We start from the raw sequence: 144,179 nt of genomic DNA on the forward strand, positions 1-144,179 counted from the left end.
TATTGATGTAGCCCTAAGCAGAGACTGGCGCAAATCACTTTCATGGAATGGGGTTCCCCAGCTTCCAAAAAACTATGAGTTTCCTGAAATCTCAGCACACATTTTTTCACCCAAACTTGATGACACTTTCATGTAATGATCAGTACGCCAATCCCACTTGGCTCACCAAATTTCGTTCTTCTAGGTTAAACCATTCGTTGGCTATAACAGTTTTAATTTTTAGGTTTCACTCTGTTTTCTCCTATATGGATACATGTAGTTGGAACTCTAAATCAAACACGGTTTGTGCTAGCTCTTTGAAACTTGACACAATAAAGTAGTCCCAAGTCCTATCTCTATGCTTTGTTTCCTATTGATGTATTCCTAAGCAGAGACTTGCGCAAATCACTTTCATGGAAAGGGTTTGCCAAGCTACCAAAAAGCTACGAGTTTCCTGAAATCTCAGCACACACTTTTACACCCAATCTTGATGACACTTTCAGGTAATGATCAGTACCCCAATCCCACTTGGCTCACCAAATTTTGTTTTTCTAGGTTAAACCGTTCGTAGGCAGTAACAGTTTTAATTTTTAGGTTTCACTCTGTTTTCTCCTATATGGATACATGTAGTTGGAACTCTAAATAAAACACGGTTTGTGCTAGCTATTTGAAACTTGACACAATAAAGTAGTTCCAAGTTCTATCTCTATGGTTTCTTTCCTATTGATGTAGCCCTAAGCAAAGACTGGAGCAAATCACTTTCATGGAAAGGGGTTGCCAAGCTTCCAAAAAACTACGAGATTCCTGAAATCTTAGCACACATTTTTTCACCCAATCTTGATGACACTTTCAGGTAATGATCAGTACGCCAATCCCACTTTGCTCACCAAATTTCGTTCTTCTAGGTTAAACCATTCGTTGGCTATAACAGTTTTAATTTTTAGGTTTCACTTTGTTTTCTCCTATATGGATACATGTAGTTGAAACTCTAAATCAAACACGGTTTGTGCTAGCTCTTTGAAACTTGACACAATAAAGTATTTCCAAGTTCTATCTCTATGGATTGTTTCCTATTGATGTAGCCCTAAGCAGAGACCGGCGAAATCATTTTCATGGAAAGGGGTTGCAAAGCCTCAAAAAACTACGAGTTTCCTGAAATCTCAGCACACATTTTTTCACCCAATCTTGATGACACTTTCAGGTAATGATCAGTACCCCAATCCCACTTGGCTCACCATATTTCGTTTTTCTAGGTTAAACCGTTGGTTGGCAGTAACAGTTTCAATTTTTAGGTTTCACTCTGTTTTCTCCTATATGGATACATGTAGTTGGAACTCTAAATCAAACACGGTTTGTGCTAGCTCTTTGAAACTTGACACAATAAAGTAGTTCCAAGTTCTATCTCTATGGTTTGTTTCCTATTGATGTAGCCCTAAGCAGAGACTGGCGCAAATCACTTTCATGGAATGGGGTTCCCCAGCTTCCAAAAAACTATGAGTTTCCTGAAATCTCAGCACACATTTTTTCACCCAAACTTGATGACACTTTCAGGTAATGATCAGTACGCCAATCCACTTGGCTCACCAAATTTCGTTCTTCTAGGTTAAACCATTCGTTGGCTATAACAGTTTTAATTTTTAGGTTTCACTCTGTTTTCTCCTATATGGATACATGTAGTTGGAACTCTAAATCAAACACGTTTTGTGCTAGCTCTTTGAAATTTGACACAATAAAGTGGTTCCAAGTTCCATCTATATGGTTTGTTTCCTATTGATGTAGCCCTAAGCAGAGACTGGAGCAAATCAATATCATGGAAAGGGGTTGCCAAGCTTTCAAAAAACTACGAGTTTCCTAAAATCTCAGCACACATTTTTTCACCCAATCTTGATGACACTTTCACGTAATGATCAGTATCCCAATCCCACTTGGCTCACCAAATTTCGTTCTTCTAGGTTAAACCGTTCGTTGGCAGTAACAGTTTTAATTTTTAGGTTTCACTCTGTTTTCTCCTATATGGATACATGTAGTTGGAACTCTAAATAAAACACGGTTTGTGCTAGCTATTTGAAACTTGGCAAAATAAAGTAGTTCCAAGTTCTATCTCTATGGTTTGTTTCTTATTGATGTAGCCCTAAGCAGAGAAGGGCGGAAATCACTTACATGGAAAGTATTGCCAAGCTTCTAAAAAACTACGAGTTTCCTGAAATCTCAGCACACATTTTTTCACCCGATCTTGATGACACATTCAGGTAATGATCAGTACCCCAATCCCACTTGGCTCACCAAATTTTGTTTTTCTAGGTTAAACCGTTCGTAGGCAGTAACAGTTTTAATTTTTAGGTTTCACTCTGTTTTCTCCTATATGGATACATGTGGTTGGAACTCTAAATCAAACACGGTTTGTCCTAGCTCTTTGAAACTTGACACAATAAAGTAGTTCCAAGTTCTATCTCTATGGTTTCTTTCCTATTGATGTAGCCCTAAGCAGAGACTGGAGCAAATCACTTTCATGGAAAGGGGTTGCCAAGCTTCCAAAAAACTGCGAGTTTCCTGAAATCTCAGCACATATTTTTTCACCCAATCTTGATGACACTTTCAGGTAATGATCAGTATGCCAATCCCACTTGGCTCACCAAATTTCGTTCTTCTAGGTTAAACCATTCGTTGGCTATAACAGTTTTAATTTTTAGGTTTCACTTTGTTTTCTCCTATATGGATACATGTAGTTGAAACTCTAAATCAAACACGGTTTGTGCTAGCTCTTTGAAACTTGACAAAATAAAGTATTTCCAAGTTCTATCTCTATGGTTTGTTTCCTATTGATGTAGCCCTAAGCAGAGACCTGCGAAATCACTTTCATGGAAAGGGGTTGCCAAGCCTCAAAAAACTTCGAGTTTCCTGAAATCTCAGCACACATTTTTTCACCCAATCTTGATGACACTTTCAGGTAATGATCAGTACCCCAATCCCACTTGGCTCACCATATTTCTTTCTTCTAGGTTAAACCGTTGGTTGGCAGTAACAGTTTCAATTTTTAGGTTTCACTCTGTTTTCTCCTATATGGATACATGTAGTTGGAACTCTAAATCAAACACGGTTTGTGCTAGCTCTTTGAAACTTGACACAATAAAGTAGTTCCAAGTTCTATCTCTATGGTTTGTTTCCTATTGATGTAGCCCTAAGCAGAGACTGGCGCAAATCACTTTCATGGAATGGGGTTCCCCAGCTTCCAAAAAACTATGAGTTTCCTGAAATCTCAGCACACATTTTTTCACCCAAACTTGATGACACTTTCATGTAATGATCAGTACGCCAATCCCACTTGGCTCACCAAATTTCGTTCTTCTAGGTTAAACCATTCGTTGGCTATAACAGTTTTAATTTTTAGGTTTCACTCTGTTTTCTCCTATATGGATACATGTAGTTGGAACTCTAAATCAAACACGGTTTGTGCTAGCTCTTTGAAACTTGACACAATAAAGTAGTCCCAAGTCCTATCTCTATGCTTTGTTTCCTATTGATGTATTCCTAAGCAGAGACTTGCGCAAATCACTTTCATGGAAAGGGTTTGCCAAGCTACCAAAAAGCTACGAGTTTCCTGAAATCTCAGCACACACTTTTACACCCAATCTTGATGACACTTTCAGGTAATGATCAGTACCCCAATCCCACTTGGCTCACCAAATTTTGTTTTTCTAGGTTAAACCGTTCGTAGGCAGTAACAGTTTTAATTTTTAGGTTTCACTCTGTTTTCTCCTATATGGATACATGTAGTTGGAACTCTAAATAAAACACGGTTTGTGCTAGCTATTTGAAACTTGACACAATAAAGTAGTTCCAAGTTCTATCTCTATGGTTTCTTTCCTATTGATGTAGCCCTAAGCAAAGACTGGAGCAAATCACTTTCATGGAAAGGGGTTGCCAAGCTTCCAAAAAACTACGAGATTCCTGAAATCTTAGCACACATTTTTTCACCCAATCTTGATGACACTTTCAGGTAATGATCAGTACGCCAATCCCACTTTGCTCACCAAATTTCGTTCTTCTAGGTTAAACCATTCGTTGGCTATAACAGTTTTAATTTTTAGGTTTCACTTTGTTTTCTCCTATATGGATACATGTAGTTGAAACTCTAAATCAAACACGGTTTGTGCTAGCTCTTTGAAACTTGACACAATAAAGTATTTCCAAGTTCTATCTCTATGGATTGTTTCCTATTGATGTAGCCCTAAGCAGAGACCGGCGAAATCATTTTCATGGAAAGGGGTTGCAAAGCCTCAAAAAACTACGAGTTTCCTGAAATCTCAGCACACATTTTTTCACCCAATCTTGATGACACTTTCAGGTAATGATCAGTACCCCAATCCCACTTGGCTCACCATATTTCGTTTTTCTAGGTTAAACCGTTGGTTGGCAGTAACAGTTTCAATTTTTAGGTTTCACTCTGTTTTCTCCTATATGGATACATGTAGTTGGAACTCTAAATCAAACACGGTTTGTGCTAGCTCTTTGAAACTTGACACAATAAAGTAGTTCCAAGTTCTATCTCTATGGTTTGTTTCCTATTGATGTAGCCCTAAGCAGAGACTGGCGCAAATCACTTTCATGGAATGGGGTTCCCCAGCTTCCAAAAAACTATGAGTTTCCTGAAATCTCAGCACACATTTTTTCACCCAAACTTGATGACACTTTCAGGTAATGATCAGTACGCCAATCCACTTGGCTCACCAAATTTCGTTCTTCTAGGTTAAACCATTCGTTGGCTATAACAGTTTTAATTTTTAGGTTTCACTCTGTTTTCTCCTATATGGATACATGTAGTTGGAACTCTAAATCAAACACGTTTTGTGCTAGCTCTTTGAAATTTGACACAATAAAGTGGTTCCAAGTTCCATCTATATGGTTTGTTTCCTATTGATGTAGCCCTAAGCAGAGACTGGAGCAAATCAATATCATGGAAAGGGGTTGCCAAGCTTTCAAAAAACTACGAGTTTCCTAAAATCTCAGCACACATTTTTTCACCCAATCTTGATGACACTTTCACGTAATGATCAGTATCCCAATCCCACTTGGCTCACCAAATTTCGTTCTTCTAGGTTAAACCGTTCGTTGGCAGTAACAGTTTTAATTTTTAGGTTTCACTCTGTTTTCTCCTATATGGATACATGTAGTTGGAACTCTAAATAAAACACGGTTTGTGCTAGCTATTTGAAACTTGGCAAAATAAAGTAGTTCCAAGTTCTATCTCTATGGTTTGTTTCTTATTGATGTAGCCCTAAGCAGAGAAGGGCGGAAATCACTTACATGGAAAGTATTGCCAAGCTTCTAAAAAACTACGAGTTTCCTGAAATCTCAGCACACATTTTTTCACCCGATCTTGATGACACATTCAGGTAATGATCAGTACCCCAATCCCACTTGGCTCACCAAATTTTGTTTTTCTAGGTTAAACCGTTCGTAGGCAGTAACAGTTTTAATTTTTAGGTTTCACTCTGTTTTCTCCTATATGGATACATGTGGTTGGAACTCTAAATCAAACACGGTTTGTCCTAGCTCTTTGAAACTTGACACAATAAAGTAGTTCCAAGTTCTATCTCTATGGTTTCTTTCCTATTGATGTAGCCCTAAGCAGAGACTGGAGCAAATCACTTTCATGGAAAGGGGTTGCCAAGCTTCCAAAAAACTGCGAGTTTCCTGAAATCTCAGCACATATTTTTTCACCCAATCTTGATGACACTTTCAGGTAATGATCAGTATGCCAATCCCACTTGGCTCACCAAATTTCGTTCTTCTAGGTTAAACCATTCGTTGGCTATAACAGTTTTAATTTTTAGGTTTCACTTTGTTTTCTCCTATATGGATACATGTAGTTGAAACTCTAAATCAAACACGGTTTGTGCTAGCTCTTTGAAACTTGACAAAATAAAGTATTTCCAAGTTCTATCTCTATGGTTTGTTTCCTATTGATGTAGCCCTAAGCAGAGACCTGCGAAATCACTTTCATGGAAAGGGGTTGCCAAGCTTCCAAAAAACTGCGAGTTTCCTGAAATCTCAGCACATATTTTTTCACCCAATCTTGATGACACTTTCAGGTAATGATCAGTATGCCAATCCCACTTGGCTCACCAAATTTCGTTCTTCTAGGTTAAACCATTCGTTGGCTATAACAGTTTTAATTTTTAGGTTTCACTTTGTTTTCTCCTATATGGATACATGTAGTTGAAACTCTAAATCAAACACGGTTTGTGCTAGCTCTTTGAAACTTGACAAAATAAAGTATTTCCAAGTTCTATCTCTATGGTTTGTTTCCTATTGATGTAGCCCTAAGCAGAGACCTGCGAAATCACTTTCATGGAAAGGGGTTGCCAAGCCTCAAAAAACTTCGAGTTTCCTGAAATCTCAGCACACATTTTTTCACCCAATCTTGATGACACTTTCAGGTAATGATCAGTACCCCAATCCCACTTGGCTCACCATATTTCTTTCTTCTAGGTTAAACCGTTGGTTGGCAGTAACAGTTTCAATTTTTAGGTTTCACTCTGTTTTCTCCTATATGGATACATGTAGTTGGAACTCTAAATCAAACACGGTTTGTGCTAGCTCTTTGAAACTTGACACAATAAAGTAGTTCCAAGTTCTATCTCTATGGTTTGTTTCCTATTGATGTAGCCCTAAGCAGAGACTGGCGCAAATCACTTTCATGGAATGGGGTTCCCCAGCTTCCAAAAAACTATGAGTTTCCTGAAATCTCAGCACACATTTTTTCACCCAAACTTGATGACACTTTCATGTAATGATCAGTACGCCAATCCCACTTGGCTCACCAAATTTCGTTCTTCTAGGTTAAACCATTCGTTGGCTATAACAGTTTTAATTTTTAGGTTTCACTCTGTTTTCTCCTATATGGATACATGTAGTTGGAACTCTAAATCAAACACGGTTTGTGCTAGCTCTTTGAAACTTGACACAATAAAGTAGTCCCAAGTCCTATCTCTATGCTTTGTTTCCTATTGATGTATTCCTAAGCAGAGACTTGCGCAAATCACTTTCATGGAAAGGGTTTGCCAAGCTACCAAAAAGCTACGAGTTTCCTGAAATCTCAGCACACACTTTTACACCCAATCTTGATGACACTTTCAGGTAATGATCAGTAACCCAATCCCACTTGGCACACCAAATTTCGTTCTTCTAGGTTAAACCGTTCCTTGGCAGTAAGAGTTTAATTTTTAGGTTTCACTCTGTTTTCTCCTATATGGATACATATAGTTGGAACCCTAAATCAAACACGGTTTGTGCTAGCTCTATGAAACTTGACACAATAATGTATTTCCAAGTTCTATCTCTATGGTTTGTTTCCTATTGATGTAGTCCTAAGCGGAGACCGGCGAAATCACTTTCATGGAAAGGGGTTGCCAAGCTTCCAAAAAACTACGAGTTTCCTGAAATCTCAGCACACATTTTTTCACCCAATCTTGATGACACTTTCAGGTAGTGATCAGTACACCAATCACACTTGGCTCACCAAATTTCGTTCTTCTAGGTTAAACCTTTCGTTGGCAGTAACAGTTTTAATTTTTAGGTTTCACTCTGTTTTCTCCTATATGGATATATGTAGTTGGAACTCTAAATCAAACACGGTTTGTGCTAGCTCTTTGAAATTTGACACAATAAAGTGGTTCCAAGTTCCATCTCTATGGTTTGTTTCCTATTGATGTAGCCCTAAGGAGAGACTGGCGCAAATCACTTTCATGGAATGGGGTTCCCCAGCTTCCAAAAAACTATGAGTTTCCTGAAATCTCAGCACACATTTTTTCACCCAATCTTGATGACACTTTCACGTAATATCAGTATCCCAGTCCCACTTGGCTCACCAAATTTCGGTCTTCTAGGTTAAACCGTTCGTTGGCAGTAACAGTTTTAATTTTTAGGTTTCACTCTGTTTTCTCCTATATGGATACATGTAGTTGGAACTCTAAATCAAACACGGTTTGTGCTAGCTATTTGAAACTTGCAAAATAAAGTAGTTCCAAGTTTTATCTCTATGGTTTTTTTCTTATTGATGTAGCCCTAAGCAGAGAAGGGCGCAAATCACTTTCATGGAAAGTATTGCCAAGCTTCCAAAAAACTACGGGTTTCCTGAAATCTAAGCACACATTTTTTCACCCAATCTTGATGACACATTCAGGTAATGATCAGTACCCCAATCCCACTTGGCTCACCAAATTTTGTTTTTCTAGGTTAAACCGTTCGTAGGCAGTAACAGTTTTAATTTTTAGGTTTCACTCTGTTTTCTCCTATATGGATACATGTGGTTGGAACTCTAAATCAAACACGGTTTGTCCTAGCTCTTTGAAACTTGACACAATAAAGTAGTTCCAAGTTCTATCTCTATGGTTTCTTTCCTATTGATGTAGCCCTAAGCAGAGACTGGAGCAAATCACTTTCATGGAAAGGGGTTGCCAAGCTTCCAAAAAACTACGAGATTCCTGAAATCTTAGCACACATTTTTTCACCCAATCTTGATGACAATTTCAGGTAATGATCAGTACGCCAATCCCACTTTGCTCACCAAATTTCGTTCTTCTAGGTTAAACCATTCGTTGGCTATAACAGTTTTAATTTTTAGGTTTCACTTTGTTTTCTCCTATATGGATACATGTAGTTGAAACTCTAAATCAAACACGGTTTGTGCTAGCTCTTTGAAACTTGACACAATAAAGTAGTTCCAAGTTCTATCTCTATGGTTTGTTTCCTATTGATGTAGCCCTAAGCAGAGACTGGCACAAATCACTTTCATGGAATGGGGTTCCCCAGCTTCCAAAAAACTATGAGTTTCCTGAAATCTCAGCACACATTTTTTCACCCAAACTTGATGACACTTTCAGGTAATGATCAGTACGCCAATCCACTTGGCTCACCAAATTTTGTTCTTCTAGGTTAAACCATTCGTTGGCTATAACAGTTTTAATTTTTAGGTTTCACTCTGTTTTCTCCTATATGGATACATGTAGTTGGAACTCTAAATCAAACACGGTTTGTGCTAGCTCTTTGAAATTTGACACAATAAAGTGGTTCCAAGTTCCATCTATATGGTTTGTTTCCTATTGATGTAGCCCTAAGCAGAGACTGGCGCAAATCAATATCATGGAAAGGGGTTGCCAAGCTTTCAAAAAACTACGAGTTTCCTAAAATCTCAGCACACAATTTTTCACCCAATCTTGCTGACACTTTCACGTAATGATCAGTATCCCAATCCCACTTGGCTCACCAAATTTCGTTCTTCTAGGCTAAACCGTTCGTTGGCAGTAACAGTTTTAATTTTTAGGTTTCACTCTGTTTTCTCCTATATGGATACATGTAGTTGGAACTCTAAATAAAACACGGTTTGTGCTAGCTATTTGAAACTTGGCAAAATAAAGTAGTTCCAAGTTCTATCTCTATGTTTTGTTTCCTATTGATGTAGCCCTAAGCAGAGACCGCTGAAATCACTTTCATGGAAAGGGGTTGCCAAGCTTCAAAAAACTACGAGTTTCCTGAAATCTCAGCACACATTTTTTCACCCAATCTTGATGACACTTTCAGGTAATGATCAGTACCCCAATCCCACTTGGCTCACCATATTTCGTTCTTCTAGGATAAACCGTTGGTTGGCAGTAACAGTTTCAATTTTTAGGTTTCAGTCTGTTTTCTCCTATATGGATACATGTAGTTGGAACTCTAAATCAAACACGGTTTGTGCTAGCTGTTTGAAATTTGACACAATAAAGTGGTTCCAAGTTCCATCTCTATGGTTTGTTTCCTATTGATGTAGCCCTAAGCAGAGACTGGCGCAAATCACTAACATGGAAAGGGGTTGCCACGCTTCCAAAAAACTACGAGTTTCCTGAAATCTCAGCACACATTTTTTCACCAAATCTTGATGACACTTTAAGGTAATGATCAGTATCCCAATCCCACTTGGCTCACCAAATTTCGTTCTTATAGGTTAAACCGTTCGTTGGCAGTAACAGTTTTAATTGTTAGGTTTCACTCTGTTTTCTCCTATATGGATACATGTAGTTAGAACTCTAAATCAAACACGGTTTGTGCTAGCTCTTTGAAACTTGACACAATAAAGTTGTACCAAGTTCTATCTCTATGGTTTGTTTCCTATTGATGTAGCCCTAAGCAGAGACTGGCGCAAATCACTTTCATGGAAAGGTGTTGCCAGCTTCCAAAAAACTACGAGTTTCCTGAAATCTCAGCACACATTTTTTCACCCAATCTTGATGACACTTTCAGGTAATGATCAGTACCCTAATCCCACTTGGCTCACCAAATTTCATTCTTCTCGGTTAAACCGTTCGTTGGTAGTAACAATTTTAATTTTTACGTTTCACTGTGTTTTCTCCTATATGGATACATGTAGTTGGAACTCTAAATCAAACACAGTTTGTGCTAGCTGTTTGAAACTTGACACAATATAGTAGTTCCAAGTTCTATCTCTATGGTTTGTTTCTTATTGATGTAGCCCTAAGCAGAGAAGGGCGCAAATCGCTTTCATGGAAAGGGGTTGCCAAGCTTCCAAAAAACTACGAGTTTCCTGAAATCTCAGCACACATTTTTTCACCCAATCTTGATGACACATTCAGGTAATGATCAGTACCCCAATCCCACTTGGCGCACCAAATTTCGTTCTTCTAGGTTAAACCGTTCCTTGGCAGTAACAGTTAAAATTTTAGGTTTCACTCTGTTTTCTCCTATACGGATACATGTAGTTGGAACTCTAAATCAAACACGGTTTGTGCTAGCTCTTTGAAACTTGACACAATAAAGTCGTACCAAGTTCTATCTCTCTGTTTTGTTTCCTATTGATGTAGCCCTAAGCAGAGACCGCTGAAATCACTTTCATGGAAAGGGGTTGCCAAGCTTCAAAAAACTACGAGTTTCCTGAAATCTCAGCACACATTTTTTTACCCAATCTTGATGACACTTTCAGGTAATGATCACTACGCCATTCCCACTTGGCACACCAAATTTCGTTCTTCTAGGTTAAACCGTTCCTTGGCAGTAACAGTTTAAATTTTTAGGTTGCACTCTGTTTTCTCCTATATGGATACATATAGTTGGAACCCTAAATCAAACACGGTTTGTGCGAGCTCTTTGAAACTTGACACAATAATGTAGTTCCAAGTTCTAACTCTATGGTTTGTTTCCTATTGATGTAGCCCTAAGCAGAGACTGGCAAAATCACTTTCATGGAAAGGGGTTGCCAAGCTTCAAAAAACTACGAGTTTCCTGAAATCTCAGCACACATTTTTTCACCCAATCTTGATGACACTTTCAGGTAATGATCAGTACCCCAATCCCACTTGGCTCACCATATTTCGTTCTTCTAGGATAAACCGTTGGTTGGCAGTAACAGTTTCAATTTATAGGTTTCAGTCTGTTTTCTCCTATATGGATACATGTAGTTGGAACTCTAAATCAAACACGGTTTGTGCTAGCTCTTTGAAATTTGACACAATAAAGTGGTTCCAAGTTCCATCTCTATGGTTTGTTTCCTATTGATGTAGCCCTAAGCAGAGACTGGCGCAAATCACTAACATGGAAAGGGGTTGCCACGCTTCCAAAAAACTACGAGTTTCCTGAAATCTCAGCACACATTTTTTCACCAAATCTTGATGACACTTTAAGGTAATGATCAGTATCCCAATCCCACTTGGCTCACCAAATTTCGTTCTTATAGGTTAAACCGTTCGTTGGCAGTAACAGTTTTAATTGTTAGGTTTCACTCTGTTTTCTCCTATATGGATACATGTAGTTGGAACTCTAAATCAAACACGGTTTGTGCTAGCTCTTTGAAACTTGACACAATAAAGTTGTACCAAGTTCTATCTCTATGGTTTGTTTCTTTTTGATGTAGCCCTAAGCAGAGACTGGCGCAAATAACTTACATGGAAAGGCGTTGCCAGCTTCCAAAAAACTACGAGTTTCCTGAAATCTCAGCACACATTTTTTCACCCAATCTTGATGACACTTTCAGGTAATGATCAGTACCCGAATCCCACTTGGCTCACCAAATTTCATTCTTCTCTGTTAAACCGTTCGTTGGTAGTAACAATTTTAATTTTTACGTTTCACTCTGTTTTCTCCTATATGGATACATGTAGTTGGAACTCTAAATCAAACACAGTTTGTGCTAGTTGTTTGAAACTTGACACAATAAAGTAGTTCCAAGTTCTATCTCTATGGTTTGTTTCTTATTGATGTAGCCCTAAGCAGAGAAGGGCGCAAATCACTTTCATGGAAAGGGGTTGCCAAGCTTCCAAAAAACTACGAGTTTCCTGAAATCTCAGCACACATTTTTTCACCCAATCTTGATGACACATTTAGGTAATGATCAGTACCCCAATCCCACTTGGCTCACCAAATTTCGTTCCTCTAGGTTAAACCGTTCGTTTGCAGTAACAGTTTTAATTGTTAGGTTTCACTCTGTTTTCTCCTATATGGATACATGTAGTTGGAACTCTAAATCAAACACGGTTTGTGCTAGCTCTTTGAAATTTGACACAATAAATTAGTTCCAAGTACTATCTCTTTGGTTTGTTTCCTATTGATGTAGCCCTAAGCAGAGACCGGTGCATATCACTTTCATGGAAAGGGATTGCCAAGCTACCAAAAAACTACGAGTTTCCTGAAATCTCAGCACACATTTTTTCACCCAATCTTGATGACACATTCAGGTAATGATCAGTACCCCAATCCCACTTGGCTCACCAAATTTCGTTCTTCTAGGTTAAACCGTTCGTTGGCAGTAACAGTTTTAATTTTTAGTTTTCACTCTGTTTTCTCCTATATGGATACACGTAGTTGGAACTCTAAATCAAACACGGTTTTTGCTAGCTCTTTGAAACTTTACACAACAAAGTAGATCCAAGTTCTGTCTCTATGGATTGTTTCCTATTGATGTAGCCCTAAGCAGAGGCTGGCGCAAATCACTTTCATGGAAAGGGGTTGCCAAGCTTCCAAAAAACTAATAGTTTCCTGAAATCTCAGCACACATTTTTTTCACCCAATCTGGATGACACTTTCAGGTAATGATCAGTACCCCAATCACACTTGGCTCACCAAATATCGTTCTTCTAGGTTAATCCGCCCGTTGGCAGTAACAGTTTTAATTTTTAGGTTTCACTCTGTTTTCTCCTATATGGATACATGTAGTTGGAACTCTAAATCAAACACGGTTTGTGCTAGCTCTTTGAAACTTGGCACAATAAAGTCGTTCCAAGTTCTATTTCTATGGTTTGTCTCCTATTGATGTAGCTCTAAGCAGACACTGGCGCAAATCACTTTCATGGAAAGGGGTTGCCAAGCTTCCAAAAAACTAAGAGTTTCCTGAAATCTCAGCACACATTTTTTCACCCAATCTTGATGACACTTTCAGGTAATGATCAGTACCCCAATCCCACTTGGCTCACAATTTCGTTCTTCTAGGTTAAACCGTTCGTTGGCAGTAACAGTTTTAATTGTTAGGTTTCACTCTGTTTTCTCCTATATGGATACATGTAGTTGGAACTCTAAATCAAACACGGTTTGTGCTAGCTCTTTGAAACTTGACACAATAAAGTCGTACCAAGTTCTATCTCTATGTTTTGTTTCCTATTGATGTAGCCCTAAGCAGAGATCGCTGAAATCACTTTCATGGAAAGGGGTTGCCAAGCTTCCAAAAAACTATGAGCTTCCTGTAATCTCAGCACACATTTATTCACCCAATCTTGATGACACTTTCAGGTAATGATCAGTACCCCAATCCCACTTGGCTCACCAAATTTCATTCTTCTAGGTTAAACCGTTCGTGGGCAGTAACAGTTTTAATTTTTAGGTTTCACTCTGTTTTCTCCTATATGGATACATGTAGTTGGAACTCTAAATCAAACACGGTTTGTGCTAGCTCTTGGAAACTTGACACAGTAAAGTAGTTGCAAGTTCTATCTCTATGGTTTGTTTCCTATTGATGTAGCCCTAAGCAGAGACAGGCGCATATCACTTTCATTGAAAGGGATTGCCAAGCTACCAAAAAACTACGAGTTTCCTGAAATCTCAGCACACATTTTTTCACCAAATCTTGATGACACATTCAGGTAATGATCAGTACCCCAATCCCACTTGGCTCACCAAATTTTGTTCTTCTAGGTTAAACCGTTCGTTGGCAGTAACAGTTTTAATTTTTAGGTTTCACTATGATTTCTCCTATATGGATACACGTAGTTGGAACTCTAAATCTAACACGGTTTTTGCTAGCTCTTTGAAACTTTACACAATAAAGTAGATCCAAGTTCTGTCTCTATGGATTGTTTCCTATTGATGTAGCCCTAAGCAGAGACTGTCGCAAATCACTTTCATGGAATGGGGTACCCAAGCCTCCAAAAAACTACGAGTATCCTGAAATCTCAGCACACATTTTTTCACCCAAACTTGATGACACTTTCAGGTAATGATCAGTACCCCAATCCCACTTGGCTCACCAAATTTCGTTCTTCTAGGTTAAACCGCTCGTTGGCAGAAACAGTTTTAATTTTTAGGTTTCACTCTGTTTTCCCCTATATGGATACATGTAGTTGGAACTCTAAGTCAAACACGGTTTGTGCTAGCTCTTTGAAACTTGACACAATAAAGTAGTTCCAAGTTCTATCTCTATGGTTTGCTTCCTACTGATGTAGCCCAAAGCAGAGGCTGGCGCAAATCACTTTCATGGAAAGGGGTTGCCAAGCTTCCAAAAAAATAAGAGTTTCCTGAAATCTCAGAACACATTTTTTCACCCAATCTTGATGACACTTTCAGGTAATGATCAGTACCCCAATCCCACTTGGCTCACCAATTTCGTTCTTCTAGGTTAAACCGTTCTTTGGCAGTAACAGTTTTAATTCTTAGGTTTCACTCTGTTTTCTCCTATATGGATACATGTAGTTGGAACTCTAAATCAAACAAAGTTTGTGCTAGCTCTTTGAAACTTGACACAATAAAGTCGTACCAAGTTCTATCTCTGTGTTTTGTTTCCTATTGATGTAGCCCTAAGCAGAGACCGGCGCAAATCACTTTCATGGAAAGGGTTTGCCAAGCTTCTAAAAAACTACGACTTTCCTGAAATCTCAGCACACATTTTTTCACCCAATCTTGATGACAATTTCAGGTAATGATCAATACCCCAATCCCACTTGCTCACCAAATTTCGTTCTTCTAGGTTAAACCGTTCGTTTGCAGTAACAGTTTAAATTTTTAGGTTTCACTCTGTTTTCTCCTATATGGATACATGTAGTTGGAACTCTAAATCAAACACGGTTTGTGCTAGCTCTTCAAAACTTGACACAATAAATTAGTTCCAAGTTCTATCACTATGGTTTATTTCCTATTGGTGTAGCCCTAAGCAGAGACTGGCGCAAATCACTTTCATGGAAAGGGGTTGCCAAGCTTCTAAAAAACTACGAGTTTCCTGAAATCTCAGCACACATTTTTTCACCCAATCTTGATGACACTTTCAGGTAATGATCAGTACCCCAATCCCACTTGGCTCACCAAATTTCTTTTTTCTAGGTTAAACCGTTCGTTGGAAGTAACAGTTTTAATTTTTAGGTTTCACTCTGTTTTCTCCTATATGGATACATGTAGTTGGAACTCTAAATGAAACACGGTTTGTGCTAGCTCTTTGAAACTTGGCACAATAAAGTCGCTCCAAGTTCTATTTCTATGGTTTGTTTCCTATTATGTAGCTCTAAGCAGACACTGGAGCAAATCACTTTCATGGAAAGGGGTTGCCAAGCTTCCAAAAAACTATGAGTTTCCTGAAAACTCAGCACACATTTTTTCACCCAATCTTGATGACACTTTCAGGTAATGATCAGTACCCCAATCCCACTTGGCTCACCAAATTTCGTTCTTCTAGGTTAAACCGTTCTTTGGCAGTAACAGTTTTAATTTTTAGGTTTCACTCTGTTTTCTCCTATATGGATACACGTAGTTGGAACTCTAAATCAAACACGGTTAGTGCTAGCTCTTTGAAACTTGACACAATAAAGTAGTTCCAAGTTCTGTCTCTATGGATTGTTTCCTATTGATGTAGCCCTAAGCAGAGGCTGGCGCAAATCACTTTCATGGAAAGGGGTTGCCAAGCTTCCAAAAATCTACGAGTTTCCTGAAATCTCAGCACACATTTTTTCACCCAATCTTGATGACACTTTCAGGTAATGATCAGTACCCCAATCCCACTTGGCTCACCAAATTTCGTTCTTCTAGGTTAAACCGTTCTTTGGCAGTAACAGTTTTAATTGTTAGGTTTCACTCTGTTTTCTCCTATATGGATACATGTAGTTGGAACTCTAAATCAAACACGGTTTGTGCTAGCTCTTTGAAACTTGACACAATAAAGTCATACAAAGTTCTGTCTCTATGTTTTGTTTCCTATTGATGTAGCCCTAAGCAGAGACCGCTGAAATCACTTTCATTGAAAGGGGTTGCCAAGCTTCCAAAAAACTATGAGCTTCCTGAAATCTCAGCACACATTTTTTCACCCAATGTTGTTGGAACTCTAAATCAAACACGGTTTGTGCTAGCTCTTTGAAACTTTGCACAATAAAGTAGTTCCAACGTCTATCTCTAGGTTTGTTTCCTATTGATGTAGCCCTATGCAGAGACTGGCGCAAATCACTTTCATGGAATGGGGTTCCCAAGCTTCCAAAAAACTACGAGTTTCCTGAAATCTCAGCACACATTTTTTCACCCAAACGTGATGACACTTTCAGATACTGATCAGTACCCCTATCCCACTTGGCTCACCAAATTTCGTTTTTCTAGGTTAAACCATTCGTTGGCAGAAACAGTTTTAATTTTTAGGTTTCACTCTGTTTTCTCCTATATGGATACATGTAGTTGGAACTCTAAGTCAAACACGGTTTGTGCTAGCTCTTTGAAACTTGACACAATAAAGTAGTTCCAAGTTCTATCTCTATGGTTTGCTTCCTACTGATGTAGCCCGAAGCAGAGGCTGGCGCAAATCACTTTCATGGAAAGGGGTTGCCAAGCTTCCAAAAAATTAAGATTTTCCTGAAATCTCAGCACACATTTTTTCACCCAATCTTGATGACACTTTCAGGTAATGATCAGTACCCCAATCCCACTTGGCTCACCAATTTCGTTCTAGGTTAAACCGTTCTTTGGCAGTAACAGTTTTAATTGTTAGGTTTCACTCTGTTTTCTCCTATATGGATACATGTAGTTGGAACTCTAAATCAAACAAGGTTTGTGCTAGCTCTTTGAAACATGACACAATAAAGTCGTACCAAGTTCTATCTCTATGTTTTGTTTCCTATTGATGTAGCCCTAAGCAGAGACCGGCGCAAAATACTTTCATGGAAAGGGGTTGCCAAGCTTCTAAAAAACTACGACTTTCCTGAAATCGCAGCACACATTTTTTCACCCAATCTTGATGACAATTTCAGGTAATGATCAATACCCCACCCACTTGCTCACCAAATTTCGTTCTTCTAGGTTAAACCGTTCGTTGGCAGTAACAGTTTTAATTTTTAGGTTTCACTCTGTTTTCTCCAATATGGATACATGTAGTTGGAACTCTAAATCAAACACGGTTTGTGCTAGCTCTTCAAAACTTGACACAATAAATTAGTTCCAAGTTCTATCTCTATGGTTTGTTTCCTATTGGTGTAGCCCTAAGCAGAGAATGGCGCAAATCACTTTCATGGAAAGGGGTTGCCAAGCTTCTAAAAAACTACGAGTTTCCTGAAATCTCAGCAAACATTTTTTCACCCAATCTTGATGACACTTTCAGGTAATGATCAGTACCCCAATCCCACTTGGCTCACCAAATTTCGTTTTTCTAGGTTAAACCGTTCGTTGGCAGTAACAGTTTTAATTTTTAGGTTTCACTCTGTTTTCTCCTATATGGATACATGTAGTTGGAACTCTAAATCAATCACGGTTTGTGCTAGCTCTTTGAAACTTGGCACAATATAGTCCTTCCATGTTCTATTTCTATGGTTTGTTTCCTATTGATGTAGCTCTAAGCAGACACTGGCGCAAATCACTTTCATGGAAAGGGGTTGCCAAGCTTCCAAAAAACTATGAGTTTCCTGAAAACTCAGCATACATTTTTTCACCCAATCTTGATGACACTTTCAGGTAATGATCAGTACCCCAATCCCTCTTGGCTCACCAAATTTTGTTCTTCTAGGTTAAACCGTTCGTTGGCAGGAACAGTTTTAATTTTTAGGTTTCTCTCTGTTTTCTCCTATATGGATACATGTAGTTGGAACTCTAAATCAAACAAGGTTTGTGCTAGCTCTTTGAAACTTGGCACAATAAAGTCGTACCAAGTTCTATCTCTATGTTTTGTTTCCTATTGATGTAGCCCGAAGCAGAGACCGCCGCAAATCACTTTCATGGAAAGGGGTTGCCAAGCTTCTAAAAAACTACGACTTTCCTGAAATCGCAGCACATATTTTTTCACCCAATCTTGATGACAAATTCAGGTAATGATCAATACCCCAATCCCATTTGCTCACCAAATTTCGTTCTTCTAGGTTAAACCGTTCGTTGGCAGTAACAGTTTTAATTTTTAGGTTTCACTCTGTTTTCTCCTATATGGATACATGTAGTTGGAACTCTAAATCAAACACGGTTTGTGCTAGCTCTTCAAAACTTGACACAATAATGTACTTCCAAGTTCTATCTCTATGGTTTGTTTCCTATTGGTGTAGCCCTAAGCAGTGACTGGCGCAAATCACTTTCATGGAAAGGGGTTGCCAAGCTTCTAAAAAACTACGAGTTTCCTGAAATCTCAGCACACATTTTTTCACCAATCTTGATGACACTTTCAGGTAATGATCAGTACCCCAATCCCAGTTGGCTCACCAAATTTCGTTTTTCTAGGTTAAACCGTTCGTTGGCAGTAACAGTTTTAATTTTTAGGTTTCACTCTGTTTTCTCCTATACGGATACATGTAGTTGGAACTCTAAATCAAACACGGTTTGGGCTAGCTCTTTGAAACTTGGCACAATAAAGTCGTTCCAAGTTCTATTTCTATGGTTTGTTTCCTATTGATGTAGCTCTAAGCAGACACTGGCACAAATCAATTTCATGGAAAGGGGTTGCCAAGCTTCCAAAAAACTATGAGTTTCATGAAAATCAGCACACATTTTTTCACCCAATCTTGATGACACTTTCAGGTAATGATCAGTACCCCAATCCCACTTGGCTCACCAAATTCCGTTCTTCTACGTTAAAACGTTCTTTGGCAGTAACTGTTTTAATTTTTAGGTTTCACTCTGTTTTCTCCTATATGAATACACGTAGTTGGAACTCTAAATCAAACACGGTTTGTGCTAGCTCTTTGAAACTTGACACAATAAAGTAGTTCCAAGTTCTGTCTCTATGGATTGTTTCCTATTGATGTAGCCCTAAGCAGAGGCTGGCGCAAATCACTTTCATGGAAAGGGGTTGCCAAGCTTCCAAAAAACTACGAGTTTCCTGAAATCTCAGCACACATTTTTTCACCCAATCTTGATGACACTTTCAGGTAATGATCAGTACCCCAATCCCACTTGGCTCACCAAATTTCGTTCTTCTAGGTTAATCCGCCCGTTGGCATTAACAGTTTTAATTTTTAGGTTTCACTCTGTTTTCTCCTATATGGATATATGTAGTTGGAACTCTAAATCAAACACGGTTTGGGCTAGCTCTTTGAAACTTTGCACAATAAAGTAGTTCCAAGTTCTATCTCTAGGTTTTTTTCCTATTGATGTAGCCCTATGCAGAGACTGGCGCAAATCACTTTCATGGAATGGGGTTCTCAAGCTTCCAAAAAACTACGAGTTTCCTGAAATCTCAGCACACATTTTTTCACCCAAACTTGATGACACTTTCACGTAATGATCAGTACCCCAATCCCACTTGGCTCACCAAATTTCGTTCTTCTAGGTTAAACCGTTCGTTTGCAGTAACAGTTTTAATTTTTAGGTTTCACTCTGTTTTCCCCTATATGGATACATGTAGTTGGAACTGTAAGTCAAACACGGTTTGTGCTAGCTCTTTGAAACTTGACACAATAAAGTAGTTCCAAGTTCTATCTCTATGGTTTGCTTCCTACTGATGTAGCCCGAAGCAGAGGCTGGCACAAATCACTTTCATGGAAAGGGTTTGCCAAGCTTCCAAAAAACTAACATTTTCCTGAAATCTCAGCACACATTTTTTCACCCAATCTTGATGACACTTTCAGGTAGTGATCAGTACACCAATCACACTTGGCTCACCAAATTTCGTTCTTCTAGGTTAAACCTTTCGTTGGCAGTAACAGTTTTAATTTTTAGGTTTCACTCTGTTTTCTCCTATATGGATATATGTAGTTGGAACTCTAAATCAAACACGGTTTGTGCTAGCTCTTTGAAATTTGACACAATAAAGTGGTTCCAAGTTCCATCTCTATGGTTTGTTTCCTATTGATGTAGCCCTAAGGAGAGACTGGCGCAAATCACTTTCATGGAATGGGGTTCCCCAGCTTCCAAAAAACTATGAGTTTCCTGAAATCTCAGCACACATTTTTTCACCCAATCTTGATGACACTTTCACGTAATATCAGTATCCCAGTCCCACTTGGCTCACCAAATTTCGGTCTTCTAGGTTAAACCGTTCGTTGGCAGTAACAGTTTTAATTTTTAGGTTTCACTCTGTTTTCTCCTATATGGATACATGTAGTTGGAACTCTAAATCAAACACGGTTTGTGCTAGCTATTTGAAACTTGCAAAATAAAGTAGTTCCAAGTTTTATCTCTATGGTTTTTTTCTTATTGATGTAGCCCTAAGCAGAGAAGGGCGCAAATCACTTTCATGGAAAGTATTGCCAAGCTTCCAAAAAACTACGGGTTTCCTGAAATCTAAGCACACATTTTTTCACCCAATCTTGATGACACATTCAGGTAATGATCAGTACCCCAATCCCACTTGGCTCACCAAATTTTGTTTTTCTAGGTTAAACCGTTCGTAGGCAGTAACAGTTTTAATTTTTAGGTTTCACTCTGTTTTCTCCTATATGGATACATGTGGTTGGAACTCTAAATCAAACACGGTTTGTCCTAGCTCTTTGAAACTTGACACAATAAAGTAGTTCCAAGTTCTATCTCTATGGTTTCTTTCCTATTGATGTAGTCCTAAGCAGAGACTGGAGCAAATCACTTTCATGGAAAGGGGTTGCCAAGCTTCCAAAAAACTACGAGATTCCTGAAATCTTAGCACACATTTTTTCACCCAATCTTGATGACAATTTCAGGTAATGATCAGTACGCCAATCCCACTTTGCTCACCAAATTTCGTTCTTCTAGGTTAAACCATTCGTTGGCTATAACAGTTTTAATTTTTAGGTTTCACTTTGTTTTCTCCTATATGGATACATGTAGTTGAAACTCTAAATCAAACACGGTTTGTGCTAGCTCTTTGAAACTTGACACAATAAAGTATTTCCAAGTTCTATCTCTATGGATTGTTTCCTATTGATGTAGCCCTAAGCAGAGACCGGCGAAATCATTTTCATGGAAAGGGGTTGCAAAGCCTCAAAAAACTACGAGTTTCCTGAAATCTCAGCACACATTTTTTCACCCAATCTTGATGACACTTTCAGGTAATGATCAGTACCCCAATCCCACTTGGCTCACCATATTTCGTTTTTCTAGGTTAAACCGTTGGTTGGCAGTAACAGTTTCAATTTTTAGGTTTCACTCTGTTTTCTCCTATATGGATACATGTAGTTGGAACTCTAAATCAAACACGGTTTGTGCTAGCTCTTTGAAACTTGACACAATAAAGTAGTTCCAAGTTCTATCTCTATGGTTTGTTTCCTATTGATGTAGCCCTAAGCAGAGACTGGCACAAATCACTTTCATGGAATGGGGTTCCCCAGCTTCCAATAAACTATGAGTTTCCTGAAATCTCAGCACACATTTTTTCACCCAAACTTGATGACACTTTCAGGTAATGATCAGTACGCCAATCCACTTGGCTCACCAAATTTTGTTCTTCTAGGTTAAACCATTCGTTGGCTATAACAGTTTTAATTTTTAGGTTTCACTCTGTTTTCTCCTATATGGATACATGTAGTTGGAACTCTAAATCAAACACGGTTTGTGCTAGCTCTTTGAAATTTGACACAATAAAGTGGTTCCAAGTTCCATCTATATGGTTTGTTTCCTATTGATGTAGCCCTAAGCAGAGACTGGCGCAAATCAATATCATGGAAAGGGGTTGCCAAGCTTTCAAAAAACTACGAGTTTCCTAAAATCTCAGCACACAATTTTTCACCCAATCTTGCTGACACTTTCACGTAATGATCAGTATCCCAATCCCACTTGGCTCACCAAATTTCGTTCTTCTAGGCTAAACCGTTCGTTGGCAGTAACAGTTTTAATTTTTAGGTTTCACTCTGTTTTCTCCTATATGGATACATGTAGTTGGAACTCTAAATAAAACACGGTTTGTGCTAGCTATTTGAAACTTGGCAAAATAAAGTAGTTCCAAGTTCTATCTCTATGTTTTGTTTCCTATTGATGTAGCCCTAAGCAGAGACCGCTGAAATCACTTTCATGGAAAGGGGTTGCCAAGCTTCAAAAAACTACGAGTTTCCTGAAATCTCAGCACACATTTTTTCACCCAATCTTGATGACACTTTCAGGTAATGATCAGTACCCCAATCCCACTTGGCTCACCATATTTCGTTCTTCTAGGATAAACCGTTGGTTGGCAGTAACAGTTTCAATTTTTAGGTTTCAGTCTGTTTTCTCCTATATGGATACATGTAGTTGGAACTCTAAATCAAACACGGTTTGTGCTAGCTGTTTGAAATTTGACACAATAAAGTGGTTCCAAGTTCCATCTCTATGGTTTGTTTCCTATTGATGTAGCCCTAAGCAGAGACTGGCGCAAATCACTAACATGGAAAGGGGTTGCCACGCTTCCAAAAAACTACGAGTTTCCTGAAATCTCAGCACACATTTTTTCACCAAATCTTGATGACACTTTCAGGTAATGATCAGTATCCCAATCCCACTTGGCTCACCAAATTTCGTTCTTATAGGTTAAACCGTTCGTTGGCAGTAACAGTTTTAATTGTTAGGTTTCACTCTGTTTTCTCCTATATGGATACATGTAGTTAGAACTCTAAATCAAACACGGTTTGTGCTAGCTCTTTGAAACTTGACACAATAAAGTTGTACCAAGTTCTATCTCTATGGTTTGTTTCCTATTGATGTAGCCCTAAGCAGAGACTGGCGCAAATCACTTTCATGGAAAGGTGTTGCCAGCTTCCAAAAAACTACGAGTTTCCTGAAATCTCAGCACACATTTTTTCACCCAATCTTGATGACACTTTCAGGTAATGATCAGTACCCTAATCCCACTTGGCTCACCAAATTTCATTCTTCTCGGTTAAACCGTTCGTTGGTAGTAACAATTTTAATTTTTACGTTTCACTGTGTTTTCTCCTATATGGATACATGTAGTTGGAACTCTAAATCAAACACAGTTTGTGCTAGCTGTTTGAAACTTGACACAATATAGTAGTTCCAAGTTCTATCTCTATGGTTTGTTTCTTATTGATGTAGCCCTAAGCAGAGAAGGGCGCAAATCGCTTTCATGGAAAGGGGTTGCCAAGCTTCCAAAAAACTACGAGTTTCCTGAAATCTCAGCACACATTTTTTCACCCAATCTTGATGACACATTCAGGTAATGATCAGTACCCCAATCCCACTTGGCGCACCAAATTTCGTTCTTCTAGGTTAAACCGTTCCTTGGCAGTAACAGTTAAAATTTTAGGTTTCACTCTGTTTTCTCCTATACGGATACATGTAGTTGGAACTCTAAATCAAACACGGTTTGTGCTAGCTCTTTGAAACTTGACACAATAAAGTCGTACCAAGTTCTATCTCTCTGTTTTGTTTCCTATTGATGTAGCCCTAAGCAGAGACCGCTGAAATCACTTTCATGGAAAGGGGTTGCCAAGCTTCAAAAAACTACGAGTTTCCTGAAATCTCAGCACACATTTTTTTACCCAATCTTGATGACACTTTCAGGTAATGATCACTACGCCATTCCCACTTGGCACACCAAATTTCGTTCTTCTAGGTTAAACCGTTCCTTGGCAGTAACAGTTTAAATTTTTAGGTTGCACTCTGTTTTCTCCTATATGGATACATATAGTTGGAACCCTAAATCAAACACGGTTTGTGCGAGCTCTTTGAAACTTGACACAATAATGTAGTTCCAAGTTCTAACTCTATGGTTTGTTTCCTATTGATGTAGCCCTAAGCAGAGACTGGCAAAATCACTTTCATGGAAAGGGGTTGCCAAGCTTCAAAAAACTACGAGTTTCCTGAAATCTCAGCACACATTTTTTCACCCAATCTTGATGACACTTTCAGGTAATGATCAGTACCCCAATCCCACTTGGCTCACCATATTTCGTTCTTCTAGGATAAACCGTTGGTTGGCAGTAACAGTTTCAATTTATAGGTTTCAGTCTGTTTTCTCCTATATGGATACATGTAGTTGGAACTCTAAATCAAACACGGTTTGTGCTAGCTCTTTGAAATTTGACACAATAAAGTGGTTCCAAGTTCCATCTCTATGGTTTGTTTCCTATTGATGTAGCCCTAAGCAGAGACTGGCGCAAATCACTAACATGGAAAGGGGTTGCCACGCTTCCAAAAAACTACGAGTTTCCTGAAATCTCAGCACACATTTTTTCACCAAATCTTGATGACACTTTAAGGTAATGATCAGTATCCCAATCCCACTTGGCTCACCAAATTTCGTTCTTATAGGTTAAACCGTTCGTTGGCAGTAACAGTTTTAATTGTTAGGTTTCACTCTGTTTTCTCCTATATGGATACATGTAGTTGGAACTCTAAATCAAACACGGTTTGTGCTAGCTCTTTGAAACTTGACACAATAAAGTTGTACCAAGTTCTATCTCTATGGTTTGTTTCTTTTTGATGTAGCCCTAAGCAGAGACTGGCGCAAATAACTTACATGGAAAGGCGTTGCCAGCTTCCAAAAAACTACGAGTTTCCTGAAATCTCAGCACACATTTTTTCACCCAATCTTGATGACACTTTCAGGTAATGATCAGTACCCGAATCCCACTTGGCTCACCAAATTTCATTCTTCTCTGTTAAACCGTTCGTTGGTAGTAACAATTTTAATTTTTACGTTTCACTCTGTTTTCTCCTATATGGATACATGTAGTTGGAACTCTAAATCAAACACAGTTTGTGCTAGTTGTTTGAAACTTGACACAATAAAGTAGTTCCAAGTTCTATCTCTATGGTTTGTTTCTTATTGATGTAGCCCTAAGCAGAGAAGGGCGCAAATCACTTTCATGGAAAGGGGTTGCCAAGCTTCCAAAAAACTACGAGTTTCCTGAAATCTCAGCACACATTTTTTCACCCAATCTTGATGACACATTTAGGTAATGATCAGTACCCCAATCCCACTTGGCTCACCAAATTTCGTTCCTCTAGGTTAAACCGTTCGTTTGCAGTAACAGTTTTAATTGTTAGGTTTCACTCTGTTTTCTCCTATATGGATACATGTAGTTGGAACTCTAAATCAAACACGGTTTGTGCTAGCTCTTTGAAATTTGACACAATAAATTAGTTCCAAGTACTATCTCTTTGGTTTGTTTCCTATTGATGTAGCCCTAAGCAGAGACCGGTGCATATCACTTTCATGGAAAGGGATTGCCAAGCTACCAAAAAACTACGAGTTTCCTGAAATCTCAGCACACATTTTTTCACCCAATCTTGATGACACATTCAGGTAATGATCAGTACCCCAATCCCACTTGGCTCACCAAATTTCGTTCTTCTAGGTTAAACCGTTCGTTGGCAGTAACAGTTTTAATTTTTAGTTTTCACTCTGTTTTCTCCTATATGGATACACGTAGTTGGAACTCTAAATCAAACACGGTTTTTGCTAGCTCTTTGAAACTTTACACAACAAAGTAGATCCAAGTTCTGTCTCTATGGATTGTTTCCTATTGATGTAGCCCTAAGCAGAGGCTGGCGCAAATCACTTTCATGGAAAGGGGTTGCCAAGCTTCCAAAAAACTAATAGTTTCCTGAAATCTCAGCACACATTTTTTTCACCCAATCTGGATGACACTTTCAGGTAATGATCAGTACCCCAATCACACTTGGCTCACCAAATATCGTTCTTCTAGGTTAATCCGCCCGTTGGCAGTAACAGTTTTAATTTTTAGGTTTCACTCTGTTTTCTCCTATATGGATACATGTAGTTGGAACTCTAAATCAAACACGGTTTGTGCTAGCTCTTTGAAACTTGGCACAATAAAGTCGTTCCAAGTTCTATTTCTATGGTTTGTCTCCTATTGATGTAGCTCTAAGCAGACACTGGCGCAAATCACTTTCATGGAAAGGGGTTGCCAAGCTTCCAAAAAACTAAGAGTTTCCTGAAATCTCAGCACACATTTTTTCACCCAATCTTGATGACACTTTCAGGTAATGATCAGTACCCCAATCCCACTTGGCTCACAATTTCGTTCTTCTAGGTTAAACCGTTCGTTGGCAGTAACAGTTTTAATTGTTAGGTTTCACTCTGTTTTCTCCTATATGGATACATGTAGTTGGAACTCTAAATCAAACACGGTTTGTGCTAGCTCTTTGAAACTTGACACAATAAAGTCGTACCAAGTTCTATCTCTATGTTTTGTTTCCTATTGATGTAGCCCTAAGCAGAGATCGCTGAAATCACTTTCATGGAAAGGGGTTGCCAAGCTTCCAAAAAACTATGAGCTTCCTGTAATCTCAGCACACATTTATTCACCCAATCTTGATGACACTTTCAGGTAATGATCAGTACCCCAATCCCACTTGGCTCACCAAATTTCATTCTTCTAGGTTAAACCGTTCGTGGGCAGTAACAGTTTTAATTTTTAGGTTTCACTCTGTTTTCTCCTATATGGATACATGTAGTTGGAACTCTAAATCAAACACGGTTTGTGCTAGCTCTTGGAAACTTGACACAGTAAAGTAGTTGCAAGTTCTATCTCTATGGTTTGTTTCCTATTGATGTAGCCCTAAGCAGAGACCGGCGCATATCACTTTCATGGAAAGGGATTGCCAAGCTACCAAAAAACTACGAGTTTCCTGAAATCTCAGCACACATTTTTTCACCAAATCTTGATGACACATTCAGGTAATGATCAGTACCCCAATCCCACTTGGCTCACCAAATTTTGTTCTTCTAGGTTAAACCGTTCGTTGGCAGTAACAGTTTTAATTTTTAGGTTTCACTCTGATTTCTCCTATATGGATACACGTAGTTGGAACTCTAAATCAAACACGGTTTTTGCTAGCTCTTTGAAACTTTACACAATAATGTAGATCCAAGTTCTGTCTCTATGGATTGTTTCCTATTGATGTAGCCCTAAGCAGAGACTGTCGCAAATCACTTTCATGGAATGGGGTACCCAAGCCTCCAAAAAACTACGAGTATCCTGAAATCTCAGCACACATTTTTTCACCCAAACTTGATGACACTTTCAGGTAATGATCAGTACCCCAATCCCACTTGGCTCACCAAATTTCGTTCTGCTAGGTTAAACCGCTCGTTGGCAGAAACAGTTTTAATTTTTAGGTTTCACTCTGTTTTCCCCTATATGGATACATGTAGTTGGAACTCTAAGTCAAACACGGTTTGTGCTAGCTCTTTGAAACTTGACACAATAAAGTAGTTCCAAGTTCTATCTCTATGGTTTGCTTCCTACTGATGTAGCCCAAAGCAGAGGCTGGCGCAAATCACTTTCATGGAAAGGGGTTGCCAAGCTTCCAAAAAAATAAGAGTTTCCTGAAATCTCAGAACACATTTTTTCACCCAATCTTGATGACACTTTCAGGTAATGATCAGTACCCCAATCCCACTTGGCTCACCAATTTCGTTCTTCTAGGTTAAACCGTTCTTTGGCAGTAACAGTTTTAATTCTTAGGTTTCACTCTGTTTTCTCCTATATGGATACATGTAGTTGGAACTCTAAATCAAACAAAGTTTGTGCTAGCTCTTTGAAACTTGACACAATAAAGTCGTACCAAGTTCTATCTCTGTGTTTTGTTTCCTATTGATGTAGCCCTAAGCAGAGACCGGCGCAAATCACTTTCATGGAAAGGGGTTGCCAAGCTTCTAAAAAACTACGACTTTCCTGAAATCTCAGCACACATTTTTTCACCCAATCTTGATGACAATTTCAGGTAATGATCAATACCCCAATCCCACTTGCTCACCAAATTTCGTTCTTCTAGGTTAAACCGTTCGTTTGCAGTAACAGTTTAAATTTTTAGGTTTCACTCTGTTTTCTCCTATATGGATACATGTAGTTGGAACTCTAAATCAAACACGGTTTGTGCTAGCTCTTCAAAACTTGACACAATAAATTAGTTCCAAGTTCTATCACTATGGTTTATTTCCTATTGGTGTAGCCCTAAGCAGAGACTGGCGCAAATCACTTTCATGGAAAGGGGTTGCCAAGCTTCTAAAAAACTACGAGTTTCCTGAAATCTCAGCACACATTTTTTCACCCAATCTTGATGACACTTTCAGGTAATGATCAGTACCCCAATCCCACTTGGCTCACCAAATTTCTTTTTTCTAGGTTAAACCGTTCGTTGGAAGTAACAGTTTTAATTTTTAGGTTTCACTCTGTTTTCTCCTATATGGATACATGTAGTTGGAACTCTAAATGAAACACGGTTTGTGCTAGCTCTTTGAAACTTGGCACAATAAAGTCGCTCCAAGTTCTATTTCTATGGTTTGTTTCCTATTATGTAGCTCTAAGCAGACACTGGAGCAAATCACTTTCATGGAAAGGGGTTGCCAAGCTTCCAAAAAACTATGAGTTTCCTGAAAACTCAGCACACATTTTTTCACCCAATCTTGATGACACTTTCAGGTAATGATCAGTACCCCAATCCCACTTGGCTCACCAAATTTCGTTCTTCTAGGTTAAACCGTTCTTTGGCAGTAACAGTTTTAATTTTTAGGTTTCACTCTGTTTTCTCCTATATGGATACACGTAGTTGGAACTCTAAATCAAACACGGTTAGTGCTAGCTCTTTGAAACTTGACACAATAAAGTAGTTCCAAGTTCTGTCTCTATGGATTGTTTCCTATTGATGTAGCCCTAAGCAGAGGCTGGCGCAAATCACTTTCATGGAAAGGGGTTGCCAAGCTTCCAAAAATCTACGAGTTTCCTGAAATCTCAGCACACATTTTTTCACCCAATCTTGATGACACTTTCAGGTAATGATCAGTACCCCAATCCCACTTGGCTCACCAAATTTCGTTCTTCTAGGTTAAACCGTTCTTTGGCAGTAACAGTTTTAATTGTTAGGTTTCACTCTGTTTTCTCCTATATGGATACATGTAGTTGGAACTCTAAATCAAACACGGTTTGTGCTAGCTCTTTGAAACTTGACACAATAAAGTCATACAAAGTTCTGTCTCTATGTTTTGTTTCCTATTGATGTAGCCCTAAGCAGAGACCGCTGAAATCACTTTCATTGAAAGGGGTTGCCAAGCTTCCAAAAAACTATGAGCTTCCTGAAATCTCAGCACACATTTTTTCACCCAATGTTGTTGGAACTCTAAATCAAACACGGTTTGTGCTAGCTCTTTGAAACTTTGCACAATAAAGTAGTTCCAACGTCTATCTCTAGGTTTGTTTCCTATTGATGTAGCCCTATGCAGAGACTGGCGCAAATCACTTTCATGGAATGGGGTTCCCAAGCTTCCAAAAAACTACGAGTTTCCTGAAATCTCAGCACACATTTTTTCACCCAAACGTGATGACACTTTCAGATACTGATCAGTACCCCAATCCCACTTGGCTCACCAAATTTCGTTTTTCTAGGTTAAACCATTCGTTGGCAGAAACAGTTTTAATTTTTAGGTTTCACTCTGTTTTCTCCTATATGGATACATGTAGTTGGAACTCTAAGTCAAACACGGTTTGTGCTAGCTCTTTGAAACTTGACACAATAAAGTAGTTCCAAGTTCTATCTCTATGGTTTGCTTCCTACTGATGTAGCCCGAAGCAGAGGCTGGCGCAAATCACTTTCATGGAAAGGGGTTGCCAAGCTTCCAAAAAATTAAGATTTTCCTGAAATCTCAGCACACATTTTTTCACCCAATCTTGATGACACTTTCAGGTAATGATCAGTACCCCAATCCCACTTGGCTCACCAATTTCGTTCTAGGTTAAACCGTTCTTTGGCAGTAACAGTTTTAATTGTTAGGTTTCACTCTGTTTTCTCCTATATGGATACATGTAGTTGGAACTCTAAATCAAACAAGGTTTGTGCTAGCTCTTTGAAACATGACACAATAAAGTCGTACCAAGTTCTATCTCTATGTTTTGTTTCCTATTGATGTAGCCCTAAGCAGAGACCGGCGCAAAATACTTTCATGGAAAGGGGTTGCCAAGCTTCTAAAAAACTACGACTTTCCTGAAATCGCAGCACACATTTTTTCACCCAATCTTGATGACAATTTCAGGTAATGATCAATACCCCACCCACTTGCTCACCAAATTTCGTTCTTCTAGGTTAAACCGTTCGTTGGCAGTAACAGTTTTAATTTTTAGGTTTCACTCTGTTTTCTCCAATATGGATACATGTAGTTGGAACTCTAAATCAAACACGGTTTGTGCTAGCTCTTCAAAACTTGACACAATAAATTAGTTCCAAGTTCTATCTCTATGGTTTGTTTCCTATTGGTGTAGCCCTAAGCAGAGAATGGCGCAAATCACTTTAATGGAAAGGGGTTGCCAAGCTTCTAAAAAACTACGAGTTTCCTGAAATCTCAGCAAACATTTTTTCACCCAATCTTGATGACACTTTCAGGTAATGATCAGTACCCCAATCCCACTTGGCTCACCAAATTTCGTTTTTCTAGGTTAAACCGTTCGTTGGCAGTAACAGTTTTAATTTTTAGGTTTCACTCTGTTTTCTCCTATATGGATACATGTAGTTGGAACTCTAAATCAATCACGGTTTGTGCTAGCTCTTTGAAACTTGGCACAATATAGTCCTTCCATGTTCTATTTCTATGGTTTGTTTCCTATTGATGTAGCTCTAAGCAGACACTGGCGCAAATCACTTTCATGGAAAGGGGTTGCCAAGCTTCCAAAAAACTATGAGTTTCCTGAAAACTCAGCATACATTTTTTCACCCAATCTTGATGACACTTTCAGGTAATGATCAGTACCCCAATCCCTCTTGGCTCACCAAATTTTGTTCTTCTAGGTTAAACCGTTCGTTGGCAGGAACAGTTTTAATTTTTAGGTTTCTCTCTGTTTTCTCCTATATGGATACATGTAGTTGGAACTCTAAATCAAACAAGGTTTGTGCTAGCTCTTTGAAACTTGGCACAATAAAGTCGTACCAAGTTCTATCTCTATGTTTTGTTTCCTATTGATGTAGCCCGAAGCAGAGACCGCCGCAAATCACTTTCATGGAAAGGGGTTGCCAAGCTTCTAAAAAACTACGACTTTCCTGAAATCGCAGCACATATTTTTTCACCCAATCTTGATGACAAATTCAGGTAATGATCAATACCCCAATCCCATTTGCTCACCAAATTTCGTTCTTCTAGGTTAAACCGTTCGTTGGCAGTAACAGTTTTAATTTTTAGGTTTCACTCTGTTTTCTCCTATATGGATACATGTAGTTGGAACTCTAAATCAAACACGGTTTGTGCTAGCTCTTCAAAACTTGACACAATAAAGTACTTCCAAGTTCTATCTCTATGGTTTGTTTCCTATTGGTGTAGCCCTAAGCAGTGACTGGCGCAAATCACTTTCATGGAAAGGGGTTGCCAAGCTTCTAAAAAACTACGAGTTTCCTGAAATCTCAGCACACATTTTTTCACCAATCTTGATGACACTTTCAGGTAATGATCAGTACCCCAATCCCAGTTGGCTCACCAAATTTCGTTTTTCTAGGTTAAACCGTTCGTTGGCAGTAACAGTTTTAATTTTTAGGTTTCACTCTGTTTTCTCCTATACGGATACATGTAGTTGGAACTCTAAATCAAACACGGTTTGGGCTAGCTCTTTGAAACTTGGCACAATAAAGTCGTTCCAAGTTCTATTTCTATGGTTTGTTTCCTATTGATGTAGCTCTAAGCAGACACTGGCGCAAATCACTTTCATGGAAAGGGGTTGCCAAGCTTCCAAAAAACTATGAGTTTCATGAAAACTCAGCACACATTTTTTCACCCAATCTTGATGACACTTTCAGGTAATGATCAGTACCCCAATCCCACTTGGCTCACCAAATTCCGTTCTTCTACGTTAAAACGTTCTTTGGCAGTAACTGTTTTAATTTTTAGGTTTCACTCTGTTTTCTCCTATATGAATACACGTAGTTGGAACTCTAAATCAAACACGGTTTGTGCTAGCTCTTTGAAACTTGACACAATAAAGTAGTTCCAAGTTCTGTCTCTATGGATTGTTTCCTATTGATGTAGCCCTAAGCAGAGGCTGGCGCAAATCACTTTCATGGAAAGGGGTTGCCAAGCTTCCAAAAAACTACGAGTTTCCTGAAATCTCAGCACACATTTTTTCACCCAATCTTGATGACACTTTCAGGTAATGATCAGTACCCCAATCCCACTTGGCTCACCAAATTTCGTTCTTCTAGGTTAATCCGCCCGTTGGCATTAACAGTTTTAATTTTTAGGTTTCACTCTGTTTTCTCCTATATGGATATATGTAGTTGGAACTCTAAATCAAACACGGTTTGGGCTAGCTCTTTGAAACTTTGCACAATAAAGTAGTTCCAAGTTCTATCTCTAGGTTTTTTTCCTATTGATGTAGCCCTATGCAGAGACTGGCGCAAATCACTTTCATGGAATGGGGTTCTCAAGCTTCCAAAAAACTACGAGTTTCCTGAAATCTCAGCACACATTTTTTCACCCAAACTTGATGACACTTTCACGTAATGATCAGTACCCCAATCCCACTTGGCTCACCAAATTTCGTTCTTCTAGGTTAAACCGTTCGTTTGCAGTAACAGTTTTAATTTTTAGGTTTCACTCTGTTTTCCCCTATATGGATACATGTAGTTGGAACTGTAAGTCAAACACGGTTTGTGCTAGCTCTTTGAAACTTGACACAATAAAGTAGTTCCAAGTTCTATCTCTATGGTTTGCTTCCTACTGATGTAGCCCGAAGCAGAGGCTGGCACAAATCACTTTCATGGAAAGGGTTTGCCAAGCTTCCAAAAAACTAACATTTTCCTGAAATCTCAGCACACATTTTTTCACCCAATCTTGATGACACTTTCAGGTAATGATCAGTACCCCAATCCCACTTGGCTCACCAATTTCGTTCTTCTAGGTTAAACCGTTCTTTGGCAGTAACAGTTTTAATTGTTAGGTTTCACTCTGTTTTCTCCTATATGGATACATGTAGTTGGAACTCTAAATCAAACAAGGTTTGTGCTAGCTCTTTGAAACTTGACACAATAAAGTTGTACCAAGTTCTATCTCTATGTTTTGTTTCCTATTGATGTAGACCTAAGCAGAGACCAGCGCAAATCACTTTCATGGAAAGGGGTTGCCAAGCTTCTAAAAAACTACGACTTTCCTGAAATTGCAGCACACATTTTTTCACCCAATCTTGATGACACTTTCAGGTAATGATCAGTACCCCAATCCCACTTGGCTCACCAATTTCGTTCTTCTAGGTTAAACCGTTCTTTGGCAGTAACAGTTTTAATTGTTAGGTTTCACTCTGTTTTCTCCTATATGGATACATGTAGTTGGAACTCTAAATCAAACAAGGTTTGTGCTAGCTCTTTGAAACTTGACACAATAAAGTTGTACCAAGTTCTATCTCTATGTTTTGTTTCCTATTGATGTAGACCTAAGCAGAGACCAGCGCAAATCACTTTCATGGAAAGGGGTTGCCAAGCTTCTAAAAAACTACGACTTTCCTGAAATTGCAGCACACATTTTTTCACCCAATCTTGATGACAATTTCAGGTAATGATCAATACCCCAATCCCATTTGCTCACCAAATTTCGTTCTTCTAGGTTAAACCGTTCGTTGGCAGTAACAGTTTTAATTTTTAGGTTTCACTCTGTTTTCTCCTATATGGATGCATGTAGTTGGAACTCTAAATCAAACACGGTTTGTGCTAGCTCTTTGAAACTTGGCACAATAAAGTCGATCCAAGTTCTATTTCTATGGTTTGTTTCCTATTGATGTAGCTCTAAGCAGACACTGTGCAAATCACTTTCATGGAAAGGGGTTGCCAATCTTCCAAAAAACTTTGAGTTTCCTGAAAACTCAGCACACATTTTTTCACCCAATCTTGATGACACTTTCAGGTAATGATCAGTACCCCAATCCCACTTGGCTCACCAAATTTCGTTTTTCTATGTTAAACCGTTCGTTGGCAGTAACAGTTTTAATTTTTAGGTTTCACTCTGTTTTCTCCTATATGGATACATGTAGTTGGAACTCTAAGTCAAACACGGTTTGTGCTAGCTCTTTGAAAATTGACACAATAAAGTAGTTCCAAGTTCTACCTCTATGGTTTGTTTCCTACTGATGTAGCCCTAAGCAGACACTGGCGCAAATCACTTTCATTGAAAGGGGTTGCCAAGCTTCCAAAAAACTAAGTGTTTCCTGAAATCCAGCACACATTTTTTCACCCAATCTTGATGACACTTTCAGGTAATGATCAGTACCCCAATCCCACTTGGCTCACCAATTTCGTTCTTCTAGGTTAAACCGTTCGTTGGCAGTAACAGTTTAAATTGTTAGGTTTCACTCTGTTTTCTCCTATATGGATACATGTATTTGGAACTCTAAATCAAACACGGTTTGTGCTAGCTCTTTGAAACTTGACACAATAAAGTAGTACCAAGTTCTGTCTCTATGTTTTGTTTCCTATTGATGTAGCCCTAAGCAGAGACCGCTGAAATCACTTTCATGGAAAGGGGTTGCCAAGCTTCAAAAAAACTATGAGCTTCCTGAAATCTCAGCACACATTTATTCACCCAATCTTGATGACACTTTCAGGTAATGATCAGTACACCAATCCCACTTGGCTCACCTAATTTCGTTCTTCTAGGTTAAACCATTCGTTGGCAAAAACAGTTTTAATTTTTAGGTTTCACTCTGTTTTCCCCTATATGGATACATGTAGTTGGAACTCTAAGTCAAACACGGTTTGTGCTAGCTCTTTGAAACTTGACACAATAAAGTAGTTCCAAGTTCTATCTCTATGGTTTGCTTCCTACTGATGTAGCCCGAAGCAGAGGCTGTCGCAAATCACTTTCATGGAAAGGGTTTGCCAAGCTTCCAAAAAACTAAGATTTTCCTGAAATCTCAGCACACATTTTTTCACCCAATCTTGATGACACTTTCAGGTAATGATCAGTACCCCAATCCCACTTGGCTCACCAAATTTCGTTCTTCTAAGTTAAACCGTTCGTTGGCAGTAACAGTTTTAATTTTTAGGTTTCACTCTGTTTTCTCCTATATGGATACATGTAGTTGGAACTCTAAATCAAACAAGGTTTGTGCTAGCTCTTTGAAACTTGACACAATAAAGTTGTACCAAGTTCTATCTCTATGTTTTGTTTCCTATTGATGTAGCCCTAAGCAGAGACCGGCGCAAAACACTTTCATGGAAAGGGGTTGCCAAGCTTCTAAAAAACTACGACTTTCCTGAAATTGCAGCACACATTTTTTCACCCAATCTTGATGACAATTTCAGGTAATGATCAATACCCCAATCCCATTTGCTCACCAAATTTCGTTCTTCTAGGTTAAACCGTTCGTTGGCAGTAACAGTTTTAATTTTTATGTTTCACTCTCTTTTCTCCTATATGGATACATGTAGTTGGAACTCTAAATCAAACACGGATTGTGCTAGCTCTTTGAAACTTGCCACAATGAAGTCGTTCCAAGTTCTATTTCTATGGTTTGTTTCCTATTGATGTAGCTCTAAGCAGACACTGCGCAAATCACTTTCATGGAAAGGGGTTGCCAAGCTTCCAAAAAAGTATGAGTTTCCTGAAATCTCAGCAAACATTTTTTCACCCAATCTTGATGACACTTTCAGGTAATGATCAGTACCCCAATCCCACTTGGCTCACCAAATTTCGTTATTCTAGGTTAAACCGTTCGTTGGCAGTAACAGTTTAATTTTTAGGTTTCACTCTGTTTTCTCCTATATGGATACATGTAGTTGGAACTCTAAGTCAAACACGGTTTGTGCTAGCTCTTTGAAAATTGACACAATAAAGTAGTTCCAAGTTCTATCTCTATGGTTTGTTTCCTACTGATGTAGCCCTAAGCAGAGGCTGGCGCAAATCACTTTCATGGAAAGGGGTTGCCAAGCTTCCAAAAAACTAATAGTTTCCTGAAATCTCAGCACACATTTTTTCACCCAATCTTGATGACACTTTCAGGTAATGATCAGTACCCCAATCCCACTTGGCTCACCAATTTCGTTCTAGGTTAAACCGTTCTTTGGCAGTAACAGTTTTAATTGTTAGGTTTCACTCTGTTTTCTCCTATATGGATACATGTAGTTGGAACTCTAAATCAAACAAGGTTTGTGCTAGCTCTTTGAAACATGACACAATAAAGTCGTACCAAGTTCTATCTCTATGTTTTGTTTCCTATTGATGTAGCCCTAAGCAGAGACCGGCGCAAAATACTTTCATGGAAAGGGGTTGCCAAGCTTCTAAAAAACTACGACTTTCCTGAAATCGCAGCACACATTTTTTCACCCAATCTTGATGACAATTTCAGGTAATGATCAATACCCCACCCACTTGCTCACCAAATTTCGTTCTTCTAGGTTAAACCGTTCGTTGGCAGTAACAGTTTTAATTTTTAGGTTTCACTCTGTTTTCTCCAATATGGATACATGTAGTTGGAACTCTAAATCAAACACGGTTTGTGCTAGCTCTTCAAAACTTGACACAATAAATTAGTTCCAAGTTCTATCTCTATGGTTTGTTTCCTATTGGTGTAGCCCTAAGCAGAGAATGGCGCAAATCACTTTCATGGAAAGGGGTTGCCAAGCTTCTAAAAAACTACGAGTTTCCTGAAATCTCAGGAAACATTTTTTCACCCAATCTTGATGACACTTTCCGGTAATGATCAGTACCCCAATCCCACTTGGCTCACCAAATTTCGTTTTTCTAGGTTAAACCGTTCGTTGGCAGTAACAGTTTTAATTTTTAGGTTTCACTCTGTTTTCTCCTATATGGATACATGTAGTTGGAACTCTAAATCAATCACGGTTTGTGCTAGCTCTTTGAAACTTGGCACAATATAGTCCTTCCATGTTCTATTTCTATGGTTTGTTTCCTATTGATGTAGCTCTAAGCAGACACTGGCGCAAATCACTTTCATGGAAAGGGGTTGCCAAGCTTCCAAAAAACTATGAGTTTCCTGAAAACTCAGCACACATTTTTTCACCCAATCTTGATGACACTTTCAGGTAATGATCAGTACCCCAATCCCTCTTGGCTCACCAAATTTTGTTCTTCTAGGTTAAACCGTTCGTTGGCAGAAACAGTTTTAATTTTTAGGTTTCTCTCTGTTTTCTCCTATATGGATACATGTAGTTGGAACTCTAAATCAAACAAGGTTTGTGCTAGCTCTTTAAAACTTGGCACAATAAAGTCGTACCAAGTTCTATCTCTATGTTTTGTTTCCTATTGATGTAGCCCGAAGCAGAGACCGCCGCAAATCACTTTCATGGAAAGGGGTTGCCAAGCTTCTAAAAAACTACGACTTTCCTGAAATCGCAGCACATATTTTTTCACCCAATCTTGATGACAAATTCAGGTAATGATCAATACCCCAATCCCATTTGCTCACCAAATTTCGTTCTTCTAGGTTAAACCGTTCGTTGGCAGTAACAGTTTTAATTTTTAGGTTTCACTCTGTTTTCTCCTATATGGATACATGTAGTTGGAACTCTAAATCAAACACGGTTTGTGCTAGCTCTTCAAAACTTGACACAATAAAGTACTTCCAAGTTCTATCTCTATGGTTTGTTTCCTATTGGTGTAGCCCTAAGCAGTGACTGGCGCAAATCACTTTCATGGAAAGGGGTTGCCAAGCTTCTAAAAAACTACGAGTTTCCTGAAATCTCAGCACACATTTTTTCACCAATCTTGATGACACTTTCAGGTAATGATCAGTACCCCAATCCCAGTTGGCTCACCAAATTTCGTTTTTCTAGGTTAAACCGTTCGTTGGCAGTAACAGTTTTAATTTTTAGGTTTCACTCTGTTTTCTCCTATATGGATACATGTAGTTGGAACTCTAAATCAAACACGGTTTGGGCTAGCTCTTTGAAACTTGGCACAATAAAGTCGTTCCAAGTTCTATTTCTATGGTTTGTTTCCTATTGATGTAGCTCTAAGCAGACACTGGCGCAAATCACTTTCATGGAAAGGGGTTGCCAAGCTTCCAAAAAAGTATGAGTTTCATGAAAACTCAGCACACATTTTTTCACCCAATCTTGATGACACTTTCAGGTAATGATCAGTACCCCAATCCCACTTGGCTCACCAAATTTCGTTCTTCTACGTTAAAACGTTCTTTGGCAGTAACTGTTTTAATTTTTAGGTTTCACTCTGTTTTCTCCTATATGAATACACGTAGTTGGAACTCTAAATCAAACACGGTTTGTGCTAGCTCTTTGAAACTTGACACAATAAAGTAGTTCCAAGTTCTGTCTCTATGGATTGTTTCCTATTGATGTAGCCCTAAGCAGAGGCTGGCGCAAATCACTTTCATGGAAAGGGGTTGCCAAGCTTCCAAAAAACTACGAGTTTCCTGAAATCTCAGCACACATTTTTTCACCCAATCTTGATGACACTTTCAGGTAATGATCAGTACCCCAATCCCACTTGGCTCACCAAATTTCGTTCTTCTAGGTTAATCCGCCCGTTGGCATTAACAGTTTTAATTTTTAGGTTTCACTCTGTTTTCTCCTATATGGATATATGTAGTTGGAACTCTAAATCAAACACGGTTTGGGCTAGCTCTTTGAAACTTTGCACAATAAAGTAGTTCCAAGTTCTATCTCTAGGTTTTTTTCCTATTGATGTAGCCCTATGCAGAGACTGGCGCAAATCACTTTCATGGAATGGGGTTCTCAAGCTTCCAAAAAACTACGAGTTTCCTGAAATCTCAGCACACATTTTTTCACCCAAACTTGATGACACTTTCACGTAATGATCAGTACCCCAATCCCACTTGGCTCACCAAATTTCGTTCTTCTAGGTTAAACCGTTCGTTTGCAGTAACAGTTTTAATTTTTAGGTTTCACTCTGTTTTCCCCTATATGGATACATGTAGTTGGAACTGTAAGTCAAACACGGTTTGTGCTAGCTCTTTGAAACTTGACACAATAAAGTAGTTCCAAGTTCTATCTCTATGGTTTGCTTCCTACTGATGTAGCCCGAAGCAGAGGCTGGCACAAATCACTTTCATGGAAAGGGTTTGCCAAGCTTCCAAAAAACTAACATTTTCCTGAAATCTCAGCACACATTTTTTCACCCAATCTTGATGACACTTTCAGGTAATGATCAGTACCCCAATCCCACTTGGCTCACCAATTTCGTTCTTCTAGGTTAAACCGTTCTTTGGCAGTAACAGTTTTAATTGTTAGGTTTCACTCTGTTTTCTCCTATATGGATACATGTAGTTGGAACTCTAAATCAAACAAGGTTTGTGCTAGCTCTTTGAAACTTGACACAATAAAGTTGTACCAAGTTCTATCTCTATGTTTTGTTTCCTATTGATGTAGACCTAAGCAGAGACCAGCGCAAATCACTTTCATGGAAAGGGGTTGCCAAGCTTCTAAAAAACTACGACTTTCCTGAAATTGCAGCACACATTTTTTCACCCAATCTTGATGACACTTTCAGGTAATGATCAGTACCCCAATCCCACTTGGCTCACCAATTTCGTTCTTCTAGGTTAAACCGTTCTTTGGCAGTAACAGTTTTAATTGTTAGGTTTCACTCTGTTTTCTCCTATATGGATACATGTAGTTGGAACTCTAAATCAAACAAGGTTTGTGCTAGCTCTTTGAAACTTGACACAATAAAGTTGTACCAAGTTCTATCTCTATGTTTTGTTTCCTATTGATGTAGACCTAAGCAGAGACCAGCGCAAATCACTTTCATGGAAAGGGGTTGCCAAGCTTCTAAAAAACTACGACTTTCCTGAAATTGCAGCACACATTTTTTCACCCAATCTTGATGACAATTTCAGGTAATGATCAATACCCCAATCCCATTTGCTCACCAAATTTCGTTCTTCTAGGTTAAACCGTTCGTTGGCAGTAACAGTTTTAATTTTTAGGTTTCACTCTGTTTTCTCCTATATGGATGCATGTAGTTGGAACTCTAAATCAAACACGGTTTGTGCTAGCTCTTTGAAACTTGGCACAATAAAGTCGATCCAAGTTCTATTTCTATGGTTTGTTTCCTATTGATGTAGCTCTAAGCAGACACTGTGCAAATCACTTTCATGGAAAGGGGTTGCCAATCTTCCAAAAAACTTTGAGTTTCCTGAAAACTCAGCACACATTTTTTCACCCAATCTTGATGACACTTTCAGGTAATGATCAGTACCCCAATCCCACTTGGCTCACCAAATTTCGTTTTTCTATGTTAAACCGTTCGTTGGCAGTAACAGTTTTAATTTTTAGGTTTCACTCTGTTTTCTCCTATATGGATACATGTAGTTGGAACTCTAAGTCAAACACGGTTTGTGCTAGCTCTTTGAAAATTGACACAATAAAGTAGTTCCAAGTTCTACCTCTATGGTTTGTTTCCTACTGATGTAGCCCTAAGCAGACACTGGCGCAAATCACTTTCATTGAAAGGGGTTGCCAAGCTTCCAAAAAACTAAGTGTTTCCTGAAATCCAGCACACATTTTTTCACCCAATCTTGATGACACTTTCAGGTAATGATCAGTACCCCAATCCCACTTGGCTCACCAATTTCGTTCTTCTAGGTTAAACCGTTCGTTGGCAGTAACAGTTTAAATTGTTAGGTTTCACTCTGTTTTCTCCTATATGGATACATGTATTTGGAACTCTAAATCAAACGCGGTTTGTGCTAGCTCTTTGAAACTTGACACAATAAAGTAGTACCAAGTTCTTTCTCTATGTTTTGTTTCCTATTGATGTAGCCCTAAGCAGAGACAGCTGAAATCACTTTCATGGAAAGGGGTTGCCAAGCTTCAAAAAAACTATGAGCTTCCTGAAATCTCAGCACACATTTATTCACCCAATCTTGATGACACTTTCAGGTAATGATCAGTACACCAATCCCACTTGGCTCACCTAATTTCGTTCTTCTAGGTTAAACCATTCGTTGGCAGAAACAGTTTTAATTTTTAGGTTTCACTCTGTTTTCCCCTATATGGATACATGTAGTTGGAACTCTAAGTCAAACACGGTTTGTGCTAGCTCTTTGAAACTTGACACAATAAAGTAGTTCCAAGTTCTATCTCTATGGTTTGCTTCCTACTGATGTAGCCCGAAGCAGAGGCTGTCGCAAATCACTTTCATGGAAAGGGTTTTCCAAGCTTCCAAAAAACTAAGATTTTCCTGAAATCTCAGCACACATTTTTTCACCCAATCTTGATGACACTTTCAGGTAATGATCAGTACCCCAATCCCACTTGGCTCACCAAATTTCGTTCTTCTAAGTTAAACCGTTCGTTGGCAGTAACAGTTTTAATTTTTAGGTTTCACTCTGTTTTCTCCTATATGGATACATGTAGTTGGAACTCTAAATCAAACAAGGTTTGTGCTAGCTCTTTGAAACTTGACACAATAAAGTTGTACCAAGTTCTATCTCTATGTTTTGTTTCCTATTGATGTAGCCCTAAGCAGAGACCGGCGCAAAACACTTTCATGGAAAGGGGTTGCCAAGCTTCTAAAAAACTACGACTTTCCTGAAATTGCAGCACACATTTTTTCACCCAATCTTGATGACAATTTCAGGTAATGATCAATACCCCAATCCCATTTGCTCACCAAATTTCGTTCTTCTAGGTTAAACCGTTCGTTGGCAGTAACAGTTTTAATTTTTATGTTTCACTCTCTTTTCTCCTATATGGATACATGTAGTTGGAACTCTAAATCAAACACGGTTTGTGCTAGCTCTTTGAAACTTGCCACAATGAAGTCGTTCCAAGTTCTATTTCTATGGTTTGTTTCCTATTGATGTAGCTCTAAGCAGACACTGCGCAAATCACTTTCATGGAAAGGGGTTGCCAAGCTTCCAAAAAACTATGAGTTTCCTGAAAACTCAGCACACATTTTTTCACCCAAACTTGATGACACTTTCAGGTAATGATCAGTACCCCAATCCCACTTGGCTCACCAAATTTCGTTATTCTAGGTTAAACCGTTCGTTGGCAGTAACAGTTTAATTTTTAGGTTTCACTCTGTTTTCTCCTATATGGATACATGTAGTTGGAACTCTAAGTCAAACACGGTTTGTGCTAGCTCTTTGAAAATTGACACAATAAAGTAGTTCCAAGTTCTATCTCTATGGTTTGTTTCCTACTGATGTAGCCCTAAGCAGAGGCTGGTGCAAATCACTTTCATGGAAAGGGGTTGCCAAGCTTCCAAAAAACTAATAGTTTCCTGAAATCTCAGCACACATTTTTTCACCCAATCTTGATGACACTTTCAGGTAATGATCAGTACCCCAATCCCACTTGGCTCACCAATTTCGTTCTTCTAGGTTAAACCATTCGTTGGCAGTAACAGTTTTAAATGTTAGGTTTCACTCTGTTTTCTCCTATATGGATACATGTAGTTGGAACTCTAAATCAAACACGGTTTGTGCTAGCTCTTTGAAACTTGACACAATAAAGTAGTTCCAAGTACTATCTCTTTGGTTTGTTTCCTATTGATGTAGCCCTAAGCAGAGACCGGCGCATATCACTTTCATGGAAAGGGATTGCCAAGCTACCAAAAAACTAAAAGTCCTGAAATCTCAGCACACATTTTTTCACCCAATCTTGATGACACTTTCAGGTAATGATCAGTACCCCAATCCCACTTGGCTCACCAAATTTCGTTCTTCTAGGTTAAACCGTTCGTTGGCAGTAACAGTTTTAATTTTTAGGTTTCACTCTGTTTTCTCCTATATGGATACACGTAGTTGGAACTCTAAATCAAACACGGTTTGTGCTAGCTCTTTGAAACTTGACACAATAAAGGAGTTCCAAGTTCTGTCTCTATGGATTGTTTCCTATTGATGTAGCCCTAAGCAGAGGCTGGCGCAAATCACTTTCATGGAAAGGGGTTGCCAAGCTTCCAAAAAACTACGACTTTCCTGAAATCTCAGCACCCATTTTTTCACCCAATCTTGATGACACTTTCAGATAATGATCAGTACCCCAATCCCACTTGGCTCACCAAATTTCGTTCTTCTAGGTTAATCCGGCCATTGGCAGTAACAGTTTTAATTTTAAGTTTCACTCTGTTTTCTCCTATATGGATATATGTTGTTGGAACTCTGAATCAAACACGGTTTGTGCTAGCTCTTTGAAACTTTGCACAATAAAGTAGTTCCAAGTTCTATCTCTAGGTTTGTATCCTATTGATGTAGCCCTATGCATAGACTGGCGCAAATCACTTTCAAGGAATGGGGTTCCCAAGCTTCCAAAAAACTACGAGTTTCCTGAAATCTCAGCACACATTTTTTCACCCAAACTTGATGACACTTTCAGGTTATGATAAGTACCACAATCCCACTTGGCTCACCAAATTTCGTTCTTCTAGGTTAAACCGTTCGTTGGCAGAAACAGTTTTAATTTTTAGGTTTCACTCTGTTTTCCCCAATATGGATACATGTAGTTGGAACTCTAAGTCAAACACGGTTTGTGCTAGCTCTTTGAAACTTGACACAATAAAGTAGTTCCAAGTTCTATCTCTATGGTTTGCTTCCTACTGATGTAGCCCGAAGCAGAGGCTGGCGCAAATCACTTTCATGGAAAGTGGTTGCCAAGCTTCCAAAAAACTAACATTTTCCTGAAATCTCAGCACACATTTTTTCACCCAATCTTGATGACACTTTCAGGTAATGATCAGTACCCCATCCCACTTGGCTCACCAAATTGCGTTCTTCTAGGTTAAACCGTTCGTTGGCAGTAACAGTTTTAATTTTTAGGTTTCACTCTTTTTTCTCCTATATGGATACATGTAGTTGGAACTCTAAATCAAACACGGTTTCTCCTAGCTCTTTGAAATTTGACACAATAAAGTGGTTCCAAGTTCCATCTCTATGGTTTGTTTCCTATTCATGTAGCCCTAAGAAGAATCTGGCGCAAATCACAATCATGGAAAGGGGTAGCCAAGCTTCCAAAAAACTACGAGTTTCCTGAAATCTCATCCCACATTTTTTCACCCAATCTTGATGACACTTTCAGGTAATGATCAGTACCCCATCCCACTTGGCTCACCAAATTTCGTTCTTCTAGGTTAAACCGTTCATTGGCAATAACAGTTTTAATTTTTAGGTTTCACTCTGTTTTCCCCTATATGGATACATGTAGTTGGAACTCTAAGTCAAACACGGTTTGTGCTAGCTCTTTGAAACTTGACACAATAAAGTAGTTCCAAGTTCTATCTCTATGGTTTGCTTCCTACTGATGTAGCCCGAAGCAGAGGCTGTCGCAAATCACTTTCATGGAAAGGGTTTGCCAAGCTTCCAAAAAACTAAGATTTTCCTGAAATCTCAGCACACATTTTTTCACCCAATCTTGATGACACTTTCAGGTAATGATCAGTACCCCAATCCCACTTGGCTCACCAATTTCGTTCTTCTAGGTTAAACCGTTCTTTGGCAGTAACAGTTTTAATTGTTAGGTTTCACTCTGTTTTCTCCTATATGGATACATGTAGTTGGAACTCTAAATCAAACAAGGTTTGTGCTAGCTCTTTGAAACTTGACACAATAAAGTTGTACCAAGTTCTATCTCTATGTTTTGTTTCCTATTGATGTAGCCCTAAGCAGAGACCGGCGCAAAACACTTTCATGGAAAGGGGTTGCCAAGCTTCTAAAAAACTACGACTTTCCTGAAATTGCAGCACACATTTTTTCACCCAATCTTGATGACAATTTCAGGTAATGATCAATACCCCAATCCCATTTCCTCACCAAATTTCGTTCTTCTAGGTTAAACCGTTCGTTGGCAGTAACAGTTTTAATTTTTATGTTTCACTCTGTTTTCTCCTATATGGATACATGTAGTTGGAACTCTAAATCAAACACGGTTTGTGCTAGCTCTTTGAAACTTGACATAATAAAGTAGTTCCAAGATCTATCTCTCTGGTTTGTTTCCTATTGATGTAGCCCTAAGCAGAGACTGCCGCAAGTCCCTTTTATGGAAAGGGGTTGCCAAGCTTCCAAAAAACTACGAGTTTCTTGAAATCTCAGCATACATTTTTTCACCCAATCTTGATGACACTTTCAGGTAATGATCAGTACCCCAATCCCACTTGGCTCACCAAATTTCGTTCTTCTAAGTTAAACCGTTCGTTGGCAGTAACAGTTTTAATTTTTAGGTTTCACTCTGTTTTCTCCTATATGGATATATGTAGTTGGAACTCTAAATCAAACACGGTTTGTGCTAGCTCTTGAAAACTTGACACAATAAATTAGTTCCAAGTTCTATCTCTATGGTTTGTTTCCTATTGATGTAGCCCTAAGCAGAGACTGGCGCATATCACTTTCATGGAAAGGGGTTGCCAAGCTTCCAAAAAACTACGAGTTTCCTGAAATTTCAGCACACGTTTTTTCACCCATCTTGATGACACTTTCAGGTAATGATCAGTACCCCAATCCCAATTGGCTCACCAAATTTCGTTCTTCTAAGTTAAACCGTTCGTTGGCAGTAACAGTTTTAATTTTTAGGTTTCACTCTGTTTTCTCCTATATGGATATATGTAGTTGGAACTCTAAATCAAACACGGTTTGTGCTAGCTCTTGAAAACTTGACACAATAAATTAGTTCCAAGTTCTGTCTCTATGGTTTGTTTCCTATTGATGTAGCCCTAAGCAGAGACTGGCGCAAATCACTTTCATGGAAAGGGGTTGCCAAGCTTCCAAAAAACTACGAGTTTCCTGAAATCTCAGCACACGTTTTTTCACCCATCTTGGTGACACTTTCAGGTAATGATCAGTACCCCAATCCCAATTGGCTCACCAAATTTCGTTCTTCTAGGTTAAACTGTTCGTTGGCAGTAACAGTTTTAATTTTTAGGTTTCACTCTGTTTTCTCCTATATGGATACATGTAGTTGGAACTCTAAATCAAACACGGTTTTTGCTAGCTCTTTGAAACTAGACACAATAATGTCGTTCCAAGTTCTAACTCTATGGTTTGTTTCCTATTGATGTAGCCCTAAGCAGAGACTGGTGCAAATCACTTTCATGGAAAGGGGTTGCCAAGCTTCCAAAAAACTACGAGTTTCCTGAAATCTCAGCACACGTTTTTTCAGCCATCTTGATGACACTTTCAGGTAATGATCAGTACCCCAATCCCAATTGGCTCACCAAATTTCGTTCTTCTAGGTTAAACTGTTCGTTGGCAGAAATAGTTTTAATTTTTAGGTTTCACTCTGTTTTCTCCTATATGGATACACCTAGTTGGAACTCTAAATCAAACACGGTTTGTGCTAGCTCTTTGAAACTAGACACAATAATGTAGTTCCAAGTTCTAACTCTATTGTTTGTTTCCTATTGATGTAGCCCTAAGCAGAGACTGGCGCAAATCACTTTCATGGAAAGGGGTTGCCAAGCTTCCAAAAACCTACGAGTTTCCTGAAATCACAGCACACATTTTTTCACCCAATCTTGATGACACTTTCAGGTAATGATCAGTACCCCAATCCCACTTGGCTCACCAAATTTCGTTCTTCTAGTTTAAACCGTTCGTTGGTATTAACAGTTTTAATTTTTAGGTTTCACTCTGTTTTCTCCTATATGGATACATGTATTTGGAACTCTAAATCAAACACGGTTTGTACTAGCTCTTTGAATCTTGACATAATAAAGTAGTTCCAAGATCTATCTCTCTGGTTTGTTTCCTATTGATGTAGCCCTAAGCAGAGACTGCCGCAAGTCCCTTTTATGGAAAGGAGTTGCCAAGCTTCCAAAAAACTACGAGTTTCTTGAAATCTCAGCATACATTTTTTCACCCAATCTTGATGACACTTTCAGGTAATGATCAGTACCCCAATCCCACTTGGCTCACCAAATTTCGTTCTTCTAAGTTAAACCGTTCGTTGGCAGTAACAGTTTTAATTTTTAGGTTTCACTCTGTTTTCTCCTATATGGATACATGTTGTTGGAACTCTAAATCAAACACGGTTTGTGCTAGCTCTTGAAAACTTGACACAATAAAGGAGTTCCAAGTTCTATCTTTATGGTTTGTTTCCTATTGATGTAGCCCTAAGCAGAGACTGGCGCAAATCACTTTCAATGAAAGGGGTTGCCAAACTTCCAAAAAACTACGAGTTTCCTGAAATCTCAGCATACATTTTTTCACCCAAACTTGATGACACTTTCAGGTAATGATCAGTACCCCAATCCCACTTGGCTCACCAATTTCGTTCTTCTAGGTTAAACCGTTCATTGGCAGTAACAGTTTTAATTGTTAGGTTTCACTCTGTTTTCTCCTATATGGATACATGTAGTTGGAACTCTAAGTCAAACACGGTTTGTGCTAGCTCTTTGAAACTTGACACAATAAAGTAGTTCCAAGTTCTTTCTCTGTGGTTTGTTTCCTACTGATGTAGCCCTAAGTAGAGGCTGGCGCAAATCACTTTCATGGAAAGGGGTTGCCAAGCTTCTAAAAAACTACGACTTTCCTGAAATCGCAGCACACATTTTTTCACCCAATCTTGATGACAATTTCAGGTAATGATCAATATCCCAATCCCACTTGCTCACCAAATTTCGTTCTTCTAGGTTAAACCGTTCATTGGCAGTAACAGTTTTAATTTTTAGGTTTCACTCTGTTTTCTCCTATATGGATACATGTAGTTGGAACTCTAAATCAAACACGGTTTGTGCTAGCTCTTTGAAACTAGACACAATAATGTCGTTCCAAGTTCTAACTCTATGGTTTGTTTCCTATTGATGTAGCCCTAAGCAGAGACTGGTGCAAATCACTTTCATGGAAAGGGGTTGCCAAGCTTCCAAAAACCTACGAGTTTCCTGAAATCACAGCACATATTTTTTCACCCAATCTTGATGACACTTTCCGGTAATGATCAGTACCCCAATCCCACTTGGCTCACCAAATTTCGTTCTTCTAGTTTAAACCGTTCGTTGGTAGTAACAGTTTTAATTTTTAGGTTTCACTATGTTTATTCCTATATGGATACATGTAGTTTGATCTCTAAATCAAACACAGTTTGTGCTAGCTCTTGAAAACTTCACACAGTAAAGTAATTCCAAGTTCTATCTCTATGGTTTGTTTCCTATTGATGTAGCCCTAAGCAGAGACTGGCGCAAATCACTTTCATGGAAAGGGGTTGCCAAGCTTCCAAAAAACTACGAGTTTCCTGAAATCTCAGCACACGTTTTTTTCACCCATCTTGATGACACTTTCAGGTAATGATCAGTAAACCAATCCCAATTGGTTCACCAAATTTCGTTCTTCTAGGTTAAACTGTTCGTTGGCAGTAACAGTTTTAATTTTTAGGTTTCACTCTGTTTTCTCCTATATGGATACACCTAGTTGGAACTCTAAATCAAACACGGTTTGTGCTAGCTCTTTGAAACTTGACATAATAAAGTAGTTCCAAGATCTATCTCTCTGGTTTGTTTCCTATTGATGTAGCCCTAAGCAGAGACTGCCGCAAGTCCCTTTTATGGAAAGGGGTTGCCAAGCTTCCAAAAAACTACGAGTTTCTTGAAATCTCAGCATACATTTTTTCACCCAATCTTGATGACACTTTCAGGTAATGATCAGTACCCCAATCCCACTTGGCTCACCAAATTTCGTTCTTCTAAGTTAAACCGTTCGTTGGCAGTAACAGTTTTAATTTTTAGGTTTCACTCTGTTTTCTCCTATATGGATATATGTAGTTGGAACTCTAAATCAAACACGGTTTGTGCTAGCTCTTGAAAACTTGACACAATAAATTAGTTCCAAGTTCTATCTCTATGGTTTGTTTCCTATTGATGTAGCCCTAAGCAGAGACTGGCGCAAATCACTTTCATGGAAAGGGGTTGCCAAGCTTCCAAAAAACTACGAGTTTCCTGAAATCTCAGCACACATTTTTTCAACCAAACTTGATGACACTTTCAGGTAATTATCAGTACCCCAATCCCACTTGGCTCACCAAATTTCGTTCTTCTAAGTTAAACCGTTCGTTGGCAGTAACAGTTTTAATTTTTAGGTTTCACTCTGTTTTCTCCTATATGGATACATGTAGTTGGAACTCTAAATCAAACACGGTTTGTGCTAGCTCTTGAAAACTTGACACAATAAAGGAGTTCCAAGTTCTATCTTTATGGTTTGTTTCCTATTGATGTAGCCCTAAGCAGAGACTGGCGCAAATCACTTTCAATGAAAGGGGTTGCCAAACTTCCAAAAAACTACGAGTTTCCTGAAATCTCAGCACACATTTTTTCACCCAAACTTGATGACACTTTCAGGTAATGATCAGTACGCCAATCCCACTTGGCTCACCAAATTTCGTTCTTCTAGGTTAAACCGTTCGTTGGCAGTAACAGTTTTAATTTTTAGGTTTCACTCTTTTTTCTCCTATATGGATACATGTAGTTGGAACTCTAAATCAAACACGGTTTGTCCTAGCTCTTTGAAATTTGACACAATAAAGTGGTTCCAAGTTCCATCTCTATGATTTGTTTCCTATTCATGTAGCCCTAAGAAGAGTCTGGCGCAAATCACAATCATGGAAAGGGGTAGCCAAGCTTCCAAAAAACTACGAGTTTCCTGAAATCTCATCACACATTTTTTCACCCAATCTTGATGACACTTTCAGGTAATGATCAGTACCCCATCCCACTTGGCTCACCAAATTTCGTTCTTCTAGGTTAAACCGTTCATTGGCAGTAACAGTTTTAATTTTTAGGTTTCACTCTGTTTTCTCCTATATGGATACATGTAGTTGGAACTCTAAATCAAACACGGTTTGTGCTAGCTCTTTGAAACTAGACACAATAATGTCGTTCCAAGTTCTAACTCTATGGTTTGTTTCCTACTGATGTAGCCCTAAGCAGAGACTGGTGCAAATCACTTTCATGGAAAGGGGTTGCCAAGCTTCCAAAAACCTACGAGTTTCCTGAAATCACAGCACATATTTTTTCACCCAATCTTGATGACACTTTCCGGTAATGATCAATACCCCAATCCCACTTGGTTCACCAAATTTCGTTCTTCTAGTTTAAACCGTTCGTTGGTAGTAACAGTTTTAATTTTTAGGTTTCACTATGTTTATTCCTATATGGATACATGTAGTTTGATCTCTAAATCAAACACAGTTTGTGCTAGCTCTTGAAAACTTCACACAGTAAAGTAATTCCAAGTTCTATCTCTATGGTTTGTTTCCTATTGATGTAGCCCTAAGCAGAGACTGGCGCAAATCACTTTCATGGAAAGGGGTTGCCAAGCTTCCAAAAAACTACGAGTTTCCTGAAATCTCAGCACACGTTTTTTTCACCCATCTTGATGACACTTTCAGGTAATGATCAGTAAACCAATCCCAATTGGTTCACCAAATTTCGTTCTTCTAGGTTAAACTGTTCGTTGGCAGTAACAGTTTTAATTTTTAGGTTTCACTCTGTTTTCTCCTATATGGATACACCTAGTTGGAACTCTAAATCAAACACGGTTTGTGCTAGCTCTTTGAAACTTGACATAATAAAGTAGTTCCAAGATCTATCTCTCTGGTTTGTTTCCTATTGATGTAGCCCTAAGCAGAGACTGCCGCAAGTCCCTTTTATGGAAAGGGGTTGCCAAGCTTCCAAAAAACTACGAGTTTCTTGAAATCTCAGCATACATTTTTTCACCCAATCTTGATGACACTTTCAGGTAATGATCAGTACCCCAATCCCACTTGGCTCACCAAATTTCGTTCTTCTAAGTTAAACCGTTCGTTGGCAGTAACAGTTTTAATTTTTAGGTTTCACTCTGTTTTCTCCTATATGGATATATGTAGTTGGAACTCTAAATCAAACACGGTTTGTGCTAGCTCTTGAAAACTTGACACAATAAATTAGTTCCAAGTTCTATCTCTATGGTTTGTTTCCTATTGATGTAGCCCTAAGCAGAGACTGGCGCAAATCACTTTCATGGAAAGGGGTTGCCAAGCTTCCAAAAAACTACGAGTTTCCTGAAATCTCAGCACACATTTTTTCAACCAAACTTGATGACACTTTCAGGTAATTATCAGTACCCCAATCCCACTTGGCTCACCAAATTTCGTTCTTCTAAGTTAAACCGTTCGTTGGCAGTAACAGTTTTAATTTTTAGGTTTCACTCTGTTTTCTCCTATATGGATACATGTAGTTGGAACTCTAAATCAAACACGGTTTGTGCTAGCTCTTGAAAACTTGACACAATAAAGGAGTTCCAAGTTCTATCTTTATGGTTTGTTTCCTATTGATGTAGCCCTAAGCAGAGACTGGCGCAAATCACTTTCAATGAAAGGGGTTGCCAAACTTCCAAAAAACTACGAGTTTCCTGAAATCTCAGCACACATTTTTTCACCCAAACTTGATGACACTTTCAGGTAATGATCAGTACGCCAATCCCACTTGGCTCACCAAATTTCGTTCTTCTAGGTTAAACCGTTCGTTGGCAGTAACAGTTTTAATTTTTAGGTTTCACTCTTTTTTCTCCTATATGGATACATGTAGTTGGAACTCTAAATCAAACACGGTTTGTCCTAGCTCTTTGAAATTTGACACAATAAAGTGGTTCCAAGTTCCATCTCTATGATTTGTTTCCTATTCATGTAGCCCTAAGAAGAGTCTGGCGCAAATCACAATCATGGAAAGGGGTAGCCAAGCTTCCAAAAAACTACGAGTTTCCTGAAATCTCATCACACATTTTTTCACCCAACCTTGATGACACTTTCAGGTAATGATCAGTACCCCATCCCACTTGGCTCACCAAATTTCGTTCTTCTAGGTTAAACCGTTCATTGGCAGTAACAGTTTTAATTTTTAGGTTTCACTCTGTTTTCTCCTATATGGATACATGTAGTTGGAACTCTAAATCAAACACGGTTTGTGCTAGCTCTTTGAAACTAGACACAATAATGTCGTTCCAAGTTCTAACTCTATGGTTTGTTTCCTACTGATGTAGCCCTAAGCAGAGACTGGTGCAAATCACTTTCATGGAAAGGGGTTGCCAAGCTTCCAAAAACCTACGAGTTTCCTGAAATCACAGCACATATTTTTTCACCCAATCTTGATGACACTTTCCGGTAATGATCAATACCCCAATCCCACTTGGTTCACCAAATTTCGTTCTTCTAGTTTAAACCGTTCGTTGGTAGTAACAGTTTTAATTTTTAGGTTTCACTATGTTTATTCCTATATGGATACATGTAGTTTGATCTCTAAATCAAACACAGTTTGTGCTAGCTCTTGAAAACTTCACACAGTAAAGTAATTCCAAGTTCTATCTCTATGGTTTGTTTCCTATTGATGTAGCCCTAAGCAGAGACTGGCGCAAATCACTTTCATGGAAAGGGGTTGCCAAGCTTCCAAAAAACTACGAGTTTCCTGAAATCTCAGCACACGTTTTTTTCACCCATCTTGATGACACTTTCAGGTAATGATCAGTAAACCAATCCCAATTGGTTCACCAAATTTCGTTCTTCTAGGTTAAACTGTTCGTTGGCAGTAACAGTTTTAATTTTTAGGTTTCACTCTGTTTTCTCCTATATGGATACACCTAGTTGGAACTCTAAATCAAACACGGTTTGTGCTAGCTCTTTGAAACTAGACACAATAATGTAGTTCCAAGTTCTAACTCTATTGTTTGTTTCCTATTGATGTAGCACTAAGCAGAGACTGGCGCAAATCACTTTCATGGAAAGGGGTTGCCAAGCTTCCAAAAACCTACGAGTTTCCTGAAATCACAGCACACATTTTTTCACCCAATCTTGATGACACTTTCAGGTAATGATCAGTACCCCAATCCCACTTGGCTCACCAAATTTCGTTCTTCTAGTTTAAACCGTTCGTTGGTAGTAACAGTTTTAATTTTTAGGTTTCACTCTGTTTTCTCCTATATGGATACATGTAGTTGGAACTCTAAATCAAACACGGTTTGTGCTAGCTCTTTGAAACTTGACATAATAAAGTAGTTCCAAGATCTATCTCTATGGTTTGTTTCCTATTGATGTAGCCCTAAGCAGAGACTGCCGCAAGTCCCTTTTATGGAAAGGGGTTGCCAAGCTTCCAAAAAACTACGAGTTTCTTGAAATCTCAGCATACATTTTTTCACCCAATCTTGATGACACTTTCAGGTAATGATCAGTACCCCAATCCCACTTGGCTCACCAAATTTCGTTCTTCTAAGTTAAACCGTTCGTTGGCAGTAACAGTTTTAATTTTTAGGTTTCACTCTGTTTTCTCCTATATGGATATATGTAGTTGGAACTCTAAATCAAACACGGTTTGTGCTAGCTCTTGAAAACTTGACACAATAAATTAGTTCCAAGTTCTATCTCTATGGTTTGTTTCCTATTGATGTAGCCCTAAGCAGAGACTGGCGCAAATCACTTTCATGGAAAGGGGTTGCCAAGCTTCCAAAAAACTACGAGTTTCCTGAAATCTCAGCACACATTTTTTCAACCAAACTTGATGACACTTTCAGGTAATTATCAGTACCCCAATCCCACTTGGCTCACCAAATTTCGTTCTTCTAAGTTAAACCGTTCGTTGGCAGTAACAGTTTTAATTTTTAGGTTTCACTCTGTTTTCTCCTATATGGATACATGTTGTTGGAACTCTAAATCAAACACGGTTTGTGCTAGCTCTTGAAAACTTGACACAATAAAGGAGTTCCAAGTTCTATCTTTATGGTTTGTTTCCTATTGATGTAGCCCTAAGCAGAGACTGGCGCAAATCACTTTCAATGAAAGGGGTTGCCAAACTTCCAAAAAACTACGAGTTTCCTGAAATCTCAGCATACATTTTTTCACCCAAACTTGATGACACTTTCAGGTAATGATCAGTACCCCAATCCCACTTGGCTCACCAATTTCGTTCTTCTAGGTTAAACCGTTCATTGGCAGTAACAGTTTTAATTGTTAGGTTTCACTCTGTTTTCTCCTATATGGATACATGTAGTTGGAACTCTAAATCAAACACGGTTTGTGCTAGCTCTTTGAAACTTGGCACAATAAAGTCGTTCCAAGTTCTATTTCTATGGTTTGTTTCCTATTGATGTAGCTCTAAGCAGACACTGGCGCAAATCACTTTCATGGAAAAAGGTTGCCAAGCTTCCAAAAAACTATGAGTTTCCTGAAAACTCAGCACACATTTTTTCACCCAATCTTGATGACACTTTCAGGTAATGATCAGTACCCCAATCCCACTTGGCTCACCAAATTTCGTTCTTCTAGGTTAAACCGTTCGTTGGCAGAAACAGTTTAAATTTTTAGGTTTCACTCTGTTTTCTCCTATATGGATACATATAGTTGGAACTCTAAGTCAAACACGGTTTGTGCTAGCTCTTTGAAACTTGACACAATAAAGTAGTTCCAAGTTCTTTCTCTGTGGTTTGTTTCCTACTGATGTAGCCCTAAGTAGAGGCTGGCGCAAATCACTTTCATGGAAAGGGGTTGCCAAGCTTCTAAAAAACTACGACTTTCCTGAAATCGCAGCACACATTTTTTCACCCAATCTTGATGACAATTTCAGGTAATGATCAATATCCCAATCCCACTTGCTCACCAAATTTCGTTCTTCTAGGTTAAACCGTTCATTGGCAGTAACAGTTTTAATTTTTAGGTTTCACTCTGTTTTCTCCTATATGGATACATGTAGTTGGAACTCTAAATCAAACACGGTTTGTGCTAGCTCTTTGAAACTAGACACAATAATGTCGTTCCAAGTTCTAACTCTATGGTTTGTTTCCTATTGATGTAGCCCTAAGCAGAGACTGGTGCAAATCACTTTCATGGAAAGGGGTTGCCAAGCTTCCAAAAACCTACGAGTTTCCTGAAATCACAGCACATATTTTTTCACCCAATCTTGATGACACTTTCCGGTAATGATCAGTACCCCAATCCCACTTGGCTCACCAAATTTCGTTCTTCTAGTTTAAACCGTTCGTTGGTAGTAACAGTTTTAATTTTTAGGTTTCACTATGTTTATTCCTATATGGATACATGTAGTTTGATCTCTAAATCAAACGCAGTTTGTGCTAGCTCTTGAAAACTTCACACAGTAAAGTAATTCCAAGTTCTATCTCTATGGTTTGTTTCCTATTGATGTAGCCCTAAGCAGAGACTGGCGCAAATCACTTTCATGGAAAGGGGTTGCCAAGCTTCCAAAAAACTACGAGTTTCCTGAAATCTCAGCACACGTTTTTTTCACCCATCTTGATGACACTTTCAGGTAATGATCAGTAAACCAATCCCAATTGGTTCACCAAATTTCGTTCTTCTAGGTTAAACTGTTCGTTGGCAGTAACAGTTTTAATTTTTAGGTTTCACTCTGTTTTCTCCTATATGGATACACCTAGTTGGAACTCTAAATCAAACACGGTTTGTGCTAGCTCTTTGAAACTTGACATAATAAAGTAGTTCCAAGATCTATCTCTCTGGTTTGTTTCCTATTGATGTAGCCCTAAGCAGAGACTGCCGCAAGTCCCTTTTATGGAAAGGGGTTGCCAAGCTTCCAAAAAACTACGAGTTTCTTGAAATCTCAGCATACATTTTTTCACCCAATCTTGATGACACTTTCAGGTAATGATCAGTACCCCAATCCCACTTGGCTCACCAAATTTCGTTCTTCTAAGTTAAACCGTTCGTTGGCAGTAACAGTTTTAATTTTTAGGTTTCACTCTGTTTTCTCCTATATGGATATATGTAGTTGGAACTCTAAATCAAACACGGTTTGTGCTAGCTCTTGAAAACTTGACACAATAAATTAGTTCCAAGTTCTATCTCTATGGTTTGTTTCCTATTGATGTAGCCCTAAGCAGAGACTGGCGCAAATCACTTTCATGGAAAGGGGTTGCCAAGCTTCCAAAAAACTACGAGTTTCCTGAAATCTCAGCACACATTTTTTCAACCAAACTTGATGACACTTTCAGGTAATTATCAGTACCCCAATCCCACTTGGCTCACCAAATTTCGTTCTTCTAAGTTAAACCGTTCGTTGGCAGTAACAGTTTTAATTTTTAGGTTTCACTCTGTTTTCTCCTATATGGATACATGTAGTTGGAACTCTAAATCAAACACGGTTTGTGCTAGCTCTTGAAAACTTGACACAATAAAGGAGTTCCAAGTTCTATCTTTATGGTTTGTTTCCTATTGATGTAGCCCTAAGCAGAGACTGGCGCAAATCACTTTCAATGAAAGGGGTTGCCAAACTTCCAAAAAACTACGAGTTTCCTGAAATCTCAGCACACATTTTTTCACCCAAACTTGATGACACTTTCAGGTAATGATCAGTACGCCAATCCCACTTGGCTCACCAAATTTCGTTCTTCTAGGTTAAACCGTTCGTTGGCAGTAACAGTTTTAATTTTTAGGTTTCACTCTTTTTTCTCCTATATGGATACATGTAGTTGGAACTCTAAATCAAACACGGTTTGTCCTAGCTCTTTGAAATTTGACACAATAAAGTGGTTCCAAGTTCCATCTCTATGATTTGTTTCCTATTCATGTAGCCCTAAGAAGAGTCTGGCGCAAATCACAATCATGGAAAGGGGTAGCCAAGCTTCCAAAAAACTACGAGTTTCCTGAAATCTCATCACACATTTTTTCACCCAATCTTGATGACACTTTCAGGTAATGATCAGTACCCCATCCCACTTGGCTCACCAAATTTCGTTCTTCTAGGTTAAACCGTTCATTGGCAGTAACAGTTTTAATTTTTAGGTTTCACTCTGTTTTCTCCTATATGGATACATGTAGTTGGAACTCTAAATCAAACACGGTTTGTGCTAGCTCTTTGAAACTAGACACAATAATGTCGTTCCAAGTTCTAACTCTATGGTTTGTTTCCTACTGATGTAGCCCTAAGCAGAGACTGGTGCAAATCACTTTCATGGAAAGGGGTTGCCAAGCTTCCAAAAACCTACGAGTTTCCTGAAATCACAGCACATATTTTTTCACCCAATCTTGATGACACTTTCCGGTAATGATCAATACCCCAATCCCACTTGGTTCACCAAATTTCGTTCTTCTAGTTTAAACCGTTCGTTGGTAGTAACAGTTTTAATTTTTAGGTTTCACTATGTTTATTCCTATATGGATACATGTAGTTTGATCTCTAAATCAAACACAGTTTGTGCTAGCTCTTGAAAACTTCACACAGTAAAGTAATTCCAAGTTCTATCTCTATGGTTTGTTTCCTATTGATGTAGCCCTAAGCAGAGACTGGCGCAAATCACTTTCATGGAAAGGGGTTGCCAAGCTTCCAAAAAACTACGAGTTTCCTGAAATCTCAGCACACGTTTTTTTCACCCATCTTGATGACACTTTCAGGTAATGATCAGTAAACCAATCCCAATTGGTTCACCAAATTTCGTTCTTCTAGGTTAAACTGTTCGTTGGCAGTAACAGTTTTAATTTTTAGGTTTCACTCTGTTTTCTCCTATATGGATACACCTAGTTGGAACTCTAAATCAAACACGGTTTGTGCTAGCTCTTTGAAACTTGACATAATAAAGTAGTTCCAAGATCTATCTCTCTGGTTTGTTTCCTATTGATGTAGCCCTAAGCAGAGACTGCCGCAAGTCCCTTTTATGGAAAGGGGTTGCCAAGCTTCCAAAAAACTACGAGTTTCTTGAAATCTCAGCATACATTTTTTCACCCAATCTTGATGACACTTTCAGGTAATGATCAGTACCCCAATCCCACTTGGCTCACCAAATTTCGTTCTTCTAAGTTAAACCGTTCGTTGGCAGTAACAGTTTTAATTTTTAGGTTTCACTCTGTTTTCTCCTATATGGATATATGTAGTTGGAACTCTAAATCAAACACGGTTTGTGCTAGCTCTTGAAAACTTGACACAATAAATTAGTTCCAAGTTCTATCTCTATGGTTTGTTTCCTATTGATGTAGCCCTAAGCAGAGACTGGCGCAAATCACTTTCATGGAAAGGGGTTGCCAAGCTTCCAAAAAACTACGAGTTTCCTGAAATCTCAGCACACATTTTTTCAACCAAACTTGATGACACTTTCAGGTAATTATCAGTACCCCAATCCCACTTGGCTCACCAAATTTCGTTCTTCTAAGTTAAACCGTTCGTTGGCAGTAACAGTTTTAATTTTTAGGTTTCACTCTGTTTTCTCCTATATGGATACATGTAGTTGGAACTCTAAATCAAACACGGTTTGTGCTAGCTCTTGAAAACTTGACACAATAAAGGAGTTCCAAGTTCTATCTTTATGGTTTGTTTCCTATTGATGTAGCCCTAAGCAGAGACTGGCGCAAATCACTTTCAATGAAAGGGGTTGCCAAACTTCCAAAAAACTACGAGTTTCCTGAAATCTCAGCACACATTTTTTCACCCAAACTTGATGACACTTTCAGGTAATGATCAGTACGCCAATCCCACTTGGCTCACCAAATTTCGTTCTTCTAGGTTAAACCGTTCGTTGGCAGTAACAGTTTTAATTTTTAGGTTTCACTCTTTTTTCTCCTATATGGATACATGTAGTTGGAACTCTAAATCAAACACGGTTTGTCCTAGCTCTTTGAAATTTGACACAATAAAGTGGTTCCAAGTTCCATCTCTATGATTTGTTTCCTATTCATGTAGCCCTAAGAAGAGTCTGGCGCAAATCACAATCATGGAAAGGGGTAGCCAAGCTTCCAAAAAACTACGAGTTTCCTGAAATCTCATCACACATTTTTTCACCCAACCTTGATGACACTTTCAGGTAATGATCAGTACCCCATCCCACTTGGCTCACCAAATTTCGTTCTTCTAGGTTAAACCGTTCATTGGCAGTAACAGTTTTAATTTTTAGGTTTCACTCTGTTTTCTCCTATATGGATACATGTAGTTGGAACTCTAAATCAAACACGGTTTGTGCTAGCTCTTTGAAACTAGACACAATAATGTCGTTCCAAGTTCTAACTCTATGGTTTGTTTCCTACTGATGTAGCCCTAAGCAGAGACTGGTGCAAATCACTTTCATGGAAAGGGGTTGCCAAGCTTCCAAAAACCTACGAGTTTCCTGAAATCACAGCACATATTTTTTCACCCAATCTTGATGACACTTTCCGGTAATGATCAATACCCCAATCCCACTTGGTTCACCAAATTTCGTTCTTCTAGTTTAAACCGTTCGTTGGTAGTAACAGTTTTAATTTTTAGGTTTCACTATGTTTATTCCTATATGGATACATGTAGTTTGATCTCTAAATCAAACACAGTTTGTGCTAGCTCTTGAAAACTTCACACAGTAAAGTAATTCCAAGTTCTATCTCTATGGTTTGTTTCCTATTGATGTAGCCCTAAGCAGAGACTGGCGCAAATCACTTTCATGGAAAGGGGTTGCCAAGCTTCCAAAAAACTACGAGTTTCCTGAAATCTCAGCACACGTTTTTTTCACCCATCTTGATGACACTTTCAGGTAATGATCAGTAAACCAATCCCAATTGGTTCACCAAATTTCGTTCTTCTAGGTTAAACTGTTCGTTGGCAGTAACAGTTTTAATTTTTAGGTTTCACTCTGTTTTCTCCTATATGGATACACCTAGTTGGAACTCTAAATCAAACACGGTTTGTGCTAGCTCTTTGAAACTAGACACAATAATGTAGTTCCAAGTTCTAACTCTATTGTTTGTTTCCTATTGATGTAGCACTAAGCAGAGACTGGCGCAAATCACTTTCATGGAAAGGGGTTGCCAAGCTTCCAAAAACCTACGAGTTTCCTGAAATCACAGCACACATTTTTTCACCCAATCTTGATGACACTTTCAGGTAATGATCAGTACCCCAATCCCACTTGGCTCACCAAATTTCGTTCTTCTAGTTTAAACCGTTCGTTGGTAGTAACAGTTTTAATTTTTAGGTTTCACTCTGTTTTCTCCTATATGGATACATGTAGTTGGAACTCTAAATCAAACACGGTTTGTGCTAGCTCTTTGAAACTTGACATAATAAAGTAGTTCCAAGATCTATCTCTATGGTTTGTTTCCTATTGATGTAGCCCTAAGCAGAGACTGCCGCAAGTCCCTTTTATGGAAAGGGGTTGCCAAGCTTCCAAAAAACTACGAGTTTCTTGAAATCTCAGCATACATTTTTTCACCCAATCTTGATGACACTTTCAGGTAATGATCAGTACCCCAATCCCACTTGGCTCACCAAATTTCGTTCTTCTAAGTTAAACCGTTCGTTGGCAGTAACAGTTTTAATTTTTAGGTTTCACTCTGTTTTCTCCTATATGGATATATGTAGTTGGAACTCTAAATCAAACACGGTTTGTGCTAGCTCTTGAAAACTTGACACAATAAATTAGTTCCAAGTTCTATCTCTATGGTTTGTTTCCTATTGATGTAGCCCTAAGCAGAGACTGGCGCAAATCACTTTCATGGAAAGGGGTTGCCAAGCTTCCAAAAAACTACGAGTTTCCTGAAATCTCAGCACACATTTTTTCAACCAAACTTGATGACACTTTCAGGTAATTATCAGTACCCCAATCCCACTTGGCTCACCAAATTTCGTTCTTCTAAGTTAAACCGTTCGTTGGCAGTAACAGTTTTAATTTTTAGGTTTCACTCTGTTTTCTCCTATATGGATACATGTTGTTGGAACTCTAAATCAAACACGGTTTGTGCTAGCTCTTGAAAACTTGACACAATAAAGGAGTTCCAAGTTCTATCTTTATGGTTTGTTTCCTATTGATGTAGCCCTAAGCAGAGACTGGCGCAAATCACTTTCAATGAAAGGGGTTGCCAAACTTCCAAAAAACTACGAGTTTCCTGAAATCTCAGCATACATTTTTTCACCCAAACTTGATGACACTTTCAGGTAATGATCAGTACCCCAATCCCACTTGGCTCACCAATTTCGTTCTTCTAGGTTAAACCGTTCATTGGCAGTAACAGTTTTAATTGTTAGGTTTCACTCTGTTTTCTCCTATATGGATACATGTAGTTGGAACTCTAAATCAAACACGGTTTGTGCTAGCTCTTTGAAACTTGGCACAATAAAGTCGTTCCAAGTTCTATTTCTATGGTTTGTTTCCTATTGATGTAGCTCTAAGCAGACACTGGCGCAAATCACTTTCATGGAAAAAGGTTGCCAAGCTTCCAAAAAACTATGAGTTTCCTGAAAACTCAGCACACATTTTTTCACCCAATCTTGATGACACTTTCAGGTAATGATCAGTACCCCAATCCCACTTGGCTCACCAAATTTCGTTCTTCTAGGTTAAACCGTTCGTTGGCAGAAACAGTTTAAATTTTTAGGTTTCACTCTGTTTTCTCCTATATGGATACATATAGTTGGAACTCTAAGTCAAACACGGTTTGTGCTAGCTCTTTGAAACTTGACACAATAAAGTAGTTCCAAGTTCTTTCTCTGTGGTTTGTTTCCTACTGATGTAGCCCTAAGTAGAGGCTGGCGCAAATCACTTTCATGGAAAGGGGTTGCCAAGCTTCTAAAAAACTACGACTTTCCTGAAATCGCAGCACACATTTTTTCACCCAATCTTGATGACAATTTCAGGTAATGATCAATATCCCAATCCCACTTGCTCACCAAATTTCGTTCTTCTAGGTTAAACCGTTCATTGGCAGTAACAGTTTTAATTTTTAGGTTTCACTCTGTTTTCTCCTATATGGATACATGTAGTTGGAACTCTAAATCAAACACGGTTTGTGCTAGCTCTTTGAAACTAGACACAATAATGTCGTTCCAAGTTCTAACTCTATGGTTTGTTTCCTATTGATGTAGCCCTAAGCAGAGACTGGTGCAAATCACTTTCATGGAAAGGGGTTGCCAAGCTTCCAAAAACCTACGAGTTTCCTGAAATCACAGCACATATTTTTTCACCCAATCTTGATGACACTTTCCGGTAATGATCAGTACCCCAATCCCACTTGGCTCACCAAATTTCGTTCTTCTAGTTTAAACCGTTCGTTGGTAGTAACAGTTTTAATTTTTAGGTTTCACTATGTTTATTCCTATATGGATACATGTAGTTTGATCTCTAAATCAAACGCAGTTTGTGCTAGCTCTTGAAAACTTCACACAGTAAAGTAATTCCAAGTTCTATCTCTATGGTTTGTTTCCTATTGATGTAGCCCTAAGCAGAGACTGGCGCAAATCACTTTCATGGAAAGGGGTTGCCAAGCTTCCAAAAAACTACGAGTTTCCTGAAATCTCAGCACACGTTTTTTTCACCCATCTTGATGACACTTTCAGGTAATGATCAGTAAACCAATCCCAATTGGTTCACCAAATTTCGTTCTTCTAGGTTAAACTGTTCGTTGGCAGTAACAGTTTTAATTTTTAGGTTTCACTCTGTTTTCTCCTATATGGATACACCTAGTTGGAACTCTAAATCAAACACGGTTTGTGCTAGCTCTTTGAAACTTGACATAATAAAGTAGTTCCAAGATCTATCTCTCTGGTTTGTTTCCTATTGATGTAGCCCTAAGCAGAGACTGCCGCAAGTCCCTTTTATGGAAAGGGGTTGCCAAGCTTCCAAAAAACTACGAGTTTCTTGAAATCTCAGCATACATTTTTTCACCCAATCTTGATGACACTTTCAGGTAATGATCAGTACCCCAATCCCACTTGGCTCACCAAATTTCGTTCTTCTAAGTTAAACCGTTCGTTGGCAGTAACAGTTTTAATTTTTAGGTTTCACTCTGTTTTCTCCTATATGGATATATGTAGTTGGAACTCTAAATCAAACACGGTTTGTGCTAGCTCTTGAAAACTTGACACAATAAATTAGTTCCAAGTTCTATCTCTATGGTTTGTTTCCTATTGATGTAGCCCTAAGCAGAGACTGGCGCAAATCACTTTCATGGAAAGGGGTTGCCAAGCTTCCAAAAAACTACGAGTTTCCTGAAATCTCAGCACACATTTTTTCAACCAAACTTGATGACACTTTCAGGTAATTATCAGTACCCCAATCCCACTTGGCTCACCAAATTTCGTTCTTCTAAGTTAAACCGTTCGTTGGCAGTAACAGTTTTAATTTTTAGGTTTCACTCTGTTTTCTCCTATATGGATACATGTAGTTGGAACTCTAAATCAAACACGGTTTGTGCTAGCTCTTGAAAACTTGACACAATAAAGGAGTTCCAAGTTCTATCTTTATGGTTTGTTTCCTATTGATGTAGCCCTAAGCAGAGACTGGCGCAAATCACTTTCAATGAAAGGGGTTGCCAAACTTCCAAAAAACTACGAGTTTCCTGAAATCTCAGCACACATTTTTTCACCCAAACTTGATGACACTTTCAGGTAATGATCAGTACGCCAATCCCACTTGGCTCACCAAATTTCGTTCTTCTAGGTTAAACCGTTCGTTGGCAGTAACAGTTTTAATTTTTAGGTTTCACTCTTTTTTCTCCTATATGGATACATGTAGTTGGAACTCTAAATCAAACACGGTTTGTCCTAGCTCTTTGAAATTTGACACAATAAAGTGTTTCCAAGTTCCATCTCTATGATTTGTTTCCTATTCATGTAGCCCTAAGAAGAGTCTGGCGCAAATCACAATCATGGAAAGGGGTAGCCAAGCTTCCAAAAAACTACGAGTTTCCTGAAATCTCATCACACATTTTTTCACCCAATCTTGATGACACTTTCAGGTAATGATCAGTACCCCATCCCACTTGGCTCACCAAATTTCGTTCTTCTAGGTTAAACCGTTCATTGGCAGTAACAGTTTTAATTTTTAGGTTTCACTCTGTTTTCTCCTATATGGATACATGTAGTTGGAACTCTAAATCAAACACGGTTTGTGCTAGCTCTTTGAAACTAGACACAATAATGTCGTTCCAAGTTCTAACTCTATGGTTTGTTTCCTACTGATGTAGCCCTAAGCAGAGACTGGTGCAAATCACTTTCATGGAAAGGGGTTGCCAAGCTTCCAAAAACCTACGAGTTTCCTGAAATCACAGCACATATTTTTTCACCCAATCTTGATGACACTTTCCGGTAATGATCAATACCCCAATCCCACTTGGTTCACCAAATTTCGTTCTTCTAGTTTAAACCGTTCGTTGGTAGTAACAGTTTTAATTTTTAGGTTTCACTATGTTTATTCCTATATGGATACATGTAGTTTGATCTCTAAATCAAACACAGTTTGTGCTAGCTCTTGAAAACTTCACACAGTAAAGTAATTCCAAGTTCTATCTCTATGGTTTGTTTCCTATTGATGTAGCCCTAAGCAGAGACTGGCGCAAATCACTTTCATGGAAAGGGGTTGCCAAGCTTCCAAAAAACTACGAGTTTCCTGAAATCTCAGCACACGTTTTTTTCACCCATCTTGATGACACTTTCAGGTAATGATCAGTAAACCAATCCCAATTGGTTCACCAAATTTCGTTCTTCTAGGTTAAACTGTTCGTTGGCAGTAACAGTTTTAATTTTTAGGTTTCACTCTGTTTTCTCCTATATGGATACACCTAGTTGGAACTCTAAATCAAACACGGTTTGTGCTAGCTCTTTGAAACTAGACACAATAATGTAGTTCCAAGTTCTAACTCTATTGTTTGTTTCCTATTGATGTAGCACTAAGCAGAGACTGGCGCAAATCACTTTCATGGAAAGGGGTTGCCAAGCTTCCAAAAACCTACGAGTTTCCTGAAATCACAGCACACATTTTTTGACCCAATCTTGATGACACTTTCAGGTAATGATCAGTACCCCAATCCCACTTGGCTCACCAAATTTCGTTCTTCTAGTTTAAACCGTTCGTTGGTAGTAACAGTTTTAATTTTTAGGTTTCACTCTGTTTTCTCCTATATGGATACATGTAGTTGGAACTCTAAATCAAACACGGTTTGTGCTAGCTCTTTGAAACTTGACATAATAAAGTAGTTCCAAGATCTATCTCTATGGTTTGTTTCCTATTGATGTAGCCCTAAGCAGAGACTGCCGCAAGTCCCTTTTATGGAAAGGGGTTGCCAAGCTTCCAAAAAACTACGAGTTTCTTGAAATCTCAGCATACATTTTTTCACCCAATCTTGATGACACTTTCAGGTAATGATCAGTGCCCCAATCCCACTTGGCTCACCAAATTTCGTTCTTCTAAGTTAACCCGTTCGTTGGCAGTAACAGTTTTAATTTTTAGGTTTCACTCTGTTTTCTCCTATATGGATATATGTAGTTGGAACTCTAAATCAAACACGGTTTGTGCTAGCTCTTGAAAACTTGACACAATAAATTAGTTCCAAGTTCTATCTCTATGGTTTGTTTCCTATTGATGTAGCCCTAAGCAGAGACTGGCGCAAATCACTTTCATGGAAAGGGGTTGCCAAGCTTCCAAAAAACTACGAGTTTCCTGAAATCTCAGCACACGTTTTTTCAACCAAACTTGATGACACTTTCAGGTAATTATCAGTACCCCAATCCCACTTGGCTCACCAAATTTCGTTCTTCTAAGTTAAACCGTTCGTTGGCAGTAACAGTTTTAATTTTTAGGTTTCACTCTGTTTTCTCCTATATGGATACATGTAGTTGGAACTCTAAATCAAACACGGTTTGTGCTAGCTCTTTGAAACTAGACACAATAATGTCGTTCCAAGTTCTAACTCTATGGTTTGTTTCCTATTGATGTAGCCCTAAGCAGAGACTGGTGCAAATCACTTTCATGGAAAGGGGTTGCCAAGCTTCCAAAAACCTACGAGTTTCCTGAAATCACAGCACATATTTTTTCACCCAATCTTGATGACACTTTCCGGTAATGATCAGTACCCCAATCCCACTTGGCTCACCAAATTTCGTTCTTCTAGTTTAAACCGTTCGTTGGTAGTAACAGTTTTAATTTTTAGGTTTCACTATGTTTTCTCCTATATGGATACATGTAGTTTGATCTCTAAATCAAACACAGTTTGTGCTAGCTCTTGAAAACTTCACACAGTAAAGTAATTCCAAGTTCTATCTCTATGGTTTGTTTCCTATTGATGTAGCCCTAAGCAGAGACTGGCTCAAAATACTTTCATGGAAAGGGGATGCCAAGCTTCCAAAAAACTATGAGTTTCCTGAAATATCGGCACACATTTCTTCCCCCAATCTTGATGACACTTTCAGGTAATGATCAGTACCCCAATCCCACTTGGCTCACCAAATTTCGTTTTTCTAGGTTATATCGTTCGTTGTCAGTTACAGTGTTAATTTCCAGGTTTCACTCTGTTTTCTCCTATATGGATACATGTAGTTGGAACTCTAAATCAAACACGGTTTGTGCTAGATCTTTGAAACGTGACACAATAAAGTAGTTGCAAGTTCTTTCTCTAGTGTTTGTTTCCTATTTATGTAGCCCTAAGTAGAGACACGCGCAAATCACTTTCAAGGAAAGGGGTTGCCAAGCTTCCAAAAAACTACGAGTTTCCTGAAATCTCAGCACACATTTTTTGACCCAATCTTGATGACACTTTCAGGTAATGATCAGTACTCCAATCACACTTGGGTCACCAAAATTCGTTCTTCTAGGTTAAACCGTTCATTTGCAGTAACAGTTTTAACTTTTAGGTTTCACTCTTTTATCTATTATATGGATACATGTAGTTGGAACTCTTAATCAAACACGGTTTGTTCTAGATCTTTGAAACTTGACACAATAAAGTAGTTCCAAGTTCTATCTCTCTGGTTAGATTCTTATTTATGTAGTCCTAAGCAGAGACTGGCGCAAATCACTTTCATGGAAAGGGGTTGCCAAGCTTCCAAAAAACTACGAGTTTCCTGAAATCTCAGCACACATTTTTCCACCCAATCTTGATGACACTTTCAGGTAATGATCAGTACCCCAATCCCACTTGGCTCACCAAATTTCGTTCATCTAGATTAAGCCATTTGTTGCCAGTAACAGTTTTAATTTTTAGGTTTCACTCTGTTTTCTCCTATATGGATACATGTAGTTGGAACTCTAAATAAAACACAGTTTGTGCTAACTCTATGACTTGACACAATAAAGTAGTTCCAAGTTCTATCTCTATGGTTTCTTTCCTATCGATGTAGCCCTAAGCAGAGACTGGCGCAAATCACTTTCATGGAAAGGGGTTGCCAAGCTTCCAAAAAACTACGAGTTTCCTGAAATCTCAGCACACATTTTTTCACCCAATCTTGATGACACTTTCTAGTAATGATCAGTACCCCAATCCAACTTGGCTCACCAAATTTCGTTCTTCTAGGTTAAACCATTCCTTGGCAGTAAGAGTTGTAATTTTTAGGTTTCAGTCTGTTTTCTCCTATATGGATACATATAGTTGGAACTCTAAATCAAACACGGTTTGTGCTAGCTCTTTGAAACGTGACACAATAAAGTAGTTCCAAGTTCTATCTTTAGGGTTTGTTTCCTATTGATGTAGCCCTAAGCAGAGACTGGCGCAAATCACTTCAATGGAAAGGGGTTGCCAAGCTTCCAAAAAACGATGAGTTTCCTGATATCTCAGCACACATTTTTTTAACCAATCTTGATGACACTTGCAGGTAATGATCAATAGCCCAATCCCACTTGGCTCAACCAGTTTCATTCTTCTAGGTTAGATCGTTCATTGGCAGTAACAGTTTTAATTTTTAGGTTTCACTCTGTTTTCTCCTATATGGATACATGCATTTAACTCTCAATCAAACACAGTTTGTGCTAGCTCTTTGAAACTTGGCACAATAAAGTAGTTTCATGTTGTGTGTCTAGGGTTTTTTCCTATTGATGTAGACCTAAGCAGAGACTGGCGCAAATCACTTTCATGGAAGGGGGTTGCGAAGCTTCCAAAAAACTATGAATATCCTGTAATCTCAGCACACATTTTTTCAACCAATCTTGATGACACTTTCAGGTAATGATCAGTACCTCAATCCTACTTGGCTCACCAAATTTTGTTCTTCTAGGTTAACCCGTTCGTTGGCAGTAACAGTGTCAATTTTTAGGTTTCACTCTGTTTTCTCCTATATGGATACATGTATTTGGAACTCTAAATCAAACATGGTTTGTGCTAGCTCTTTTAATTTTGACACAATAATGTAGTTCCATGTTCTATCTCTATGGTTTGTTTCCTATTGATGTAGCCCTAAGCAGAGACTGGTGCAAATCACTTTCATGGAAAGGGGCTGCCAAGCTTCCAAAAAACTATGAGTTTCCTGAAATCTCAGCACACATTTTTTCAGCCAATCTTGATGATACTTTTAGGTAATGATCAGTAATCCAATACCTCTTGGCACACCAAATTTCGTTCTTCTAGTTTTAACCGTTCGTTTGCAGTAACAATTTTAATTTTTAGGTTTCACTCTGTTTTCTCCTATATGGATATATATAGTTGGCACTCTAAATCAAACACGGTTTGTGCTAGTACTTTGAAACTTGACACAATAAAGTACTTCCAAGTTCTATCTCTATGGTTTATTTCCGATTGATATAACCCTAAGCAGAGTCTGGCACAAATCACTTTCATGGAAAGGGGTTGCCAAGCTTCCAAAAAACTAGAAGTTTCCTGAAATCCCTGCACGCATTTTTTCACCAATCTTGATGACACTTTCAGGCAATGATCATTGCCCCAATCCCACTTGGCTCACCAAATTTTGTTCATCTAAGTTCAACACTTCGTTGGTACTAACAGTTTAAATTTTTTGGTTTCATTCTGTTTTCTCCTATATGGATACCAGTATTTGGAACTCTAAATCAAACCCGGTTTGTGCTAGCTCTTTGAAACTTGACACGATAAACTAGTTCCAAGTTCTATCTCTATGGTTTATTTCCTATTGTTGTAGCCCTAAGCAGAGACTGGCGCAAATCACTTTCATGGAAAGGGGTGGCCAAGCTTCCAAAAAACTACGAGTTTCCTGAAATCTCAGCACATATTTTTTCACCCAATCTTGATGAAACTTGCAGGTAATGATCAGTAACCCAATCCCAATTGGCTCACCAAATTTCATTCTCCTAGGTTAAATCGTTCCTTGGCAGTAACTGTGTTAATTTTCAGGTTTCACTCTGTTTTCTCCCATATGGATACATGTAGTTGGAACTCTAAATCAAACACGGTTTGTGCTAGCTTTTTCAAACTTGACACAATAAATTAGTTCCAAGATCTATCTCTATGGTTTTTTTCCTATTGATGTAGCCCTAAGCAGGGACTGGCACAAATCACTTTCATGGAAAGGGGTTGCCAAGCTTCCAAAAAACTATGAGTTTCCTGAAATATCAGCACACATTTTTTCATCCAAACTTGATTACACATTCAGGTAATGATCAGTACCCCAATCCGACTTGGTTCACCAAATTTCGTTCTTCTAGGTAAAACCGTTCGTTTTCAGTAACAGTTTTAATTTTTAGGTTTCACTCTGTTTTCTCCTATATGGATACATGTAGTTGGAACTCTAAATCAAACACGGTTTGTGCTAGCTCTTTGAAACTTGACACAATAAAGTAGTTCCAAGTTCTATCTCTATGGTTTGTTTCCTATTTATGTAGCCCTAAGCAGAGAGTGGCGCAAAACACTTTCATGTAAAGGGGTTGCCAAACTTCCTAAAAACTACGAGTTTTCTGAAATCTCACCACATATTTTTTTCAACCAATCTTGATGACACTTGCAGGTAATGATCAGTAGCCCAATCCCACTTGGCTCACCAATTTTGTTCTTCTAGGATAGATCGTTCATTGGCAGTAACAGTTTTAATTTTTAGGTTTCACTCTTTTTTCTCCTATATGGATACATGCATTTAACTCTAAATCAAACACAGTTTTTGCTAGCTCTTTGAAACTTGACACAATAAAGTAGTTTCATGTTGTATCTCTAGGGTTTGTTTCCTATTGATTTAGCCCTAAGCAGAGACTGGCGCAAATCACTTTCATGGAAAGGGGTTGCCAAGCTTCCAAAAAACTACATGTTTCCTGAAATCTCAGCACACATTTTTTCACCCAATCATGATGACATTTTCAGTAAATGATCAGTAACCCAGTCTCACTTGGCTCACCAAATTTCGTCTTTCTTGGTTAAACCATTCAATGGCAGTAACAGTTTAAATTTTTAGGATTCACTCTGTTTTTTTTTTTTATATGGATGCATGCAGCTGGAACTCTAAATCAAACTTGGTTTGTGCTAGCTCTTTGAAACTTGACACAATAAAGTAGTTCCAAGTTCTATCTCTAATGATTGTTTCCTTTTGACGTAGCACTAAGTAGAGACTGGCGCAAATCACTTTCATGGAAAGGGGTTGCCAAGCTTCCAAAAAACTACGAGTTTCCTGAAATCTCAGCACACACTTTTTCACCCAATCTTGTTGAACTTAAAGGTCATGATCAGTACCCCAATCCAACTTGGATCACCAAATTTCGTTCTTCTACGTGAAACAATTCGTTTGTAGTAACTGTTTTAATTTTTAGGTTTCATTCTGTTTTCTCCTACATGGATACATGTAGTTGGAACTCTAAAACAAACACGGTTTATGCTAGCTCTTTGAAACTTGACACAATAAAGTAGTTCCAAGTTCTATCTCTATGGTTTGTTTCCTATTGATGTAGCCCTAAGCAGAGACTGGCGCAAATCACTTTCATGTAAAGGGGTTGCCAAGCTTCCAAAAAACTACGATTTTCCTGAAATCTCAGCACACATTTATTCACCCAATCTTGATGACACTTTCAAGTAAGGATTAGTACCCCAATCCAACTTGGCTCAACAAATTTCATTCTTCTAGGTTAAACCATTCCTTTGCAGTAAGAGTTTTAATTTTTAGGTTTCACTCTGTTTTCTCCTGTATGGATACATGTAGTTTTAACTCTAAATAAAACATGGTTTGTGCTAGCTCTTTGAAACTTGACACAATAAAGTAGTTCCAAATTCTATCTCTAGGGTTTGTTTCCTATAGATGTAGCCAAAAGAAGAGACTGGCGCAAATCACTTTCATTGAGAGGGGTTGCCAAGCTTTCGAAAAACTGAGATTCCTGAAATCTCAGCACAACGTTTTTTCACCCAATCTTGATGACACTTGCAGGTAATGATCAGTACCCCAATCCCACTTGTCTCACCAAATTTCATTCTTCTAGGTTAAACCGTTCGTTAGCAGTAACAGTGTTAAATTTTAGTTTTCACTCTGTTTTCTATTATATGGATACATGTAGTTGGAACTCTAATTCAAACACAGTTTTTGGTAGATCTTTGAAACTTGACACAATAAAGTAGTTCCAATTTCTGTCTCTATGGTTTGTTTACTATTGATGTAGCCGTAAGCAGAGACTTGCGCAAATCACTTTCATAGAAAGGGGTTGTCAAGCTTCCAAAAAACTACTAGTTTCCTGAAATCTGAGCACACATTTTTTCACCCAATCTTGATGACACTATCAGGTAATGATCAGCACCCCAATCCCACCTGGCTCAACAAATTTCGTTCTTCTAGGTTAAACCGTTCCTTGGCAGTAACAGTTTTAATTTTCAGGTTTCACTATGTTTTCTCCTATATGGATACATGTATTTGGAACTCTAAATCAAACACGGTTTGTGCTAGCTCTTTGAAACTTGACACAATAAAGTGGTTCCAAGTTCTATCTCTAGGGTTTGTTTCCTATTGATGTAGCCCTAAGCAGAGACTAGCACAAATCACTTTCATGGAAAGGGGTTGCCAAGTTTCCAAAAAACTACGAGTTTCCTGAAATCTCAGCACACATTTTTTCACCCAAACTTGATGACACTTTCAGGTAATGATCAGCACCCCAATCCAACCTGGTTCCCCAAATTTCGTTCTTCTAGGTTAAACCGTTCCTTGGCAGTAACAATGTTAATTTCCAGGTTTCACTCTGTTTTCTCGTATATGGATACAAGTAGTTGGAACTTTAAATCAAACACGGTTGGTGCTAGCACTTTGAAACTTGACACAATAAAACAGTTCCATGTTCTATCTCTAGGGTTTGTTTCCTATTGATGTAGCCCTAAGCAGAGACTGGCGCAAATCACTTTCATGGAAAGGGGTTGCCAAGCTTCCAAAAAACTACGAGTTTCCTGAAATCTCAGCACACATTTTTTCACCCAATCTTGATGACCCTTTCAGGTAAAGATCAGTAACCCAATTCCACTAGGCTCACCAAATTTCGTTCTTCAAGGTTAACCCGTTCCTTGGCAGTAACAGTTTTAATTTTTAGGTTTCAGTCTGTTTTTTATTATATAGATACATGTATTTGGAACACTAAATCAAACATGGTTTGCGCTACCTCTTTGAAATTTGACACAATTAAGTAGTTCCTAGTTCTATCTCTATGGTTTGCTTCCTATTGATGTAGCCCTAAGCAGAGACTGGCACAAATCACTTTCATGGAAAGGGGTTGCCAAGCTTCCAAAAAACTACGCATTTCCTGAAATCTCAGCACACATTTTCTTCACCCAATCTTGATGATACTTTCAGGTAATGATCAGTACCCCAATCCCACTTGGCTCACCAAATTTTGTAACAGTTTTAATTTTTCGGTTTCAGTCTGTTTTTTATTATATGGATACATGTATTTGGAACTCTAAATCAAACACGGTTTCTGCTACCTCTTTGAAATTTGACACAATTAAGTAGTTCCTAGTTCTATCTCTATGGTTTGCTTCCTATTGATGTAGCCCTAAGCAGAGACTGGGGAAAATCACTTACATGGAAAGGGGTTGCCAAGCTTCCAAAAAACTACGAGTGTCCTGAAATCTCAGCACACATTTTTTCAGCCAATCTTGATGATACTTTCAGGTAATGGTCAGTACCCCAATCCCACTTGGCTCACCATATTTCCATCTTTTAGATTAAACCATTTGTTGTCAGTAACAGTTTTAATTTTTAGGTTTAACTCTGTTTTCTCCAATATGGATACATGTAGTTGGAACCCTAAATCAAACACGGTTTGTGCTAGCTCTTTGAAACTTGACACAGTAAAGTAGTTCCAAGTTCTCTCTCTGTGGTTTGTTTCCTATTGATGTAGCCCTATGCAGAGACCGGCGCAAATCACTTTCATGGAAAGGGGTTGCCAAGCTTCTAAAAAACTATGAGTTTCCTGAAATATCAGCACACATTTTTTCACCCAATCTTGATGACATTTTCAGGTAATGATCAGTACCCCAATCCCACTTGGCTCACCAAATTTCATTCTTCTAGGTTAAATCATTCGTTGCCAGTAACAGTTTTCATTTTCAGGTTTCACTCTGTATTCTCCTATATGGATACATGTATTTGGAATTCTAAATCAAACACGGTTTGTGCTAGCTCTTTGAATCTTGACACAATAAAGTAGTTCCAAGTTCTATCTCTATAGTTTGTTTCCTATTGATGTAGCCATAAGCAGAGCCTGGTGCAAATCACTTTCATGGAAAGTTGTTGCCAAGATTCCAAAAAATTACGAGTTTCCTGAGATCACAGCACACATTTTTTCACCCAATCTTGGTGACACTTTCAGGTAATGATCACTGCCCCAATCCCACCTGGCTCCCCAAATTTAGTTCTTCTAGCTTAAACAGTTCCTTGGCAGTAACAGTGTTAATTTTCAGGTTTCACTCTGTTTTCTCCTTTATGGATACATGTAGTTTTAACTCTAAATCAAACATGGTTTGTGATAGCTCTTTGAAACTTGACACAATAAAGCAGTTCCAAGTTCTATCTATAGGGTTTGTGTCCTATAGATGTAGCCAAAAGAAGAGACTGGCGCAAATAAGTTTCATGGAAAGGGGTTGCCAAGCTTCCAAAAATCTACGAAGTTCCTGAAATCTCATAACATTTTTTCACCAAATCTTGATGACATTTTCAGGTAATGATCAGTACCTCAATCCCACTTGGCTCACCAAATTTCATTCTTCTAGGTTAAACCGTTCGTTGGCAGTAACAGTGTTAATTTTTAGTTTTCACTCTGTTTTCTATTATATGGATACATGTATTTGGAACTCTAATTCAAACACAGTTTGTGGTAGCTCTTTGAAACTTGACACAATAAAGTAGTTCCAATTTCTATCTCTTTGGTTGTTTACTATTGATGTAGCCCTAAGCAGAGACTGGCGCAAATCACTTTCGTAGAAAGGGGTTGCCAAGCTTCTAAAAAACTACGAGTTTCCTGAAATCTCAGCACACATTTTTTCACCCAATCTTCATGAAACTTTCAGGTAATGATCACTACCCCAAGCCCACCTGGCTCCCCAAATTTCGTTCTTCTAGGTTAAACCGTTCCTTGGCAGTAACAGTTTTAATTTTTAGGTTTCACTCTGTTTTCTCCATTATGGATACATGTATTTGGAACTCTAAATCAAGCAAGGTTTGCGCTAGATCTTTGAAACGTGACATAATGAAGTAGTTCCAATTTCTATTTCTATGGTTTGTTTACTATTGATGTAGCCCTAAGCAGAGACTGGCGCAAATCACTTTCGTAGAAAGGGGTTGCCAAGCTTCTAAAAAACTACGAGTTTCCTGAAATCTCAGCACACATTTTTTCACCCAATCTTGATGAAACTTTCAGGTAATGATCACTACCCCAATCCCACCTGGCTCCCCAAATTTCGTTCTTCTAGGTTAAACCGTTCCTTGGCAGTAACAGTTTTAATTTTTAGGTTTCACTCTGTTTTCTCCTATATGGATACATGTAGCTGGAACTCTAAATCAAACATGGTTTGTGGCAGCTCTTTGAAACTTGACACAATAAAGAAGTTCCAAATTGCATCTCTAGGGTTTGGTTCCTATTGATGTAGCCCTAAGCAGAGACTGGCACAAATCACTTTCATTGAAAGGGGTTGCTAAGCTTCCAAAAAACTACGAGTTTCCTGAAATCTCAGCACATATTTTTTCACCCAATCTTGATGACACTTTCAGGTAATGATCAGTACGCCGATCCAACTTGGCTCACCAAATTTCATTCTTCTAGGTTAACCCGTTCGTTAGCAGTAAGAGTTCCAATTTTTAGGTTTCATTCTGTTTTCTCCTATATGGATACATGTAGTTGGAACTCTAAATCAAACACGGTTTGCACTAGATCTTTGAAACGTGAAAAAACAAAGTAGTTCGAAGTTCTATCTCAATGTTTTGTTTCCTATAGATGTAGCCAAAAGAGGAGACTGGCGCAAATCACTTTCATGGAAAGGTAATGCCAAGCTTCCAAAAAACTACGTGTTTCCTGAAATCTCAGCCCACATTTTATCACCCAATCTTGATGACACTTTCAGGATATGATCAGAAACCCAAACCCACTTGGCTCACCAAATTTCGTTCTTCTAGGTTAAATCGTTCGTTGGCAGTAACAAATTAATTTTATGGTTTCACTCTGTTTTCCATTACATGGATACATGTATTTGGAACTCTAAATCAAACATGGTTTGTGCTAGCTGTTTGAAACTTGACATAATAAAGTAGTTCCAATTTCTATCTCTAGGGTGTGTTTACTATTGACGTAGCCCTAAGCAGAGACTGGCGCAAATCACTTTAATGGAAAGCTGTTGCCAAGCTTCCAAAAAACTACGAGTTTCCTGAAATCTCAGCACACATGTTTTCACCCAATCTTGGTGACACTTTCAGGTAATGATCAGTGCCCCAATCCCACCTGGCTCCCCAAATTTCGTTCTTCTAGCTTAATCCATTCCTTGGCAGTAACAGTTTTAATTTTCACGTTTCACTCTGTTTTCTCCTATATGGATACATGTATTTAGGACTCTAAATCAAACATGGTTTGTGCTAGCTCTTTGAAACTTGACACAGTAAAGTAGTTCCAAGTTCTATCTCTAGGTTTGTTTCCTATAGATGTAGCCAAAATAAGAGACTGGCGCAAATCACTTTCATTGAAACGGGTTGCCAAGCTTTCGAAAAACTACGAGTTTCCTGAAATCTCAGCACAACGTTTTTTCACCCAATCTTGATGACACTTGCAGGTTATGATCAGTACCCCTATCCAACCTGGTTCCCCAAATTTCGTTTTTCTAGCTTAAACCGTTCCTTGGCAGTAACAGTGTTAATTTCCAGGTTTCATTCTGTTTTCTCCTATATGGATATATGTAGTTGAAACTCTAAATCAAGCACAGTTTGCGCTAGATCTTTGAAACGTGACACAATAAAGTAGTTCCAATTTCTATCTCTAGGGTTTGTTTCCTGTAGATGTAGCCAAAAGAAGAGACTGGCGCAAATAACTTTCATGGAAAGGGGATGCCAAGCTTCCAAAAAACTACGAGTTTCCTGAAATCTCAGCACACATTTTTTCACCCAATCTTGATGACACTTTTACGGTAATGATCAGTACCCCAATCCCACTTGTCTCACCAAATTTCATTCTTCTAGGTTAAACCGTTCGTTAGCACTAACAGTGTTAATTTTTAGTTTTCACTCTGTTTTCTATTATATGGATACATGTAGTTGGAACTCTAATTCAAACACAGTTTGTGGTAGATCTTTGAAACTTGACACAATAAAGTAGTTCCAATTTCTGTCTCTATGGTTTGTTTACTATTGATGTAGCCCTAAGCAGAGACTTGCGCAAATCACTTTCATAGAAAGGGGTTGTCAAGCTTCCAAAAATCTACGAGTTTCCTGAAATCTCAGCACACATTTTTTCACCCAATCTTGATGACACTTTCAGGTAATGATCAGTACCCCAATCCCACCTGGCTCCCCAAATTTCGTTCTTCTATGTTAAACAATTCGTTGGCAGTAACAGTTTAAATTTTTAGGTTTCACTCTGTTTTCTCCTATAGGGATACATGTAGTTGGCAGTCTAAATCAAACATGGTTATTGCTAGCTCTTTGAAACTTGAAACAATAAAGAAGTTCCAAGTTCTAACTCTATGGTTTGTTTCCTATTGATGTAGCCCTATGCAGAGACTGGCGCAAATCTCTTACATGGAAAAGGGGTTGCCAAGCTTCCAAAAAACTACGAGTTTCCTGAAATCTCAGCACACATTTTTCCACCCAATTTTGATGACACTTTCAAGTAATGATCAGTACCCCAATCCCACTTTTCTCACCAAATTTCGTTCTTCTAGGATAAACCGTTCGTTGGCAGTAACAGTTTTAATTTTTAGGTTTCACTCTGTTTTCTCCTATATGGATACATGTATTTGGAACTATAAATCATTTCCAGTTTGTGCTAGCTCTATGAAACTGGACACAATAAAGTAATTCGAAGTTCTATCTCTATGGTTAATTTCCTATTGAGGTAGCCCTAAGCAGAGAGGGGCGCAAATCATTTTGGGGAAAGGGGTTGCCAAGCTCTCAAAAAAATAAGAGTTTCCTGAAATCTCAGCACACATTTTTTCACCCAATCTTGATGACACTTTCAGGTAATGATCAGAAACCCAATCACACTTGGCTCACCAAATTTCGTTCTTCTAGGTTTAACCGTTCGTTGGAAGTAACAGTTTTAATTTTTAGGTTTCACCCTGTTTCTCCTATATGGATACATATATTTGGAACTCTACATTAAACACGGTGTGTGCTAGCTGTTTGAAACTTGACACAATAAATATTTCCAAGTTCTGTCTTTATGGTTTGTTTCCTATTGATGTAGCCCTAAGCAGAGACTGGCTCAAAACACTTTTACGGAAAGGGGTTGCCAAGCTTCCAAAAAAACTATGAGTTTCTTTAATCTCAGCACACATTTTTTCACGCAATCTTGATAACACTTTCAGGTAATGATTAGTACCCCAATCACACTTGGCTCACCAAATTTCATTCTTCTAGGTTAAACCGTTCGTTGGCAGTAACAGTGTTAATTTTTAGGTTTCACTGTGTTTTCTCCTATATGGATACATGTAGTTGGAACTCTAAATCAAACACGGTTTGTGCTAGCTCTGTCAATCTTGACACAATAAAGTAGTTCCTAGTTCTGTCTCTATGGTTTGTTTCCTATTGATGGACCCTTAAGCAGGGACTGGCGCAAATCACTTTCATGAAAGGGGTTGCCAAGCTTCCAAAAAACTACGAATTTCCTGAAATCTCAGCACACATTTTTTCACCCAATCTTCATGACCCTTTCAGGTTATGTTCAGTACCCCAATCCCACTTGGCTCACCAAATTTCATTCTTCTAGGTTAAACCGTTCGTTGGCAGTAACAGTGTTAATTTTTAGGTTTCACTGTGTTTTCTCCTATATGGATACATGTAGTTGGAACTCTAAATCAAACACGGTTTGTGCTAGCTCTTTGAATCTTGACACAATAAAGTAGTTCCAGGTTCTATCTCTATAGTTTGTTTCCTATTGATGTAGCCATAAGCAGAGCCTGGTGCAAATCACTTTCATGGAAAGGGGTTGCCAAGCTTCCAAAGAACTACGAGTTTCCTGAAATCTCAGCACACATTTTTTGACCCAATCTTGATGACACTTTTAGGTAATGATCAGTACCCCAATCCCGCTTGGCTCACCAAATTTCGTTCTTCTAGGTTCAACTGTTCATTGGCAGTAACAGTTTTAATTTTTAAGTTTCACTCTGTTTTCTTCTCTATGGATACATGTAGTTGGCACTCTAAACCCAACAGGTTTTCTGCTAGCTCTTTGAAACTTGACACAATAATGTAGTCCAAGTTCTATCTCTATGGTTTTTTTCCTATTGAGGTAGCCTTAAGAAGAGAGGGGCGCAAATCCCTTTCAGTGAAAGGGGTTGCCAAGCTTCCAAAAAACTTCAAGTTTCCTGAAATCAGCACACAAATTTTCACCCAATCTTGATGACACTTTCAGGTAATGATCAGTACCCCAAATACACTTGGCTCACCAAATTTCGTTCTTCTAGGTTAAACCTTTCGTTGGCAGTAATAGTTTTAATTTTTAGGTTTCACTCGGTTTTCTCCTATATGGATACATGTCGTTGACACTCTAAATGAAACACTGTTTGTTCTAGATCTTTGAAACTTGACATAATATAGTAGATCCAAGATCTATCTCTATGGTTTGTTTCCTATTGAAGAAGCCCTAAGGAGGGACTGGCGCAAATCACTTTCATGGAAAGGGGTTGCTAAGCTTCCAAAAAACTATGAGTTTCCTGAAATCTCAGCACACATTTTTTCACCGAATCTTGATGACACTTTCAGGTAATGATCAGTACCCCAATCTTACTTGGCTCACCAAAGTTCGTTCTTGTAGGTTCAAACGTTCGTTGGCAGTAACAGTTTTAATTTTTAGGTTTCACTCTGTTTTCTCCTATATGGATACATGTAGTTTGAACTCTAAATCAAAATAGTATGTGCTAGCTCTTTGAAACTTGACACAATAAATTAGTTCCTAGTTCTATCTCTATGATTTGTTACCTATTGATGTAGCCCTAAGCAGAGACTGGCACAAATCACTTTCATGGAAATGGGTTGCCAATCTTCCAAAAAAATACGAGTTTCCTGAAACCGCAGCACACATTTTTTTCACCCAAACTTGATGACACTTTCAGGTAATGATCAGTATGCCAATCGCACTTGGCTCACCAATTTTCATTCTTCTAGGTTCAACCGTACATTGGCAGTAACAGTTTTAATTTTTAGGTTTCACTCTGTTTTCTCCTCTATGGATACATGTAGTTGGCACTCTGAACCCAACAGGGTTTCTGCTATCTCTTTGAAACTTGACACAATAATGTAGTCCAAGTTCTATCTCTATGGTTTTTTTCCTATTGAGGTAGCCTAAACAAGAGAGGGGCGCAAATCCCTTTCAGTGAAAGGGGTTGCCAAGATTCCAAAACACTACGAGTTTCCTGAAATCAGCACACATTTTTTCACCCAATCTTGATGACACTTTCAGGTAATGATCAGTACCCCAAACCCACTTGGCTCACCAAATTTCGTTCTTCTAGGTAAAACCGTTCGATTGCAGTAAGAGTTTTAATTTTTAGGTTTCACTCTGTTTTCTCCTATATGGATACATGTAGTTGGAACTCTAAATCAAACACGGTTTCTGCTAAATCGTTGAAACTTGACACAATAAACTAGTTCCAAGTTCTGTCTCTATGGTTTGTCTCCTATTGATGGAGCCCTAAGCAGAGCCTGCCGCAAATCCCTTTCATTGAAAGGGGTTGCCAAGCTTCCAAAAAACTACGAGTTTCCTGAAATCTCAGCACATATTTTTTCACCAATCTTGATCACACTACAGGAAATGATCAGTACCCCAAATCCACTTGGCTCACCAAATTTTGTTCTTGTAGGTTAAACTGTTCGTTGGCAGTAACAGTATTAATTTTTTTGTTTCACTCTGTTTTTTCCTGTATGGATACATGTATTTGTCACTCTAAATCAAACGTGGTTTCTGCTAGCTCTTTGAACCTTGACACAATAAAGTAGTTCCAAGTTCTATCTCTATGGTTCGTTTCCTATGGATGTAGCCCTAAGCAGAGACTGGCGCAAATCTCTTTCATGGAAAGGGGTTGCCAAGCTTCCAAAAAACTACGAGTTTCCTGAAATCTCAGCACACATTTTTTCACCCAATCTTGATGACACTTTTAGGTAATCATCAGTACCCCAATCCTCCTTGGCTCACCAAATTTCGTTCTTCTAGGTTCAACTGTTCGTTGGCAGTAACAGTTTTAATTTTTTGGTTTTACTGTGCTTTCTCCTATATAGACACATGTATTTAGAACTCTAAATCAAACATGGTTTGTGCTAGCTCGTTGAAACTTGACACAATAAAGTAGTTCCAAGTTCTGTCTCTATGGTTTGTTTCCTATTGATGTAGCTCTAAGCAGAGACTGGCACAAATCACTTTCATGGAAAGGGGTTGCCAAGCTTCCAAAAAACTATGAGTTTCCTGAAATCTCATCACACATTTTTTCTCCCAATCTTGATGACTCTTTCAGGTAATGATCAGTACCCCAATCCCACTTGGATCACCAAATTTCGTTCTTCTAGGTTAAACCGTTCGTTGGCAGTAACAGTTTTAATTTTTAGGTTTCTCTCTGTTTTCTCCTATATGGATACATGTAGTTGGAACTCTAAATAAACCACGGTTTGAGCTAGCTCTTTGAAACTTGACACAATAATGTAGTTCCAAGTTCTGTTTCTATGGTTTGTTTCCTATTGATGTAGCCCTAAGCAGAGACTGGCGCAAATCCCTTTCATAAAAAGGGGTTACCAAGCTTCCAAAAACTACGAGTTTTCTGAAATCTCAGCACACATTATTTCACCCAATCTTGATGACACTTTCAGGTGTTTATCAGTACCCCAATCCCACTTCGCTCACAAAATTTCATTCTCCTAGGTTAAAGCGTTCGTTGGCAGTAACAGTTTTAATTTTTAAGTTTTACTCTGTTTTCTCCTATATGGAAACATGTATTTGGAACTCTAGATCAAACATGGTTTGTGCTAGCTCTTTGATACTTGACATAATAAAGTTGTTCCAAGTTCTATGTCTATGGTTAATTTCCTATTGAGGTAGCCCTAAGCAGAGAGGGGTGCAAATCATTTTGGGGAAAGGGGTTGCCAAGCTCACAAAAAAATAAGAGTCTCCTGAAATCTCAGCACACATTTTTTCACCCAATCTTGATGACACTTTCATGTAATGATCAGAACCCTATCCCCCTTGGCTCACCAAATTTCGTTCTTCTAGGTACAACTGTTCGTTGGCAGTAACAGTTTTAATTTTTTGGTTTCACTCTGTTTTCTCCTATATGTATACATGTAGTTGGAACTCTAAATCAAACACGGTTTGTGCTAGCTCCTTGACTTGACACAATAATGTAGTTCCAAGTTCTGTCTCTATTGTTTTTTTCCTATTGATGCACCTCTAAGCAGAGACTGGCGCAAATCACTTTCATGGAAAGGGGTTGAAAAGCTTCCAAAAAACTATGAGTTTCCTGAAATCTCAGCACATATTTTTTTCCCCCAATCTTGATGACATTTTCAGGTAATGATCAGTATCCCAATCCCGCTTGTCTCACCAAATTTCGTTCTTCTAGGTTCAACCGTTCGATGGCAGTAACAGTTTTAATTTTTAGGGTTCACTCTGTTTTCTCCTATATGTATACATGTAGTTGGAACTCTAAATCAAACACGGTTTGAGCTAGCTCTTTGAATCTTGACAAAATAATGTAGTTCCAAGTTCTAACTCTATGGTTTATTTCCTATTGATTTAGCCCTAAGCAGATCCTGGTGCAAGTCACTTTCATCGAAAGGGGTTGCCAAGCTTCCAAATAACTACGAGTTTCCTGAAATCTCAGCACAAATTTTTTCACCCAATCTTTTTTTTATTGATTATTTAAAATATTACATAGTTCATGATATATCATCTTTCATACATTTGACTCAAATTGTGTTTTGAACTCCCATTTTCACCCCAAATACAGATTGCAGAATCACATCTGTTACATATTCACATTTTTACATAATGCCATATTTGGGACTGTTGTATTCTGCTACCTTTCCTATCCCCTACTATCCCCCCTCCCCTCCCCTCCCCTCCCATCTTCCCTCTCTACCTCCCTTGCTGTTGTTCAATTCTTTCCCTCTTTTTCCCTCCCTTTGCCCCTCATAACCTCTTATAATTTTATGTATCATTGAAGGTCTCCTACCATTTCCATGTGCTTTCCCTTCTCTCCCCGTTTCTCTCGCCACATTCGTCTTTGTATACTGTAGTCTTTTCCTCCTGTCTTCCTTCCTGTTCTTAGTTGTTCTCTTTATATCAAAGCAGACATTTGGCATTTGTTTTTTAGGGCTTGGCTGGCTTCACTTAGCATAATCTGTTCTAATGCCATCCATTTCCCTGCAAATTCTATGATTTTGTCATTTCTTAGTGCTGCATAATACTCCATTGTGTATATATGCCACATTTTTTTTATCCATTCATCTACTGAGGGGCATCTAGCTTGGTTCCACAGTCTAGCTATTGTGAATTGTGCCGCTATAATCATTGATGCTGCCGTATCCCTATAGAGTGCTTTTTTAAGGTCCTCTGGGAATAGTCTGAGAAGTGCGATAGCTGGGTCAAATGGTGGATCCATTCCCAGCTTTCTCAGGAATCTCCATACTGCCTTCCAAATTGGCCTCACCATTTTGCAGCCCCACCAGCAGTGTACAAGTGTGCCCTTTTCCCCACATCCCCGCCAACACTTATTGTTGTTTGACTTCATAATGGCTTATCTTACTGTAGTGAGATGGTATCTTAGGGTGGTTTTGATTCGCATTTCTCTGATTGCTAGAGATGGTGAGCATTTTTTCATGTACTTGTTGATTGATTGTATGTCCTCCTCTGAGAAGTGTCTGTTTAGGTCCTTGGCCCATTTGTTAATTGGGTTATTTGTTATCTTATTGTTTAATTTTTTGAGTTCTTTGTACATTCTGGATATTAGGGATCTATCGGAGGTGTGACAGGTAAAAATTTGTTCCCAGGATATAAGCTCTCTATTTACCTCTTTTATTGTTTCTCTTGCTGAGAAAAAAACTTTTTAGTTTAAGTAAGTCCCATTTGTTTATTCTAGTTGTTAACTCTTGGGCTATGGGTGTCCTATTAAGGTATTTGGAGCCCGACCCCACAATATGTATATCGTATCCAACTTTTTCTTCTATCAGACGAAGTGTCTCTGATTTGATATCTAGCTCCCTGATCCATTTTGAGTTAATTTTTGTGGATGGCGAGAAAAAGGGTTTTAATTTCATTTTGTTGCATATGGATTTCCAATTTTCCCAGCACCATTTGTTGAAGATGCTGTCCTTCCTCCATTGCATGCTGTTAGCCCCTTTATCAAATATAAGATAGTTGTAACTTTGTGGATTAGTCTCTGTGTCTTCTATTCTGTACCATTGGTCCACCTGCCTGTTTTGGTACCAGTACCATGCTGTTTTTGTTACTATTGCTTTGTAGTACAGTTTGACCTCCGGTATCACTATACCTCCAGATTCACACTTCCTGCTTAGAATTGCTTTTGCTATTCTGGGTCTTTTGTTTTTCCATATGAATTTCATGATTGCTTTGTCTATTTCTACAAGATATGCCATTGGAATTTTGATTGGCATCGCATTAAACCTGTAGAGAACTTTGGGTAATATCGCCATTTTGATGATGTTAGTCTGCCTATCCATGAACAGGGTACATTTTTCCATCTTCTGAGATCTTCTTCTATCTCTCTCTTTAGGGTTCTGTAGTTTTCATTGTATAAATCTTTCACCTCTTTTGTTAGGTTGATTCCCAAGTATCTTATTTTCTTTGAGGATATCGTGAATGGAGTGGTTTTCCTTATTTCCATTTCAGAGGTTTTGTTGCTGATATAGAGGAATGCCTTTGATTTATGCGTGTTGATTTCATAACCTGCCACTTTGCTGAATTCATTTATTAACTCTAGCAGCTTCTTTGTAGACTCTTTTGGGTCTGTTAAGCATATTATCATGTCATCTGCAAATAGCGATAGTTTAGTTTCTTCTTTTCCTATTTTTATGCCTTTAATTTCTTTTGTCTGTCTAATTGCTCTGGCTAGTACTTCGAGAACTAAATTGAATAGAAGTGGTGATAGAGGGCATCCCTGTCTTGTTCCAGATTTTAGAGGGAATGCCTTCAGTTTTTCTCCGTTTAGGATGATGCTAGCCTGAGGTTAACATATATAGCTTTTACAATGTTGAGGTAAGTTCCTGTTATCCCTAGTTTTTCAAATGTTTTGAACATAAAGGGATGCTGTACTTTGTCAAATGCTTTTTCTGCATCCATCGAGATGATCATGTGGTTCTTGTCTTTAAGTCTATTGATGTGGTGAATAGCATTTATTGATTTCCGTATATTGAACCATCCTTGCATCCCAGGAATGAATCCTACTTGATCATGGTGCACAAGTTTTCTGATATGTTTTTGTATTCGATTCGCCAGAATTTTATTGAGAATTTTTGCATCCAAGTTCATTAGAGATATTGGTCTGTAGTTTTCTTTCTTTGAAGTATCTTTGTCTGGTTTTGGGATCAAAGTGATGTTGGCCTCATAGAATGAATTTGGAAGAGCTCCTTCTTTTTCTATTTCTTCAAATAGCTTGAAAAATATTGGTATTAATTCTTCTTTGAAGGTTTTATAGAACTCCACTGTATACCCATCCGGTCCTGGGCTTTACTTGGTTGGTAGTCTTTTGATGGCTTCTTCTATTTCTTCTTTTGTTATTGGTCTGTTTAAATTGTGTGTGTCTTCCTGTCTCAATCTGGGCAAATCATATGCCTTAAGAAATTTATCGATATCTTCATTATCTTCTATTTTATTGGAATATAGGGTTTCAAAATACTTTCTAATTATCTTCTGTATTTCTGTAGTGTCTGTTGTGATATTGCCTTTTTCATCCCGTATGTTAGTAATTTGAGTTCTCTCTCTTCTTCTTTTCATTAGCATGGCTAAGGGCTTGTCTATCTTATTTATTTTTTCAAAGAACCAACTTTTAGTTTTATCAATTTTTCAATGGTTTCTTTTGTTTCAATTTCGTTGATTTCTGCTCTAATTTTAATTATTTCTTGTCTTCTACTACATTTGCTGTTGTTTTGCTCTTCCTTTTCTAGGTTTCTGAGGTGTTGCGTGAGTTCATTTATTTGTTGGCTTTTTCTTTTTTTGAGGTAAGAACTCCAAGAAATGAATTTCCCTCTTAAAACTGCTTTCATTGTGTCCCATAGATTCCGGTATGTTGTGTCTGTGTTATCTTTTGATTCTAAGAATATTTTCATCTCCTCCTTTATGTCTTCTATAACCCATTGATCATTCAATAACATATTGTTCATTTTCCATGTGATGTAGGATTTTTCCTTCCTTCTTTTATCATTGATTTCCAATTTCATTCCATTATGATCAGTTATGGTGCATGGTATTATCTCCACACCTTTATATTTACTAAGAGTTGCCTTATGGCATAATATATGGTCTTTCTTTGAGTAGGATCCATGTGCTGCTGAGAAGAACGTATACCCACTTGATGATGGTTGATATATTCTATATATATCGGTTAAGTCTAGGATATTGAATGTGCTGTTGAGTTCTATAGTTTCTTTATTCAGCTTTTGTCTAGAGGATCTGTCTAATGGCGAGAGCGGTGTGTTGAAGTCACCCATAATTATTGTGTTGTGGTCTATTTGACTCTTGAACTTGAGGAGAGTTTCTTTTATGAATGTTGCAGCTCCATTGTTTGGTGCATACAAATTGATGATTGTTATGTCTTGTTGGTGGATGGTTCCTTTTAACAGTATATAGTGACCTTCTTTATCCTTCTTGATTAACTTAGGTTTGAAGTTGATTTTATTCGATATGAGTATGGCCACTCCTGCTTGCTTCCGAGGGCCATGTGAGTGGTATGATTTTTCCCAACCTTTTACTTTCAGCCTTGTATGTCTTTTCCTATCATATGAGTCTCCTGAAGGCAGCATATTGTTGGATTTGTTTTTTTTTTGATCCAGGTTACTAGCCTATGTCTCTTGATTGGAGAGTTTAGGCCATTAACATTTAAGGTTACAATTGAGATATGATTTGTACTTCCAGTCATGCTTCTTTATTTATTTATTTTAGTTTGGCTAGTTTTGCTTTTTTGGTTATTTTCCTCCCCCTTTACTGAGATACCTCCTGCTGTTAGTTTTGGGCACTATTTTTCAATTCCTCTTCTTGTAGTGTTTTGTTCAAAATGCTTTGCAGAGCTGGTTTTCTTGCTGCAAATTCTTTTTGCTTTTGTTTATCATAAAAGATTTTAATTTCATTGTCAAATTTGAAGCTCAATTTTGCTGGATATAGTATTCTTGGTTGGAATCCATTATTTTTCAGCGTTTAAAATACATTATTCCAGGATCTTCTCGCTTTCAAAGTTTGTGATGAGAAATCGGTCGTTAACCTAATCGGTTTACCCCTGAATGTAATCTGCCTCTTTTCTCTCGTAGCTTTTAATATTCTCTCCTTGTTCTGTACGTTGGCTATCTTCATAATTATATGTCTTGGAGTTGGTCTATTATGGTTTTGAATGTTTGGGGTCCTGTAGGCTTCCAGGATTTGGCAATCCATTCCAGCTTTCATCTCTGGGAAGTTTTCTAGAATTATTTCATTTAATATGCTGTCCATTCCTTTGTTTTGAAACTCTGTGCCTTCTTCTATCCCCATGACTCTCAGATTTGGCTTTTTTATGACATCCCATATCTCTTGAAGAGATTGCTCGTGGGATTTAAGCATCTTTTCTGTGTTGACTATATTCTTTTCAAGTTGATAAACCTTGGCTTCATTATCTGATGTTCTGACTTCTACTTGATCAAGTCTATTTGTAATATTCTCGTTTGAGTTTTTAATTTGGTTTATAGTTTCCTGCAATTCTAGGATTATTGTTTGATTTTTTTTAAGATCTCTATCTCCTGGTAGAGCTTGTTCTTTGCCATTTGAATTTGTTTGTTTAATTCATTTTCAAAATATACTTTTATTTCTTGGACTTGCTGTCTCATGTCTTCTCTAATATTCCTTTCCGTTCGAGTTAGGTATGCCGTGAGTTCTTGCGCTATCCCTGTTTCTGATGTTTCTATGTCCTCCTGGAGAATTGAGTTGTCTTGCAGTGTTTGTAATCCTTTTTTCCCTTGTTTTCTCATGTTGTCCACGTTACTTACTAGCTCTTTTTGATTGTCGTGTTTCTGCTCTCTTCTATAGATTTGTTTTGTTTCTGTATTACTCTGATGTCTCTCCTTTGTGTTGTTAAACTATGCCTGCTAATGTGGATTCCGCTGGGAAGGAATTCCGATGTCCAAGCTCCAGTGACGACACTACTCTGTTATGATGGGCCCAGTCTACATGCTGGGGTGCCCTAATGGGGGGGGTGTGACTGGACTGTCTCTGTTTGGTTTCAGGTCCCTGTCGCGGCAGGCGGGCAGTCTCCAGCCGCCCAGTATCACAGGCCGCAGGCAGGTGATCAGTCGCCAGCAGGTGGGTGTACTCCTACCTCCCATTTACGCAGGCAGTGGGTGAACTGTCACCGGCGGGCCTGCAGTTTACAGCTGCCCAGTCGCGAGGGCCTTGCCTCTAGTCTCCTGGTTTCTCCTGCTAGTCTTGGTTTCTCCAGCTAGACCAGATTTCCCCTGAGTGATGGTTCTCGGCAGTTCAAACAGTACTCTGGGCCTGACGTTTGTTGGGTGTAGAGTGTGGCTATTGGGAACACCGGCACTCTATTGTTTTGTTTCCTTGTGGGAAATAGAACTGTACCGCTTCCTTCCCCATCTGCAATCCCGAACTCAGCCCGGGGGTCAGTGCCTGCTTGGCAGTTGGGACACCACCATGTTGCAGGCACCTATCTACCTGCTTACCATTTAATCCCTTCTCTGTGGTGCCATGCATTCTGTAGCCACGGGGCAGGCTGCCAGAATCAGACAGCCTGGATCTCCGGGGTCACACCGTTGGCTTTTGAAATCCCCGGCACTGTGGCACCACGCCTTCTGTAGCCGCGGGGCAGGCCGCCAGAATCAGACAGCCTGGATCTCTGGGGTCACACCGTTGGCTTTTGGGATACCCGGCACTCTATGGTTTTGATTTTTCTGCTTGCCCCTCCCCCAGCGCTGGCTAGACAGGTTTTCTTTTGGTGCTGATGGGAGGGAGAGATAAGGTCAGGTGCCTCTCATTCTCCTTTAGTCTTTATGCAGGCTCACTGTGATACTCCTTTCCCTTGAAGTCTAGGAGAGATTTTATGCGAATTCCCCTTAAGTATGGGGGCTGAACTGAGTGACACACACCAGTTTTATTGTTGCAATCTGTCTGAGAGTGGCGGTGGATAACTCTGCTCTCCAAGATGGTGGCCGTTGGTTGCCTTAGTGGAGTTTCCCTGTGGGGGATGGGACTGTACCGCTTCCTTCCCCGTCTGCAATCCCGAACTCAGCCCGGGGGTCAGTGCCCGCTTGGCAGTTGGGACACCACAATGTTGCAGGCACCTATCTACCTGCTTACCATTTAATCCCTTCTCTGTGGTGCCACGCATTCTGTAGCCACGGGGCAGGCCACCAGAATCAGACAGCCTGGATCTCCGGGGTCACACCGTTGGCTTTTGGGATCCCTGGCACTGTGGTGTCACACCTTCTGTAGCCGCGGGGCAGACCGCCAGATTAGACAGCCTGTATTTCCGGGGTCACACCATAGGCTTTTTGGATCCCTGGCACTCTATGGTTTTGATTTTTTCTGCTTGCCCCTCCCCCAGCGCTGGCTAGACAGGTTTTGTTTTGGCTGCTGATGGGAGGGGGAGTTGAAGGTCAGGTGCCTCTCGTTCTCCTTTAGTCTTTATGCAGGCTCACTGTGATACTCCCTTCCCCTGAAAGCCTAGGAGAGATTTTATGTGAAATCCCCCTATGTATGGGGGCTGAACTGAGTGACACACACACGTTTGGCCGCTGCAATCTGTCAGAGAGTGGCGGAGGATACCTCAGCTCTCCAAGATGGTGGCCGCTGGTTGCCTTAGTGGAATGTCCCTATGGGGGGAAGGACTGCAACGCCTCCTTCCCTGTCTGCAATCCCGAACTCAGCCCGGGGGTCAGTGCCCGCTTGGCAGTTGGGATACCACAATGTTGCAGGCACCTATCACACTGCTTACCATTTAATCCCTTCTCTGTGGCTCCACAACTTCTGTAGCCACGGGGCAGGCCAATAGAATCAGACAGCCTGGATCTCCGGAGTCACACCGTTGGCTTTTGGGATTCCGGCAATTGGCGCCACACCTTCTGTAACCGCGGGGCAGGCCGCCAGAATCAGACAGCCTGGATCTCAGGGGTCACACCGTTGGCTTTTCACCCAATCTTGATGACACTTTCAGGTAAGGATCAGTACCCCAATACCACTTGGCTCACCCAATTTCGTTCTTCTATGTTCAACCGTTCGTTGGCAGTAACAGTTTTAATTTTTAGGTTTCACTCTGTTTTCTGCTATATGGATACATGTATTTGGAACTCTAAATTAAACACGGTTTGTGCTAGCTCTTTGAAACTTGACACAATAAAGTAGTTCCATGTTCTATCTCTATGGTTTGTTTCCTATTGATGTAGCCATAAGCAGATCCTGGCGAAATCACTTTAATGGTAAGGGGTTGCCAAGCTTCCAAAAAACTACGATTTAACTGAAATCTCAGCACATATTTTTTCACCCAATCTTGATGACACTTTCAGGTAATGATCAGTACCCCAATCCACTTGGCTCACAAAATTTCATTCTTCTAGGTTAAACCGTTTGTTGGCAGTAGCAGTGTTAATTTTTAGGTTTCACTCTGTTTTCTCCTATATGGATACATGTAGTTGGAACTCTAAATCAAACACGGTTTGTGCTAGCTCTTTGAAACTTGACACAATAAAGTTGTTCCAAGTTCTATCTCTAGGGTTTGCTTCCTATTGATGTAGCCCTAAGCAGACACTGGCGAAAATCACTTTCATGGAAACGGGTTGCCAAGCTTCCAAAAAACTACGAGTTTCCTGAAATGTCAGCGCACATTTTTTCACCCAAACTTGATGACACTTTCAGTTAATGATCAGTACCCCTATCCCACTTGGCTCACCAAATTTCGTTCTTCTAGGTTAAATTGTTCGTTGGCAGTAACAGTGTTAATTTCCAGGTTTCACTCTGTTTTCTCCTATATGGATACATGTAGTTCGAACTCTAAATCAAACAAGGTTGTGCTAGCTGTTTGAATCATGACACAATAAATTAGTTCTATGTTCTGTCTCTATGGTTTCTTTGTATTTGATGTAGCCCTAAGCAGAGCCTGGGGCAAATCACTTTCATGGAAAGGGGTGGCCAATCTTCCAAAATCTATGAGTTTCCTGAAATCTCAGCAAACATTTTCTCACCAATTGATGATACTTTCAGGTAATGATCACTACCCAAATCCCACTGGGGTGACCAAATTTTGTTCTTCTAGTTTAAACTGTTCGTTGGCAGTAACAGTTTTAATTTTTAGGTTTCACTCTGTTTTCTCCTATATGGATACATGTAGTTGGAACTCTAAATCAAGCACGGTTTGAGCTACCTCATTGAAACTTGACACAATAAAGTAGTTCCAAGTTCTATCTCTGGGGTCTTTTTCCCATAGATGTAGCAAAAGAAGAGACTGGCGCAAATCACTTTCATGGAAAGGGGTTGCCAAGCTTTCGAAAAATTACGAGTTGCCTGAAATCTCAGCACACATTTTTTCACCCAATCTTGATGACACTTGCAGGTAATGATCAGTACCCCAATCCCACCTGTCTCCCCAAATTTCGTTCTTCTAGCTTAAACCTTTCCTTCGCAGTAACAATGTTAATTTTTAGGTTTCACTCTGTTTTCTCCTATATGGATATCAGTATTTGGAACAATAAATCAAAAACGGTTTGTGCTAGCTGTTTTGAAACTTGACACAATAAACTAGTTCAAAGTTCTATCTCTATGGTTTGTTTCCTATCGATGTTGCCCTAAGCACAGACTGGCTCAAAACACTTTCATGGAAAAGTGTTGCCAAGATTTCAAAAAACTACTTGTTTCCTGAAATCACAGCACACATTTTTTCACCCAATCTTGATGACACTTTCAGGTAATGATCTCTACCCCAATACCAGTTGGCTCACCAAAATCCGTTTTTCTAGGTTAAACCGTTCGTTGGCAGTAACAGTTTTAATTTTTAGGTTTCACTCTGTTTTCTCCTATTTGGATACATGCAGTTGGAACTCTAAATCAAACATGGTTTGTGCTAGCTCTTTGAAACTTGACACAATAAAGTAGTTCCAAGTTCTATATCTATGGTTTGTTTCCTATTGATGTAGCCTTAAGCAGAGAATGGCGCAAATCACTTTCATGGAAAGGGGTTTCCAAGCTTCCGAAAAACTACGAGTTTCCTGAAATCTCAGCACACATTTTTTCACCCAATCTTGATGACACTTTCAGGTAATGATCAGTACCCCTATCCCACATGGCTCACCAAATTTCGTTCTTCTAGGTTAAATTGTTCGTTGGCAGTAACAGTGTTAATTTCCAGGTTTCACTCTGTTTTCTCCTATATGGATATATGTAGTTGCAACTCTAAATCAAACACGTTTGTGCTAGCTCTTTGAAACCTGACAAAATAAAGTAGTTCCAATTTTTATCTCTATGGTTTGTTTTCTATTGATGTAGCCCTAAGCAGAAACTGGCGCAAAACACTTTCATGGAAAGGGCTTGCCAAGCTTCCAAAAAAATACGAGTTTCCCGAAATCTCATCACACATATTTTCACCTGATCTTGATGATATTTTCAGGTAATAATCAGTACCCCAATCCCACCTGGCTCCCCAAATTTAGTTCTTCTAGGTTAAACCGTTCCTTGTCAGTAACAGTTTTCATTTTTAGGTTTCAATCTGTTTTCTCCTATATGGATACATGTAGTTGGAACTCTAAATCAAACACAGTTTCTCGTAGCTCTTTGAAACTTGACACAATAAATTAGTTCCAAGATCTATCTCTGTGGTTTGTTTCCTATTGATGTAGCCCTAAGAAGAGACTGGCACGAATCACTTTCGTGGAAAGGGGTTGCCAAGCTTCCAAAAAACTACGAGTTTCCTGAAATCTAAGCACACATTTTTTCTGCCAATCTTGATGATACTTTCAGGTAATTATCAGTACCCCAATCCCACCTGGTTCCCCAAATTTCGTTCTTCTAGGTTAAACCGTTCCTTGGCAGTAACAATGTTAACTTTCAGGTTTCACTCTGTTTTCTCCAATATGGATACATGTAGTTGGAACTCTAAATCAAACACGGTTTGTGCAAGCTCTTTGAAACTTGACACAATAAAGCAGTTCCAAGTTCTATCTCTATGCTTTGTTCCCTATTGATGTAGACCTAAGCAGAGACTGGCACAAATCACTTTCATGGAAAGTCGTTGCCAAGCTTCCAAAAAACTACGAGTTTCCTGAAATCTCAGCACACATTTTTTCACCCAAACTTGATGACACTTTCAGTTAATGATCAGTACCCCAATCTCACTTGACTCACCAAATTTCGTTCTTCTAGGTAAAACTGTTCTTTGGCAGTAACAAATTAATTCTTAGGTTTCACTCTGTTTTCTATTATATAGATACATGTAGTTGGAACTCTAAATCTAACACGGTTTGTGCTACTTCTTTGAAACTTGACACAATACAGTAGGTCCAAGTTCTATCTCTAGAGTTTGTTTCCTATTGATGTAGCCCTAAGCAGAGACTGGCGCAAATCACTTAAATGGAAAGGGGTTGCCAAGCTTCCAAAAAAACTACAATTTTCCTGAAATCTCAGCACACATTTTTTCACCCAATCTTGATGACACTTTCAGGTAATGATCAGTACCCCAATCCCACCTGGCTCCACAAATTTCGTTGTTCTAGCTTAAATCGTTCCTTGGCAGTAACAGTGTTAATTTTCAGGTTTCAATCTGTTTTCTCCTATATGGATACATGTAGTTATAACTCTAAATCAAACACGGTTTGTGCTAGCTCTTTGAAACTTGACACAATAAAGTAGTTCCAAGTTCTATCTCTGGGGTTTGTTTCCCACAGATGTAGCCGAAATAAGAGACTGGCGCAAATCACTTTCATGGAAAGGGGTTGCCAAGCTTTCGAAAAATTACGAGTTGCCTGAAATCTCAGCACACATTTTTTCACCCAATCTTGATGACACTTGCAGGTAGTGATCAGTACCCCAATCCCACCTGGCTCCCCAAATTTCGTTCTTCTAGCTTAAACATTTCCTTGGCAGTAACAGTGTTAATTTCCAGGTTTCACTCTGTTTTCTCCTATATGGATACATGTAGTTGGAACTCTAAATCAAACACGGTTTGTGCTAGCTCTTTGAAACTTGACACAATAAAGCAGTTCCAAGTTCTATCTCTATGGTTTGTTTCCTATTGATGTAGCCCTAAGCGGAGACTCGCGCAAATCACTTTCATGGAAAGGGGTTGCCAAGCTTCCAAAAAAACTACGAGTTTCCTGAAATCTCAGAACACATTTTTTCACCCAATCTTGATGACACTTTCCGGTAATGGTCAGTACCTCAATCCCACTTGGCTCACCAAATTTCGTTCTTCTAGATTAAACTGTTTGTTTTCAGTAACAGTTTTGATTTTTAGGTTTCACTCTGTTTTCTCCAATATGGATACATGTAGTTGGAATTCTAAATCAAACACGGTTTGTGCTACCTCTTTGAAACTTGACACAATAAAGGAGTTCCAAGTTCTGTCTCTATGGTTTGTTTCCTATTGATGTAGCCCTAAGCAGCGACTGGCGCAAATCACTTACATGGAAAGGGGTTGTCAAGCTTACAAAAAACTACGAGTTTCCTGAAATCTCAGCACACATTTTTTCACGCAATCTTGATGACACTTTCAGGTAATGATCAGTACCCCAATCCCACTTGGCTCACCAAATTTCATTCTTCTAGGTTAAATCGTTCATTGCCAGTAACAATTTTCATTTTTAGGTTTCACACTCTTTTCTCCTATATGGATACATGTATTTGGAACTCTAAATCAAACATGGTTTGTGCTAGCTCTTTGAAACTTTACACAGTAAAGTAGTTCCAAGTTCTATCTCTATGGTTTGTTTCCTATTGATGTAGCCCTAAGCAGAGACTGGCGCAAATCACTTTCATGGAAAGGGGTTGCCAAGCTTTCAAAAAACTACGAGTTTCCTGAAATCACAGCACACATTTTTTCACCCGATCTTGATGACACTTGCAGGTAATGATCAGTACCCCAATCCCTCCTGGCTCCCTAAATTTCGTTCTTCTAGCTTAAACCGTTCATTGGCAGTAACAGTGTTAATTTCCAGGTTTCACTCTGTTTTCTCCTATATGGATACATGTAGTTGGAACTCTAAATCAAACACCGTTTGTGCTAGCTCTTTGAAACTTGACTCAAAAAAGTAGTTCCAGGGGCTGGAGATGTGGCTCAAGCGGTAGCGCGCTCGCCTGGCATGCGTGCGGCCCGGGTTCGATCCTCAGCACCACATACCAACAAAGATGTTGTGTCCTCTGAGAACTAAAAAATAAATATTAAAAATTCTCTCTCTCTCTCTCTCACTCTCTCTCCTCTCTCACTCTCTCTTTAAAAAAAAAAAAAAAAAAAAAAAAAAAAAGTAGTTCCAAGTTCTATCTCTATGGTTTGTTTCCTATTGATGTAGCCCTAAGCAGAGACTGGCGACAATCACTTTCATGGAAAGGGGTTGCCAAGCTTCCAAAAAACTACGAGTGTCCTGAAATCTCAGCACACATTTTTTCACCGAATCTTGATGACACTTTCAGGTAATGGTCAGTACCCCAATCCCACTTGGCTCACCAAATTTCATTCTTCTAGGTTAAATCGTTCATTGGCAGCAACAGTTTTAATTTTTAGGTTTCACTCTGTTTTCTCCTATATGGATACATGTAGTTGGAACTCTAAATCAAACACGGTTTGTGCTAGCACTTTGAAACTTGACACAGTAAAGTAGTTCCAAGTTCTATCTCTAGGTTTTGTTTAATATTGATGTAGCCCTAAGCAGGGACTGGCACAAATCACTTTCATGGAAAGGGGTTGTCAAGCTTCCAAAAAACTACGAGTTTCCTGAAATCTCAGCACACATTTTTTCACCCAATTGTGGTGAGCCGCTTCGGCGGACTGTGGTCGCCATTACAAGATGGCGCTGGCCTCGTTGTGGTCTGTGACAAACAACTCCTTATTTGGGAGAGTTGGTGCATGGTTCTTTAACACCCTATGAGAAAGCTCCACGTGGCAGCTTTGCATTGGGCCTTGGGATACTTTATTAAGGCTGGGAGGGGCTTCCGGGGAGTAGTAGAAGAAAGTTCGAGGATCCGAATAAACGGCTGAAAGAAGATTCCTGGTGTTGCGTCTTCCTTGCGGGCAAGGTGGTCGCGACAAGTGGTGCCGAAACCCGGGAAAACCAGGACTCTCAGTCGTCAGGGGTGGTGCACCAGATCGTCCCAGTGAGTGGGACCCCATCGTCCCAGAGAGCGGGACCCCATCGTCCCGGAGAGCGGGACCCCATAGTCCCGGTTAGCGGGACCCGCAACCAAAGTGGAATCAGCTCCTCTACAAAGAAAGAGAGAGCCTCATATTTTATTGCAGCTGCACTGTGTACTTTCATTGTTGTTTTCTGTGTGCTTTCATTTTTGTTTTTTGTGTCTGTTTTGTTGTTGTGTCATGGGTGTCACATCTTCAAGTCCACTTCTTCTGGCCCTAGACGGCCTGTTACGCTCCAAGGGCCTGAAAGTGAAACATAGCACTTTACAGAGATTTTTACAGAAGGTGGATATTGCTGCACCGTGGTTTGCATATTCGGGCAGTCTTACTATACCTAGTTGGGATAAATTAGGCAAAGATATCAATTTTGCTTCTGAGCAGGGCATATTAGAGGGTGGGGTGATACCCCTTTGGAAAATAGTCCGTAGTTGTCTCACAGATGACAGATGTCATGACGCACTTACTAAAGGACAGGAAGTTCTAGAACAATTACATGAGGAGAGATCAGAGACGGCAGGAAGTGAGGTATCTCAGGGGGACGGGAGCGTGCGGAGCGTGAAACAGGGGAGGAGACGATTGTCTCCTGCAAAAGGTGAGGTATCTCGGGAGGATGGAAGTGTGCGGAGCGAGAAGCAGGGGAAGAAATGCTTGTATCCAGATCTCAGTGCGCTGCGCACGCCCCCATGTGAAAGTGGGTCAGAGGAAGAGGAGGATGAGGAGGAGGAGCTTGGGAGGCTGTCTCGCCAGCTAGGGAGTTTAGCTGTAGGAGAAGGAAACAAAGATAGACAGGGGCTCAAGAAATGTGATCCTCCGGATCCACCACCGTATGGTGGGGGTGTTTCGGGGAGAGCTTTCCATGCTCAAACATGGAAGGCTGTTAACGCTGAAATGGGTCTTGCTTATCCAGTTTTTCAGGATGAAAATAGAGGAAGATTTCAGGAGCCTTTAGATTTCAAAATTGTAAAGACCCTGGCAGAGTCTGTGCGCACTTATGGGGTGGATGCCGCCTTCACACTAACTCAGGTGGAGAGTCTGTCTAGATACTGTATGACTCCCTCTGATTGGGCTAGCCTTGTTCGGGCTTGTGTTTCTCCAGGTAAATATTTGGACTGGAGAGCATTTGTGCTAGAGGGCGCTATAGAGCAAGCCGCCCAAAACCATGCGGCAGGACATCCTCATTGGGATAAGGACATGCTTTTGGGGCAAGGTAGATTTGCTAATCAACAGACAGGATTCCCTCTTGAGGTATATGATCAAATTAATAACATTTGCATTCGGGCATGGAAGTCCCTTCCAAATAGAGGAGAGGTATCTGGTAATTTGACCAAGATTATACAAGGCCCTACAGAACACTTTTCAGACTTTGTAGCAAGGATGGTGGATGCCGCTGGAAAGATTTTTGGGGATCCTGATAGAGCCATGCCCCTAGTTAAGCAATTGGTCTTTGAGCAATGCACCAAGGAATGTAAAGCAGCAATCGCTCCTTATAAGAACGAAGGCATAGAAGCATGGATGAAGGTGTGTAGAGAGATTGGAGGACCTTTAACTAATGCAGGTCTTGCAGCTGCTGTCCTTCGGATTACAAAAGGGGGCGGTCCCGCCGCCGGAACATGCTTCCATTATGGTCAACCCGGTCATTTTAGACGTGAATGTCCCAAAAAAGACACTTCCAACAAAGACAATTTTACTGGACCTCCTCACGGTGGCCCTTCCAATGGCCTTCGTCCACCGGGATTGTGTCCAAAATGCAAAAGGGGGAGGCATTGGGCAAGAGAGTGTAGATCAGTGAGGGACATCCATGGACAGCCTATTTCAGCTGGGCCAAAAAACGGCCGACGGGGCCCCCGACCCCAGGGCCCGCAAATATATGGGGCAGTGGAGAATGTCACACCCGAACCCGAGACATGGCCATCTCTACGCCATCCCATGAAACGCGGAGAGCCACTACAGGTGCCGCGGGATTGGACCTCTGTTCCACCTCCAGACTCGTGTTAACACCTAAGATGGGAGTTCAATTGGTGGAAACTGAGTTCAAAGGGCCTCTACCACCTGGCACTGTAGGTTTGCTAATTGGACGTGCATCCTCTATTTTACAAGGTCTTCATGTTTTCCCCGGAGTCATAAGTCCTGATACTGTTGGGATAGTAAAGGTTATGGTGGAAGCTCCAAGGGGCATTGTGTCCATCTCCCCAGGGGATCGGATTGCTCAATTACTAATTTTGCCTAGTTTACATGATCATTTCCCTGCAGACTTAAGGTCACGGACAGGGAATGAGATTGGTACCACCGGAGGGAATTGTGCTTATTTGTCACTAGATATGAGCAATCGCCCTACTTTGGAATTAAGTATAGAGGGTAAATCTATTGTGGGCTTGCTTGATACAGGGGCAGACCGTAGCATTATTGCACTTAAGGACTGGTCTAAGGGATGGCCAGTGCAGACTTCTGATCAGTCTCTGAGAGGACTTGGATATGCCCAAGCTCCTCAGATCAGCTGCAGGCATCTATTCTGGAAAGACCCGGAAGGACATAATGGTACTTTTCAGCCTTATGTGCTTGATTTACCTATCTCTTTATGGGGCCGTGATCTGATGAAAGACATGGGGTTCACTCTTAGTAATGACTATTCCCCAGTGTCCCAACAGATTATGCAAAATATGGGGTATAGGCCAGGTCTAGGACTAGGAAAACATTTACAGGGACGTAAGCATACTGTACAAGGTCATCAAAAGCTTGACAGATTTGGTCTGGGTTTTTCCTAGGGGCCGCTGAGGCTCAAATACCCATAACATGGCTCACCGAGGAGCCTGTTTGGGTGCCTCAGTGGCCTCTTCCCTCGGTTAAATTGGCAGCAGCCCATGCTCTAGTTAAAGAGCAACTTGACTTGGGTCATATCCAACCCTCTACTTCTCCATGGAATACTCCCATATTTGTCATTAAGAAAAAATCAGGGAAGTGGCGCCTACTGCATGATCTACGAGCAGTTAATGCTCAAATGCAACTTATGGGGCCCATTCAAAGAGGGCTGCCTCTGCTCTCCTCTGTTCCTCAAGGCTGGCACATTATTGTTATTGACATTAAAGACTGTTTCTTTTCTATTCCTTTGCATCCTAAAGACTCGCAGCGTTTTGCCTTCACCCTTCCCTCGTGTAACCATGAGGAGCCAGATCAAAGGTACGAGTGGGTAGTGTTGCCGCAGGGAATGGCTAATAGTCCCACGATGTGTCAGATGTATGTGGGGATGACACTCGCACCTCTCAGGCACAAGTATTCCTTCATCAAGATCATTCATTATATGGATGATGTATTATTGGCTGCTAAATCAGAGCAGACAGTTCATGAGGCCTATGAAGACCTAGTGAAGTTGTTAGCTAAATTTGGACTGCACATCGCACCTGAAAAGGTTCAAACAGGGGACTCTATTAAATATTTGGGAGCAACAATTGGGTGTGACAAATTACGACCACAAAAAATCACCATACGAACTCAGGATCTCCAAACTCTTAATGATTTTCAGAAACTGCTGGGAGATATTAATTGGATACGAGGATATTTACATATTTCTAATGTTATGCTACAGCCTTTGTACGCTACCCTTAGGGGTGATCCAGATCTTACCTCCCCTCGTAGCCTCACCAAAGAAGCTAGAGCGGCCCTTATGTCAGTAGAAGAAGCTATACAACATGCAACTTTATGCAGGCTCCAGAGTGATAAACCTTTCCAGCTATGTGTGCTTGCCACTATGCGGCAACCTACTGGAGTACTATGGCAAGAGGGACCTTTGCTATGGATACACCCACATGTATCCCCAGGAAAATCCTTAGAATATTATCCTGATGCTGTTGCAGCATTAGCACTTAAAGGGATTCAACAAAGCATTCAATTTTTCGGACAATCACCTTCTTCTCTTATTATACCCTATACTAAAGCTCAACTTAGTGTTTTGTGTGCTACTCTAGATAACTGGGCTATTTTATGTTGCTCGTTTCAAGGGGACATTGATAATCATTACCCTTCTCATCCGTTACTCCATTTTGTTAAAGAACATCCTATCATTTTCCCCAAAGTAACTTCATCCAGTCCGATTCCAGGGGCTGTTAACATTTTTACTGATGGTTCCAAGTCTGGAATGGGAGCTTATGTAATTAATGATTCTCCCCCTGTTCAGCATCAATTTGCTCCTGGAAATCCACAGTGGGTAGAACTGCAAATTGTTATTGAGGTTTTTAAGCAGTGTTCTTTTCCTTTTAATCTCATTTCGGATTCCATCTATGTAGTACAAGCACTAAAAATCTTGGAGGTTGTGGGAGCTATTAGCGATGCCCGTAATGTATCTGCTTACTTTAATCAGCTTCAACAGCTTATCTGTAGCCGCACTGCTCCTTTTTATCCACTGCACATCCGGGCTCATACCTCTCTCCCTGGTCCGTTATCGCAGGGTAATGCCTGTGCAGACTTAGCCACTAGAGGTCAGTTGATCTGTTTGGCTTCCTCCTTAGAGGAGGCTAAATTATTTCACCAAAATTTCCATGTTAACGCTTTAACACTGCGCAGGCGTTTTTCCATTTCGAGAGCAGATGCTCGGCAGATAGTATTACACTGTCCCCATTGTGTCACGTTTCTTCATCCCCCTACTTATGGAGTGAACCCACGGGGATTGAAACCATTGGTTGTCTGGCAAATGGATGTGACACACATACCTGACTTTGGTAACCTCAAGTATGTCCATGTTTCTGTTGACACGTTCTCCGGAATTATTCATGCTTCTGCTTTATCAGGAGAAAAGGCACGTAATGTCATTACTCATTGCCTGGAGGCCTGGGCGGCGTGGGGTGCGCCCACGTCCCTTAAGACTGATAATGGACCTGCTTATACTGGCAGACAATTTACGTCCTTTTGTTCTACTATGGGAGTACAACTTACTCATGGTTTGCCTTACAATCCTCAAGGGCAAGGCATTGTTGAACGTGCTCATCGCACCTTAAAGGAAACTTTACAAAAACAAAAAGGGGGAATAGGAGCTGAACATACTCCTAAAGAACGCCTGTCCTTAGCTCTCTTTACCATTAATTTTTTGAATTTGGATATTCATGGTCGCTCTGCGGCCGATAGACATGTGTCCCCTCAGCCCTCTGTGATTGGCTATGTTAAGTGGAAAGATGTTCTTACGGGCCAATGGAACGGCCCTGACCCCGTGCTGACATGGGCACGAGGATCTGTATGTGTTTTTCCTCAGGATCGCACGGAACCATTGTGGGTCCCTGAACGCCTGACAAGAAGAGTCTTGGCGCCAGCTACTCAGCAACAAGAATTACCACGGCAATCCCGCGATGAGGATCTTCATTCTGCTGAGTGCTCTGGCTCTGGTGCTGATGCCGATGACGCAGACGACACCAATGCAGTGGTGGGCAGTGGCACGGGCTTGGCCAATGCCGATGCCGGTTCATGGTAATTCTAGTGTCCTTCCCACTCTTTTTTCTACCTCATGTGAGATGTCTGCTCCCTGTGCCTCTCCTAGAGGGGACGTGGAAAGCATTTTCAATCAGTCTCAAGTTAATCTCACAGGAGTTTTTTTGTTTTAGCCTTGGGAACGCTCATTGTATCAGTCTTAAGACCAAGAATTTGACTAACTGGGAGGATCCATTGCGGTCCAGTCAGGTCTCAGGGAGCATTCTCAGTGCTGTATTGAGCCAAGTAGTCTCGGGGGAACAATCTGGCTCAGGAACCCCTGCAAGTAGCTCTGCTTTAAACATAACTACCTTGGCTATTATCTCTGAGGTACTAATCCCAGTGCCTCCTTCTTCTAATAATCTTTATAATGCCACTCATTTTAAGGCCTCTCCTTACTGTACCCCTAATCTCGGTTTCCCCCCAACATTCACGCCTTGTCAGGATCATTCTTGGGAGAAACGTCAAGTTGCTAAAGGTTTCTCCTTTTCCCCCTCTCTTAAGAGGCATGTTTACAACTTTAACAACAGTGCCAACTCCTCTACAGGAGCGGGTTGGTCCTGGTTTCAATGGCTGATTTCCAACAACAAGGGGGCTTCAGCTGATATTTCTGCATTGGCTCGATTGCTGGGGGCCAAAAGTTGGCTGGCTAATGTTTCTGGCACTGTTTACGAGAGTGAGCGAGGTAATAGACTCACATCTGTTTCGTTCAACTCTCTGTTAGATAATGCCACATTGCCCCCTGCAGCGGTTTGTGTTCAATCCCCGTTCTTACTCCTTTTGGCTAATGACACCTCGTCAGAGATGCTGGATTGTTCTAATGTTACCTGTCTCTTAGCTGAATGTTGGGATGGTTCCTCGACTGTGGCAGTGGTTATGAAAATTCCAACTTTTGTCCCAATCCCAGTCACTGCGGACCCTGACAAATTCCCTATTGTTGAGCTACTTAGAGTCCGCAGGGATTTTGGAATCACGGCTGCTATAGTGACAGCCGTGGCGGTATCTGCTGCTGCAGCGGTCGCGGCCGGAGTGGCCATGGCCAATCAAGTGCAGACTGCTGCCACTGTTAATCAAGTTGTTCAACAAACTTCCACCATACTTGAATCCCAAAATGCAATTAATCAACATATTTTGTCAGGGATTTTAGCTGCCAACCAAAGAATAGATTTACTCCAAGCTCAGGTAGAAGAATTGGCTGACCTAGTGCATTTGGGCTGTGTTGACCAACGTGCACATTTATGTATAACCTCTGTCAGATTTAATGATTCCAGGAATGCTTCCCGTATCATTGGCGAATACTTGGCCGGAAATTGGTCCATGGCAGCGGAAGACCTGATCCAGTCTCAACTAACCCAGATAGCTGTCTTGAATAGTACCCATGTCGATCCCATAACTTTGGGTCAATTCACCGATTGGATATCTTCTGCCTTTTCCTTTTTTAAAGAGTGGGTGGGGGTAGGCATTTTTGGTGCAATGTTTTGCTTCGGTATGGTTCTCTGCTTGTGGTTTCTCTGTCGCCTCAAGGCCCGCAATGCTCATGATAAGGCTATGATCATACAAGCTCTTGCAGCTTTAGAAAATGGCAACTCACCTCAAGTTTGGCTTGCGCAAATTAAACAGTAAATCTTTGACATGGTCGTTGCACCCCAAGTTTTACGGACATTGCACTGGGAACGACATGTCTCTTCTTGCTATTCTCTTAGTGTTGGAAAGCCCTTGCACTCTGCCGGCTTTACTGCCATTGCACACAGATGGGTTTCCACACTAGTGCTTTTCTATCGCTTTAGGACCCGTGCCTTTCTTTTAGGGTGTTACCAACTTGTTTGTCGTTGTTTTTCTAAACAGCCACAGTTCAGCCTCGGTTATCCCCCTTCGTCCACCATCGTCACGATACAGGATGCGAGGCAAGGCACTGCACTTGAGTGATCCTTGGAGTGGACCTCAAGGAGAGCATGTCCTATTGCATGCGGGTTAGACGCGTCCACGCCCCGTCCCACGGAAAAAGCGTCGGCTGATATGGCCTCAAATCTGGGGAAGGCGCCTCCTTGGGGCTGAGCCATACTATGCAGCCCTTTCTGCACAGTGGGATAGGACCTCTACTCTCGCCTGTATTGTTTTTAGAAAACAAAAGGGGGAACTGTGGTGAGCCGCTTCGGCGGACTGTGGTCGCCATTACAAGATGGCGCTGGCCTTGTTGTGGTCTGTGACAAACAACTCCTTATTTGGGAGAGTTGGCGCATGGTTCTTTAACACCCTATGAGAAAGCTCCACGTGGCAGCTTTGCATTGGGCCTTGGGATACTTTATTAAGGCTGGGAGGGGCTTCCGGGGAGTAGTAGAAGAAAGTTCGAGGATCCGAATAAACGGCTGAAGGAAGATTCCTGGTGTTGCGTCTTCCTTGCGGGCAAGGGGGTCGCGACACCCAATCTTGATGACACTTTCAGGTAATGATCTGTAACCGAATCCCACTTGTCTCACCAAATTTCATTCTTCTAGTTTAAACCATTCGTTGGCAGTAACAAATTCATTTTTAGGTTTCACTCTGTTTTCTATTATATGGATACATGTCGTTGGAACTCTAATTCAAACACGGTTTGTGCTAGCTCTTTCAAAGTTGACACCATAAAGTAGGTCCAAGTTCTATCTCTAGGATTTGTTTCCTATTGATATAGCCCTAAGCAGGGACTGGCGCAAATCACTTTCATGGAAAGGGGTTGCCAAGGTTCCAAATAACTACGAGTTTCCTGAAAACTCAGCACACATTTTTTCACCCAATCTTGATGACACTTTCAGGTAATATCAGTACCCAAATCCCACTTGGCTCACCAAATTTTGTTCTTCTAGGTTAAACCGTTTGTTGGCAGTAAGAGTTTTAATTTTTAGGTTTCAGTCTGTATTCTCCTATATGGATACATATAGTTGGAATTCTAAATCAATCACGGTTTGTGCTAGGTGTTTCAAACTTGACACAATAAAGTAGTTCCAATTTCTATCTCTAGGGAGTGTTTCCTATTGATGTAGCCCTAAGCAGAGACTGGCGCAAATCACTTTAATTGATAGCTGTTGCCAAGTTTCCAAAAAACTATGAGTTTCCTGAAATCTCATCACACAGTTTTTCACCCAATCTTGGTGACACTTTCAGGTAATGATCAGTACCCCAATTCCACCTGGCTCCCCAAATTTCGTTCTTCTGGCTTAAACCGTTCCTTGGCAGTAACAGTGTTAATTTTCAGGTTTCACTCTGTTTTCTCCTATATGGATACATGTAGTTGGGACTCTAAATCAAACATGGTTTGTGCTAGATCTTTGACACTTGACACAATAAAGTAGATCCAAGTTCTATCTCTAGGGTTTGTTTCCTATAGATGTAGCCAAAAGAAGAGACTGGTGCAAATCACTTTAATTGAAAGGGGTTGCCAAGCTTTTGAAAAACTGTGAGTTTCCTGAAATCTCAGGACACGTTTTTTCACCCAATCTTGATGAAACTTGCAGGTAATGATCAGTACACCTATCCCACCTGGCTCCCCAAATTTCGTTCTTCTAGATTAAACCATTCCTTGGCAGTAACAGTGTTAATTTCCAGGTTTCAGTCTGTTTTCTCCTATATGGATACATGTAATTGGAACTCTAAATCAAGCAAGGTATGCGCTAGATCTTTGAAACGTGACACAATAAAGTAGTTCCAAGTTCCATCTCTAGGGTTTGTTTCCAATTGATGTAGCCCTAAGCAGAGACTGGCACAAATCACTTTCATGGAAAGGGGTTGCCAAGCTTCCAAAAAACTACGAGATTCCTGAAATCTCAGCACATATTTTTTCACCCAATCTTGATGACACTTTCAGGTAATGATCAGTACCCCAAACCCACTTGGCTCACCAAATTTCGTTCTTCTAGTTTAAACCGTTCGTTGGCAGTAACAAATTAAGTTTTAGGTTTCACTCTGTTTTCTATTATATGGATGCATATATTTGGAACTCTAAATCAAACACGGTTTGTGCTAGCTCTTTGAAACTTGACAGAATAAAGTAGTTCCAAGTTCTATCTCTAGGGTTTTTTTCCTATTGATGTAGCCCTAAGCAGAGACTGGCGCAAATCACTTTCATGGAAAGGGGTTGCCAAGCTTCCAAAAAACTACGAGTTTCCTGAAATCTCAGCACACATTTTTTCACCCAATCTTCATGACACTTTCAGGTAATGATCAGTAACCCAATCCCACCTGGCTCCCCAAATTTCGTTATTCTAGGTTAAACCGTTCCTTGGCAGTAACAGTTTTGATTTTCAGGTTTCACTCTGTTTTCTCCTATATGGATACATGTAGTTGGAACTCTAAATCAAACACGGTTTGTGCTAGCTCTTTGAAACTTGACACAATAAAGTAGTTCCAAGTTCTATCTCTATGGTTTGTTTCCTATTGATGTAGCCCTTAACCGAGACTGGAACAAATCAATTTAATGGAAAGGGGTTGCCAAGCTTCCAAAAAACTACGAGTTTCCTGAAATCTCAGCACACATTTTTTCACCCAATCTTGATGACACTTTCAGGTAATGATCTGCAGCCCAAACTCACTTGGCTCACCAAATTTCGTTCTTCTAGGTTAAACCATTCGTAGGCACTACAAATTAATTTTTAGGTTTCACTCTCTTTTCTATTATATGGATACATGTAGTTGGAACTCTAAATCAAACACTGTTTGTGCTAGCTCTTTGTAACTTGACACAATAAAGTAGTTGCAATTTCTATCTCTAGAGACTGGCGCAAATCACTTTCATGGAAAGGGGTTGCCAAGCTTCCAAAAAACTAAGAGTTTCCTGAAATCTCAGCACACATTTTTTCACGCAATCTTCATGACACTTTCAGGTAATGATCAGTACCCCTATCCCACTTGGCTCACCAAATTTCGTTCTTCTAGGTTAAATCGTTCGTTGGCAGTATCAGTGTTAATTTCCAGGTTTCACTCTGTTTTCTCATATATGGATACATGTAGTTGGAACACTAAATCAAACAAGGTTTGTGCTAGCTCTTTGAAACTTGACACAGTAAAGTAGTTCCAAGTTCTTTCTCTTTGGTTTGTTTCCTATTGATGTAGCCCTAAGCAGATACTGGCGCAAATCACTTTCAGGGATAGGGGTTGCCACGCTTCCAAAAAAATACGAGTTCCCTGAAACCTCAGCACACATTTTTTCACCCAATATTGACACTTTCAGGTAATGATCAGTACCCCAATCCCACGTGGCTCACCAAAATTCGTTCTTCTAGGTTTAACCATTCGTTGGCAGTAACAGTTTTAATTTTTGGTTTTACTCTGTTTTCTCCTATATGGTTACCTGTATTTGGAACTCTAAAACAAACACGGTTTGTGCTAGCTCTTTGAAACTTTACCCAATAAAGTAGTTCCAAGTTCTATCTCTGTGGTTTGTTTCCTATTGATGTAGCCCTAAGCAGAGACTGGCGCCAATCACGTTCATGGAAAGGGGTTACAAAACTTCTAAAAAACTACGAGTTTCCTGAAATCTCAGCACACATTTTTTTTACCCAAACTTGATGACACTTTCAGGTACTGATCAGGACCCTAATCCCACTTGGCTCACCAAAATTCGTTCTTCTAGGTTTAACCATTCGTTGGCAGTAACAGTATTAATTTTTAGGTTTCACTCTGTTTTCTCCCAAATGGATACCAGTAGTTGGGACTCTAAATGAAACACGGTTTGTGCTAGCACTTTGAAACTTGACACAATAAAGTAGTTCCAAGTTCTATCTCTATGGTTTGTTTTTTATTGATGTAGCCCTAAGCAGAGACTGGCGTAAATCTCTTTCATGGAAGGGGTTTCCAAGCTTCCAAAAAAGTAAGAGTTTCCTGAAATTTCAGCACACATTTTTTCACCAAATTTTATGACACTTTCGGGCAATGATCATTGCCCCAATCCCACTAGACTCACCAAATTTCGTTCTTTTAAGTTCAACCATTCGTTGGCAGTAACAGTTTTAATTTTTAGGTTTCACTCTGTTTTCTCCTATATGGATACATGTAGTTGGCACTCTATATCAAACACGGTTTGTGCTAGCTCTTTGAAACTTTACTCAATAAACTAGTTCCAAGTTTTGTCGCTATGGTATGTTTCCTATTGATGTAGCCCTAAGCAGGGACTGGCAAAAATCACTTTCATGGAAAGGGGTTTCCAAGCTTCCAAAAAATTACAAGTTTCCTGAAATCTCAGCACACATTTTTTCACCCAATCTTGATGACATTTACAGGTAATGATCAGTACCCCGATCCCACTTGGCTCACCAAATTTTGTTCTTTTAGGTTAAACCGTTCATTTGCAGTAAAAGTTTTAATTTTTAGGTTTCACTCTCTTTTTTCCTATATGGATATATGTATTTGGAACTCTCAATCAAACACGGTTTGTGCTAGCTCTTTGAAACTTGACACAATAAACTAGTTCCAAGTTCTATCTCTATGGTTTGTTTCAAATTTATGTAGCCCTAAGCAGAGACTGGCGCAAATCACTTTCATAGAAAGGCGTTGCCAAGCTTCCAAAAAAATACGATATTCCTGAAATCTCAGCACACATTTTTTCACGCAATCTTGATGACACTTTCAGGTAATGATCAGTACCCCAATCCCACTTGGCTCACCAAATTTCTTTCTTCTAGGGTAAACGATTCGTTGGCAGTAACAGTTTTAATTTTTAGGTTTCAGTCTGTTTTCTCCTATATGGATACATGTAGTTGGAACTCTAAATCAAACACGGTTTGAGCAAGCTCTTTGAAACTTGACACAATAAAGTAGTTGCAAGTTCTATCTCAAGCGTTTGTTTCCTATTGATGTAGACCTAAGCAGAGACTGGCGCAAATCACTTTCATTGAAGGGGTGGCCAAGCTTCCAAAAAACTACGAGTTTCCTGAAATCTCAGCACACATTTTTTCATCCAATCTTGATGACATTTTCAGGCAATGATGACTGCCCCATTCCCACTTGACTCACCAAATTTCGTTCTTCTAAGTTCAACCGTTCGTTGGCAGTAACAGTTTTAATTTTTAGGTTTCACTCTGTTTTCTCCTATACAGATACATGTAGTTGGCACTATAAATCAAACACGGTTTGTGCTAGCTCTTGGAAACTTGACACAATAAACTAGTTCCAAGTTCTATCTCTATGGTTTGTTTCCAATTGATGTAGCCCTAAGCAGAGACTGACACAAATCACTTACATGGAAAGGGGTTTCCTAGCTTCTAAAAAACTACGAGTTTCCTGAAATCTCAGCACACATTTTTTCACGCAATCTTGATGAAACTTTCAGGTAATGCTCAGTACCCCAATCCCACTTGGCTCTCCAAATTTCGTTCTTTTTGGTTAAAAGGTTCGTTTGCAGAAACAGTGTTAATTTTAGTTTTCACTCTGTTTTCTCTTATATGGATACCAGTATTTGGAACTCTAAATCAAACACGGTTTGTGCTAGCACTTTGAAACTTGACACAATATAGTACTTCCAAGTTCTTTCTCTATGGTTTGTTTCCTATTGATGTAGCCCTAAGCAGAGACTGGCACAAATCACTTTCATGAAAAAGGGTTGCCAAGCTTCTAAAAAATTATGAGTTTCCGGAAATCTCAGCACACATTTTTTCACCCAATCTTGATGACACTTTCAGGTAATGATCAGTACCCCAATCCCACTTGGCTCATTAAATTTCATTCTTCTAGGTTAAACAATTCGTTGGCAGTAACAGTTTAAATTTTTAGATTTCACTCTGTTTTCTCCTATAGGGATACATGTAGTTGGCAGTCTAAATCAAACATGGTTTTTGCTAGCTCTTTGAAACTTGAAACAATAAAGAAGTTCCAAGTTCTAACTCTATGGTTTGTTTCGTATTGATGTAGCCCTCCGCAGAGACTGGCGCAAATCTCTTTCATGGAAAGGGGTTGCCAAGCTTCCAAAACACTACGAGTTTCCTGAAATATCAGCACATATATTTTCACCCAATTTTGATGACACTTTCAGGTAATGATCAGTACCCCAATCCCACTTGGCTCACCAAATTTCGTTCTTCTAGGTTAAACCGTTTGTTGGCAGTAACAGTTTAAATTTTTAGGTTCCACTCTGTTGTCTCCTATATGGATACATGTAGTTGGAACTCTAAATCAAACACGGTTTGTGCTAGCTCTTTGAAACTTGACACAATAAAGGAGTTCCTTGTTCTGTCTCTATGGTTTGTTTCCTATTGATGTACACCTAAGCAGGGACTGGCGCAAATAACTTTAATGGAATGGGGTTGCCAAGCTTCCAAAAACCTACGAGTTTCCTGAAATCTCAGCACACATTTTTTCACCCACTCTTGATGACACTTTCAGGTAAGGATCAGTTCTCCAATCCTACTTGGCTCACAAAATTTTGTTCTTGTAGGTTAAACCGTTCGTTGGCAGTAACAGTTTTAATTTTTAGGTTTCACTCTGTTTTCTCCTGTATGGATACATCTAGTTGGAACTCTAAATCAAACACGGTTTGTGCTAGCCCTTGGAAACTTGACACGATAAAGTAGTTCCAAGTTCTATCTCTATGGTTTGTTTCCTATTGATGTAGCCCTAAGCTGAGACCGGCGCAAATCACTTTCATTGAAAGGGGTTGCCAAGCTTCCTAAAAACTACCAGTTTCCTGAAATCTCAGCACACATTTTTTAACCCTATCTTGATGACACTTTCAGGTAATGATCAGTACCCCAATCCCACTTGGATCATCAAATTTCGTTCTTATAGGTTAAACCGTTCGTTGGCATTACACTTTTAATTTTTAGGTCCACTCTGTTTTCTCCTATATTGATACATGTATTTGGAACTCTAAATCAAACACAGTTTGTTCTAGCTCTTTGAAACTTGACACAATAAAGTAGTTCCAAGTTCTATCTCTAGGGTTTGTTTTGTATTGAATTAGCCCTAAGGAGAGATTGGCGCAAATCACTTAAATTGAAAGGGGTTGCCCAGCTTCCAAAAAACTACGAGTTTGCTGAAATCTCAGCACACATTTTGTCACCCAATCTTGGTGACACTTTCAGGTAATGTGCAGTATCCCAATCCCACTTGGCTCACAAAATTTCGTTCTTCAAGATAAAACTTTTTGTTGTCAGTAACAGTTTTAATTTTTAGGTTTCACTCTGTTTTCTCCTATATGGATACATGTAGTTGGAACTCAAAATCAAACACGGTTTGTGCTAGCTCTTGAAACTTGACAGAATAAAGTAGTTCCAAGTTCTATATCTATGGTTTGCTTTTTTATCGATGTAGCTCTAAGCAGAGACAAGCGCAATTCACTTGCATGGAAAGGCGTTGCCAAGCTTCCAAAAAAATACGAATTTCATGAAATCTCAGCACACATTTTTTCACCCAATGTTGATGCCACTTTCAGGTAATGATCAGTACCCCAATCGCACTGGGCTCACCAACTTTCATTCTTCTAGGTTAAACCGTTCATTGGCAGTATCAGTTTAAATGTTTAGGTTTCAGTCTGTTTTCTCCTATATGGATACATATAGTTGGAACTCTAAATCCAACACGGTTTCTGCTAGCTCTTTGAAAGTGGACAAAATAAAGTAGTTCCAAGTTCTTTTTTATGGTTTGTTTCCTATTGATGTAGCCCTAAGCAGAGACTGGAGCAAATCACTTTCATGGAATGGGGTTGCCAAGCTTCCAAAAAATACGAGTTTCCTGAAATCTCAGCACACATTTTTTCACCCAATCTTGGTGACAATTTCTGGTAATGATAAGTACCCCAATCGCACCTGGCTCACCAAATTTCGTGCTTCTAGTTTTAACCGTTCGTTGGCAGTAACAGTTTTAATTTTTAAGTTTCACTCTGTTTTCTCCTATATAAATACATGTAGTTGGAACTCCAAATCAAACTCGGTTTGTGCTAGCTCTTTGAAACTTGAAACAATAATGTAGTTCTAAGTTCTATCTCTATGGTTTGTTTCCTATTGATGTAGCCCATGCAGAGAGTGGCGCAAGTCACTTACATGGAAACGGGTTGCAAAGGTTCCAAAAAATTACGAGTTTCCTGAAATCTCAGCACACATTTTTTCACCCAATCTTGATGACAATTTCAGGTAATGATCAGTACCCCAATTCCACTTGGCTCAGAAAATTTGGTTATTTTATGTTAAACCGTTCGTTGGCAGTAACAGTTTTAATTTTTAGGTTTCACTCTGTTTTCTCCTCTATGGATACATGTAGTTGGAACTCTAAATCAAACACGGTTTGTGCTAGATCTTTGAAACGTGACACAATAAAGTAGTTCCAAGTTCTATCTCTATGGTTTGTTTCCTATTGATGTAGCCCTAAGCAGAGACTGGCGCAAATCACTTTCATGGAAAGGGGTTGCCAATCTTCCAAAAAAATATGAGTTTCCTGAAATATCAGCACACATTTTTTCACCCAATCTTGATGACACTTTCAGGTAATGATCAGTACCCCATTCCCAATTTGCTCACCAAATTTCATTCTTCTTGGTCAAACCGTTCGTTGGCAGTAAGAGTTTTAATTTTTACGTTTCACTCTGTTTTCTCCTATATGGATACATGTAGTTGGAACTCTAAATCAAACACGGTTTGTGCTAGCTCTTTGAAACTTGACACAATAAAGTAGTTCCAATTTCTATCTCTAGGGTTTGTTTCCTATTGATGTATCCCTAAGCAGAGACTGGCGCAAATCACGTTCATGCAAAGGGGTTGCCAAGCTTAAAAAAAATATGAGTTTCCTGAAATCTCAGTACATATTTTTTCACCCAATCTTGATGACACTTTCAGGTAATGGTCAGTACCCCAATTCCACCTGGCTCACCAAATTCCGTTCTTCTAGGTTGAACCATTCCTTGGCAGTAACAGTTTTAATTTTCAGGTTTCACTCTGTTTTCTCAAATATGGATACATGTAATTGGAACTCTAAATCAAACACGGTTTGTGTTAGCACTTTGAAACTTGACACAATAAAGTACTTCCCAGTTCTATCTGTAGGGTTTGTTTCCTATTGATGTAGCCCTAAGCAGAGACTGGCACAAATCACTTTCTTGGAAATGGGTTGCCAAGCTTCCAAAAAACTATGAGTGTCCTGAAATCTCAGCACACATTTTTTCACCAAATCTTGATGACACTTTCAGGTAATGATCAGTAACCCAATCCCAATTGGCTCACCAAATTTCGTTCTTCTAGGTTAAACTGTTCGTTGGCAGTAACAAATTAAATTTTAGGTTTCACTCTGTTTTGTATTATATGGATACATGTAGTTGGAACTCTAAATCAAACACGGTTTGTGCTAGCTCTTTGAAACTTGAAACAATAAAGTAATTCCAATTTCTATCTCAATAGTTTGTTTCCTATTGATGTAGCCCTAAACAGATACTGGCGCAAATCACTTTCATGGAAAGTGGTTGCCAAGCTTCCAAAAAACTACGAGTTTCCTAAAATCTCAGCAAACAATTTGTCACCCAATCTTGATGACACTTTCATGTTATGATCAGTACCCCAATCCCACTTTGATAACCAAATTTCGTTCCTCTAGCTTAAACCGTTCGTTGGCAGTAAGAGTTTTAATTTTTAGGTTTCTCTCAGTTTTCTCCTATATGGATACAGGTAGTTGAATCTCTAAATCAAATACGGTTTGTACTAGCTCTTTGAAACTTAACACAATAAAGTAGGTCCAAGTTCTATCTCTAGGGTTTGTTTCCGATTGATGTTGCCCTAAGCAGAGCCTGGCGCAAATCTCTTTCATGGAAGGGGTTTGCCAAGCTTCCAAAAAACTACGAGTTTCCTGAAATCTCATCACACATTTTTTCACCCAATCTTGGTGACACTTTCAGGTAATGATCAGTACCCCTATCCCACTTGGCTCACCAAATTTCGTACTTCTAGGGTAATCGTTCGTTGGTAGTAACAGTGTTAATTTCCAGGTTTCACTCTGTTTTCTCCTATATGGATACATGCATTTGGAACTCTAAATCAAACACGGTTTGTGCTAGCTCTTTGAAACTTGACACAATAAAGTAGTTCCAAGTTCTATCTCTAGGGTTTGTTTATATTGATGTAGCCCTAAGCAGAGACCTGCACAAATCACTTTCAAGGAAAGGGGTTGCCAAGCTTCTAAAAACTAACAGTTTCCTGAAATCTCAGCACACATTTTTTCACCCAATCTTGATGACACTTTCAGGTAATGATCAGTACCCCAATTCCACTTGGCTCACCAAATTTCGTTCTTCTATGTTAAACCGTTCGTTGGAAGTAACAAATTAATTTTTAGGTTTCACTGTGTTTTCTATTATATGGGTACATGTAGTTGGAACTCTAAATCAAACACGGTTTGTGCTAGCTCTTTGAAACTTGACACAATAAAGTAGTTCCAAGTTCTATCTCTATGGTTTGTTTCCTATTGATGTAGCTCTAAGCAGAGACTTGCGCAAATCACTTTCATAGAAAGGGTTTGCCAAGCTTCCAAAAAACTGCGAGTTTCCTGAAATTTCAGCACACATTTTTTCACCCAATCTTGATGACACTTTCAGGGAATGATCAGTACCCCAATCCCACTTGGCTCCCGAAATTTAGTTCTTCTAGGATAAACCGTACCTTGGCAGTAACAGTTTTAATTTTTAGGTTTCACTCTGTTTTCTCCTATATGGATACATGTAGTTGGAACTCTAAATCTAACACGGTTTGTGCTAGCTCTTTGAAACTTGACACAATAAAGCAGTTCCAAGTTCTATCTCTAGGGTTTGTTTCCTATTGATGTAGCCCTAAGCAGAGACTGGCACAAATCACTTACATGGAAAGGGGTTGCCAAGCTTCCAAAAAACTACGAGTTTCCTGAAATCTCAGCACATATTTTTTCAAACAATCTTGATGACACTTTCAGGTAATGATCAGTACCCCAATCCCACTTGGCTCACCAAATTTCGATCTTCTAGGTTAAACCATTCGTTGGCAGTTACAAATTAATTTTTAGGTTTCAGTCTGTTTTCTATTATATGTATACATGTAGTTGGAACTCTAAATCAAACACGGTTTGTGCTAGCTCTTTGAAACTTGACACAATAAAGTAGTTCCAAGTTCTATCTCTAGGGTTTGTTTCTTATTGTTGTAGCCGTAAGCAGAGACTGGCACAAATCACTTTCATGGAAAGGGGTTGCCAAGCTTCCAAAAAACTACGAGTGTCCTGAAATCTGAGCACATATTTTTTCACCAATCTTGATGACACTTTCAGGTAATGATCAGTACCCCTATCCCACTTGGCTCACCAAATTTTGTTCTTCTAGGTTAAATCGTTCGTTGGCAGTAACAGTGTTAATTTCCAGGTTTCACTCTGTTTTCTACTATATGGATACATGTAGTTGGAACTCTAAATCAAACACAGTTTGTGCTAGCTCTTTGAAACTTGTCACAATAAAGTAGTTCCAAGTTCTATCTCTAGGGTTTGGTTCCTATTTATGTAGCCCTAAGCAGAGACTGGCGCAAATCACTTTCATGGAAAGGGGTTGTCACGCTTCCATAAAACAACGAGTTTCCTAAAATCACTGGACACATTTTTTCACCAAATCTTGATGACTCTTTCACGTAAAGATCAGTACCCCAATCGCCCTTGGCTCAACAAATTTCGTTCTTCTAGGGTAAACGGTTCGTTAGCAGTAACAAATTAATTTTTAGGTTTCTCTCTGTTTTATATTATATGGATATATGTAGTTGGAACTCTAAATAAAAGATAGTTTGTGCTAGCTCTTTGAAACTTGACACAATATAGTAGTTCCAAGTTCTATCTCTAGGGTTTGTTTCCTATTGATGTGGCCCTAAGCAGAAACTGGCGCAAATCCCTTTCATGGAAAGGGGTTGCAAAGCTTCCAAAAAACTACGAGTCTCCTGAAATCTCAGCACATATTTTTTCACACAATCTTGATGACACTTTCAGGTAATGATCAGTACTCCTATGCCAATTGGCTCACAAAAATTCGTTCTTCTAGGTTAAATAGTTCGTTGGCAGTAACAGTGTTAATTTCCAGGTTTCACTCTGTTTTCTCCCATATGGATACATGTAGTTGGAACTCTAAATCAAACATGGTTTGTGCTAGCTCTTTGAAACTTGACACAATAAAGTAGTTCCAAGTTCTATCTATATGGTTTGTTTCCAATTGATGTAGCCCAAAACAGACTGGCGCAAATCACTTTCATTGAAAGGGGTTGCCAAGCATCCATAAAACTACGAGTTTCCTGAAATCTCAGCACACATTTTTCCACCCAATCTTGATGACACTTGCAGGTAATGATCAGTACCCCTATCCCACCTGGCTCCCCAAATTTTGTTCTTCTAGCTTAAACCGTTCCTTGGCAGTAACAGTGTTAATTTCCAGGTTTCAGTCTGTTTTCTCCTATATGGATACATGTATTTGGAACTCTAAATCAAGCACGGTTTGCGCTAGATCTTTGAAACGTGACACAATAAAGTAGTTCCAAGTTCTATCTCTATGGTTTGTTTCCTACAGATGTAGCCAAAAGAAGAGACTGGCGCAAATAACTTTCATGGAAAGGGGTTGCCAAGCTTCCAAAAAACTACGAGTTTCCTGAAATCTCAGCACACATTTTTTCACTCAAGCTTGATGACACTTTCAGGTAATGATCAGTACCCCAATCCCACTTGGCTCACCAAATTTCATTCTTCTACGTGAAACCGTTCGTTAGCAGTAAGAGTTTTAATTTTTAGGTTTCATTCTGTTTTCTCCTATATGGATACATGTAGTTGGAACTCTAAATAAAACACAGTTTGCGCTAGATCTTTGAAACGTGACAAAATAAAGTAGTTCCGAGTTCTATATCTATGGTTTGTTTCCTATAGATGTAGCCAAGAGAAGAGACTGGCGCAAATGACTTTCATGGAAAGGGGAGGCCAAGCTTCCAAAAAACTATGAATTTCCTGAAATCTCAGTACACATTTTATCACCCAATCTTGATGACACTTTCAGGTAATGATCAGTAACCCAAACCCACTTGGCTCACCAAATTTCATTCTTCTAGGATAAAACGTTCGTTGGCAGTAACAAATTAATTTTTAGGTTTCTCTCTGTTTTCTATTATATGGATACATGTAGTTGGAACTCTAAATCAAACGCGGTTTGTGCTAGCTCTTTGAAACTTGACACAATATAATTTTTCCAAGTTCTATGTCTAGGGTTTGTTTCGTATTGATGTAGCCATAAGCAGAGACTGGCGAAAATCACATTCGTGGAAAGGGGTTGCCAAACTTCCAAAAAACTACGAGTTTCCTGAAATCTCAGCATACATTTTTTCACCCAATCTTGATGACACTTTCAGGTAATGATCAGTACCCCAATCCCACTTGGCTCACCAAATTTCGTTCTTCTAGGTTAAACCGTTCGTTGGCAGTATCATTTTTAATTTTTACGTTTCACTCTGTTTTCTCCTATATGGATACATGTAGTTGGAACTATAAATCAAACACGGCTTATGGTAGCTCTTGGAAACATGACACAATAAAGTAGTTCCAAGTTCTATCTCTATTGTTTGTTTCCTATTGATGTAGCCCTAAGCAGAGACTGGCGCAAATCACTTACATGGAAAGGGGTTGCCAAGCTTCCAAAAAACTACGAGTTTCCTGAAATCTCAGCACACATTTTTTCACCCAATCTTGATGACACTTTCAGGTAATGATCAGTCCCCCATTCCCACTTGGCTCACCAAATTTCGTTCTTCTAGGTTAAACCGTTCGTTGGAGTAACAGTTTTAATTTCTAGGTTTCACTCTGTTTTCTCCTATATGGATACATGTAGTTGGAACTCTAAATCAAACACGGTTTGTGCTAGCCTTTGGGATCTTGACACAATAAAGTAGTTCCAAGTTTTATCTCTATAGTTTGTTTCCTATTGATGTAGCCCTAAGCAGAGACTGGCGCAAATCACTTTCATGGAAAGGGATTGCCAAGCTTCCAAAAAACTACGAGTTTCCTGAAATCTCAGCATACATTTTTTCACCCAATCTTGATGACACTTTCAGGTAATGATCAGTACCCCAATCCCACTTGGCTCACCAAATTTCGTTCTTCTAGGTTAAACCGTTCGTTGGCAGTATAAGTTTTAATTTTTAGGTTTCACTCTGTTTTCTCCTATATGGATACATGTAGTTGGAACTCTAAATCAAACACGGCTTATGGGAGCTCTTAGAAACATGACACAATAAAGTAGTTCCACGTTCTATCTCTATGGTTTGTTTCGTACTGATGTAGCCCTAAGCAGAGACCGGCGCAAATCACTTTCATGGAAAGGGGTTGCCAAGCTTCCATAAAACTACGAGTTTCCTGAAATCTCAGCACACATTTTTTTCACCCAATCTTGATGACACTTTCAAGTAATGATCAGTACCCGTATCCCACTTGGCTCACCAAATTTCATTCTTCTAGGTTAAATCGTTCGTTGGCCGTAGCAGTGTTAATTTCCAGGTTTCACATGGTTTTCTCATATATGGATACATGTAGTTGGAAATATAAATCAAACACTGTCTGGGCTAGCTCTTTGTAACTTGACTCAATAATGTAGTTCCAAGTTATATCACTTGGGTTGGTTTCCTATTGATGTAGCCCTAAGCAGAGACTGGCACAAATCACTTTCATGGAAAGGGGTTGCCAAGCTTCCAAAAAACTACGAGTTTCCTAAAATCTCAGCACACATTTTTTCACGCAATCTTGATGACACTTTCAGGAAATGATCAGTACCCCTATCCCACTTGGCTCACCAAATTTCGTTCTTCTAGGTTAAATCGTTCTTTGGCAGTAACAGTGTTAAATTCCAGGTTTCACTCTGTTTTCTCCTATATGGATACATGTAGTTGGAACTCTAAATCAAACACGGTTTTTCCTAGCTCTTTGAAACTTGAAACAATAAAGTAGTTCCAACTTCTATCTATATGGTTTGTTTCCTATTGATGTAGCCCTAAGCAGAGACCGGCGCAAATCACTTTCATGGAAAGGGGTTGCCAAGCTTCCATAAAACTACGAGTTTCCTGAAATCTCAGCACACATTTTTTCACCCAATCTTGATGACACTTTCAAGTAATGATCAGTACCCGTATCCCACTTGGCTCACCAAATTTCATTATTCTAGTTTAAATCGTTCGTTGGCCATAGCAGTGTTAATTTCCAGGTTTCACTCTGTATTCTCATGTATGGATACATGTAGTTGGAACACTAAATCAAACACAGTCTGTGCTAGCTCTTTGTAACTTGACTCAATAATGTAGTTCCAAGTTATATCACTTGGGTTGGTTTCCTATCGATGTAGCCCTAAACACAGACTGGCACAAATCACTTTCATGGAAAGGGGTTGCCAAGCTTCCCAAAAACTACGAGTTTCATGAAATCTCAGCACATATTTTTTCACCCAATCTTGGTGACACTTTGAGGTAATGATCAGTACCCAAATCCCACTTGGCTCCCCAAATTTCGTTCTTCTAGGTTAAACCGTTCGTTGGCAGTAACCGTTTTAATTTTTAGGTTTCACTCTGTTTTCTCCTATATGGATACATGTAGTTGGAACTCTAAATCAAACACGGTTTGTGCTAGCTCTTTGAAACTTGACACAATAAAGCAGTTCCAAGTTCTATGTCTATGGTTTGTTTCCTATTGATGTTGCCCTAAGCAGAGACCGGCGGAAATCACTTTCATGGAAAGTTGTTGCCAAGCTTATAAAAAACTACAAGTTTCCTAAATCTCAGCACACATATTTTCACCCAATCTTGATAACACTTTCAAGTAATGATCAGTACTTTAATCCCACTTGGCTCACCAAATTTCGTTCTTCTAGGTTAAACCGTTCGTTGGCAGTAACAGTTTTAATTTTTAGGTTTCACTCTGTTTTCTCCTATATGGATACATGTAGTTGGAACTCTAAATCAAACACGGCTTATGGTAGCTCTTGGAAACTTGACACAATAAAGTAGTTCCAAGTTCTATCTCTATGGTTTTTTTTTTTCCTATTGATGTAGCCCTAAGCAGAGACCTGCACAAATCACTTTCATGGAAAGTTGTTGCCAAGCTTCAAAAAACTACGAGTTTCCTGAAATCTCAGCATACATTTTTTCACCCAATCTTGATGACACTTTCAGGTAAATATCAGTACCCCAATCCCACTTGGCTCACCAAATTTCGTTCTTCTATATTAAACCGTTCGTTGGCAGTAACAGTTTTAATTTTTATGTTTCATTCTGTTTTCTCCTATATGGATACATGTAGTTGGAACTCTAAATAAAACACGGTTTGTGATAGCCCTTGGAAACTTGACACAATAAAGTAGTTCCAAGTTCTATGTCTATGGTTTGTTTCCTATTGATGTAGCCCTAAGCAGAGACTGGCACAAATCACTTTCATGGAAAGGGGTTGCCAAGCTTCCAAAAAACTACGAGTTTCCTGAAATCTCAGCATACATTTTTTCACCCAATGTTGATGACACTTTCAGGTAATCATCAGTACCCCAATCCAACTTGGCTCACCAAATTTCATTCTTCTAGGTTAAACCGTTCGTTGGCAGTATCAGTTTTAATTTTTAGGTTTCACTCTGTTTTCTCCTATATGGATACATGTAGTTGGAACTCTAAATCAAACACGGTTTGTGCTAGCTCTTGGAAACTTGACACAATAAAGTAGTTCCATGTTCTATCTCTATGGTTTGTTTCCTATTGATGTAGCCCTAAGCAGAGACTGGCGCAAATCACTTTCATGGAAAGGGGTTGCCAAGCTTCCAAAAAACTACGAGTTTCCTGAAATCTCAGCATACATTTTTTTCACCCAATCTTGATGACACTTTCAGGTAATGATCAGTACCCCAATCCTACTTAGCTCACCAAATTTCGTTCTTCTAGCTGAAACCGTTCGTTGGCAGTATCAGTTTTAATTTTTAGATTTCACTCTGTTTTCTCCTATATGGATACATGTAGTTGGAACTCTAAATCAAACACGGTTTGTGCTAGCCCTTGGAATCTTGACACAATAAAGTAGTTCCAAGTTCTATGTCTATGGTTTGTTTCCTATTGATGTAGCCCTAAGCAGAGATTCGCAGAAATCACTTTCATGGAAAGGGGTTGCCAAGCTTCCAAAAAACTACGAGTTTCCTGAAATCTCAGCATACATTTTTCACCCAATGTTGATGACACTTTCAGGTAATGATCAGTACCCCAATCCTACTTGGCTCACCAAATTTCATTCTTCTAGGTTAAACCGTTCGTTGGCAGTATCAGTTTTAATTTTTAGGTTTCACTCTGTTTTCTCCTATATGGATACATGTATTTGGATCTCTAAATCAAACACGGTTTGTGCTAGCTCTTGGAAACTTGACACAATAAAGTTGTTCCAAGTTCTATCTCTATGGTTTGTTTCCTATTGATGTAGCCCTAAGCAGAGACTGGCGCAAATCACTTCCATGGAAATTTGTTGCAAAGCTTCCAAAAAAACTACGAGTTTCCTGAAATCTCAGCACACATTTTTTCACCCAAACTTGATGACACTTTCAGGTAATGATCAGTACCCCAATCCCGCTTGGCTCACCAAATTTCATTCTTCTAGGTTAAAGCGTTCGTTGGCAGTATCAGTTTTAATTTTTAGGTTTCACTCTCTTTTCTCCTGTATGGATACATGTAGTTGGAACTCTAAATCATACACCGTTTATGCTAGATCTTGGAAACTTGACACAATAAAGTAATTCCAAGTTCTATCTCTATGGTTTGTTTCCAATTGATGTAGCCCAAAGCAGAGACCGGCGAAAATCACTTTCATGGAAAGGGGTTGCCAATCTTCCAAAAAACTACGAGTTTCCTGAAATCTCAGCACTCATTTTTTCACCCAATCTTTATGACACGTTCAGGTAATGATCAGTACCCCATTCCCACTTGGCTCACCAAATTTCGTTCTTCTAGGTTAAACCGTTCGTTGGCAGTAACGGTTTTAATTTTTAGGTTTCACTCTGTTTTCTCCTATATGGATACATGTAGTTGGAACTCTAAATCAAACACGGTTTGTGATAGCCCTTGGAAACTTGACACAATAAAGTAGTTCCAAGTTCTATGTCTATGGTTTGTTTCCTATTGATGTAGCCCTAAGCAGAGACTGGCACAAATCACTTTCATGGAAAGGGGTTGCCAAGCTTCCAAAAAACTACGAATTTCCTGAAATCTCAGCATACATTTTTCACCCAATGTTGATGACACTTTCAGGTAATGATCAGTACCCCAATCCCACTTGGCTCACCAAATTTCATTCTTCTAGGTTAAACCGTTCGTTGGCAGTATCAGTTTTAATTTTTAGGTTTCACTCTGTTTTCTCCTATATGGATACATGTAGTTGGAACTCTAAATCAAACACGGTTTGTGCTAGCTCTTGGAAACTTGACACAATAAAGTAGTTCCATGTTCTATCTCTATGGTTTGTTTCCTATTGATGTAGCCCTAAGCAGAGACTGGCGCAAATCACTTTCATGGAAAGGGGTTGCCAAGCTTCCAAAAAACTACGAGTTTCCTGAAATCTCAGCATACATTTTTTTCACCCAATCTTGATGACACTTTCAGGTAATGATCAGTACCCCAATCCTACTTAGCTCACCAAATTTCGTTCTTCTAGCTGAAACCGTTCGTTGGCAGTATCAGTTTTAATTTTTAGATTTCACTCTGTTTTCTCCTATATGGATACATGTAGTTGGAACTCTAAATCAAACACGGTTTGTGCTAGCCCTTGGAATCTTGACACAATAAAGTAGTTCCAAGTTCTATGTCTATGGTTTGTTTCCTATTGATGTAGCCCTAAGCAGAGACTCGCAGAAATCACTTTCATGGAAAGGGGTTGCCAAGCTTCCAAAAAACTACGAGTTTCCTGAAATCTCAGCATACATTTTTCACCCAATGTTGATGACACTTTCAGGTAATGATCAGTACCCCAATCCTACTTGGCTCACCAAATTTCATTCTTCTAGGTTAAACCGTTCGTTGGCAGTATCAGTTTTAATTTTTAGGTTTCACTCTGTTTTCTCCTATATGGATACATGTAGTTGGAACTCTAAATCAAACACGGTTTGTGCTAGCTCTTGGAAACTTGACACAATAAAGTTGTTCCAAGTTCTATCTCTATGGTTTGTTTCCTATTGATGTAGCCCTAAGCAGAGACTGGCGCAAATCACTTCCATGGAAATTTGTTGCAAAGCTTCCAAAAAAACTATGAGTTTCCTGAAATCTCAGCACACATTTTTTCACCCAAACTTGATGACACTTTCAGGTAATGATCAGTACCCCAATCCCGCTTGGCTCACCAAATTTCATTCTTCTAGGTTAAAGCGTTCGTTGGCAGTATCAGTTTTAATTTTTAGGTTTCACTCTCTTTTCTCCTGTATGGATACATGTAGTTGGAACTCTAAATCAAACACGGTTTGTGCTATCTCGTGGAAACTTGACACAATAAAGTAGTTCCAAGTTCTATCTCTATGGTTTGTTTCCTATTGATGTAGCCCTAAGCAGAGACTGGCGCAAATCACTTTCATGGAAAGGGGTTGCCAAGCTTCCAAAAAATACAAGTTTCTTGAAATCTCAGCACACATTTTTTTACCCAATCTTGATGACACTTTCAGGTAATGATCAGTACCCCAATCCCACTTGGCTCACCAAATTTCGTTCTTCTAGGTTAAACCGTTCGTTGGCAGTATCAGTTTTAATTTTTAGGTTTCACTCTGTTTTCTCCTATATGGATACATGTAGTTGGAACTCTAAATCAAACACAGTTTGTGCTAGATCTTTGAAACTTGACAAAATAAAGTAGTTCCAAGTTCTATCACTATGGTTTGTTTCCTATTGATGTAGCCCTAAGCAGAGACCGGCGCAAATCACTTTCATGGAAAGGGGTTGCCAAGCTTCCAAAAAACTACGAGTTTCCTGAAATCTCAGCACACATTTTTTCACCCAATCTTGATGACACTTTCAGGTAAATATCAGTACACCAATCCCACTTGGCTCACCAAATTTCGTTATTCTATATTAAACAGTTCGTTGGCTGTAACAGTTGTAATTTTTAGGTTTCATTCTGTTTTCTCCTATATGGATACATGTAGTTGGAACTCTAAATCAACACGGTTTGTGCTAGCCCTTGGAATTTTGACACAATAAAGTAGTTCCAAGTTCTTTCTCTATGGTTTGTTTCCTATTGATATAGCCCTAAGCAGAGACCAGCGCAAATCACTTGCATGGAAAGTTGTTGCCAAGCTTCCAAATAACTATGAGTTTCCTGAAATCTCAACACACATTTTTTCACTCTATCTTAATGACACTTTCAGGTAATGATCAGTATCCCAATCCCACTTGGCTCACCATATTTCGTTCTTCTAGGTTAAACCGTTCGTTGGCAGTATCAGTTTTAATTTTTAGGTTTCACTCTGTTTTCTCCTATATAGATACATGTAGTTGGAACTCTAAATGAAACACGGTTTGTGCTAGGTCATGGAAACTTGACACAATAATGTAGTTCGAAGTTCTATCTCTATGGTTTGTTTCCTATTGATGTAGCCCTAAGCAGAGACTGGCACAAATCACTTTCATGGGAAGGGGTTGCCAAGCTTCCAAAAAACTACGAGTTTCCTGAAATATCAGCATACATTTTTTCACCCAATCTTGATGACACTTTCAGGTAATGATCAGTACCCCAATCCCACGTAGCTCACCAAATTTCATTCTTCTAGGTTAAACCGTTCGTTGGCAGTATCAGTTTTAATTTTTAGGTTTCACTCTGTTTTCTCCTATATGGATACATGTAGTTGGAACTCTAAATCAAACACGGTTTGTGCTAGCTCTTTGAAACTTGACACAATAAAGTAGTTCCAAGTTCTATCTCTATGGTTTCTTTCCTATTGATGTAGCCCTAAGCAGAGAAGGTCCCAAATCACTTTCATGGAAAGGTGTTGCCAAGGTTCCATAAAACTACGAGTTTCCTGTAATTTCAGCACACATTTTTTCAAGCAATCTTGATTACACTTTCAGGTAATGATCAGTACCCCAATCCCACTTGGGTCACCAAATTTCGTTCTTCTAGGTTAAACCGTTCATTGGCAGTAACAGTTTAAAGTTTTAGGTTTCACTCTGTTTTCTCCTATATGGATACATGTAGTTGGAACTCTAAATCAAACACGGTTTGTGCTAGCCCTTGGAAACCTGACACAATAAAGTAGTTCCAAGTTCTATTTCTATGGTTTGTTTCCTATTGATGTAGCCCTAAGCAGAGACTGGCACAAATCACTTTCATGGGAAGGGGTTGCCAAGCTTCCAAAAAACTACGAGTTTCCTGAAATATCAGCATACATTTTTTTCACCCAATCTTGATGACACTTTCAGGTAATGATCAGTAACCCAATCCCACTTAGCTCACCAAATTTCATTCTTCTAGGTTAAACCGTTCGTTGGCAGTATCAGTTTTAATTTTTAGGTTTCACTCTGTTTTCTCCTATATGGATACATGTAGTTGGAACTCTAAATCAAACACGGTTTGTGCTAGCTCTTGGAAACTTGACACAATAAAGTAGTTCCAAGTTCTATCTCTATGGTTTGTTTCCTATTGATGTAGCCCTAAGCAGAGACCGGCGCAAATCACTTTCATGGAAAGGGGTTGCCAACCTTCCAAAAAACTACGAGTTTCCTGAAATCTCAGCATACATTTTTTCACCCAATCTTGATGACACTTTCAGGTAATGATCACTACCCCAATCCCACTTGGCTCACCATATTTCGTTCTTCTAGGTTAAACCGTTCGTTGGCAGTAACAGTTTTAATTTTTAGGTTTCACTCTGTTTTCTCCTATGTGGATACATGTAGTTGGAACTCTAAATCAAACACGGTTGGTGCTAGCTCTTTGAAACTTCAAACAATAAAGTAGTTCCAAGGTCTATCTCTATGGATTGTTTCCTATTGATGTAGCCCTAAGCAGAGACTGGCGCAAATCACTTTCATGGAAAGGGGTTGCCAAGCTTCCAAAATACTACGAGTTTCCTGAAATCTCAGCAGACATTTTTTCACCCAATGTTGATGACACTTTCAGGTAATGATCAATACCCCAATCCCACTTGGCTCACCAAATTTCATTCTTCTAGGTTAAACCGTTCGGTGGCAGTATCAGTTTTAATTTTTAGGTTTCACTCTGTTGTCTCCTATATGGATACATATAGTTGGAACTCTAAATCAAACACGGTTTGTGCTAGCTCTTTGAAACTTGACACAATATAGTAGTTCCAAGTTCTATCTCTATGGTTTGTTTCCTATTGATGTAGCCCTAAGCAGAGACTGGCACAAATCACTTTCATGGAAAGGGGTTGCCATGCTTCCAAAAAACTCCGAATTTCCTGAAATCTCAGCACACATTTTTTCACCCAATCTTGATGACACTTTCAGGTAATGATCAGTACCCCAATCCCACTTGGCTCACCAAATTTCATTCTCCTTGGTTAAACCGTTCTTTGGCAGTATCAGTTTTAATTTTTAGGTTTCACTCTGTTTTCTCCTATATGGATACATGTAGTTGGAACTCTAAATCAAACACGGTTTGTGCTAGCTCTTGGAAACTTGACACAATAAATTAGTTCCAGTTCTATCTCTATGGTTTGTTTCCTATTGATGTAGCCCTAAGCAGAGACCGGCGCAAATCACTTTCATGGAAAGGGGTTGCCAAGCTTCCAAAAAACTACGAGTTTCCTGAAATCACAGCACACATTTTTTGACCCAAACTTGATGACACTTTCAGGTAAATATCAGTACCCCAATCCCACTTGGCTCACCAAATTTCGTTCTTCTATATTAAACCGTTCGTTGGCAATAACAGTTTTAATTTTTAGGTTTCACTCTGTTTTCTCCTATATGGATACATGTAGTTGGAACTCTAAATCAAACACGGTTTGTGCTAGCTCTTTGAAACTTCAAACAATAAAGTAGTTCCAAGGTCTATCTCTATGGTTTGTTTCCTAGTGATGTAGCCCTAAGCAGAGACTGGCGCCAATCACTTTCATGGAAAAAGGTTGCCAAGCTTCCAAAAAATTCAAGTTTCTTGAAATCTCAGCACACATTTTTTCACCCAATCTTGATGACACTTTCAGGTAATGATCAGTACCCCAATCCCACTTGGCTCACCAAATTTCGTTCTTCTAGGTTAAACCGTTCGTTGGCAGTATCAGTTTTAAATTTTAGGTTTCACTCTGTTTTCTCCTATATGGATACATGTAGTTGGAACTCTAAATCAAACACGGTTTGTGCTAGCTCTTGGAAACTTGACACAATAAAGTAGTTCCAAGTTCTATCTCTATGGTTGTTTCCGATTGATGTCGCCCTAAGCAGAGTCTGGCACAAATCACTTTCATGGAAAGGGGTTGCCAAGCTTCTAAAAAACTACGAGTTTCCTGATATCTCAGCATACATTTTTTCACCCAATGTTGATGACACTTTCAGGTAATGATCAGTACCCCAATCCCACTTGGCTCACCAAATGTCTTTCTTCTAGGTTAAACCGGTCGTTGGCAGTAACAGTTTTAATTTTTAGGTTTCACTCTGTTTTCTCCTATATGGATACATGTAGTTGGAACTCTAAATCAAACACGGTTTGTGGTAGCTCTTGGAAAATTGACACAATAAAGTAGTTCCAAGTTCTATCTCTATGGTTTTTTTCCTATTGATGTAGCCCTAAGCAGAGACCTGCACAAATCACTTTCATGGAAAGTTGTTGCCAAGCTTCAAAAAACTACGAGTTTCCTGAAATCTCAGCACACATTTTTTCACCCAATCTTGATGACACTTTCAGGTAATGATCAGTACCCCAATCCCGCTTGGCTCACCAAATTTCATTCTTCTAGGTTAAAGCGTTCGTTGGCAGTATCAGTTTTAATTTTTAGGTTTCACTCTCTTTTCTCCTGTATGGATACATGTAGTTGGAACTCTAAATCATACACGGTTTATGCTAGATCTTGGAAACTTGGCACAATAAAGTAATTCCAAGTTCTATCTCTATGGTTTGTTTCCAATTGATGTAGCCCAAAGCAGAGACCGGCGAAAATCACTTTCATGGAAAGGGGTTGCCAATCTTCCAAAAAACTACGAGTTTCCTGAAATCTCAGCACACATTTTTTCACCCAATCTTTATGACACTTTGAGGTAATGATCAGTACCCCATTCCCACTTGGCTCACCAAATTTCGTTCTTCTAGGTTAAACCGTTCGTTGGCAGTAACGGTTTTAATTTTTAGGTTTCACTCTGTTTTCTCCTATATGGATACATGTAGTTGGAACTCTAAATCAAACACGGTTTGTGATAGCCCTTGGAAACTTGACACAATAAAGTAGTTCCAAGTTCTATGTCTATGGTTTGTTTCCTATTGATGTAGCCCTAAGCAGAGACTGGCACAAATCACTTTCATGGAAAGGGGTTGCCAAGCTTCCAAAAAACTACGAATTTCCTGAAATCTCAGCATACATTTTTCACCCAATGTTGATGACACTTTCAGGTAATGATCAGTACCCCAATCCCACTTGGCTCACCAAATTTCATTCTTCTAGGTTAAACCGTTCGTTGGCAGTATCAGTTTTAAATTTTTAGATTTCACTCTGTTTTCTCCTATATGGATACATGTAGTTGGAACTCTAAATCAAACACGGTTTGTGCTAGCTCTTGGAAACTTGAAACAATAAAGTAGTTCCAAGTTCTATGTCTATGGTTTGTTTCCTATTGATGTAGCCCTAAGCAGAGACTGGCGCAAATCACTTCCAGGGAAATTTGTTGCAAAGCTTCCAAAAAAACTACGAGTTTCCTGAAATCTCAGCACACATTTTTTCACCCAATCTTGATGACACTTTCAGGTAATTATCAGAACCCCAATCCCGCTTGGCTCACCAAATTTCATTCTTCTACGTTAAAGCGTTCGTTGGCAGTATCAGTTTTAATTTTTAGGTTTCACTCTCTTTTCTCCTGTATGGATACATGTAGATGGAACTCTAAATCAAACACGGTTTGTGCTAGCTCGTGGAAACTTGACACAATAAAGTAGTTCCAAGTTCTATCTCTATGGTTTGTTTCCTATTGATGTAGCCCTAAGCAGAGACTGGCGCAAATCACTTCCATGGAAATTTGTTGCAAAGCTTCCAAAAAAACTACGAGTTTCCTGAAATCTCAGCACACATTTTTTCACCCAAACTTCATGACACTTTCAGGTAATGATCAGTACCCCAATCCCGCTTGGCTCACCAAATTTCATTCTTCTAGGTTAAAGCGTTCGTTGGCAGTATCAGTTTTAATTTTTAGGTTTCACTCTCTTTTCTCCTGTATGGATACATGTAGTTGGAACTCTAAATCAAACACGGTTTGTGCTATCTCGTGGAAACTTGACACAATAAAGTAGTTCCAAGTTCTATCTCTATGGTTTGTTTCCTATTGATGTAGCCCTAAGCAGAGACTGGCGCAAATCACTTTCATGGAAAGGGGTTGCCAAGCTTCCAAAAAATACAAGTTTCTTGAAATCTCAGCACACATTTTTTTACCCAATCTTGATGACACTTTCAGGTAATGATCAGTACCCCAGTCCCACTTGGCTCACCAAATTTCGTTCTTCTAGGTTAAACCGTTCGTTGGCAGTATCAGTTTTAATTTTTAGGTTTCACTCTGTTTTCTCCTATATGGATACATGTAGTTGGAACTCTAAATCAAACACAGTTTGTGCTAGATCTTTGAAACTTGACAAAATAAAGTAGTTCCAAGTTCTATCACTATGGTTTGTTTCCTATTGATGTAGCCCTAAGCAGAGACCGGCGCAAATCACTTTCATGGAAAGGGGTTGCCAAGCTTCCAAAAAACTACGAGTTTCCTGAAATCTCAGCACACATTTTTTCACCCAATCTTGATGACACTTTCAGGTAAATATCAGTACACCAATCCCACTTGGCTCACCAAATTTCGTTATTCTATATTAAACAGTTCGTTGGCTGTAACAGTTGTAATTTTTAGGTTTCATTCTGTTTTCTCCTATATGGATACATGTAGTTGGAACTCTAAATCAACACGGTTTGTGCTAGCCCTTGGAATTTTGACACAATAAAGTAGTTCCAAGTTCTTTCTCTATGGTTTGTTTCCTATTGATATAGCCCTAAGCAGAGACCAGCGCAAATCACTTGCATGGAAAGTTGTTGCCAAGCTTCCAAATAACTATGAGTTTCCTGAAATCTCAACACACATTTTTTCACTCTATCTTAATGACACTTTCAGGTAATGATCAGTATCCCAATCCCACTTGGCTCACCATATTTCGTTCTTCTAGGTTAAACCGTTCGTTGGCAGTATCAGTTTTAATTTTTAGGTTTCACTCTGTTTTCTCCTATATAGATACATGTAGTTGGAACTCTAAATGAAACACGGTTTGTGCTAGGTCATGGAAACTTGACACAATAATGTAGTTCGAAGTTCTATCTCTATGGTTTGTTTCCTATTGATGTAGCCCTAAGCAGAGACTGGCACAAATCACTTTCATGGGAAGGGGTTGCCAAGCTTCCAAAAAACTACGAGTTTCCTGAAATATCAGCATACATTTTTTCACCCAATCTTGATGACACTTTCAGGTAATGATCAGTACCCCAATCCCACGTAGCTCACCAAATTTCATTCTTCTAGGTTAAACCGTTCGTTGGCAGTATCAGTTTTAATTTTTAGGTTTCACTCTGTTTTCTCCTATATGGATACATGTAGTTGGAACTCTAAATCAAACACGGTTTGTGCTAGCTCTTTGAAACTTGACACAATAAAGTAGTTCCAAGTTCTATCTCTATGGTTTCTTTCCTATTGATGTAGCCCTAAGCAGAGAAGGTCCCAAATCACTTTCATGGAAAGGTGTTGCCAAGGTTCCATAAAACTACGAGTTTCCTGTAATTTCAGCACACATTTTTTCACGCAATCTTGATTACACTTTCAGGTAATGATCAGTACCCCAATCCCACTTGGGTCACCAAATTTCGTTCTTCTAGGTTAAACCGTTCATTGGCAGTAACAGTTTAAAGTTTTAGGTTTCACTCTGTTTTCTCCTATATGGATACATGTAGTTGGAACTCTAAATCAAACACGGTTTGTGCTAGCCCTTGGAAACCTGACACAATAAAGTAGTTCCAAGTTCTATTTCTATGGTTTGTTTCCTATTGATGTAGCCCTAAGCAGAGACTGGCACAAATCACTTTCATGGGAAGGGGTTGCCAAGCTTCCAAAAAACTACGAGTTTCCTGAAATATCAGCATACATTTTTTTCACCCAATCTTGCTGACACTTTCAGGTAATGATCAGTAACCCAATCCCACTTAGCTCACCAAATTTCATTCTTCTAGGTTAAACCGTTCGTTGGCAGTATCAGTTTTAATTTTTAGGTTTCACTCTGTTTTCTCCTATATGGATACATGTAGTTGGAACTCTAAATCAAACACGGTTTGTGCTAGCTCTTGGAAACTTGACACAATAAAGTAGTTCCAAGTTCTATCTCTATGGTTTGTTTCCTATTGATGTAGCCCTAAGCAGAGACCGGCGCAAATCACTTTCATGGAAAGGGGTTGCCAACCTTCCAAAAAACTACGAGTTTCCTGAAATCTCAGCATACATTTTTTCACCCAATCTTGATGACACTTTCAGGTAATGATCACTACCCCAATCCCACTTGGCTCACCATATTTCGTTCTTCTAGGTTAAACCGTTCGTTGGCAGTAACAGTTTTAATTTTTAGGTTTCACTCTGTTTTCTCCTATGTGGATACATGTAGTTGGAACTCTAAATCAAACACGGTTTGTGCTAGCTCTTTGAAACTTCAAACAATAAAGTAGTTCCAAGGTCTATCTCTATGGATTGTTTCCTATTGATGTAGCCCTAAGCAGAGACTGGCGCAAATCACTTTCATGGAAAGGGGTTGCCAAGCTTCCAAAATACTACGAGTTTCCTGAAATCTCAGCAGACATTTTTTCACCCAATGTTGATGACACTTTCAGGTAATGATCAATACCCCAATCCCACTTGGCTCACCAAATTTCATTCTTCTAGGTTAAACCGTTCGGTGGCAGTATCAGTTTTAATTTTTAGGTTTCACTCTGTTGTCTCCTATATGGATACATATAGTTGGAACTCTAAATCAAACACGGTTTGTGCTAGCTCTTTGAAACTTGACACAATATAGTAGTTCCAAGTTCTATCTCTATGGTTTGTTTCCTATTGATGTAGCCCTAAGCAGAGACTGGCACAAATCACTTTCATGGAAAGGGGTTGCCATGCTTCCAAAAAAATCCGAATTTCCTGAAATCTCAGCACACATTTTTTCACCCAATCTTGATGACACTTTCAGGTAATGATCAGTACCCCAATCCCACTTGGCTCACCAAATTTCATTCTCCTTGGTTAAACCGTTCTTTGGCAGTATCAGTTTTAATTTTTAGGTTTCACTCTGTTTTCTCCTATATGGATTCATGTAGTTGGAACTCTAAATCAAACACGGTTTGTGCTAGCTCTTGGAAACTGGACACAATAAATTAGTTCCAGTTCTATCTCTATGGTTTGTTTCCTATTGATGTAGCCCTAAGCAGAGACCGGCGCAAATCACTTTCATGGAAAGGGGTTGCCAACCTTCCAAAAAACTACGAGTTTCCTGAAATCACAGCACACATTTTTTGACCCAAACTTGATGACACTTTCAGGTAAATATCAGTACCCCAATCCCACTTGGCTCACCAAATTTCGTTCTTCTATATTAAACCGTTCGTTGGCAATAACAGTTTTAATTTTTAGGTTTCACTCTGTTTTCTCCTATATGGATACATGTATTTGGAACTCTAAATCAAACACGGTTTGTGCTAGCTCTTTGAAACTTCAAACTATAAAGTAGTTCCAAGGTCTATCTCTATGGTTTGTTTCCTAGTGATGTAGCCCTAAGCAGAGACTGGCGCCAATCACTTTCATGGAAAAAGGTTGCCAAGCTTCCAAAAAATACAAGTTTCTTGAAATCCTAGCACACATTTTTTCACCCAATCTTGATGACACTTTCAGGTAATGATCAGTACCCCAATCCCACTTGGCTCACCAAATTTCGTTCTTCTAGGTTAAACCATTCGTTGGCAGTATCAGTTTTAAATTTTAGGTTTCACTCTGTTTTCTCCTATATGGATACATGTAGTTGGAACTCTAAATCAAACACGGTTTGTGCTAGCTCTTGGAAACTTGACACAATAAAGTAGTTCCAAGTTCTATCTCTATGGTTGTTTCCGATTGATGTCGCCCTAAGCAGAGTCTTGCACAAATCACTTTCATGGAAAGGGGTTGCCAAGCTTCTAAAAAACTACGAGTTTCCTGAAATCTCAGCATACATTTTTTCACCCAATGTTGATGACACTTTCAGGTAATGATCAGTACCCCAATCCCACTTGGCTCACCAAATGTCTTTCTTCTAGGTTAAACCGGTCGTTGGCAGTAACAGTTTAAATTTTTAGGTTTCACTCTGTTTTCTCCTATATGGATAAATGTAGTTGGAACTCTAAATCAAACACGGTTTGTGGTAGCTCTTGGAAAATTGACACAATAAAGTAGTTCCAAGTTCTATCTCTATGGTTTTTTTCCTATTGATGTAGCCCTAAGCAGAGACCTGCACAAATCACTTTCATGGAAAGTTGTTGCCAAGCTTCAAAAAACTACGAGTTTCCTGAAATCTCAGCACACATTTTTTCACACAATCTTGATGACACTTTCAGGTAAATATCAGTACCCCAATCCCACTTGGCTCACCAAATTTCGTTCTTCTATATTAAACCGTTCGTTGGCAGTAACAGTTTTAATTTTTAGGTTTCATTCTGTTTTCTCCTATATGGATACATGTAGTTGGAACTATAAATCAAACACGGTTTATGCTAGCCCTTGGAATCTTGACACAATAAAGTAGTTCCAAGTTCTATCTCTATGGTTTGTTTCCTATTGATATAGCCCTAAGCAGAGACCGGCGCAAATCACTTTCATGGAAAGTTGTTGCCAAGCTTCCAAAAAACTACGAGTTTCCTGAAATCTCAGCACACATTTTTTCACCCAATCTTGATGACACTTTCACGTAATGATCAGTACCCCAATCCACTTGGCTCACAAAATTTCGTTCTTCTAGGTTAAACCGTTCGTTGGCATAACAGTTTTAATTTTTAGGTTTCACTCTGCTTTCTCCTATATGGATACATGTAGTTTGAACTCTAAATCAAGCACGGTTTGTGCTAGCCCTTGGAAACTTGACACGATAAAGCAGTTCCAAGTTCTATTTCTATGGTTTGTTTCCTATTGATGTAGCCCTAAGAAGAGACTGGCACAAATCACTTTCATGGAAAGGGGTTGCCAAGCTTCCAAAAAACTACGAGTTTCCTGAAATCTCAGGATACATTTTTTCACCCAATCTTGATGACACTTTCAGGTAATGATCAGTACCCCAATCCCACTTGGCTACCAAATTTCATTTTTCTAGGTTAAACCGTTCGTTGGCAGTATCAGTTTTAATTTTTAGCTTTCACTCTGTTGTCTCCTATACGGATACATATAGTTGGAACTGTAAATCAAACACCGTTTGTGCTAGCTCTTTGAAACTTGACACAATAAAGTAGTTCCAAGTTCTATCTCTATGGTTTGTTTCCTATTGATGTAGCCCTAAGCAGAGACTGGCGCAAGTCACTTTCATGGAAGGGGTTGCCAAGCTTCCAAAAAACTACGAGTTTCTTGAAATCTCAGCATACATTTTTTCACCCAATCTTGATGACACTTTCAGGTAATGATCAGTACCCCAATCCCACTTGCTCACCAAATTTCGTTCTTCTAGGTTAAACCGTTCGTTGGCAGTAACAGTTTTAATTTTTAGGTTTCACTCTGTTTTCTCCTATATTGATACATGTAGTTGGAACTCTAAATCAAACACGGTTTGTGCTAGGTCATGGAAACTTGACACAATAAAGTAGTTCCATGATCTATCTCTATAGTTTGTTTCCTATTGATGTAGCACTAAGCAGAGACCGGCGCAAATCACTTTCATGGAAAGGGGTTGCCAAACTTCCAAAAAACTACGAGTTTCCTGAAATCTCAGCATACATTTTTTCACAAAATCTTGATGACACTTTCAGGTAATGATCAGTACCCCAATCCCACTTGGCTCACCAAAGTTCGTTCTTCTCGGTTAAACCATTCGTTGGCAGTAACAATTTTAATTTTTAGGTTTCATTCTGTTTTCTCCTATATGGATACATGTAGTTGGAACTCTAAATCAAACACGGTTTTTGCAAGCCCTTGGAATCTTGACACAATAAAGTAGTTGCAAGTTCTATCTCTATGGTTTGTTTCCTATTGATATAGCCCTAAGCAGAGACCGGTGCAAATAACTTTCATTGAAAGTTTTTGCCTAGCTTCCAAAAAACTACGAGTTTCCTGAAATCCAGCACACATTTTTTTCACCCAATCTTGAAGACACTTTCAGGTAATGATCAGTACCCCAATCCCACTTGGCTCACCAAATTTCGTTCTTCTAGGTTAAACCGTTCATTGGCAGTAACAGTTTTAATTTTTGGGTTTCACTCTGTTTTCTCCTATATGGATACATGTAGTTGGAACTCTAAATAAAACACGGTTTGTGCTAGCCCTTGGAAACTTGACACAATAATGTAGTTCCAAGTTCTATCTCTATGGTTTGTTTCCTATTGATGTAGCCCTAAGCAGAGACTGACACAAATCACTTTCATGGAAAGGGGTTGCCAAGCTTCCAAAAAACTACGAGTTTCCTGAAATCTCAGGATACATTTTTTCCCCCAATCTTGATGACACTTTCAGGTAATGATCAGTACCCCAATCCCACTTGGCTCACCAAATTTCATTTTTCTAGGTTAAACCGTTCGTTGGCAGTATCAGTTTTAATTTTTAGGTTTCACTCTGTTGTCTCCTATACGGATACATATAGTTGTAACTGTAAATCAAACACCGTTTGTGCTAGCTCTTTGAAACTTGACACAATAAAGTAGTTCCAAGTTCTATCTCTATGGTTTGTTTCCTATTGCTGTAGCCCTAAGCAGAGACTGGCACAAATCACTTTCATGGAAAGGGGTTGCCAAGCTTCCAAAAAACTACGAGTTTCCTGAAATCTCAGCACACATTTTTTCACCCAATCTTGATGACACTTTCAGGTAATGATCAGTACCCCAATCCAACTTGCCTCACCAAATTTCATTCTTCTAGGTTAAACCGTTCGTTGGCAGTAACAGTTTTAATTTTTAGGTTTCACTCTGTTTTCTCCTATATGGATACATGTAGTTGGAACTCTAAATCAAACACGGTTTGTGCTAGGTCATGGAAACTTGACACAATAAAGTAGTTCCATGTTCTATCTCTATAGTTTGTTTCCTATTGATGTAGCACTAAGCAGAGACCGTCGCAAATCACTTTCATGGAAAGGGGTTGCCAAACTTCCAAAAAACTACGAGTTTCCTGAAATCTCAGCATACATTTTTTCACCCAATCTTGATGACACTTTCAGGTAATGATCATTACCCCAATCCCACTTGGCTCACCATAGTTCGTTCTTCTCGGTTAAACCGTTCGTTGGCAGTAACAGTTTTAATTTTTAGGTTTCACTCTGTTTTCTCCTATATGGATACATGTAGTTGGAACTCTAAATCAAACACGGTTTGTGCTAGCTCTTGGAAACTTGACACAATAAAGTAGTTCCAAGTTCTATCTCTATGGTTTGTTTCCTATTGATGTAGCCCTAAGCAGAGACTGGCGCAAATCACTTTCATGGAAATTTGTTGCCAAGCTTCCAAAAAACTACGAGTTTCCTGAAATCTCAGCACACATTTTTTCACCCAATCTTGATGACACTTTCAGGTAATGATCAGTACCCCAATCCCAAATGGCTCACCAAATTTCATTCTTCTAGGTTAAACCGTTCGTTGGCAGTATCAGTTTTAATTTTTAGGTTTCACTCTGTTTTCTCCTATATGGATACATGTAGTTGGAACTCTAAAACAAACACGGTTTGTGCTAGCTCTTGGAAACTTGACACAATAAAGTAGTTCCAAGTTCTATCTCTATGGTTTGTTTCCTATTGATGTAACCCTAAGCAGAGACCGGCGCAAATCACTTTCATGGAAAGGGGTTGCCAAGCTTCCAAAAAACTACGAGTTTCCTGAAATCTCAGCACACATTTTTTCACCCAATCTTGATGACACTTTCAGGTAAATATCAGTACCCCAATCCCACTTGCCTCACCAAATTTTGTTCTTCTAGGTTAAACCATTCGTTGGCAGTAACAGTTTTAATTTTTAGGTTTCACTCTGTTTTCTCCTATATGGATACATATAGTTGGAACTCTAAATCAAACACGGTTTGTGCTAGATCATGGAAACTTGACACAATAAAGTAGTTCCAAGTTCTATCTCTATGTTTTGTTTCCTATTGATGTAGCACTAAGCAGAGACTGGTGCAAATCACTTTCATGGAAAGGGGTTGCCAAACTTCCAAAAAACTATGAGTTTCCTGAAATCTCAGCATACATTTTATCACCCAATCTTGATGACACTTTCAGGTAATGATCAGTACCCCAATCCCACTTGGCTCACCAAATTTCGTTCTTCTAGGTTAAACCGTTCGTTGGCAGTAACATTTTTAATTTTTAGGTTTCACTCTGTTTTCTCCTATATGGATACATGTAGTTGGAAATCTAAATCAAACACGGTTTGTGCTAGCTCTTGGAAACTTGACACAATAAAGTAGTTCCAAGTTCTATCTCTATGGTTTGTTTCCTATTGATGTATCCCTAAGCAGAGACCGGCGCAAATCACTTTCATGGAAAGGAGTTGCCAAGCTTCCAAAAAACTACGAGTTTCCTGAAATCTCAGCACACATTTTTTCACCCAATCTTGATGACACTTTCAGTTAATGATCAGTACCCCAATCCCACTTGCCTCACCAAATTTCATTCTTCTAGGTTAAACCGTTCGTTGGCAGTAACAGTTTTAATTTTTAGGTTTCACTCTGTTTTCTCCTATATGGATACATGTAGTTAAAACTCTAAATCAAACACGGTTTGTGCTAGGTCATGGAAACTTGACACAATAAAGTAGTTCCATGTTCTATCTCTATAGTTTGTTTCCTATTGATGTAGCACTAAGCAGAGACCGTCGCAAATCACTTTCATGGAAAGGGGTTGCCAAACTTCCAAAAAACTACGAGTTTCCTGAAATCTCAGCATACATTTTTTCACCCAATCTTGATGACACTTTCAGGTAATGGTCATTACCCCAATCCCACTTGGCTCACCATAGTTCGTTCTTCTCGGTTAAACCGTTCGTTGGCAGTAACAGTTTTAATTTTTAGGTTTCACTCTGTTTTCTCCTATATGGATACATGTAGTTGGAACTCTAAATCAAACACGGTTTGTGCTAGCTCTTGGAAACTTGACACAATAAAGTAGTTCCAAGTTCTATCTCTATGGTTTGTTTCCTATTGATGTAGCCCTAAGCAGAAACTGGCGCAAATCACTTTCATGGAAATTTGTTGCCAAGCTTCCAAAAAACTACGAGTTTCCTGAAATCTCAGCACACATTTTTTCACCCAATCTTGATGACACTTTCAGGTAATGATCAGTACCCCAATCCCAAATGGCTCACCAAATTTCATTCTTCTAGGTTAAACCGTTCGTTGGCAGTATCAGTTTTAATTTTTAGGTTTCACTCTGTTTTCTCCTATATGGATACATGTATTTGGAACTCTAAATCAAACACGGTTTGTGCTAGCTCTTGGAAACTTGACACAATAAAGTAGTTCCAAGTTCTATCTCTATGGTTTGTTTCCTATTGATGTAACCCTAAGCAGAGACCGGCGCAAATCACTTTCATGGAAAGGGGTTGCCAAGCTTCCAAAAAACTACGAGTTTCCTGAAATCTCAGCACACATTTTTTCACCCAATCTTGATGACACTTTCAGGTAAATATCAGTACCCCAATCCCACTTGCCTCACCAAATTTTGTTCTTCTAGGTTAAACCATTCGTTGGCAGTAACAGTTTTAATTTTTAGGTTTCACTCTGTTTTCTCCTATATGGATACATATAGTTGGAACTCTAAATCAAACACGGTTTGTGCTAGATCATGGAAACTTGACACAATAAAGTAGTTCCAAGTTCTATCTCTATGTTTTGTTTCCTATTGATGTAGCACTAAGCAGAGACTGGTGCAAATCACTTTCATGGAAATGGGGTTGCCAAACTTCCAAAAAACTATGAGTTTCCTGAAATCTCAGCATACATTTTTTCACCCAATCTTGATGACACTTTCAGGTAATGATCAGTACCCCAATCCCACTTGGCTCACCAAAGTTCGTTCTTCTAGGTTAAACCGTTCGTTGGCAGTAACAGTTTTAATTTTTAGGTTTCACTCTGTTTTCTCCTATATGGATACATGTAGTTGGAAATCTAAATCAAACACGGTTTGTGCTAGCTCTTGGAAACTTGACACAATAAAGTAGTTCCAAGTTCTATCTCTATGGTTTGTTTCCTATTGATGTAGCACTAAGCAGAGACCTGCGCAAATCACTTTCATGGAAAGTTGTTGCCAAGCTTCAAAAAACTACGAGTTTCCTGAAATCTCAGCACACATTTTTTCACCCAATCTTGATGACACTTTCAGGTAAATATCAGTACCCCAATCCCACTTGGCTCACCAAATTTCGTTCTTCTATATTAAACCGTTCGTTGGCAGTAACAGTTTTAATTTTTAGGTTTCATTCTGTTTTCTTCTATATGGATACATGTAGTTGGAACTCTAAATCAAACACGGTTTGTGCTATCCCTTGGAAACTTGACACAATAAAGTAGTTCCAAGTTCTATCTCTATGGTTTGTTTCCTATTGATGTAGCCCTAAGCAGAGACTGGCACAAATCACTTTCATGGAAAGGGGTTGCCAAGCTTCCAAAATACTACGAGTTTCCTGAAATCTCAGCAGACATTTTTTCACCCAATGTTGATGACACTTTCAGGTAATGATCAATACCCCAATCCCACTTGGCTCACCAAATTTCATTCTTCTAGGTTAAACCGTTCGGTGGCAGTATCAGTTTTAATTTTTAGGTTTCACTCTGTTGTCTCCTATATGGATACATATAGTTGGAACTCTAAATCAAACACGGTTTGTGCTAGCTCTTTGAAACTTGACACAAAAATGAAGTTCCAAGTTCTATCTCTATGGTTTGTTTCCTATTGATGTAGCCATAAGCAGGTACTGGCACAAATCACTTTCATGGAAAGGGGTTGCCAAGCTTCCAAAAAACTACGAATTTCCTGAAATCTCAGCACACATTTTTTCACCCAATCTTGATGACACTTTCAGGTAATAATCAGTACCCCAATCCCACTTGCCTCACCAAATTTCATTCTTCTAGGTTAAAACGTTCATTGGCAGTAACAGTTTTAATTTTTAGGTTTCACTCTGTTTTCTCCTATATGGATATATGTAGTTGGAACTGTAAATCAAACACGGTTTGTGCTAGATCATGGAAACTTGACACAATAAAGTAGTTCCAAGTTCTATCTCTATGGTTTGTTTCCTATTGATGTAGCCTTAAGCAGAGACTGGCGCAAATCACTTTCATGGAAATTTGTTGCCAAGCTTCCAAAAAACTACGAGTTTCCTGAAATCTCAGCACACATTTTTTCACCCAATCTTGATGACACTTTCAGGTAATGATCAGTACCCCAATCCCACTTGGCTCACCAAATTTCATTCTTCTTGGTTAAACCGTTCGTTGGCAGTATCAGTTTTAATTTTTAGGTTTCACTCTGTTTTCTCCAATATGGATACATGTAGTTGGAACTCTAAATCAAACACGGTTTGTGCTAGCTCTTGGAAACTTGACACAGTAAAGTAGTTCCAGTTCTATCTCTATGGTTTGTTTCCTATTGATGTAGCCCTTAGCAGAGATCGGCGCAAATCACTTTCATGGAAAGGGGTTGCCAAGCTTCCAAAAAACTTCGAGTTTCCTGAAATCTCAGCACACATTTTTTCACCCAATCTTGATGACACTTTCAGGTAAATATCAGTACCCCAATCCCACTTGGCTCACCAAATTTTGTTCTTCTAGGTTAAACCGTTCGTTGGCAGTAACAGTTTTAATTTTTAGGTTTCATTCTGTTTTCTCCTATATGGATACATGTAGTTGGAACTCTAAATCAAACACGGTTTGTGCTAGCCCTTGGAATCTTGACACAATAAAGTAGTTCCAAGTTCTATCTCTATGGTTTGTTTCCTATTGATATAGCCCTAAGCAGAGACCGGCGCAAATCACTTTCATGGAAAGTTTTTGCCAAGATTCCAAAAAACTACGAGTTTCCTGAAATCTCAGCACACATTTTTTCACCCAATCTTGATGACACTTTCAGGTAATGATCAGTACCCCAATCCCACTTGGCTCACAAAATTTCGTTCTTCTAGGTTAAACCGTTCGTTGGCAGTATCAGTTTTAATTTTTAGGTTTCACTCTGTTTTCTCCTATATGGATACATGTAGTTGGAACTCTAAATCAAACACGGTTTGTGCTAGCCCTTGGAAACTTGACACGATAAAGTAGTTCCAAGTTCTATCTCTATGGTTTGTTTCCTATTGATGTAGCCCTAAGCAGAGACCGGCGCAAATCACTTTCATGGAAAGGGGTTGCCAAGCTTCCAAAAAACTACGAGTTTCCTGAAATCTCAGCACACATTTTTTCACCCAATCTTGATGACACTTTCAGGTAATGATCAGTACCCCAATCCCACTTGGCTCACCAAAGTTCGTTCTTCTAGGTTAAACCGTTCGTTGGCAGTAACAGTTTTAATTTTTAGGTTTCACTCTGTTTTCTCCTATATGGATACATGTAGTTGGAAATCTAAATCAAACACGGTTTGTGCTAGCTCTTGGAAACTTGACAAAATAAAGTAGTTCAAAGTTCTATCTCTATGGTTTGTTTCCTATTGATGTAGCCCTAAGCAGAGACCGGCGCAAATCACTTTCATGGAAAGGGGTTGCCAAGCTTCCAAAAAACTACGAGTTTCCTGAAATCTCAGCACACATTTTTTCACCCAATCTTGATGACACTTTCAGGTAATGATCAGTACCCCAATCCCACTTGGCTCACCAAAGTTCGTTCTTCTAGGTTAAACCGTTCGTTGGCAGTAACAGTTTTAATTTTTAGGTTTCACTCTGTTTTCTCCTATATGGATACATGTAGTTGGAAATCTAAATCAAACACGGTTTGTGCTAGCTCTTGGAAACTTGACAAAATAAAGTAGTTCAAAGTTCTATCTCTATGGTTTTTTTCCTATTGATGTAGCCCTAAGCAGAGACCTGCGCAAATCACTTTCATGGAAAGTTGTTGCCAATCTTCAAAAAACTACGAGTTTCCTGAAATCTCAGCACACATTTTTTCACATAATCTTGATTACACTTTCAAGTAAATATCAGTACCCCAATCCCACTTGGCTCACCAAATTTCGTTCTTCTATATTAAACCGTTCGTTGGCAGTAACAGTTTTAATTTTTAGGTTTCACTCTGTTTTCTCCTATATGGATATATGTAGTTGGAACTGTAAATCAAACACGGTTTGTGCTAGATCATGGAAACTTGACACAATAAAGTAGTTCCAAGTTCTATCTCTATGGTTTGTTTCCTATTGATGTAGCCCTAAGCAGAGACTGGCGCAAATCACTTTCATGGAAATTTGTTGCCAAGCTTCCAAAAAACTACGAGTTTCCTGAAATCTCATCACACATTTTTTCACCCAATCTTGATGACACTTTCAGGTATTGATCAGTACCCCAATCCCACTTGGCTCACCAAATTTCGTTCTTCTAGGTTAAACCGTTCGTTGGCAGTAACAGTTTTAATTTTTAGGTTTCATTCTGTTTTCTCCTATATGGATACATGTAGTTGGAACTCTAAATCAAACACGGTTTGTGCTAGCTCTTGGAAACTTGACACAATAAAGTAGTTCCAAGTTCTATCTCTATGGTTTGTTTCCTATTGATGTAGCCCTAAGCAGAGACCGGCGCAAATCACTTTCATGGAAATTTGTTGCCAAGCTTCCAAAAAACTACGAGTTTCCTGAAATCTCATCACACATTTTTTCACCCAATCTTGATGACACTTTCAGGTATTGATCAGTACCCCAATCCCACTTGGCTCACCAAATTTCGTTCTTCTAGGTTAAACCGTTCGTTGGCAGTAACAGTTTTAATTTTTAGGTTTCATTCTGTTTTCTCCTATATGGATACATGTAGTTGGAACTCTAAATCAAACACGGTTTGTGCTAGCTCTTGGAAACTTGACACAATAAAGTAGTTCCAAGTTCTATCTCTATGGTTTGTTTCCTATTGATGTAGCCCTAAGCAGAGACCTGCGCAAATCACTTTCATGGAAAGTTGTTGCCAATCTTCAAAAAACTACGAGTTTCCTGAAATCTCAGCACACATTTTTTCACATAATCTTGATGACACTTTCAAGTAAATATCAGTACCCCAATCCCACTTGGCTCACCAAATTTCGTTCTTCTATATTAAACCGTTCGTTGGCAGTAACAGTTTTAATTTTTAGGTTTCACTCTGTTTTCTCCTATATGGATATATGTAGTTGGAACTGTAAATCAAACACGGTTTGTGCTAGATCATGGAAACTTGACACAATAAAGTAGTTCCAAGTTCTATCTCTATGGTTTGTTTCCTATTGATGTAGCCCTAAGCAGAGACTGGCGCAAATCACTTTCATGGAAATTTGTTGCCAAGCTTCCAAAAAACTACGAGTTTCCTGAAATCTCATCACACATTTTTTCACCCAATCTTGATGACACTTTCAGGTATTGATCAGTACCCCAATCCCACTTGGCTCACCAAATTTCGTTCTTCTAGGTTAAACCGTTCGTTGGCAGTAACAGTTTTAATTTTTAGGTTTCATTCTGTTTTCTCCTATATGGATACATGTAGTTGGAACTCTAAATCAAACACGGTTTGTGCTAGCTCTTGGAAACTTGACACAATAAAGTAGTTCCAAGTTCTATCTCTATGGTTTGTTTCCTATTGATGTAGCCCTAAGCAGAGACCGGCGCAAATCACTTTCATGGAAAGGAGTTGCCAAGCTTCCAAAAAACTACGAGTTTCCTGAAATCTCAGCACACATTTTTTCACCCAATCTTGATGACACTTTCAGGTAATGATCAGTACCCCAATCCCACTTGGCTCACCAAAGTTCGTTCTTCTAGGTTAAACCGTTCGTTGGCAGTAACAGTTTTAATTTTTAGGTTTCACTCTGTTTTCTCCTATATGGATATATGTAGTTGGAACTGTAAATCAAACACGGTTTGTGCTAGAT

Source organism: Spermophilus citellus (assembly GCF_964194105.1).
Source record: "Spermophilus citellus genome assembly, chromosome: 4".
NCBI classification, from domain to species: domain Eukaryota; kingdom Metazoa; phylum Chordata; class Mammalia; order Rodentia; family Sciuridae; genus Spermophilus; species Spermophilus citellus.